The sequence below is a fragment of the Talpa occidentalis genome, unplaced genomic scaffold, assembly GCF_014898055.3.
Source record: "Talpa occidentalis isolate TD23 unplaced genomic scaffold, MPIMG_talOcc4v2.1 talOcc4.14, whole genome shotgun sequence".
NCBI classification, from domain to species: Eukaryota; Metazoa; Chordata; class Mammalia; order Eulipotyphla; family Talpidae; genus Talpa; species Talpa occidentalis.
The window spans coordinates 951,345-1,057,465 of NW_023601433.1; the positions used below are offsets into that span (position 1 = coordinate 951,345).

Sequence of the window (106,121 nt, forward strand, 5' to 3'; positions counted from 1 at the left end):
ATTTCACGTACCAACTTAAATATACAAAAAAATTAGATTTCAAGTTTACAAAGCAGGGAGGGTTGTAATTTTTCCAAATTCTGTCCAGGGCATGTGGGCAAGGCCGGTGAGCAGCCGGCTAGCTGCACTGGGCCTGCCCCGCTGTCCGGCTGTGCGTTGCCAGGGTTGCCAGGGTCCACCTCCCGCCTCACCCCGTGCTGCTTCACGAGCACCTCACTAAGTCCCTCCGCTTCCCTGGCGGACTCCGTGGGTCAGAGGTGAAAATGAACACCAGGGAGGGCTCAGGCACACGCCTCTGCGCGCTTTGTCCCCATCTCAGAGTGAGGATACGCCCCCCCCCCCCTCAGGGTCCACCGCCAGGAAGGCCGGGGTTCTAGCCGTCTCTGCTCCCCGGCAGGTTCGGGCGCCCTTCCACACAAACCATCACCTGAGCTGACTTTATGAGGACTCCGCTTCCCCTCCCTCCTACGGCCGCCAGTTTTCCCACAGAGAATGGCCAGTGGAGACAGACATGCTTTTCAAAGCGAGGCTGCCCCCGCACCCTTACTTACGAGCCCCCACTCCCTTTTTGCTGCGTACTAAATCCCCGTCTTTTTTGGGAACTCCCGTATAACAAAGGAGCCCCAGGGGCACCTGACGCCAGCCCGTGCTGTCAGCGCTCTGCCAACCTGAGTGAAGCGACTGTTCTCCTCACCCTCCTCCTGTCCTCTCCCTTGAAGCCCTGCGGGCTGATCGGCTGCTCCGCGGGGGTGAGCCGGGGTGTTTTCTGTTGTGGTTTTCAGTGACTGAATCGCACTCAAGTCAACGCTGTCCCGCAGGAACTACGAACAATGAAACTGAGAAAAATAAACACAAATATGAACAAACCACCTTTTATTTCACACAGAGATACAAAGGCCATTGTGTGCGGCGACACGACGGACGGGGAGTCCAGATCCCTGGGAGGAAGTAAAGTTATGACAAATGTCACGAGGCTGGTCAAGGAGAAGGTCAAAGGCAGTGAGAGGAGACGGAGAAGGCCGCAGCCAGCAAGGCCCTGCCGTTCCTAGCTCCCGGCACTCAGCACTGTTAAAGCCACATGCTACCGAGCCCTGGGCATTCCACACGGGCATTCGTGCCATCTGGCATGAGTTGTGTCAGGGAAACGAATATCCTCACGACTCCTGAGCCGTGATATTGCTTTTTTTTTAAGGATTTATTTATAAATAGAACTGGGGTGCAGGCCAGAGGTGTGGGCAATGAGAGGATTCCCCAGAGACAGAGCGGGGAACAGAACAGGCAGACTAACTGAAATCCACTGCTGAAGGGGGCAGCCATGTGGGCAGCTCCCTGGCCGGGGATCAAACTCGTGCTGCAGAGGCTGCGGACAGCTTCATAGGTTACGTCTCAACCCCTTGGCCACCAGGGAGGCCCTGAGCAGTGGTATTGTTAGAGGCCGCTGGCTGTTCACTGCCTGTCGCTGTGGAGCCCTCGGGCACCAGATGGGCATTTGTTCTGGGAAAGGCTGTCGCATGCCATTCCCAGCACATGAGGTGGCGCTGCCCGAGTGAACAGCATCTACTTTTAATCAGAGAAAAGGACTAAACAACTGTCTTCTAAACTGCAACCAAACCAAGGGCAGGTGGGGAGGCTCCTCTAGGGCGCCACCCCTCACACGCCACCTGCCCAGCGTGGACTCAGGCCACTCACCCACGCCCGGCCTGGGCAGGGAGCGTCCATCGCAAAGCGCTCGGCCCCGAGCCTGCGTGTGAACAGGGACACGTCACAGAGTTTACTAGTAAAACTGTTTATTGATTTTAAATAGCCATCAGAAAATTTTAAAAAGTTAAAATTTTACATTTTGTGACATAATAGCCAATAAAATGACAAAAATAGATTCAGTAGCAAGCATGATGGAATATATCTTCCTGTATAAACAAATTTTCTTAAAAATACTTCACTAAAGTCAACGTTTAGCACTGAATCCCTTCCCACTAAAGGCAGCTCCCAAGAGCTAAGGCACCGGGGGGACATCAGAGGGAGGAAGAAGAAAGCGGGGAAGAGACGCGAGACCGGGCGGCTGGAGTTCTGGTTTCGCGTCAGCCGTGCAAGACACGACGAGCGCGCCGCGGCCCGGCACGTGGCCCTGGCGTCTCAGCTCCGAGGAAGCGCGGAGGTCACGCTTACATGTGAGCCAGTTTCCAAGACCCTCTTCGTACAGTAGCCTAACGCCTCTGGAAGCATTATTACGTGCATCTTTAAGATTCCTATCATCTACACTCTAAGAAGGGAAATGAAACTTCAAGGGGTGCCTGGGACACCTCGGCCAGGACACAGGGCGTGGGGGCCACGCTCCAGGGCAGGGGCGGGCTGGTGGCGGCGTGTGCTCGAGTCTAGTCACCGGCCAGGATGGGGCTCGGACGGCTCCAAATTTACCCGAGCAGCTGGACGTTGCCAGTGGGACTCTGCCCTCCACGAATGAGCTACAGCAACAGAACTGTCCCTATTTGTTGATTTATTTTCAAAAGATTTATTTATTTATTTATACGAGAACCGGGGTGCAGGCCAGATGCCTGAGAGGGTGAGAGGATTCACCGGAGCCAGAGCAGGGAACAGAACAGGCAGACGGACCGAAATCCACTGTTCAGGGCAGCAGCGGGAGAGGGAGGAGAGGTCTGTGCGCCATGTGGGACCCTCACCGGCCGGCCGGGATCGAACCCGCGCTGCAGAGGCTCCAGGACAGCTTCACAGCGCGGCGCTCAACCACCTGCGCCACCAGGGGAGGCCCAGAATTGTCCCAATTTAATGGTGACATTTAAAATGTCACCACCCTGTAAAGGGAAGCAGAACGAGAGGAGCCGATGGGGCCCAAAGGCAGGCGTGTCGCTGCCGGGACAGGCCCGTGATGGCCGCCTCTGCACGGCGGAGGGGCCGCAGCGGCTGGCGCTTTGCTGATTGGTCCTTCTGTGTATGAAAGTTCTCGGTGCTAACAGCACCCACATCTAAGTAAGAATTCCTATTTCATTGTCTGTTTCTGAGGAAACAGTTCCCAAGCTAACAGTCTGGTAAAACAATGCTAAGATCCTACAAGAGTTTTAGTGGCGTTTCTACGCTCTCCAAAGTCACAAAACAAAAGAACAAGAAGGATCAGACCAGGCCTGAAATACGATGTTCACCGTGGACAAGGGCGGCAAGTGCCCTGCTGGGACGGGAGTTGGAATGGTGGCATCCGAGTGTATGGACGGAGGCTCCGCTGTGGGCTGGTCTTTGCTTCCACTGAGTGGAGAAGGACCCAGAAAGGCGGCCTCGAGGCGCGTCTTCCCTTGTCCTTCTGGCGCACAGCAGGTCACCAGTTACTTCCCATAGAACTTCTTGTTTAGAAGGAAGATGAGAAGGTTGACGTTGACTTTCGCCCTGTCAAACAACTTCATGACCGCGACGCCCTCATACTGCAGCTGCAGCAGGTCCTGTGCGAGGAAACGTGACCATTAACCAGGCCCGTGGAGCAGGGAGAGGGAGGTCAGGGCCCAGGCAGCCCCAGGGGGAGGCGTGGCCTGCGTGCCCCATGTGAAATGGGGTGAGAAAAGCTTCCCAGCCACCGAGCTGCCCACGGCCCAGTGGTCCTGAGAGCCTGCCGGGCAGACCAATGTTCGGCGTCACTCGGCATGAGGAAGGGCTGTGGCTCAGAGCCAGACACCGGGCGCACTGTCACCTCACAGCCTACGCGCCTCACACCCCTCGTCACAGTGCCACCCCCCACCCCCCAACCCCCCGGCTAGTGACGGGGAGGGTGAGGGCATCTCATTCCACGATGAAGTGCCCTCACCACCGAAAACAAGTCCAGGCAGCAAATCCACCCCACACCCCTGCTGTTCACTAGTTCTCACTCCTCCCCACGCGAGAAGGCGAGAGAGGGCCAGACGCCACCAGGTGCTGCTGAGGCACACGACACTGTACGCACATCTAAGTGGCTTCTGGGGTCCTGGCCAAAGTACCACGGGGAGGGAGTCTCAGGGACAGTCAGCGACCTGCCGCAGCCTGTGCGGGTCTGGGCCCAACCGTACGGTCCACCACCGTCCAGAGATATTCAGGAAGCTGAGGGGCCTCCCCCACCACCTCAGGAAGCAAGAGTGCAGGACTGGAGAGGACCCCGGGAGCTCGACCAATTCATCTTATGGAAAATTCCCAAAGTCCCATGAGGACAGTGGGGAACGACACATGTCTGACCAACACCCGCCCTGCCTGTCACTCTCATTGAGGGACTCAGGCAGCAGGAGGGCACTACCTGAGCCCCAGGAATGCAGGGACTGAGGGACGGCAGGGCCCCAAGGGCAGTGCGCAGGTGAGCCATGGGCGTCAGTCCCCTCGCCTCTGTCCAGCACCACGTCTCAAGGTCGACTTCTCATCGAGAAGGAAAACAAAGAAACCCCCCGCCGCCCCAAAAGAGCTGACAGTTTGGGGGAGAGGGAGACAAGGCCCACTCTACAGGTGAGGGAAGCCAGGGGAAGCCACCGGGGGAGGCTCAGGGGACAAACATGTGAGTCCTGGTTAAAGATGGAGGTGGGGAGGGTCCCCGACTACGGGGGCGCAGCACGTGCACAGGCCCAAGGGCAATTTCGGGGCAGTACGGGTCCAGGTGGCCAGGGGCGGTGCTGTGTGTGGGGCGGGTCAGGCAGCACTGACCATGGGGGCTGGACACAGAGCCACAGGCATCTGCAAGGCCCCTGGGAGCCTTCCCAATGCTGGCATGCTTCTTCAAAGAGAAAAGTAGGTATTTCAGAATAAAAATTAGGATCACAATGGCACAACCTGATTCAGAGCTTTTTGAGTTGAAACTGGGATTCTGTTTACAAAGATGCAATTTGCAATTCACATGCACGGGTCAGAAGTGCACCCACAAGCACCGGCGTCAAATCAAAGCAGGAGGCCCACAACTCGGAATCGTCAGGATGTATCAAGTATCTGTTCAAGTCCCGGCCTCAGCACAGCGCAGCGCAGCGGATCACTAAGGGCAGGCTGCGGACAGGGCTGTCCGAAGAGGCCCAGGCTGCACAGGCGCCAGCACACCCAGCCCAGGACCCACACAGACCCGCGGTCCCACGCCCGCTCCCGCCAGAGGGGGTTGCCCTTCCCCCACCCTCCCCACAGAGGCCGGGGCTTTCAGCGCGCGCCCACCTGATAATGCAACATGAAAGTCTCCATCTGAACTCCCATGAACTTGGCTTTCACTTCAAAGTCCCCAACTTCTTCTGTTGGATTGATCTCAAAGATAACATTTTTAAACCTGTTGAAACACAACATCATAAGGGTGAGACTTTCATGTTCTCATATGACAACACCCTCACGTGAAAACGTGGAAAGGAGATGAACAGCAGCTTCAAGCATGGAAACAAGGACGGAAGGAAGGGGGCTTCTGCAGGCGCCCCTGGGGGGCCACCCTGCACCACCACCTGGGCCGGGAGAGGGGCGCAGGCGCCAGCCATGGCTGCAGCAGGAGCTCACGCAAGGCACTTGCTGCTGGAGCAGCGGTGAAGGGAGACTGACAGGAAACTGGGCTGGAAGGAGAGAGGAAAAAGGGAGCCTGGGGGCATGTTGAAGGTTAGCAGAGAGCAGACAAGGGGGCCGGGAAGAGGGGAGAGAGGAGGTGTCTGGACGAGCAGGAGCCACACGGGCCAACGGCGAGCAGCAGTGAAGATCAACCGCCACTACTGGAGACACCGAATGCGCCAGCCGCTCTGGGTGCCGGAAATCTTCTGGCGCCAGGGCTGGTGGGAATGTGTCCCCAGGTGCCTGGGGAATAAATATCCCCCGGATTCCCAGAACTCGAGTTCCCGCAACCTCCTTTCTTGTGACCATAGCTGAGGACCGCGGAGGCCTGGAGGGGCCCACTGGGGAGCCCCAGGGAAGTCACAAGACCCCACCCCAAAACACACACGCTTGGCCCAAGAGGCCCTCCCAGCTATTCTTTAAAGATATCTTTGTGATGAATCATTTTATTTTCATAGGGCCCATAGTAGCAAATTAAAAAGACAAATAGAGGCAGGCTCTTACCGGCAGCGAGGAATAGCGACAAAAGGGAGAGAGAGAGAAATACTATGTGACAGATCTGGAAAATGCATAAAGTCCTCAACAAAAACACCAAGGTCCCCACCAAAAAAAGACAGTAAGGCCTCTAAAAAGGTAACTAGCTTTAAATACTGAACCTAAAACTATCAAAAATTATTTTATTATTCACGATGGCCAGGAAGTTGCCGCTGGAGAGCACTCTGGCCTGTGCATCAGCGAACAACCTTCTTAAAAATAAGTTTCATGATCCAACAATCCCACGCTGGGCATAGATATTCACAGAAGTCAAAACAGGACAATGAAGGAACATTACTCTTCCACGGTCCTTGTAGCACTCTTCCAAACAGCCGGGAGGCAGGGCGAGCCAGTGTCTGCTGGGCCGGGAAGGTGCGCGGGGGCAGCTCCAGGGCGACCAGCTGGGGCGGCCCGAGGACACCGCACTCAGCGATGCGAGCCCATCAGAGGGCAACCTCTGCGCCAGCCGCGGACTGCGAGGTGCCCAAAGTAATTACTTTCAAAGAAACAGGACCGAATGGAGGGGTGCACTGTGCCGGGGAAAGGGAAGTGAGGAGGTGTTTAATGGACAGGTTGAGTTTTGTAAGAGGAGAAGCTTCCGGAGACCTGGTGCACAACCCATACGAGTGTACTTAATACTACTACTTAATGACTGAAAATAGTTAAGATGGTAATTTGTGTTTTGCAATAAAACATCTTTTTTATTCTGACCAGAAATTCCATTTTTAGGCATCTAGCATAAAAAAGCAATCAGAGGTAGGGAGGACCAAAAATTTACACATAAAGGTGTCAGCACATGTCCAACAATGTAAACATCAAAATCAACTGAAATCAGGGACCTCCCTGGTGGCACAAGGGATTAAGCACCACACTGTGAAGCAATCCGCAGCCTCTGCAGCGCGAGTTTGATCCCCGGCCAGGGAGCGGCCCACGTGGTGCAGCAGACCTCTCCTGACTCGCCCGCTGCTCCCCTCAGCAGTGTATTTCAGTCCTTCTGACCTGTTCTGCTCCCCACTGTCTCTGGTGAATCCTCTCACCCCCCCGCATCTCATACCCCAGCTCTTGTATGCATAAATCAATCAATCTTAAAAAATAATCAATTGATATCGATGAAGTCAACCACCACAGGCGCTAGTGCGTGGACATTACAAAGGCGCATTCAAAGAATGGGCAAATGTTCACAATGTGAGAAGAGTCTGGGGCCGTGACTATGAATGGAACCGGCCCGCTTTCATGACAAAGGTGAGCAGACAGAGAAGTGGGCAGAGAGGAGAGCTTTGTGCGTGTGAGCAGAGGCAGAGAAATCCACTAGGATGATCTCAGTGGTTAGCTTTGGTTTGTGAGATTACAGGTCCTTTTTTCCTACATCTTGGTATTTTACATTTTCCAAGTTCAATAATGAATACATACCATTTACAGTCAGAATATAAAGGTTTCTTTTTAAACAAACACAAGAACAGGAAGCTCAGTCACCTCAGGCCACGGGCTGACTAAGAAGGTGCTGCCAATAGTGGCAGCGGGCCAGGCCCTAGCAGCACGTATGAAACACGCGTGAAACACCACAGGGCAAGCTGGCACTTCCAGAAAAGACAAGGAGGACGAGTCAATGGTTCCAATTGGAATAAAGAAGATCCCTCCCCTTGGCATACTTATGTATTCTTGGCTTAGACTCAGAAGAAACACCTTCTTGCTTTAAAGAAGAAAAAATTCAGAGGGGGCCATACAAATGGGATTGAACATGTTCTGAAACAAATGTGTCCCACATGGAAAAGAAACACTTTCCCTCCTACTGCAGACAGTGAGCTCTGAGTATCAGGCCCAATTCTGCATAGACAGAGAAACAGAAACCATAAAAATGACCAACCAGGGCCTTCCTGGTGGTGCAGGGATTAAAGTCTCAGCGCTATCAAGCTATCGCCAGCCACTGCAGCCTGAGTTCGATACCGGGCCAGGGAGGTGACCCACAGGGTGCGGCAGGCCTCTCCTGTCTCCCCGCTGCTCCCCTCAGCGGTATATTTCAGTAGATTCGCCCGTTCTGCTTCCCACTCTGTCTCTGGTGAGTCCTCCTACCAACTGCCGACCCCCCCGCCCCAGCATCTCTGGCCTACACCCCAGATCTTGTATGCAAAAATAAATAAATCTTTTTTAAAAAATGACCAACCAGGTTAAAAAACAAACAAACATAAAGGCAATAAGGTAAAGTGGTGACAAATGCAGAAATAAGAAAATCGATGTTTCAAAGTACCAAGGTAAATACTTACTGATTCACTTGCAGGTCCTCAATTTCCAGAAGAACTCCTTTCTCATGTAGTCTTGCTGCAGTATATTTGAGAGAAATCTTTTTGCTTTTCTTTCCTTTCATTTCCCGAGGCTTTTTGGAGACCCTGTAAAAATCACTGTGTCATGTGACAGAAGTAACTTTCTTTCTTTCTTTTTTTTTAAATATTTTTATTTATTTATTTATATAAGCACAGGGTACAGTCAGAAGCACGGGAGGGTGAGAGAATTCACCAGAATTCACCAGAGCCAGAGCAGGGAGCAGAACAGGCAGACTGATGAAGTACACTGCTGAGGGGAGCAGCGGGCGGCAGGAGAGGTCTGCACGCCTTGTGGGACCCTAGCCAGTGGCTGGGGATTGAACCGGCGCTGCAGAGGCTGCGGGCAGCTTCGCAGCACAGTGCTCAACCTCTGTGCCACTGCGGAGGCCCCAGAAGTAACTTTCTATTATGAGTCACTGTTGGTAATTCAAGGACATGAGGTCAGAAGACAAACTTCTTATACACAAGCATGAGTCTCACATGCCAGTTCTAAAATGGCAAATAAATGTTAGGGTCAGCCACAGCACTATCTTTGCAAAACAGGGGAAACATCACTAGGTTGCTTTTGTCTTTCTTTCAGACAATCTAGAACACACCAGGAATTCAAAGAGGCCGGCCGAGCCGACGCGGGAGCACATGGTGCTGGGGTCCCGGCCTCCAGACACGGTTCTTCAGTACCAAGAAGCAGGTGCTGGGAGAAGCAGCTGGTGCCCAGCCTGGAAGGGGTGAGCACAGGTTGAACCTCACAATCTTGTAGCAGAAAGTGAGGATGGGCTCAGAAAAAGGGGGGGGCTGTCTCCAATGGCCACACCTCCTCTGCTGGGCGAGAAGGACCCGGTATCTACCTGTCACAGCCACTCACTCCGGGGCGTCTGCTGAAGGAGAGGGACAGAGATGGGGTGCAGTGCAAGAGGGTACAGAGGAGGGAGGCTGAGGCAGCACGATTCCAAAAACCAGGCGAATCAGGGAAAGCGTTGCCGGGTGCTCAGAGGCTTGGACACACAAGAGACTGACGCTGGAAGCAGAAGCTGCGGGGCTCAGGGTCCGTCTCCCTGACACATGGGGCCGCTCCAAGGGGGCACGGGGCACTGGCATCCTGTCCCCGGAGGGAGCAGACATAGGCCAGGGGACTGAGGCGCTTATGAGCCTCCTGAAGGGACTTTGAGGCACATACAGGTTTTGAGACCAAAACCTTTTCACGTTTATTTAATTTCCAGGACCAAGAATATATTTTGGGACAAGAGATGTGTAGACAAAGCACCCCTAAAGTGCCCCCTCCCCATTATTTATACCACACAAATAACAAGGGCAACTAGGAAGCTGCACAAATGACTAGCGCAAGAGTGGGCGCGACCTCACGAACCAGTGTGCCTCAGGGGAAAGCCCCTCAGTCACCTCATTGCCCCCCTCATCAGACTCTTTCCAGCTGGAAAGGCCACTCACTTGCCCTTGCTGGCCAGGTTGTCCAGGCAGGTCTTGATGTAGCTCTTGTAGTAATCCACCTGCTCCCCATAGAAGACGGCCTTGGAGTTGAGGGCGGCGTAGGTCTGCTGCAGCTTCACCAGCTCGGCCTTCCTCCTCTGCCGGTACCGCCGCTGATTCCGAATGTCCTGAGATGGAATTATTGAAATAAAGAAAACTGAAGGCCAGCGCCCACGGCCTGGCCGCGCCTTGCATGACCACAGGTCCTGACAGGCGTAGCAGCAATTCACGTTCAAAGACTAACAAAGAAACTCAAATCTCATCCATTTTCCCGCACTGGTAGTTCTTAGGGGTCATCACGCTTACAGGCTTCCACATCCTCAGAATTACTTGCAAAGCTGGTTGGCGCCTCTAAAATACGTCGGCAGCTGAGCAGGCGCTTCCATCCGGCCACCGTCACGCTGCCCAGTGAGCAGGCGCCCGTGGCCTGACCCCCATCTCACTGAGGAGACTCACAAACCAAGGATCTGATGATCAGCCTGACTGAACTTGCATTTTAGAATAATCATGAAAAAAATCTAAAAGAACGCCTTCAGGCCAAAGGCAACCCGAGACACTGAGGCACAGGAGGCTCGAGTCAGGGCCCACGCCCTATGAACTGAGGCCAGGAAACAAGTCCTGGGGAGGGGCCAGGGGCCCGAGTTGGCAGAACCAGAGACGGTTCCCAGGGGTGAGGGCCCCACTGCCCGACAGAGCTGTGCCTGCTCATCCCACAGACGCGGCCCGCTGGGGCTGCCCAGCGCCCTACCCTGGCGATGTCGTTGATCAGCTCCTGGTATCTGTTCTTGGGGTCCACTGTCCCGAGCTCCGAGAGCTTCTTCAAGCCGGACTGAATCTTGTCCTTCTTCTCCTGCAGGCTGAGGTTACTGTCTTCCTTCACGGATTTCGACTTTTTCATCTTATCTGGCGTTTTGGCGTCACGGATGGCGCGTCTCTGCATGGCCCGCTGGTGCTCTGCTTCCTGGGGAGGACAGCAAAGGCCCTGGCGACTCCTCCACACTCCTCGAAACTGGAGTTGGAGCTGCACACCCGCACCCTGAGCCAGGCGCTTCCCAAACCCCACTCTGGAGGCAGAGGGGAACCACCCGGCCCTGACAACTGACAGAAACCTCAGGGAACTTTCCACCTAGATGAGACCCCTGCTATGAAATCACACGGCTTCTTGGGGCAGCTTTCCTGGCCCTTAGGGCACTGCCAGGAGACTAGACTTGGCTGGCTCTGGAGTCCCTTGCGTTTCCCTATCCCGTCTGGGGACACGAGGTGGTTCAACTCCATTGAGAGACCCCCATCTTCCAGAAAATCATCAAAATGACCACCACAAGGAAGGGGCAGCACTGCCCTTCATACCCCAGGCCTTCTAGAAAACACGGAGTGGCCCACTCGCCGCAGACACGGGGGTCTTAGAAAGGAGCTGCAGACAGCCAGGGGCGGGCTCGGAAGGGAGGCCCCACGAGAGCTCCCAGGCGACGTGGGCAGGCCCTGGGACGTCGCCCAGCACCGTCACGAGCAAATAAGTGAAGGACAAGCCTCCTGCCAAGTGAACCCACGTTCGCCCAGAGCGCGGGAAGCCTCTCCGAGCAGAGACGGCATCCTGAAACGTGGGGAAGGAAAAGGTCAGAAAACAAAGAAAGCTGAAGAGAAAGGCACTCAGGCCGCTGCGGGGCCAGCTGCCCCCCAGAGCAGCACACCGCGTGGGCACCAGGGCAAAGGCGCCAGAGCTGCGAAGTCCAGCCCCTACATCATGGCATGACAGGCATGGAAGAAAGAAAAGGCCCCTGGATTATTTAAAAACAAACAACCCCCCGCCGCAAAACCTGATTTCAAACACAGCCGGAAGAACAGGGTGGCCACCCCGACGCCGATTCGCCCAGGCTGACCGTGCTCAAGCCTCGCCTCTGCTTTCAAATGTGCTGGCGTCTTCCAAGGAAAGGGCCTCCCCTGACGCCAGCCCGGAGGCCTGCTGGGCTCGGCCCGCCAGCACCGTCCCGCCGCAGGGCTCCTGAGCTGCCGGGCCGCCCGGGTGGCATCTGTGTCTGCAGCAGCATCACTCGCTCCCCCACCCCTCAAGCCAGATGCCTCTTCTGACCACGCAGCAGCTCATCTTCTCTGCCCTTCTCTCTGCGCTAAGCATGGGTTGGCTCCTCTGAGTGACCCAGAGACACTTCTCAGTAACTGGTCGCCCCGACACTCAAGCGGTCACCTCCATGCTGAGACCCCAAACCTTTGCGGCCAAGGTGCCAGGGCCATTTTTTGACCTGTCGGGATGGGGACGTTTGCACCTGGACCTTGTGGGACTCAAACCGGAGGCTGCGCCCAGCACTCCCTTTCCACGTGCCCCCTTCCTCCCAGTGTCCACTCCTCTGAACACACATGCAAGTAAAGCGTGTCAGATGAGCCGCCTCCAGGTCAGGTTCCCCACACCACGTGCAGGCGGCCTCATCTCCACAGGCCTTGGCTCCCTCCCCTGTAAACGAGGATGCAGAGACTCACCCCCAGGCACAGTACAAGGAGCAAATGGAAGAACACAGGTCAAAGTCCCAGACCCCACGGGTTCTTAACAAGGACACTCTCCTCCTCTCCTGTTTCACACGTCCTTCTGGAACAAGCTGGAGCCGTGGCTACGCCTCTTTTCCCGCCCCCCCTGCACCTGCCCCCATCCAGTGTCCGTGATGCCCACAATCACAGCCTCTGAGCGCTAAGAATTCATGTGAAACAGTGGTTTGCCCGTAGCTCTGTGTGCGACCCGGAGGGTGTCCCCAGAGGCACCGCGAGTCCTACAGGCCGCCTCTGCCCCTGTGCTGGGCTCCTGTGAGAACTGCCACTTGCGGACAAGGGTGCCACGCTCACATTTTGCACGTGCGAAACAGGGTCTTGGACACGGAGCGGCGCACCCACCCCCTCCCTGCGCCGCGCCCCCCCACCGCGCCGCAACCCCTCCAGCTGAGCCTGGTCCTTGCCGTCACTCGGGCAGCACCGGCGCTGGGCCTGCGTCACTAGCGGCTCCCAGAGGCGCGGCATCCCTCCCTGAAGAAGGGCTTCGGGTTCGGGCTCTCAGCAGTTTGTTCTCCTGGTTCACTGCTCAGACTCGGCTTCGCCCACCCTGCTCTCGTGCCGTGTGGGTCGGCTCATAGCCTGCGCCATGTCCCGGGATGCCCTGCCCGGAGTGCCCATCTTACACGCACACCCACTCTGCCCATGCTGCCCAAGGGCTTCCGAGGCTCTGCTCTTCCCTAGCCTCCCTCCTGGGCCTGCACTGCCCAAACCACGGTGAGTTCTGAATGGCTCTCCGGCTGTCTCTGGCGGGGAGTCGCACTCCCCATCCGGATCCTGAGCCCGCCGAGTGCTTTCTTCTGCTACCAACACATCTGACAAATTCTGACCACAACAGCCAACAGATGTCCGGGCAGACTCACTGATTCTGAAAACGCACACACCTCATGCAGCTAAGGCTGGGAGCATCCCGCCCTAAAAACATCTAGACTTAGGACCCTAAAGCCGTGTCAGTAAGCCCCACCCACTGCCATTCTCCAATCCAGCCCCAGGGCCACCTCCAGCCATCTGTGCCCCTCCCAAGCCTGGCCTGGCCTGCACGCCCCCACCCCAGCACCTGCCCACGGGTGTGTGGCAAACCCGTTTTACCTGTTCACTGGTGGCTGGTGTTTCTAGGATTTCAGTCAAAGTCTCTCCTGGCTGGAACCGGATGACATCCACAATTAAACGTTTTGTGCTGAAAGGAGATGGGGGAGCGTCTAAATGTTATCGGGTGCTCCACTTTCCCTCAGTGGGCCTGAGCACCCACAGAACAAGCCCACCCCACCGAGAGCCCCCGGGCAGCTGCACACACGGCAGTCACAGTGCCGCCATATTCGCACCACTGTAACAGAGTGGACTCCAAGGTCGAGATTTCAAGATGGAAATTTCACTACAGTGTCTTATGAGAAAATGAAGGCTGGTAAATCTTGTGCCAAGTGTAACAAGCCAGGTACCCAGAATTAGAGCTGAAAAGGCCAAGATGGCCTTGTCCAGACTCTCCACCAAGGCCAACGGCTCTCTGGACCACGTGTCCTCCCGCAGCAGCACTCACTTCAGTAAGATGGTCCGAGCATCCATCTCTGCGTTCTCATCTCCCGGCACGTCGAACTTGTTGGTCAGAGTGAGAGAGACTTCTGTCTTAGCCAGCGCCTCCTTATTTGGGTCATTTAAATTGCCAGCGCTCTCGCCTACAGTTGGGGAGGGTGGAGTCAGTGTCAAAAGAGAGGAGCTGGTGGCGCAAGGGGTTAAGGCACAACCTATGAGGTGGTCCACAGCCACTGCAGCACGAGAGTTCAATCCCTGGCCAGGGAGCTACCCACAGGGTGCAGCAGACCTCTCCTGTCTCCCCGCTGCTCCCCTCAGCAGTGTATTTCGTCAGTCTGCCTGTTCTGCTCCCCACTCTGTCTCTGGTGAGTCCTCTCACCCTCCCGCTCATCTGGCCTGTACCCCAGCTCTTATATAAATAAATCAATAAATGTTAAAAAAAAAAAAAGAGAGGAGCTACTGACATAGCAAAAGCTCTCTCCATCTCAGGGGAGAAGCAGCCCACGTGCACACTGGCGGGGATGTGCACACACCAAATGCGGCATCGGGAAACCACCTCAGGCAGCGAAGGCAGTGGCCCCAGGTTAACCTCACTGGTGTTCATTTTGAAGCTATAACATTACAGCTCCCTCTCAGCTGCTCACGTTCAGAGTCCCCAGAGACTGGCGCCGCGCACACGTGCATCTAAAACAGCCGCAGCCCTGGACTCTGGCTCCTCATAGACCGGGGTCACATCCGTTCCCCCCACCGTACACCAAAGCTTGAATGGGCAGAGACGGAGGTGACAATGACAACACTCCTGTCGCCGCCCCCTCCCACCTTTGGGTCATCCTGCCCAGACATACCTATCAAGGACTCGATGGTGGGCACCTCTCCCAGGTCGTCCAAAAGCTCGTGGATTGGGTCATTGTGCTCTGGGGCGATGGCGTCCTGATGATCTAACAGCAGCTGCAGACAACACCCACGGTCGATTCCACCTGCACACCCAGCCTAACAGCCCCTGCCGGCCACAGGCTCCCCCAGCAATGCATGGGAGGTCAGAGGACAAGGCTCCTCCATTGAAGAACTGGCCAGCCAACGCCCAGCCAACTCGCCCACTGGGGTGGCAGGACACACAAGGCGCCCGCCCACTGAGTGGCACACGTGTGATGCGTGGAGCGGAAACACTCAGGTATAAGGACTCACCCCTAAGAGGCAACAAAACCGAGACTTCAAATGCAGTCATCGTCACGCCGTTATCAAGGCCCCTTCAAGAAACTCACATTCACACTTTGAGTGTTTTACTGGATAGTATCTCTTAATTCAGAGAAAAGTGCACCGGGTCACGCCGGCGTGATGTCAGGGGCACTGAGCAAAGCCTCTCATCTCCTATCTCCCCAGTGATGTCCTCGGAAGAGACGATGCCGGAAACAGCATTTACGTTTACCTGTTTCCTCATCCCTGGCTTGACATGCCCCCGAAGGGGAAAGAAGTGAATCATGCAAATGTGGGGGAAAGAAGAAGCGGACCCAAGGGAAAACTGAGGCTACGTGGAGGAAAAGCGCGTGTTCTAGATGAGGCGAGAAAAGTAACACGGAGGGCGAGGGGAGAATGAGGACCCACAGAGCCAAGTTTCGAGCCACCGGATTAGCGCTCACGGGGCTGCCGGCGCCCGCCCCAGGCATCCTGATTCAGAATCACAGTGGAAAACCTCATCGGTAATAATCTGCACAGGTCGCTGTGCAGGAAGGGGGCCCGGAGCTCACTGGAGAAACTCAGCGGTGGGTACTGTCAGGCACAATCCAAGGAAGCCGCGAGAAGGCGGCGGGGACGTGGCGCGAGGAGAGGAAGGGCCCGGAGGAAGGGACAGCGCGCGGCAGCCGGGCGGGCGGCGAGGACGGCGCGCGCGAGGGCGGACGCCCGGGCCACTTACCGTGTGGGTGTTGATGATTTCGCCGATGGAGATGTAGATGATTGGCTTGGTGAGCGTCACCAGGTCAGAGTACTCGTCCACATTGAACTTATCCTGAAGCTCAGGGACATCGCAGGCAGACTGGAAAAACCGTCTGAAAATAAGCACGAGGGCCAGACCCCAAGTGACACGTGTGAGAAGCCGGAGCAGCGTGTTCCAACAGTGGGCAGTCGAGATAGTTTAGTCACGAGAGAACCTGCTTGCCCACTCCTGGATGAGAGTCTGGCGACTTCTCTCATCACCTCTTACAGTTCTGCCACAAGAACTACTCGACCGTAATTGGAAACGGTCTGAACACCTGTGCTGTGGGGCGATTCAACTTCATGGCTAAGATGACGCCCTGAGCCCACACTGAATCTAATAAGCGAATATTAAAAGCCTCCTCTAGTCCTTTGATTCCACATAACGTGCCTAAGGCGTAACCATCACTTTTCCACTCACTTTGCCGACTCTATACGCAAAATACATTTTGCAGCTAAAAAATCCACTTTAGGACCTCCCTGGTGGCACACGGGGTGAAGCACAGCACTGTGAAGCTGTCCGTAGCCTCTGCAACATGAGTTCAATCCCCGGCCAGGGAGCTACCCACAGTGCGCAGCAGACCTCTCCTGTCTCCCTGCCGCTCCCCTCAGCAGTGGATTTCATCAGATCCACCTGTTCTGCTCCCCATCTGTCTCTGGTGGGTCCTCTCACTCCCCCGTACCTCTGGCCTGCACCCCAGTTCTTGTGCATAAATAAATTAATTAATTAATCTTTAAAAAAAAAGAAGCAGCCCCCGAAAGAAAATCCACTTTAGTACCCTGAGAGCTCAGAGCCTGTCAGCTGTGTAGCCGACGTGAGGGCCATGCAGGAAGATGGGGGTGTCGAGCCCGGTCTGCCCCCCAGACACAGAAACATGCCCACGGAATCCTCCAGGTGCTGTGGCCACTCTCCCCTCACCTGAATTTCTGGTAGGACTGGGAGAGATACTCGTTGATAATGCTGAGGTGGGCATTGTCCCCCAGGAACATCTTATTGGAAGCGGCGTGCTGGAGCATCTTGGCGATGGAGCCAAGGTTTCGGCGTTGGTCTGTGGTGAGCTGGCCTCCTGCCGACAGGTCGATGATGTCAAAGGCGTCGGGAGCAACGATGGCCGGGTTCATGTAGCGATAGTAAAGCAGGTTGCCGACAATCTGCGCAGACAGAGCAGAAAGGCGGCACTGGCACCACTCCCCGGGTCAGCCACAAGGCCTCTGCTGGCAGAGGAAACCAGACAGCACAGGCCTGTGGGGACAGCACAGCATCTCATGCATGCACACACCCACGCAGGCCCTCACTCAAGGCTGGAAACGCAAGAGGCCAAACAGCCTTTAGTTGGATGCAGAACAAAAGAAAACGAGGCCACAAGTGAAATTGAAAGAGCAGCTCCAAGGGTGAGGACGACACACCTGCCATCTGGTGCTGGGGTTTCAGGGCAGCGAATGGGCTGCTGTCCCCCGTGCACGCTCTGCTGTCACGTGGTGGGACCTTCTCCGAGGAGTCGGTCATCAGCGTGACTCACTGAGTACAGTGCCACCTGCCCACCCGCATCCTCACACCGCGGGGCCACGGCGGACCAGGCATGCCTCAGAAGGCAGCCACTCAGCACACTCAACACAGCGCTTCCACAGAAGACCCTGGCGCCTCATTCAGAAAAAAGGAAAATTAATTCACCTGAACAGAAAGTCTAGAATCGAGGCCTCACTGTAGGAAAGCACAGAACTAGGAGAGAGAAGAAACAAGCGTTCAGATTAAAAAAAGGAAGAGGAGGAGGCGGAGGAAGAGGAGCAGCAGCAGCAGCACAGGCAAGTCCAAGTTCCGCTGGAGCAGAGCCCCGGCTGCTGGCCACCCGGCCGCCGGCAGAGGGAGCAGCTCTCCAGCGAAAGACAGGCCAAAGACCTGCTCTGCCCGCCGACGTCCGCACAGCTGAAGTGGCGCAGGCGCGCATCGAGTGCTGTCATTCACGATTGACAGCCACCTGCAAAGGCTCAGGCAGTGGCCCGCTACGGCCAGGGTCAATGCTTGGGTGCTCCTGGCCTAAAATCGGGTCCATTTTCCAAGCCTGCTCCTCAGAGGGCCGCAGGAAGGGCCAGGACGTGCCTGCGTCGGGCACTCACCTTCAGCAGCTCATCCTCACCAGCGTCGGGGAACTTCTCGTGGAGCGAGTCCTTCAGCACTTTGGCAATGAAGCGCATCCCATAGCTGCAGGATGGAGGAGACATGGTGAGGAGGGCTGGGGAACACGGGCCCCAAGGGCAGACGAGTCTGGGGTCACAGGAGGGCACTCACGGGATTTTGTCCACAGAGCTGATGATGGCCAAGAGGAACTTGTCCGTCACACTCCTCATGTTCCTGATGGAGCTGTCCAGCCGTGTCCTGACTTCCTCGTGAGCCAGCGCCTGCTCAGGGGTCACATCGTAGGGCAGCTTGCTGGGAAAGCAGAATGCCCCCGACTATGTTAGCTCAGCAGCCGGGACAGGCCTGAGGCAGAGCCATGACAAACAAAAATACAAACAGAAACACCCAGAGGGAGCAGGGAGCCTGCTCTGCACCACAGTCAACAGCGGGACTGGGATGTGAGCTCGACCCTCAGTTGTGACTGGGCCTTCCCAGGGTGCCAGCGCTGGGCCAGGCGCTGGGGTCAAGGTGTGGGAGACCTGGCAGTCCGGTGGGAGCCACCACAGATATCTGGACACACACACACTTTGCTGTGACAGTGAGCAGAAGAGCTAGGGCCCCAGAGGAGAGGCCTCACTCGGGCTGGAGGACTCCAAGGAGACTTCCAGGAGGAAGGGGCAACTGAACACAGTAAGAAGGGAGAAGAAGGGCCTTCCAGGAAGGAAGACAACATTCAAAGGCAGGGGGGAGAGGGAAATGAGGGTGGGAGCGCAACGGGGGGCGGGGGGACAGGTGAGCATGAACACTCTGTAAGGCTCCCGTATGTGGTAAACAGAACGCTAAGCAGGCTGGCATTCCCAGAAGCCAGGCAGAGCATCTAAGGATAGGCGGTTGGGTTTCCAGAAGACAAGTCCCCCCAAGCGGGATGAGGTGGGGGGCAGCACTCATGAGATGGGGCTCTAGGCTTCATGTGGGCAGTGACAAGGGCGTGGCTGGAGCCCCACAGCAGGGGCCGAGGGCAGATCCCAGAGCTGTTAAGGAGACATGATGGCAGGGACTTGGTGACCCTGATGCTGTGAGGCGGGCGACAGTCACATACAGAAATTAGAGAGACCTGAGCCACTGGGGAGACAGCATGAGCCTGCATTTGGAGGGCCTCAGAAGCAGCCCACAAGGCCCTCTCAACAGCTCAGGAACCTTTGGAGGCTTTATGAAGGGGCTCCACTTTCGAAAGCTGGAGCTAATCTTGAGGCGGTTACAAACAAGGTCTTCAAGTACATGTCCAAATGGTGGCTTTGCAGAGAAGCCACTGCAGTCTGATGAACTCTGGGCTGCAACTCGCCGTGGAAGGGATGGGCCTGGGCACAGCAGGCCTGGAACGACCAGCACCGGTTACCCTCGCCCAACTGCCCAGAGTCAGAAACGGGGCACTGGCCCAAACAGTGCCCACCACTCCGGGCATGCTGAGCTGAGCAGTATGGAAGGCATGGCAGGGCGCGCACACTGGCGAGCGGGGATTCTGACGGCATGCAGGGCATGCTGGGACAGACTGGTGAAAGGCACCCAGTGCAAATTTTTAAAATAAAAATGCTTTAAAAAAAAAGAAATTAGGGCCTCCCCGGTGGCGCAGCGGTTGAGCGCTGGGTTGCGAAGCTGCCTGCAGCCTCTGCAGCGCCGGTTCGATCCCCAGATGCTCCCCGGCTACCGGAGGAGGGTCCCGCATGGTGCACAGCCCTCTCCTGCCGCCCGCTGCTCCCCTCAGCAGTGCACTTCGGTTCTTCTGCCTGCTCTGCTCCCCGCTCTGGCTCTGGTGAATTCTCTCACCCTCCCGCGCTTCTGACTCTACCCAGTGCTTGTATAAATAAATAAATCTTTTTTTTTTTTTTAAAGATTTATTTATTTATTTATACAAGCACTGGGGACAGTCAGAAGCGCGGGAGGGTGAGAAAATTCACCAGAGCCAGAGCGGGGAGCAGAGCAGGCAGAAGGACCGAAGGACACTGCTGAGGGGAGCAGCGGGCGGCAGGAGAGGGCTGCGCGCCATGTGGGACCCTCCTCCGGTGGCCGGGGAGCAGCCGGGGATCGAACCGGCACCGCCGAGGCTGCGGGCAGCTTCGCAACCCAGCGCTCAACCGCTGCGCCACCGGGGAGGCCCTAAATGAATAAATCTTTAAAAAAAAAAAAAGAAATTAAAACTGAGAGGATCACACCAGGAGACACTGGAGCCAGAAGACACTGACAGGGAAACAGCGGCTCTGCTAGGACGTGTCCACACTCCATCAGAGGAGTCAAGGCCAGGAGGGGCGGAGAGTCAGAAAGGAACTGCACGGGACTGGGCTCTGGTTCTTTCGGAAAGGCCCAGAAGTAGTGAGGGTTACTGTGGATTATCTGGGTGGCCTTAGTCCAGCCAGAGTCCTCAGAAGAGAGGGGCAGACAGTAAGGGGCCGCACAGGCAGGAGCACCTCCAGAGGTAGGCTTTCCCCTGCGCCTCCAGGGGGAGCAGGCCTGCCAACGCCTGGATTTCACCCACTGACGCCATCTTTGGATTTTCTGGCCTGCAGAACTGTGAGAGAATACAGCTTTCTGGCCTTAAGCAACCCAACTTGAGCTCCTCTGGCACAGGAGCAACAGGAAGCGGGAGGGGCAGGCAGGGAGTGGCTCCATCTACTGCGGCGGCTGACGCCCCTGGGCAGGTGGCCAGCGAACCCGGGAAACTGGCAAAAGCATCGTGTTGGGAGAAAACGGCCCGTGGAGCCGTGTTCAAGAGTGCGGCCCACTGCAGGGCTGGTGAGTTACAGGCTGGAGTCTTCTCCGGCACCACAGAAGCCAGGACCTCTAGGTTCGCATGCACACGCTGGGGCGGGAGTGCTAACACGTGGTGGTGGCCAGAGAACCGAAGACTAACTGTCTATGTTTCTTTTAATCTTTTCTTTTTTTTTTTAATTTCTAAGGCTTTTGAGGGAAATACTCCCCTGGGGTGTGGAGGCCCCAGGGTGCTGAGAGTTTGGCTGACACTCAAAGATCGTGCGCTCACAGCAGCCTGGGCACCGCCCCCTATCCCCACCTCCCAGCTCTCGGACTGGAAAAATGAGCTAACGTCAATTTCCATGTTATGATTAAAAGAACAAACACTGCTCTGAGAGCCAGCTCGGGAAACACTCCTGAGTTGCCGACAGGCGCGGTGGCCGAGGCTGACTGATGGGCAGCGGAGGGCACAGGCAGTGCCCGTGGTAGGGCCGCACACCTGGCAGCCAGCACCTGACCCGCCTGCTGTCACGTGCTGCTGCTGTTGGGCACTTCGGGGAGCAAGCCTTGAGGGTGCAGGTCAAAGCAAAGACAGACTTTTCCTCAGCCCAGCCATGAGTGACTCCTGGTCAGTGACTCCTGCCTCAACCTCACTGAGGCAGGCCAGCAGCCAAATGAGCCCAACAGGAACGAGCCTTCTCCAGGAGCCAGCAGAATGCTCTGCGCTCTGTGGAGGGCACTCCTGCCCTCGCCTGCCCAGCCAGGCGTCCAGGGACCTGGAAAGGCACCGCCAGAGCGCAGCAATTCAGCGTGGACTGGTGCCCACCTAGGAACCCAGCCAAGACAGGACAAGTCACCACGCGGCTTCCTGGGGGTACGGCGCCATGGCCCGCTGTGATAACGTGCACAGAAAGGCATGCTGGCCCACGCAGGTGAGGGGCAGGTGTCGGCGCCCACCAACTCTGAGCACGGGCAGGAGGTCTACTGTTCCTGAGACCCAGAGAACTCCCCGCACAGCCTGGCCTAGTGAGCAGGAAGGAAAAGCCACCACAGATGAGGCATCCACGTCCCACACCCACCCTCTCTGTCCTCACCCAAGCCAGACACAGCCAGACCCATCTGGCTCTCTGACCTGTATTTTTCCTGTGTTACTACCCGGCCACCCACGGTCCACTGACGCTTTTGCTTCAAAGTGTCCCTGTGGCTCAAGCATAGTCCTGGCACAGCAACCTCCCGACCAAGGTTCCTCTGGTTAGTCTGGCCCTCAGGACTCAAGAGACTCACTGTTCACCCCACCTCCCCTCCACTTCCCCCAACCAGACACAGTGACCCCACTCAGACCTCTACAAACCTTCGTCCCAGCCCAAGCAGTTCCTGGACCGTGTCCAGTTAGCACCTGGCTGCCCTACTCCGTCAGCACCACACAGGGACACCCTGCTGCACAAGCTGGTCCCTCCTCCTCCAGGAGAGGCCCCAACCCACTCACTGGCAGCTCGGGGCCCTCCATTCCAGCTCCCACGAAGCCCAGGGCTCCATGTGGGGGTCTTCACTTTCCTGGGCCCCTGCACTGAGCAGCGGACATGGCGCGGCCACCTCTCAATCCCTGTGTCATGGCGTATGTGTGACAGAGCCTTGCACACAGTAAGGACTGAATGCTCACTAAGTAAGTGACTGTACTTCCATGTTAACAAGTTAAAGAGAGTGCTAAGGAAAAACTATTAGAACAATTAGTTTGTAAATCAAAAGTTAACTTTAAAAAAAGGAGGTGGGCCTCCCCGGTGGCGCAGCGGTTGAGCGCTGGGTTGCGAAGCTGCCCGCAGCCTCTGCAGCGCCGGTTCGATCCCCGGCTGCTACCCGGCCACCGGAGGAGGGTCCCATATGGCCCGCGGACCTCTCCTGACGCCCGCTGCTCCCCTCAGCAGTGTACTTTGGTCCTTCTGCCTGCTCTGCTCCCCGCTCTGGCTCTCGTGGATTCTCTCACCCTCCCGCACTTCTGACTGTACCTAGTGCTTGTATAAATAAAAAAAATAAATAAATCTTTAAAAATAAATAAATAAATAAAATAAAAAAGGGAGGTTTTTTTTTTTGATTGCTGAGTAATATTCCATTGTGCATATGGACCACATCTTCTTGATCTAGGCATATGTTTTTGGGCATTAAACCAGAAACACACTACTGCGCGGGGTGGGGGTTAGGGGGGTGTTCGGAATAGGGTCAAAACAAGGAGTGTGGGAATTGTATGGGGAATATAACCAAGATGAAAATGCATGCATTGTGCAAAATTAAAAATGATGTAAAAAAAGAAAAAAGAAAAGGAGAAGGAAAATACTACACAGGACAGAAAATGGTGGCTTTACCTTGCCTCTCCTGTTTGAGATTCCATCTGATTAACCCAAGATTTGTAAATATCCACAGGGTCAGTTTTGATGTTGAGATATTTGTCATCCATAATCTCCTTGACAACCGGCGCTAAGATCTGTCTCAGGGCATTCTGGCCCCGGGCACCACGGTTGAAACTTACAACCATCTTTATAACTGTAGGATTTCCTGTCACAATCTCTTGAATCTGATCCACTTTCGACCTATAAAACATAGAAACAAATCCGATTAAATCAGGAACCTGTGGACTTAAAGAACCCACCCCCAGCAGGCAGAAGCTGGAAGGAGCAAGGGGCCTGCCCCTTCTGTTGCAGCGAACTCAATCTTGGGAGTGGGATTAGGTTCTTTTTTTAAAAAAAAAAAAGATTTATTTATTTATACGAGCATTGGGTAAATGGTCAGAAGCGCAGGAGGGTGAGAGAATTCACCAGAGCCAGAGTGGGGAGCAGAACAGGCAGACTGATGAAGTACACTGCTGAGGGGAGCAGCGGGTGCGGCAGGAGAGGTCTGCGCACCATGTGGGACCCTTGCCGGCGGCCAGGGATCAAACCGGCGCTGCAGAGGCTGCGGGCAGCTTCACAGCCCAGCGCTCAACCACTGCACCACCAAGGGAGGCCTGGGATTAGGTTCTTTATTAGATAAAAATGTAGCATCTTTATGACCAGGCCAGCTTTAAAAAATGTTCAGCGTTTGAGCACTGGGCTGCGAAGCTGCCCGCAGCCTCTGCAGCGCCGGTTCAATCACAGCCGCCTGCGAGGGTCCCACATGGCGCGCAGACCTCTCCTGCCGCCCGCTGCTCCCCTCAGCAGTGTCCTTCGTCAGTCTGCCTGCTCTGCTCCCCACTCTGGCGAATCCTCTCACCCTCCCATGCTTCTGACTGTACCCAGTGCTTGTATAAATAAATAAATGAATCTAAAAAAAAAAAAAGAATCATTCTAAAATTGCTTTAGCAGATCTCTTATTCTGTCACCTTCCAGAAACCATGACACTTTTGGCAGACACTAAAGAGCAGATGCTGTTTCACACAAGCCACAGTGCTCCCTGGAGTCAGGAAGGGCAGGCAGGCCTCTTTCAAAGCAGATGGCCCTACTTGATTTCCTCCTGGAGCGCCGTCTTGAAGAGCCGGAGCAGAAGGTACTCCTCCCGCTGGTTAGACGCGTAGTTGTAGAGCGTGAAGATCACGGAGTCCATGAACTTGGTGGACTTGTTTTGCGGCATCTGGAAAATCAGCTTGGCCAGATAGGTGGGATTGGTCTGAAATAAAACCAAGGGGTGAGAACCTTCTAGGTGACATGAAGGCTGGCAAAATTATTCAAATTTATTTCTACTTGAAGGATTAGCATGCACAAAACTAACAAGGAAAAATAACAGCCCTTTGTTCGTTCCGCAGAGGGTAAGGGAACCCTTCCCCAGAGATGCAGGCATTTTAATGGAAAAGGCACCAGCCCAGCTTTCCAGCCCCGCCCCGGAGCCGCCCACCTGCAGTAAGTAGAACAGGTGCTGGTAGGCCTCCAGCTTCTCCCGCTTCTCCTTGCTCAGTGCCTTGAGACCCCCCTTCTGCTTGTTGAGCATCATCATGTCAGATAGCTGCTCTTTGTTTTTTTTGGTGAGTTTTTTACTGTGGGAAACCACATCCTGTAAAAACAAAACAAAAAAACAAAACACCAATAAGTACAAACTGGGCATTGTGGAAAGGGGCGTTTTTAGCCCCCACAGACCTGCACAAAAGGCCGAGGCCCTGGCAGCTGTCACTCAGCGTTCCTTCGCCACACCCTGTCCCGGAGCAGAGTGAAGCCCAGCCCCACCTCCACCTTCCAAAAATCTCCTTGGATTTGAGAAACCAACTTCTAGGAATGGATCTTAAAAACAAAATCCTAAGTACAAGGAGCACTACGTGTATGTTGAGATGTGAATTGCACTGTTATTTGTAATAACAAAAACTTTGAAAGCAAGCTGAATGTCAAAAGTTGAGGGAAAGAGTGAATTGGTGGAGGAAACTCTATGGGGACTACACCTTGGGGTGGGGGAAGCAAACATTGTTTAAAAATGAACAATGGGGCCTCCTCCCTGGTGGCGCAGCGGGTTGAGCGCAGCGCTGTGAAGCTGTCTGCAGCCTCTGCAGTGCGGGTTCAATTCCCGGCCGGGCAGGGAGATTCCCACATGGTGCAGCAGACCTCTCCTGCCTTGCCTGTTGCTCCCCTCCCTCAGCAGTGCTTTCCGTCCGTCTGCCTGTTCTGTTTCCCGCTCTGTCTCTGGTGAATCCTCTCACCCTCCCGCGCATCTGGCCTGTACCCCGGTTCTTGTATAAATAAATAAATAAATATGAAAAAAAACAATGATATAAAATATATATAAATAATTTTTTAAAAAAGGAAATAAAACTAAAACAATCAAAAGAAAAAAAGAAGTTGAGGAGGAAAAAAGGAGAAAAAGGAGGTAAGTCACAGAATGAATTCTTATGCTATCATTAAAAATACCTGTAACAGCACCGCAAGGAAAGCCTTCACCTTCTAACATTAAAAAACGTAGAAAACACAATGACTGTGGTGACTGGAGCTAAGGGCTGGCTCCTCTATTCAAAATTCTGTCTACGAAGCTGTTCCATTTCTAAATAACTTCTTTACAAATATGGAGAGCAGCAGCTGAGAGGGAAACTGGCCTCCACCGGCCCGCCGGCCAGAGAGGGGAAGCAAAGCAGGAGAAAGCGCCCTGGGGTCCCGCCGGGCCCTGAGCCACACCTGCAGCGTGATTTTATTTTTCACGAGCAGACCAATCTTGATGTCCATGAGATTGAGGTCGTTCTCCTGCTGCTGGTTAGAGCGAATGAGGGTGATGACCTCCTCCCGCATCTTCATGAGATCAAGCTCCTCCTGAAAATCCTGGTCGCTCTGGTCAAGCAGGTGGACGAACTTCCGGACCACAATCATGGGGGGGTCCTCGGCGCTGACTGACAGAGAGAAAGGAAGCATCAGCCAAAGAACAAGCCACAGGGAACAGTTCTAGGTCCTGGGAAGAGCTGGCTTTGGCTTGTAAAAAGCAGCTCTAGTCACACGTGAGCTGTTCATTTCTGAGACGCGCAAACACCCGCTGAGCGCGGCTTCCCGGTCTCGCTCTCGCTGTGCCGACAAAGGTGAACAGGGCAGCGACGGGACATCCAGACAGGTTAGCAAGGGGCGACACCCCACTCAGCGCCTTGCCCCCCAAACACTGCCTTAGGGACAGAGAGAGATTCATGGCCTCCCCGCCGCGGTCTCGACTCTTCTCGGCGGGGCCACTCTACTCACTGAGGGTCTTGTAGTCGTCACGCGCCTTGTTTGCCCGAATAAAGGCCTGGATTTTGATAATGTCATTTATCTAAGGAACAACAGATGAAGAAATGCTTTTGTTTATCTGTCCACCAAGGAGAAGCACAACTGACCCCACTGGTCCCCAGGGCACCTACGTGGTCCCGGAAGTACTGCAGGCGGTCTCTGTAGCGCTTCCTCGCTTGATGCATCCTCGCCAGGGACTGGATCTGTGGAACGGGGGCCCGGGATGAGGCAACGCCCCTGCGCACTCGCGCGCCCACACCAAAAAGCCGCCCGCTACCTACCTTGACCACTTCGTCTTTATGCGCGCGCAGGTAAGCCAGGCGGTCCTGATAGGCCTTCTTCTGCTTGTAGCCTCTCCACTGCGACTGAAACCGCCAAACACGACAGTCGAAACATTACTCCCCGAGGGCTGGAGCAAGGTGGAAGTCTCATCGTGCCAGATTACCCAAGCGCCATCCACGATGAAGCCTCACGACAGCGGGACGGCCCGGCTGCGCCCCACCAGGCGCCCCAGCTAGCCCGCCCGACAGCAGCTCAGCCCTACACAGCTCCACACGCAGCCGCGAGGACGCTCACTGGCTCCTCAGCGCACATCAGGCATGAAGCGTCCAGCGCCCTCCAGTGACAGCGCTGCCCAACACATTCAGGGCACGGCCAACGAGAAGGGTGTTACTCGGGGCTGTACCGCAGTCTCGCCTGAACTTGGAGCCCCCCAGAACCTGCCTCCAACGTCCCGCGAGCTCTCTGTTGGCAGATGAGGAAGCAGGCTCCGCCAGCCGCAGTCCGGAACCCCAATCCGTAACCAGGAATCCTCCCTGCGGCAGCGGCTACGCTATCACTGAGCTACACTACTGCTGTTTCCTCAAGGTTCAGTTCTGACAAAGCGATAGCCACGGATGACAATGAGGTGCCCAGAGGTGCCCCAGCGTGGCCCACGCGCCACTTGACACCACCCAGCAGCGGTGACTGTACGGGGCCCAGAGCAGGACAGCGAGCAGATGGCAAAGAGCACACGGACACACGGTCATCCAAGCTGTTTATTGCCCTGCCTAGAAGCCCACGCGCTGCCTCTACAACAGGCTCTGAAATACCTGGATGCAGGTGATGGCTGGGATTTGCTTCTTCAGGAAATTCATCCGGGATCGGAATTCCTGGCGAACTAAGTAGCCACGGCAGCAGGCCTGCAGCTTGGTGATCAGGCCCTCATTGGCCAGCCAGAGCTGTTCCCGGTTGTATGCGGCCGTCACCCCTGAGATGGAGCTCTGGAAAGGCATCAGTCATGTCAGGCAACGCACACCGGGATGGACTCAAGGACACCCACCACCCGCGGCGCCAGACCAGCCCTCGCTCTGCTGCTTCCTGGGCCTGCACGCGGGCTGTAGCTGGCAAATGGGAATGAGACTGTAGCTCACTCTTTCAAGGCCAGGTTCTCACAACGGGGAAAGGTCACGAATTGGGCCTCCCTGGTGGCGCAGGGTTATGTCTCAGTGTTATCAAGCTATTGCCAGCCTCTGTGGCCTGCGTTCGATCCCTGCCCAGGGAGCTGACCCACAGGGCGCAGCAGACCTCTTCTGTCTCCCCGCTGTTCCCCTCAGCAGTGGATTTCCATGGATCCGCCTGTTCTACTCCCCACTCTGTCTGTGGGGAATCCTCTTACCTCCCCACAACACCTGTGGCCTGCATCCCAGCTCTTGTATATATAAATAAATAAAATAAATCTAAAAAAGCCCTCACAAACACAGACCTCCTCTCCTGTTATCCACCACATTGCCTCCTTTACCCACCCCCCCATGGAACCCCAGCTGTGCCAGGTAGCCTGGGGTCACCAGTGACCAGGGGCAGTGTCCCACAGTGGAAGGCACTGCAGCGGGCTGGCTGGGTGGCAGGTGGGCTTAGCATCAGGGCCACATGGAGACCCTGACATCCAGCAGATGCCCAAGAGGAAAGAAGCCTCGGCCTCCTTTCAGAAAAGCGGGAAGGTGAGCACCACAGCATGAGGAGGGACTGGCAGGTGACCTGCTGCTGCGGGTACTCAAGGACAGGCCTGGCCCGGCAGGACTGCGGGTCAATGGGGACAGTGTTGCCCGCTCCGTGGGGCTCGCGAGTTCAGTTTCAGGGCTGCCACGCTTGCAGCTGCCAGGCTGCGTGGGCTGAAAGCTGGTGTCCAGTCTGCAGGGAGAACTGCAGGAAAGCAATACCCCCGAGTCCAGGTGCAGAGCTAACTCTGGCTAACCGTCCCCTCCTGCTCTGGGGAGAACTGCAGGAAAGCCCCTCCTTCTACTTCCCGCCTGAACGGCTAACCTGATGGCTCGGGCGCCAAACCCTTGGCAACCTTGAGAACGGAAGCCGGAGCTGAGAATGGGGGGCAGAAGAGGAGGCCTGGGACCCGGCTAGCACCCCGCCCCAGGCTTGCCACCCAGAGCCGTGCTGCGAGAGCACAGAGCACTCCCTCACGCGATCTGCGCCGGCTCCCACCTGGCGGCAGGACCTGGCACAGAGAGCCTGGCGGTGAGGAGAGGGACCGAGGCCCGGAGAACACGAGTGGGGAATCACAGGCACAAAGCCTCAGGGGGACGCGATCACGCAGGAAGAACAGAGCGGAAGAGAAAGGGGCCCGGGAACCCCAGTGAAACACAACAGAGGGAGAAGGAAGGAGGGCGGCGAGGGCGAGGCATGCCCGGAAGCAGGAGACCCGCAGCGGAGGGCCAAGAGCGGAGGCGTAAGTAGGGAACAGAGGAGTCAAAAACGACACGTCTCCTCTCCGCGTGGCAATGAAGGCGGCTGGTAAAGTATAAAACAAGTAGCTCAGCAAGGCAGGCTGGGAAGCCGGGCTGCGGGAGCTGGCGGTGACCGGCCTGGAGACCATGGCCTGCAGACGGTGCTGCCACCGAGGTCTTCCCGACCCCTGGCGAACTTCACCAGGGGTCGACCGTTCAGTGCACGCAGCCCAGCACTGGGGCCCTTCCAGTGCTCGCGGCCCAGCCAGGCCTGAGCTGCAGAACCAGCAGGGCACGTACAGACAGCGCAGGTGAGACTGAAGTTCAAGTCCCAGTTGGTTCAATTTTAAATGAATAGAAAGTTCTTTGGGAGCTTCAAGGATGATGGGAGGGGAGAGAAAAGAGAACAGAAAGGACCCCCAGAGGAGGCGACACATGCCTGGGTGGGCCTGGGAAGAGAGAATTTTGAAAGAGGCAGACGGCAGGGCGGGGCATCTTGGGACAGCAGAGATGTCACCACTGCTTAGATGAGCGCCTGCCGTTGGGGCAGAGGAACAGCATCAGCAAATACACGGGGGCGAGGGAGCCCTTTAGCAGTGGCTCTAGAATACGCTGACCTCACCCAGAAGTGCCGGTCACGCACTGCCGAGACAGCGCAGTGTGGTGTTGGGGTGCAGTCAGGAGCGAGACCCAAGAGCGGTGACCGGGAGACTGACAGTGGCTGCAGCTGCATCTAGTGAGAGCTGGAGGAACTGTCCCCCTTGTCGTTCCTGGGTCATCCAAGTTCTCCTTAATCAGTGTGAGCTTCACCTGACTTGATGCCACAGTCCAGACTCTTACTGAGACTTAGGCCTTTAGCCACACCCCAACCACTGGGGGGACACGGCTGCCCTGTGGCTCAGCCCGCAGCCCTCCCTAGCGGAGGGGTCCCGACAGCACACCCGATTCTCCGAGCATCACGCTAGCACGCTCCTCTCAGCCGCACCTGGAGAACGGAGCCTACCTGGATCTCCTCCCGGGAAAGCTGCATGGAATTCTGCACGAAGTCTGGCGGTTCGTCCCATCCTCCTTCCTGGGTCTGCAGATTGTGGTAGTAATAATACCCACCTTTCACCCAGTGCTTCACCCACTTGCTGCTGTTATCTCCTGGCAGAAACAAGGGCAGATGAGAGAAGCCCAGAGCGCAGCGCCCACTCACACGCCTGGCACGCCAGCTCAGAATGAACACCCTAGGTGAGGGCCCCAAACACCTGCCCTTGGGTCGAGGACTCTAGAGTCACGGAGGCGTTGCAAGGGACAATACCCTGGAGTCCAGGTGCAGAGCTAACCCCGGCTAACCATCCCCTCCTAAGCCTACGCCCGAGTCCCTGCGTGTCAGCAACTTCCTGTGGAAGACATGTGCGCGCTCAGCATCTGCAGGGAAAACTCTCCCTGTAGAGAGCACCGAGCTCCAGACACCCTGGGACAAACAGGCAGATACGCCAATCCTTCCCACATTTTCAGAAAATTGACCTTTTTAACATACCTGCCCTCGAGGAGAAAAAATATTTTAAGAATACGGGCGCGATCCCCGTGGGGTCCTTAATGAGCCTCGGCGCTGTCCTACCCTGAGTCTCTCCCTGCAGCTTGGCCCTGCCCTCCGCTGCGCTCCTCATCGGTCACACGCGCACCCTCAGGGCTGCGCTGTTTCCCTGTAAGTCACCTGCCGCCAGTCTTTTCTTCTTGGCTTCTGCAAGGTCACTCTGGTAGGTCTCGCCACACTCGGGGATGACGCCGTACAGGCCCACATCAGGGGAGCGCAGGGCACTGAGGGTTCTGCCAACGTCCCCACTGTCCACCGCCTCGTTAATGGCGAAGATTCCTAAGGCGACTGTCCCAGAACAGATGGGGTCCTTTAGAAAGAGCCCACCTTCACCTGGACCCCCCGCACTCAGCCCCACCTCCTGGGAAACCGTGTGCCCCAGATCTCTCCACCTTGGGCAAGCAACAGGTACGTACACTTCTGTGCCTCCTGGGTGTCTTTGTTAGACTGCCAGACCCCGCCTTGGATTTCATCCAGCCACAGCACAGCCGACTCATCCTGGGTTTCCTGCACACCGTTCAAAGCAAACAACGTCAGGGTCCTGAAAGCAGGGCCCACGAGAGGAAGGCAGCGGGGACTCAATCGGACAGACATTAATGGTATGACCACGGTCACGTAAGGAGGTGACTACACAGTACTTTTTAGAGAGCCTCTTTTGCCAATGATATGCAGAGTAAACACTGTTTCAGCGCTTTCAAGACTGCGTTTAAAGCCAGCGATTTCTCTCGGAGGCAGAGATTTACAAATCTGTACAACACACCGGTGAAGGTAAGGCCCGCAGGTGAGCTTTCTGTTTGCCAGGGTATGTTTTATTAACTTCACCTCTATATCGGCTATAGATCCAGTCAGTGTTTCTGTTTCTTTTCCTTTCTCCATGCCTCTGGGACTCCTGTTGCACACATATTGGCCCCACACATGTTTAAAGAAAAACGCCAACCCTCTGCATGGCCTTCCAAAACGCAGACGAGAAAGGAACACTTCCAGGTTCATTTAAGGAGGCCTGGATGATCCTGACGCCAAAGCCAGATACAAAGTGAGCTGCACCGTACGAGAAAACCACAGGTCAAATTGATACTGAGGTTTGCTGGCTAAATTTGGAACACAGAGAGTTATTTTTAAAACCATTCCCAAGATGGCTCGGAGGAACTCAGAAGCTAAGGGGAGGCCTCGGAAGAGACACCCCCACCTAATGTGCAGCCATGAGGCTGGGCCTGGATGTGTCCAGCTGATCTTTCTCTAAACCTCCCACCCAGCCACCTTTCACGAAGGCTGGAAAGTTATCCCACAGCAAGAGGAAAAGCTCCCACCTCTCGTCACGTCCTCTAAGCCTGCCCTCTGCGCCTGACGCGGGCAGCAGGCTGGGAGCACTGGCAGGTCAGGTCCTCGGCCTGCCTCCTCTTTTAGACACGGCGCCACCCGGTCCCGCTCCCAGAGCCCGCTCTGCCACCAGTCAGATGCCAGACGCCTCTGGACTCATGTGGCAGCAAGAACAAAACACCGACCCACAGAGTCACCGCAACCCGGTCCCAGAATAGATTCTGAGCCAGCAGAAAAAGAGTTAACACTGTGTTCTCAAATGACTCTCAAGTGCTCTAATGATCAGCAAAAACTGGGGCGCTCAGGTCCAATAAGTTATCAAGAAGAGACTTCTATTTACAACTTCCTCCAGCCATCAGCGCCTCACTGATCTCGCTTTCCCAGCACAACACAGGCGCGGACTCAACCCTCACAAGCAAACATTCTGCATAACGTACCTCTTGAAGGAAACCGGGTACTCGCGGTATTGACGTGATTAGGACGCAGTCACGCCACCTCCTCACGGCAAGGCACTCCAAGGAGACCCGTGGCCCCTCCACCCTAAGCCAGACTCCCAGTGCCCGCGCGGCTCCTGCCCACCAAAGCTCAGCCACACGAAAGCCTGGTCTGTTTTCTACCTTTGGCTTCCCAGAAAGGATCCGACACCCCACACCCCCAAACTAAGAATTTCCTTGCGAGCACTTCTGCTTGCTGCAAGAATCTCATGCAGACATCTAAGTCATAAAAAAAGAAACAAAAAAGGCTGTGGCTCCCCCTTACCTAGCTGGCATTAGTTGAGAAGCCTTGAAAGGAGGTCAATGACAATCAGGAACAGAGTTATGCCCTCATCGTGAAACTACCAGACAAGGCAACTCCCCACACATCGCAACATGACAGCAAGAGGAAGGAATTTTGTCCATTTCTTAACAAACCAGCTGGGAGGCAAGGACAGGACCCCAAGACATGCCACTCTGGCCTTAGGATTTCAGCCACGCCCCACTTCCCGATGGGCTGCGTTCTGAGGAACGCACTGCCCGTTGGCTCCGTCACTACACAGACACTTACAGCATGACCTGCAGCGCACCTGGGTGCATGGGTGCCTTCTGGGGCCGCCCGGGGCCCGCGTCCCAGATGGCAGGGCAAACGTCTAGTTACAGGGCATCTGCTCACTGTCATGAGCCAGCCTCTCCCGTCCCATGAGTTCCTTCCTCTCCTTGAGGTCACAGGCCCGAACCCATTCTTCAGCTCGCAACACAGACCCCCATTTTGCCTCACCGTCCCCGGAATCCACAGACATGTAGAATTAAATTTGGAGTTTTTCTCCTATGAATCTGTATGATGTTGCTTATCTGACCATCCCCAGAAGAACCCAGGGGGGTAAGGGAAAAATCTCTCCTCTCTGACAGATGCAAAACAAACTTTTTAAAAGCAGTGTGATTGGTAGCCACAAGGTGGTGACAGCCCCCGCCCATCAGCTCACGAACGGCCACCCCACAAGGCACAGAGGGACGTGCCTTGGCGATAAAGAGAGGACGCGCTGGCACCCGACTTCCACACACCAGCTGAGTGGATGCAGCGGTCACAAAGGACACGTGCCGTATGACTGTCCTGCGTGAAGAGTCAGAATACGTAAAGCCACAGGCAGAAAGCAGAGTGACGGCTACAAGGGTGGGGAGGCTGAGGGAGCTGAAATCACTGCTAACAGGGACTGGCTCGCTGTTGGGGATGAGGAAAATGTTCTCAGGTTGACTGTGGTGATGCTCGCATAATTCTGTGAGGAAACTAAGATTCACTGAATTGGACACTTTAAAATGGTTCACTATGTGGCATGTGCCTTAGCAAAAAAAGTTATCACGTTATCAACTAAATTTTAACGCATGTATTTATTCCCTATGGCCCACAAATTCTGCTACTAGAGGTACATGAAATGCATTTACCGAAAGACAGGTATGAGGACATTCACAGACGCACTATTTGCAACAGTCAAAAGTGAGGACCTCCTTGATAGGCCAGGAGCTACCCACAGGGCCCAGCAGACCTCTCCTGCCTCACCCGCTGCTCCCCTCAGCAGTGGATTTCAGTCAGTCTGGCTGTTCTGTTCCCCACTCTGTCTCTGGTGGGTCCTCTCACCCCCTGCACCTCTGGCCTGCACCCCAGCTCTTGTATGCATCAAGAAACAAATCTTTAAAAAAAAAAGTGAGAAATGACCGAAAATTCCCTGACAATAGACTCTCTAAGCCACAGCGGAGGAGCACAGACGGCAAGAACGAGCGCGCCGTGGCCCCATGGAGTCGTGGACGGACTTCCCTGGCACCGGGCTGGGTGAAAGACGCCAAATGCAAAAGATATCACTTCAGGGCCTCCCCGGTGGCGCAGCGGTTGAGCGCTGGGTTGCGAGGCTGCCCACAGCCTCTGCGGCGCCGGTTTGATCCCCGGCTGCTCCCCGGCCACCAGAGGAGGGTCTCACATGGCGCGCAGACCTCTCCTGCTGCCCGCTGCTCCCCTCAGCAGTGTACTTCGGTCTTTCTGCCTGCTCTGCTCCCCGCTCTGGCTCTGGTGAATTCTCTCACCCTCCCGCGCTTCTGACTGTACCCAGTGCTTGTATAAATAAATAAAATAAATAAATAAAAAAAATAAATCTTTAAAAAAAAAAAAAAAAAGATATCACTTCAATACACTGCAAGAGCATGTGAGAACCAACGTGGTGTAGAAATCAGGACAGTGGTCACCATCAGGTGGGGGCGCTGGCGGGACCAGGCGGCTTGCTCGTGTTTCCCATGACCCGGGGCCGGTTGCGCAGCGTGCCTGTGCCTGCAACTCCACATGGCCACCTGCCTCGTAACTCGGGCTCTCAAAACTGGCCCTTCTATGTCAAAGCAGGCATTAAGAATGTTTCTACAATGATAATAACAAAGGACAAAAAAAGCCCAAATGTGTAAAATAGCAGAAGCTCCTGGAAGGCACAGTCTGACTCTCACATCTCGTTCCTTCCTGGACTCTGCACCTAAGGGTGAGCAGGAAGGAGCCATTGAAAAAAGTCAAGAGGCGCCTTTCTGGTGGCGCCGCTCCCCTCAGCAGTGTACTTCGGTCCATCCGCCTGTTCTGCTCCCCACTCTGTCTCTGGTGAATCCTCTCACCCCCCCACACCTCTGGCCTATATCCCAGCTCTTGTATGCATAAATAAATCATTCTTTAAAAAAAAAAGAAAGAAAGAAAAAAGTGACACTGCCACCTTGGGTCCTGGGAGGAGGAAACTGCATGGACAGAAGAATTTTGCTGCCACTCACCTGGGCCTTCTCCCTCTTTGCCCGGATCAGAGTGTCCTGGTAATGCTGGGCCACGGGTGCCAGGACACCCTCGAGCTTGGCTGCAGGGATCTGCAGGGCCTGCAGAGTTCTCTGGGCATCCCCTTCGTCCAGGGCCTCATTAATCAAGCCAATGGCCAGAATCCCTATAGTACGAGGGGACAAAGGAGGAATTTTTTTTAACTAAGAAATTACATAACCAGACATTAAACATGCTCAGTGACCACAAATTCCCCCACGAGTCAAACGTTAAATGATAATTAATGATAATTAAATGATAAGTTAAAAGTTAAATGGTAATTTGCCATCCATGATATTAAATTTTTTTTAATTTAGTGTATATTTCCTTTAAAGCAAACTTCGTTTATATCCACGGCCCTACTGAAACCACAGTCCTATTTTATTTTAAATTGTTCTAATATCCAACTGTAGCTTTTTGAGAGTCTGTGTGTGTGTGTGTGTGTGGAAATGTGTGTCCACGCATTTTTTTTTTCTCTATTTCTCACCCCCAAATGTCTGGGGTAGTATCTAGAACTAGCTCATGGGACCAGGCCACTTAATAGTGGCATATAACTTGAACATGATAAGGACTCTGATGAAACTGACTGGTATACTTACTTCATAGTATTCAGGTTCATTCCAATGTATAATCAAAATCACTCCTGGGGCCTCCCTGGTGGCGCAAGGGGTTAAGTCTCAGCACTATTAAGCTACTGACAGAGCCACTAAAGCACAAGTTTGATGTCCAGCCAGGGAGGTACCCACATGGTGCAGCAAACCTCTCCTATCCCCCCGCTGCTCCCCTCAGTAGTGTATTTCAGTAGATCCAACTATTCTGCTCCCCATTCTGTCTCTGTTGAATCCTCTCACTGCCCCCCCCCACACACACACCTCTGGCCTGCACCCCAGATCTTGTATGCATAAATAAATAAATCTTTAGGGCCTCCCCGGTGGCGCAGCGGTTGAGCGCTGGGTTGCGAAGCTGCCCGCAGCCTCTGCAGCAGTTCGATCCCCGGCTGCTCCCCGGCCACCGGAGGAGGGTCCCGCATGACGCGCAGACCTCTCCTGCTGCCCGCTGCTCCCCTCAGCAGTGTACTTCGGTCTTTCTGCCTGCTCTGCTCCCCGCTCTGGCTCTGGTGAATTCTCTCACCCTCCCACGCTTCTGACTGTACCCAGTGCTTATATAATTAATAAATAAAATAAATCTTTAAAAATAAATAAATAAATAAAAATAAATAAATAAATAAATCTTTAAAAAAAGAGAAAACACTCCTGATTTGAAAGGATTTTTTTTCCCAAAGATTCATTTATGCACACAAGAACAGGGGCACAGGCCCAGGGGCAGGGAGGTGAGAGGATTCACCAGAGACAAAGCGGGGAGCAGAACAGGCAGAAGTCCTGAAATCCACTGCTGAGGGGAGCAGCGGAGAGACAGGAGAGGTCTGCTGCGCCCTCTCGGTAGCTCCCTGGCTGGGTCTCGAACTTAGGCTGCAGTGGCTGCGGACAGCTTCACAGTGCTGTGACTTAACCCCTTGCACCACCAGGGAGGTCCCTGAAAGGATTTAAAGCCACCTAACTTAACACTTCACAGGAGAAAGCTGAGCATAGGGGTGGCTATTGCAGGGTCACAGCAAACAATGGTGAGTGCAGGATCTGCATCCAGGGCTCCCCACTCCAAGGCAAGGCTCTTCCCACTAAGCTGACTAACTACTTCTCACAGAAAATATAAAACTAATTCCCAGGCATGGTGACATGGGAACTCCAGGCTTGCGGCTGCTGGCTAAAAGGAGTCTGGTAGAGGATATGGCTCTCACCTGTGTGAGGCAACCTGACTCCTGGCAGCCAGTGCCAGGACCACTCGTTTCAGATCACGTTCCATTCACCTCCTGGAAAATGTCTTCTAAATACACCCCGACTATAGAAGGGGCCTGGTGTTTTAAAAACTCTTTGTGTGTGTGTGCACGCGCATATACACCTGAATTTTTTTTTTGATTTCTCACCCCAAAATCACCCTCAGGTAGTACCGAGAGCCAGCTCATGGGACTGCCCCTTGGTGGTGGAAAGTCGATTACTCACTCTCATGTTCCTCCTGCACCACCAGGTTCACATGGTCCACACAGGCTTGGATGTCATTCCATGTAATAAATTCATTGTTTTCTGCATGTGCCTGAGCTTTCAGTTTCATCAGCTCATCAATATACCTGCCCCCACCCCCAACAAAAGACAAGTGTTATTAAGGATCACAGGAATGAGAAGACATGGCAGCAAACTACCCAAAGAATCCAGACACCTAAGGGACTGCCTCTCGGTGTGCTCTGAAGCAGCCTTGGGGGCAAGGAATTACCACAAAGTGTGAAAATGCAAGGACACCACTATTCTCAACAGTCTGTCACATGGTCTAAACGCCAGGTAAACTCCACTCTGGGATCAGAGGCAGCAGCTTAGACAACTGCTCTAAAGACAGAAAGCAAGGCCAGACAGTAGCTAGCAAGCACAGAAAGAATGACCGGGCAACAAGGTGTCACTTGGCAACGGCTCCTGAAAGTGTCTACTTAATAAGGGTTATCAACAGGAAGAACGTATTATGTGAATAGTTAATCATCTTAGTGGTGCGAAAGGTGACTATATCAGATGTTAAGAGAAAAGCATATATATACAACGGAAGGGTAAATTGGTCTCCTAACCGACGGATCAATCTTGTTATCTCTAATAAGGCAAGCAAACTTTATATGCCTCTGGATATGAGAAAGCTGAACTGAATCTTGATGAGCCTGTAGAACTAACTGCCAATTTACAGGAAGCGACCAGAACCAGGAGGAGGAATCTCTACTAGGATAACTGGCCTCATGTCTACAGGGTCACGAAGAAAGGAGCAGCTCTGTATAGAAGGACACCTAAGGGACACAGCCGTCAGATGTGACACAGGACAGTCTGGAACGGTTGAGGAAGTATGAGAAAGACGAGATTCAGAGGCTATTCAAAAACAGTACTGATTTTGTCAGGGCAGAGAGTCGTTTTAGTTATGTAACAAACACCCCTGTTTCAGATAGCCACGCTGATACATTTAGGAGTGGAAGTCACCGAATCTATAATTTACTGTGAGACCCTCAGGTAATAAAGGAATAAATGAATGAAGACAGAAAAAGCAGCTCTGAGTTCCCGGTGCCGACAAAGAAAAGTGTCCAACACGCATGGGTCAGGCACCAGCTGTCCCTTGGTGGAACTGCCTCTGGGCACCCACCTCTGACAGTTTTCTTCCTCAATGCTGGTCAGACCTGTCACGGAATTGCTCAGCTGTTTCCACACCGTGCTCACGTCTCCAGACTCCAGTGCCCTGTTGATTAGGGCCACCGACGACAGCATCTCCACAGCAACAGAGAGCTCGGGGTGGGTGAGGCTGTGCTGTATGGGAGGGGACAGGAAAGGGTGAGGAAAGACTGCTCCAGTACCAAGGGGGGGTGGGGGGGGAGTGAGACGTTTCATTAAACCATACTTGATGTCCAAGTTTCTTGTAAAAAATACAAATTCTAGCGACGTGCACCTAGAAGTGGGTATAAATTAGTTCACAAGTGGGAGCGGTTCCTGAGCTCACCTCAGGGCTCTGGAGCTGCAGGGTGGCCAGCTCCTTCTGGTAAAGACCAGCAGCGAATGGGTACACCTGGGGCAGCTGGGCCTCGGGATTCATCAGCTCCATGACCGTCTTCTCAGCGATGCCCTCCTGGATCGCAGCGTTGATCGCGGCCACAGCAGCCAGCCCTGGGAAGGAACAGGCGGTCAGACAGAAGGCCCAGGAGCCTACCAGGAAGGAGGCAAATTTTCACAGAAGACAGCGGCCTTCTGTGGACTAACGGTGGGCTAGCCACAACGTTGGAGGCAGGACTCACGTCCTGACAAGGCAGCTGCCTTGGCACAACAGTGAATGGGATGGCATGTGAACTTGTCTCTACAAAGGGTGTTTTAAAAAAAAAAAAAACCTCCTGTTCTCATGCCTCCAATCCAGCCTGAGGCTACCACTGCTCTCGATCCAAACATCTCTTCCTTGCCTGCACCTGGCAAACAAAGCACCAGCTTCTTAAGTCGTTCTCCAAAGCTTTCCAAGCCTTTATCTCACACAACGCAGGCCAATGTGCTACAGAAATCGCTCCCTAACCAGTGTCCTTCAAAGACACCTTCACTTCAGCACACGCTCACTTCCCCTACGGTGCCCAGTGTTAGAAAGAAACTTCCTTCTCTCTGCTTTTTCACCATGTAGAGCTTGCCAACCAACGCCTGGCCTTCCCCGGGTGGTTCCCCAACCAAGCCCCCAGGACTCACTAGCCGGGTCCAGCCCATGCCGCGCGTCGCCACCTTGCTAAGTGAGGGAACTTTAGCCACCAGAGCACCTGCAGGTGATCATGGCCAGAGGCCCAGGTTGGGGCCAGTAGTGAAAGGTCCTGACCTCAGACCCCCAACGACACAAGGTCACCAAGCTCCAGTGAGATGCCACCCTGTTGAGGACCCTTACTTCTCTGATACTGCTGAGCAGCGCCATTGGCGGCCTCCACACCAGACTGCAGCTCCTCCTTCTGCAGGGGGTCTGTCTGGCCGCCCTGTGAAGACAAAGAATACCACATAGAGACGGCATGTGGCGCTGCCTCAGCCTGAGCGTTCCTGTCCCACAGCAGCCCCTGGGGAGAGCACGCGGGTACGGGGACAGGGTACGGGACAGCTCCGGGCTGCATGCAGACACAGGGCAGCCCACCCCATGGCCCTTGCTAAATCCAGGGCAGCATGACCTAGTTAAAAAATATTTAGTGAAAAGCATAAAAATATTTTGAGATAAGACATATTTATAGAACTAGCAGCATTCATGCTATTTAATCTGGCCAACATATGACAGGAATTTGCAAAATGTATATGCGCCCTTATTTAGACAAAAAAGCAAGCCCCTGTGTGTGCTGTAAAAAACAGCCCACAAAGCCTGAGCCGCATGGTGTACTCTCGTTCACATCAAGTCCTTTCCCAGGGTCGGCCAGGACCAGCGACTGAGTTGAAATTTCTGAAGCAAGAATATAAAATATCCAAGTTCTCCCCACTGGTTTACAGTCTGGGATGAAAAGGGGGTGCTGCAAGTGAAGGGGTGCATGGACGCTGTTTGTTTATTTTAAAAGAGGACTGATAACTCTAAAAGCAGAAGAGAGTTGGACACAATGTGTACTTGACCTGAACCTATTTTAAAAAAACAGTTAGCAGCACTCCCTCTGCCCACCAGTGACTATGCAGCTGCTGCTTCTCACCCACTCTCTCCCTCTGCAGGGCAGCAGCCTCCGGCCTGCCCATGACCTGTCAAGGCCATCCACCTGCAGCCATGCAGGCCTCTCGCAGCAAACCTGTCCCTTTGGGGCAGTTCTTCCTGCCCGTTTGTGTCTATGCAAGACACAACTGTTTAATCCCTTCCCTAATAAACCTGCCCTTTAAACATAAATTAATTAAAATAAAAAATTAATATGAAGGAGAAAAAGTTATACTAGGAAAAAAAAAGTTACACTTGAAATGAAGGCACAGGATTCAAACGGCTGCCAGAGGCCTGCGGGCCTCCCCTGCACCTCACCTGTCTCTTCTGCTGCCGGTCACTCAGGAGCTGCTTGAGGTACCAGTCCCCATTCTGCTGCTGCAGTCCCCGCAGGGCCAGCGCTGGCAACTGCAGGGCCTTGACGAGGGCCAGCACAGATCCTTGCTCCAGAGCCAGGTCCACGTTTGACAGTGCAGAAGAGGCTGGGGCGGGAGAAGGCAGAAGCGGAAGGAAGAACCATTAACATGCAGCCTAGACCCTGAGCCCTCCTCCACGCGGGCCCCCTTCCCAGTGGGAGGGGAAGACACACAAGCACCTTTCTCCCGGCGGGCACGGGAGCCTGAGACGCTGGCACTGCAAGAGCCAAGGTCCCCGAGGCCGGGGGACTGCCAGGCCGCTCACCAGATTTAGCTGACTCCCAGCCACACCAGGTCTATGTACAAGTTTCCAGACAGAAAGAGCCAGGCAGCTATCCAGGCAGCAATCCAGGCAGCCTCAGTCCAGACACAAATCCTAAGTGCCCACCGAGAGGCCCAGTGGTCCAGATGAAACTGCTAAGCGGAAGGCTCTCTTCCCCACAGCAGCTGACCGCATGCTCGGACTGTCTGTCTCCAAAACTGCGAGGCCGCTCTCGCCCAAGAGAGCGGCCGACACAGCCAGCCCCTCCTGCGACAGCCCTGCTGATGAGGGGGTCTGCACCCACATCCTACACAGGGTCACTCTGAGCCCCTCATCACCCTAGCATCTCCTGGCGTACCCCCCTTGGAGCAGTCAGGCCCCGAGCCCCAGGGGGCATCTGGCGGACAGGGAAGGGTGGTCTGAGGCCAGGCTCGCCTCCATTTCGGTCATGCTCATCTCCAAGGGCAGAGCGGGTGTTCTCTCTGAGACCGTGACAGAGCTGCCTTCCTCACGGGGCCGCCGCTAAAGTAAGATGCGACCACCCACATGACAGCTCTCAAGCCACACAGGCGCACGGTTCAAATGCAGAATAAGGTGTTTTCTGATTTCAGAAATAAGAGCCACTGGCAAACCATAATTACCACGTTACTTTCAGATGAAAACCAGAGCTCGCTGTCCCATGACCCAACCAGGAATGACCATCTCATTTTATCACCAAAGCAGCAAAACAAACCAATACTACCAAAGATGACAATATTTGGGGCATAGCAGTACCTGTCCATTTTACATGTTTTCATTAGTAAAATAACAAAAGAAAATAAAAGGTGTTGGAATGAAACAATCTAAGGAAAAATTAGTCTCAAATATACTAGACAATGGGGTGGAGCAGCGGGGAGGAGGAGCACTACTCAGTAAAAGCAGGAGGTGACAGGAGGGAGGCTCTGCGGCCTCACCAGGTGCCTGGGAGACCGTCACTTCTCCCCAGTGACTCGCCTGCAGTTCAGCCCAACAAGTCCCGAGACAGGGCCCCCCGGCCGCCCCGAGAGCTGCCACTCAGCCACGAGCCAGATGGACAAACAGCCGCGCAGTCACGGGCCGTCGCGGGGTGCGCCCATGGGAGAGGACCAGCACAGGTGCCACCAGCTCTCCTGGCGGCAACGCAGAATCTCAGACTACCTAGTAGTCAGCTATGCTTTCACCAGGAGCACACTCACTACTTAACAGACTTGTAAATATTTAAATGAACATTACTAATGTTTATACTATGAAGAAGACAAAGTTTAGAACATTACTTCAACTCTCTCTCCCACGAGGCTCCAACGAACTCGCTCTAATTTTCCTTATTCTACTTAACAAAAATGAATATTTTTCTCATGTTTCAACTACTCGGCCTGCACGTTTCCTCCAGAGCAATGCTAACGGCTTCGCTCACAGGGCTCAGCCCTGGGAGAAACTCCCGGCATCTAGAGTTCCCCCACTGCCCTTGCAGGCGACCTTCCTCACCTTCCCACCCAGCCTGAACCTCCCAGGGAGGCGCGCAGACATGGGAGCCTCCCCAGTGCCTCCAAGATGTCCCTGCTCCCTTCTCTACTCCGTGACGGCATCTCACACACCTTTGGTACCTGTTCTAGCCAAGCTGCCCTGAAATTATCCAGTTTCATGTTCAGCTTCCACTGTACTGAAAGCCGTGTGAGGCAATTCTTCCTGTTGTGCTCCTTGGCCACATGAGAACAACGGGAAGGGAGCACTTCAAAAGCATTTATAACTGACTTTCAAACACCTAGCCGAGTAAAGCTCTAACAGTTGTGAAGTCACAAACACCACAACAGGAAAACACCCCTCAGCAAACCCGTGAGGAATCACGAGTCATGAGTGCCGTGGAGACAGGCAGGCGGCCTGCGTGGCAGCGCCGCAGCTGGCTGTGTTCTGGCAGGTAAAGGAACCGACGCAGGATCTGCACCAGCAGACGAAACAGAAATGATACTTCAAAGAAATTTCTCAAGGGCCTCCCCTGGTGGCACAGTGGTTGAGCGCTGGGCTGCGAAGCTGCCCGCAGCCTCTGCAGGGCCGGTTCAATCCCCGGCTGCCGGCGAGGGTCCCACTTGGCGCGCAGACCTCTCCTGCCGCCCGCTGCTCCCCTCAGCAGTGTCCTTCGGTCCTTCTGCCTGCTCTGCTCCCCGCTCTGGCTCTGGTGAATTCTCTCACCCTCCCGTGCTTCTGACTGTACCCAGTGCTTGTATAGATAGATAGATAGATAGACAGATAGACAGATAGATAGAGAGATAGATAGATATCTCCTAAGCACGTGCCACAAGGTGAAAAGGGGGAGCTGCAGGAGGAGTGGTCTGGAAGCTAAAGCAGTGAGCAGAGGCCTGAGGGTCTGAGCCGTGACAGGGACTCAGGACACAACAGGCCGGGGCAAGCGACGGTGCCGAGCTGGACCCACAGTGCCTGACACGGACATGCTGGTGCCGCACGGGCCACTGGCACTCACGCCAGCCAGGCGTACTCACTGTTGACTTTGTTTACGTTGCCTTGGATCTCAGCCTGCGTGAGCAGCTCCTCGTAGACATCCCTCTCCCGCTCAGAGTTTTCTGTCTAATGGGAAAGGTGAGGAGATGTCAGCTTAGGTCTCTAACAAGATCACAGCAACACCGGGGTGCTTTCCCCACAACAGCAACAAGGGCAGGAAGCCCATACTCTGACTAATCATGAACAAAGCAGAGGCCACACAGCTATAACCAAAACCAGAAAAAGCAGGTTTGCTCGTTAATGTCGAGCTGAGGGATCCCTCAGCACTGGACGGGCAGGAGACCCTGTGGCAACAGGTGACTCCAAGCAGAACAGGCACCCCAGGGACTGTGCAGGCGGCATGGGTAAGGCAGGTGGCTGCTACCTGCTGACAGGCGCTGGGCACCTGTCTTGGGGGCAGGGCCCCGGCTCCGGGGTAAGCGATGTGAAGGTTGCTCTGAAGTAGGGTCGTTGGGTTTTGCCCTCTGGGCACACGCCCAAGGACTGAGACATTTCACCAAAAGGGGAATGAATTCACGCGAACTCTTCAAAGGAGAGCCGCAGGGTGGTCACTTCCAAGTCTACCTCACGCCGCTCCCGCGTGCCCACACAGCAGCGCCGACGCTGCACCCCAGAGGAGCTGGGAGAGGCGGAGGTGCGTTGATGACCCATCTTTCAAAATGGTCTTTTTTAATGATCACACTCCAATTTTATGTACAAATTTTATTTGTACAAAATCCAAGAAGAAAGTAGAAAATGGAATCTAACAGCAGCAGACAACCCACCGTGAGGCCCACCGCGCTGACGGGGAATGCCGGGCAAGGCAAGCGACGGTGACAGAAAACAGACTGGAGGTGCCTGCGGGCAGGGCAGGGGGTGGGGAGTGGGAGAGCCTGACTACACGGGGGAACCTGGGAATTTCTGGGGTGCTGTTTACATTATCAAAGTATGTACTTAAAATGTGTGGCTGTAAACTACACAGAAATAAAACTGATTTTACAGAGAGTCCTATCAAACTATGAAAGAATATTAACAAGAAAAAAGAGAACTTTCGCTTTTACCCTGTTCTTTGCGTTGGTCATCTTGTCCTGCTTGGCCTGGTACAGCACATCCTGGTAAGTGGACGCCAAGAGCTCCTCCAGGTTCACAAGCATGGCGTTGGGGTTTTTCAGAGCCGCAAATGTGTCGGCTGGGATTCTACGGTCCACAGCTTCATTGATGGCAATGACGGCAGCGTGCACTGCACACACCAGAATCAGAGCACAGAACACGGAGGTGAAGGACGCACACTGCCCTCGGGCAAGCTCACAACCCCCTCTGCAGGGAGGGGTTTCTTTTCACAGACAGAAAAATAATGCTGAGTGGGAGGAATGACCCCCAGGCCACGTCTCCGTCTCCCCCTCCTCCTCGGGCAGAAAACCACAGCTGTGCCGGGTTCCAGTTTGGGACGCTGGACTCGGCACCCCCAGGGAAACACACAGGAGCTTCCCAAGGAGCACCTGTTCAGCCATAATCTCTGTGTAATGCCACAAAGAAATAGGGAACTCAAAGAGGCAGTGACATGTAGGACTCACTTTCTAAGTGAAATAACCACTTATTTCAAATAACAATAGCATCGAAGACTATATAGCAATGTTTAAACCTGCATCTACTGACCTAAACTTGCTAGCAAAATTCTGAGTATCTAAGAGATGATCGTTATAGTATTAGTTAATGAAAATGGTAACAACGATCCCATTAGAACCCATAACATTTCCCTCTTCTTACACGCAGCTTCATCCACTGAGAGTTCATTGGCCAGGATGCCCCCAATCTTGCTGAAGGCAGGCATCTGGATCCCATACTTCTCCAGCTCGATCTTCATGTTGTTGATTTCTTCCTCTACAGGAAGGAATTAAGACACAGTCAAGCAACATAAGCTCAGGGAAGGAAACGGCTTCCTCGGTTGCAAAATGGGGTAAAATAGCACCTACCCCTTAGGACTGTGCTAAGGACTGAATGAAATAACATATGGAAATCCCTTACCCCAGTACCTGTGTCATAGTATTACTATCACTATTATCAGGAGCGTCAAAAATAACTAACACGAGAAAGCCCGACAGGAAGCAGTTTCCAGAACTGCTACGGCATTTCCTACACGAGCCCGAGGAGAGCAGCTCTACGGGGAGCTCGACGGGCCAGTCAGTCATCGCCGTCTTGCACTCCAAGTCACGGCTGCTATCAAAGAGTTCATTTCCAGGGCGGAAAGCCAAGTGGTAAGAAAACACATGTGCCTCTGGCCCTTGCCCCGAGTCTGGGGAGCAACTTCCGTGGAAGGAATAATCTCATAGATAAAAGTGCCATTAGCAATTTCTAAAACTCCCAAGCCTTTACAATCACCACCAGTTCCAAAGATGTGGCTCTGTCTTATCCCTACCCAACACTGCACTGGGCTTTCTCCCCAAGCCTCCACCTCCGCAAGCCCCTGGCACAAACACCCACACGAATGAGGAAAATTAGGAAGAACAGACTGTGATGGGGCAGCACCTCCCCCATCTTGCTTTACCACCACAACAGGCATGGGCTGGGCACTGCGGGCTTTCCCCGCACATGAGCATTTCAAAACAGATGAGGAAGTGATACATGTCAGGTTTTAAATAAAATGTCATAAATATTATACGTCAATATTACTCCCAACTGATGTCAGAAAGCAGGATCATTCAGCTCCTGGGTGGTCATACCTGTACAGTAGAGAGGCTGAAACTCCAAGTTCAGCGTTCTTGCTGCCACTCAGAAACAGGGTGCCCACTCCCTGCTCTGCTCCAGTGTCTCTGAAGCCCTGCGTCTTTAAGGTGGGCACTGCTGGCCCTCAGGCTATTTCCACATAAATCAAGCATCTGCTGCCACCTCTGTAACTTACCTGTGAAGTCAACCTTTCCATACAGGTCTTGAATCTGAGGCGCCAGGCCTAGTTTGAACAGGTACAAACTAGAAGACAAACACACAGAAGAGTCAGGTCTCCCGGGCTCCAAGCGTGGATGCAGAGGCTTAAAGTGGACCCAGCACCACTCAGAACAGGGTCCCACAGCCCTGGCCGGGGCCGTAGACACAAGCGCAAGCCCAGGCCCAGCACCAACACAGCGTGTTTAGAAATTAATGTAATTCCTAGAAATCTGTTTCCTTTCCCATGATCAGTAAGTTTTAAATAATAAGACATTTGAGAAAATGATTCAAATAGCAAAACCTAGGCGAATTTAGATTGCCAGTGGAAAAGTTTATTTCAGGTAATTTGAGTTTTAAATAAAGTAACTATTATAGGTCTTTACTTCTTTAATAAAAAAAGAAAACTCTAGACTGTAAGCTCCCTGAAGGCAGGGACAATAAGACGTTTGCTCACCAATGCCTGCCCACAGCCCAGCGTTATTAATAGGCATTAATCTCCACTTCACAAATGGGTGTATGGACACCTGTATGTATGCCTAACTGGGGCTAACTGAATTCTAAGGCCTGAGCAGGTCAGAATTCATAAACAAGAGAAACGAGGGGGGCCTCCCTGGTGGCACAAGGTGTTAAGTCACAGCACTGTGAAGCTGTGCACAGTCACTGCAGCACGAGTTCCATTCTCGGCCAGGAGGTGACCCACATGGTGCAGCAGACCTCTCCTGTCTCCCCGCTGCTTCCCTCAGCAGTGTATTTCAGTAGATCCACCTGTTCTGCTCCCCATTCTGTCTCTGGTGAATCCTCTCACCTGCCCCCCACACCTCTGGCCTACACCCCAGCTCTTGTACGCATAAATAAATAAACCTTTAAATAAAAAAAGAAAAAGAAATGAGGACACTTCACAGGAACACACATGAGCAAGACACTGACAGCCCAACTAAGAGAAGAAATTAAAAACATCTAAAAAAAAAAAAACATACAAACTCAACAGATTGGGCTATAGTTTTTACAAATAATCCATAAACCTAAACCTCAGTATTCTCTAAATACAAATGTTTCATGTATACTGCATTCACAGGAACTTAAAATGTACATAATAAGCCCAAATATATAACCCAAAATTATTAAGTATTATGAAAACACATTAGAATTTATACATCCCAGTAGCTAACTATTTTCTCAGTTAAGTGGAAGTATACACACACACACACACACACACACACACACGTATATATAATTATAAGCTTTACTTAGAGGAAAACACTCAGAATGGAACTATACAAAGCTCCTCTCTCAGAAGATTTTAAATCTATTTAGTGGTTCCCACAGCAAAACAGCGAAGAACTTTCTGTACATGTAACATGCTCCTTTATCTGTCCCCACATGATATGTTCCACCTGTACTCTGAATCAGTAACAACATTTTTCTCCAGGAACTTCTTCCTCTTTTATTCCTACTTTAATGTAGGAAAGTGGCTGCCATACTTGAAGAAAAGTTCAAGAGGGTTGCGCCAGAGCCCCAACCAATGCGAGCTGGCCTTTAGTGTCCTTCAGCAGGGGAGGGGAGGCATCCACCGATACCTCCACAAGGTAGAGAAGGTACAACGTGCGTTCTTTACCTCATGTCAGTCACCGGGAGTGGTTTAAAGAGATGCTGGAGCTATAAATGGAATCACAATGGCCACTTAGCTCCTCTTATCCAGAATCAAAAGTACTTAACCTCAGGGCTGAAACTTGAACACCTGCTGGGAAACAACACTTTCCCATCTTGATTCCTGCTCGCCCTGCCAACCTTCATGAACCTTCAGCTGCCCCTACAGTCAGCTGGTGACGGGGCTCGGGTTTCCTTCTCCCGATGTAAGCTGTACTTTACAGCAAGTCAGAGAAGGCAGTTGTGTCAGCCTATCTGGATTCCTATTATCTTTGCTTATTGTGGAATAACCTGGAAGAAATGACTAAGTGAACCTCAAAGATCACCAGCGAAGTCTCTTAAAGACGGCAACTATTAAGAAACAGAATCTGGTACAGGCCCATGGCCCCTTACCCAAGTTCTTTTGGTCAGATATGATTTAGGATTTCTCATTCTGGAACGGCCGTGCAATACAGACAGCACTATAAAACACTCCAGCAATACTTAGGGCAGTAGCCCTAATAAAATACATTGCTTTTCTGCAGAGAAACATACACATAATCGTATTAAGTAGATAAATATTCTAAATAAGTTCAATTAATTCTGAACAAAGTAAGTTTAAATTCAATTTTCAGGTTTGTTTTTGTTTCATTTTTAGGAGTTTTTTGAACCTAAGCTAAAGGACCGTGGGTTTGCTTAGTCTCAAAGGGAATCCTAAGAAACATAAGGTATCAGGAGAAGTGGGGGAGAGCTGGGGTCTCATCTGAGGGTGGAATATCACCGAGAGAGTATTTAGTAAGGCTAAAGTACAGTGAATATCTCTGGATTGGACAGTCGAGATGTTTAAAAAAACAAACAAACACAGGGAAGGAAAAACTGCAGTGACGCGCCTGATCCAAAGGGTAGCGGGCACCTCGCCCCAGGGCAGCAAGGAGCACTGACCACCACCGTGCTCTCTGCGAAGGGGCTCGCGCCATCGTAAACACTTCCTGTACACTGTCAAGTGTCGCCACCTCACCCTGCAGGAGAAACCCCTAAAGGGTGGAGAGAAGCCATGGCCACCAGCCGAACACGGCGCCATGTGCAGTCTGAGCACAGGCTGCAGACGGCCGGGCCGCGGAGCGCAGCAGCAACGTCCCCTCACGTGAGGACACACATTAGAAGGTGATGGCCACGAGTCCTCTGTCTCTACGTGGGAGAACTTGGGGGCCTGTGACCCAGGCCACACTGCGGAGTAAAGGCTACGGAACTCGCAGAGAAGAATTCTGCCAGCTCAGCCTCGGCGCCAGGCAAATTCAGAATCCTTCCACAGGAGCGGCCTTCCCGAGGCCATTACCACACAGACTCACCAAACACTTGGCCAACCACGATACTCAGAATTCATCTGGTTTTGACTCAGATCACACACATTTGAAATTGCCACATGTGGAAAATTCTCTGATAAACTCCCCATTCCTAATCATTTTTTCTTTTTGTAATTCTCGTGTTACTATCTGTGCAACATTACGCTCAGTACCTTCGAGGGGCAGAGAGAAACGTAAGGTATGACTGCCGTCCTGAGGTGCCTATCACGAGACAGCAGGTTAAGACTGAACAGATGAAAGAAACAATACATGACGGAAAAAGCAAAACCAAAACCCTCAGAAGTCTAAACAAAGGAATGAGCTGGAGTCCCTGGAGAAAATTCACCAAGAGGGAGGGAACTGAGCTAGAGCCTGGAGGGACAAGCAGAGCCAGACACTAGAGTCACCAGCGTCACCTTTCCCTCTCGAGGACAGAAAAAACACCCCTTAGGCCGGAAGGGGGAGACAGATTTGATGGGAGGTATGGTTTTCACATGAACGCTTGCTAGACACCGGCCACACAGCAGCAGGCGCCCAGATAAAGGAAGAGCAACCCGTGAGGAGGGCACAACAAGACCGCGGCCCCAGCGTGCGCTCCTTGGTTTTGACTGCTTTAAGAGATTTTAAAGTGAAAAGACAGGGCCTGTATCCCAAGCGAAATGCATCTCTGGCAGAAACACGGGCTGATCACGAAAGAGTATTCTGTGCTTTAGGACAAAACTGTCGGCTGTTATGGAAATAAATAAACCTCTTCTCCCTAGTCCCTAGGAAAAACACAGCTGTTTCTCACATTCTGTTAGCAGTATCCTGCTTGAGAACTCTGAAGAGAATGCAAAAACATTTTTTTCATGACCAAAAAACTACTCAATTCAGATGCTTCAAGCTTCTTGTTTACATGATACAACTGCCACATAATGAAATGAGTTCAGACGTACAACACAAGTCCACACACGACACACGACACAGACCACAATAAGCCTCGTCGGCCTCCATCACTGCATACAGTACACGCTTTTTTCTAGTGATGAAAACCTTTAAGGCCAACTCTCTCAGCAGCTTTCAAATATACACACAGCAGTGTCAAGTGCAGTCTCCACGCTGCACATGATACCCCCAGGACTTAGATGTATAGCTGGAAGTGTTTACCTTTTAACCACTTTCAACTAGCTGGCCCCTCCCCCATCCTGGCAGGCACTCATCTGTTCTCTGTATCTACATAACTGCTTATTTTACCAAGAACACAGGGTTACCTGAGCGCGTGGATACAGTAGATACATCTTGGCATGTTCTTTCTATCATAGATATCTGTAGTTTCTGGGTAAAAAATCTAAGGAGAAAGAAAAGAAGCAGAATAAGGCACCAACCCCTAGGGTCCAAACCATCAGTTCCCCATCATCAACACAGAGCCCTTGGCCCCCCAGAGACACTGCTGGCCGGGGAGCAGGGCAGCGCACACCCGCCCCACTCTGCAGCGTGAGCACGTGGGTAATCGCCTGTTCTTGTGCTTGTTTTCTGACACCTGTGGCTCACTATAAAGAACTGTGCTTGCTAAGCGATGGGATATGTCAGAATAATCGTTTTTTGATGATTTTCAAAGTCTGTCTGCTCCTTTCCCAAGACTCAGAGGGCTCCCCTCAAAGGTGAGCCTTTGAGGATAGTACAGAACACATTTTAGAAATAAAAATAAGCTTGGGTGGGCAGGATGGAATCAGATCATGGGGACCTTGAAATTCTGGACTTGGCATGCTGACCGCAGGGAAGTCCTTGCTTTGGCGTCAAGGATGAAAACGGAGCCTCTGGAAGGTTTGCGAGAAAACAGGATACAGGCTCTGCTGACTAGTGAGGGAATGGAAGCTGAGGGGGCCAGGTCAGAGAGACACCTCAAGAAAAGAGGCCACTCTGGGGAATGACCACACGTAGGAGCCCACGGTAACTCCAAGGTTTTGAGACTGGACGACGGGGAAGAGGAAGACGTGGCAGCACTTGCTACAGAGGAGGGGACGGTCACTGGGGGAAAGGCAGGCTTCTTCAGGTGTGGGAAACTTTGGGTGACAGAGAGCTACCCAAGGGAAAATGCAAACTGAAGACGCTGTGCTTATCTCACATCCAAGTCTTCCAAATAACTGAAACCCCGCGAAGGAGAATGTTGCTAAGATAAGGACTGCACCCCAAGGCGTGCCCACCAAGAGGCGATGGGAAGGAGAATAGTCGAAGAAATCAAGGGTGTAGTGGAGGCAGATTAAAAACAATTTTTAAAAAATCAAAGTAATAAGCTCTATCATGGAGGAGATGGCCCACTGAACCAATTGTAATAAAAAGTCAAAAAGAACCAAAAAATAGGGCCACCCCGGTGGCACAGCGGGTTGAAAGCAGTGCTGTGAAGCTGTCCGCGGCCTCTGCGGCGTGGGTTCGATTCCCAGACAGCGAGGGAGATCCCCACATGGCGCGGCAGACCTCTCCTGTCTCGCCCGCTGCTCCCCTCGGCAATACTTTCAGTCCGTCTACCTGTTCTGCTCCCGGCTCTGTCTCTGGTGAGTCCTCTCACCCTCCCACGCCTCTGGCCTGTACCCCAGCTATTGTATAAATAAAAAATAAATCTTTAAAAAAAAAGAAAAAAAAAAAAAGAACGAAAAAATAAGCAGTCACGTAGCCTGTATGAACCACAAAGAGAGATCAGGAAGACATCCCCAAAACACTGCCCGTGGGTCAGTCATCACACACCAGGGGCAACAATCTGCTGAAGTTGAAAACCCTGAGTCTATGTTACACAGCAGTCGCTGGACCTAAATCATGGCAGGGGGATATTTCAGGGCAATTGCCATGGTAACAACCCTGTTTGTCCCTGAAAGCCTTTGGGGAATTCTGTTTGTTGCAAGAGTGGTCCAGGACAATGCACTACTGTTAGTGAACAAAAGGGTAATGAAATTAAATGATTAAAAAAGCATTTTGTAGTAACACCACTACTGGCAGTAGCAATTATTCACAAAGCTTAGTATCACTCAAGAGAGGTTAAATTGTCATTGCCACTGGACAGAATACTGGACATACTGCAGCACAACAGCAACACGAAGTTACAGGTGCACAGTCAGGCCAAGTGGCTGTAAGCACTTGACATACTGCGTCTTTTGGCATTTGTGGGGCCTAATTCTTAAACATACCAGAACAAGGAAGAGAACGGCAGCACTCTGCTCTGAAAAAAAAAAACGGTAAGAGCTAGTCTTCTGCGGAGGACTGTGGCTTCAACTCAGCGCCCAGATCCCGCAGGGCTGGGAGCGCGGCACCACCCTAGGCCCCAGGCACCTCTCACCCTCGGTGCCGCTCCACATCCCATTTGAAAAGTCTTTGTCTGGTTACAAGGATGTAGACTCTACAGCAAAGTATAAAGAAAACAAAAACCACCCTTGATCCCGTGACACAGAAATGAGAACTGCGCATCTTTCCAGACGCTCCCTAAGAACCCTCACTTTATTTTCCACAAAAGTAGGGGTCTCATCTCAGCCACAACACCAGCTCTGAAATCCTAGGCCAGTTTGGTTTTGCTTTCGTTTTCTTGTCACTTAACACATCGGAGACAACTTCCTTTGTCAATACAGACGCTAGTGTATCCTTTTTAACGGGCAGGACTAGAGTTAGACGGGCTGGAACACAGCCGAGACCCCCATGGAGGAACGTGCGGCTTGCTATCACCTTCTACCACAACAAAGCTGAAAAATCTTTTTAGATACATCTTTTTATGCTTGTCTGATTTGGGGGGATGGGATAAATTCCCAGTCAAAAGCCACAGGATGGGGGCATGCCTCTAAGGAGAGGATCCAGGGTGGCTTCTAGGTTCAAGGAAGGACTGGGCAACCAGAGATGATGATTTCACTAAGAGCTGCACTAAATAACCCCCTGAGCAAAGCACTCAGGGATTTATAACGCCCACATCAAAACCTCAGCTGCATCAGACTGTACATAGTACAGATGGGTAGTCTGTGTATCAATTAAGCAGCAGTAAAGCTGATAACAAAACATACAGCCTCCCAAAACCAGACATAAGTAAAAGTGGGACCTCCCTGGTGGCGCAAGGGGTTAAGCACAGCACCATGAAGCAATCCGCAGCGTCTGCAGCACGAGTTCGATCCCCGGCTGACCAGGGAGCAACCCACATAGCACAGCAGACCTCTCCTGTCTCCCTGCTGCTCCCCTCAGCAGTGGATTTCAGTCAGTCTGCCTGTTCTGCTCCCCACTCTGTGTCTGGTGCATCTTCTCACCCCCTACACCTCTGGCCTGTACACCAGCTCTTGTATGCATAAATAAATCTTTAAGAAGTAAAAGTAACGATGTGTCTACAATTTGAAGTAAAAAATGACTCTCCATTCTGCCTATATATTTGATTATTTTGAACCTGGAAGGTGATATTTCTATGATATTTCCTAAAGTCAAATTTTAATATGACAAAATAAAGATCTTGGAACTGTACACATTAAAAACATGAATTTCATGGTACGTGAATTTTAATGTAAATCTACAATTTATAGAAAATGACATCATAGGGAATTTCTCTAAAGTGTGGTACAGCAGAAATGAAGAATAAGAAAGAAAAAGAACAAAACTATTTCCTAAAGCAAATAGAAGAGGTTCTTTGGTATTAAAAATATGATCTTTGGGGCCTCCCTGGTGGCGCAAGGGGTTAGGCACAGCGCTGTGAAGCTGTCCGCAGCCTCTGCAGCACGAGTTCCATTCCCGGCCAGGGAGCTACCCACATGGCGCAGCAGACCTCCCCTGTCTCTCGCTGCTCCCCTCAGCAGTGGATTTCAGGCAGTCTGCCTGTTCCGTTCCCCACTCTGTCTCTGGGGAATCAACTTACCACCACCACCACCCTCCCGCCGCCCCCTGCATCTCTGGCCTGTACCCCAGCTCTTGTATGCATAAATAAATAAATCTTAAAAAAATATATGATCTTTGTTTTTAATTCAGTTGAGGATAATTCTACAGGCAGAAGGAGAACTGCTGTCCCAGAAGCCCCAGAGCCACGCCGCGGCGACGCGGGTTACCTTGGGCAGTCCAATCTCGGCCATGGCATTCAGCCACTGGATCACGTTATCAGTGTGTCGGAAGTGAAGGCCGGTTGCCTAGGACAAATGAAAAAGACCCTGAGGTACTGCTGGCAAGACGGGGCAAATGCTCTGTAACCATCTTTGCAAAAGTTTGCTCTCAAGACTGTGCGAGGTCCCCTTAGACGTGAGGGCGCTCCACAGAGCTGTGCTCACATTCCGAGCTACGCTGGCGCCTCCCGCTTAGGAACCCTGGAGCCTTCCCAGGGCCACACCATAGACCGTGGTCTTTGGGATTCACTCGCTCTGCCTCAGCTCCTGCCTTGGCCATCCACTGGCCACACTCTCTTTGATATTCAATCTTTTAAAAATAGAGCTGACAGGAAAGGTCCCCCACAGAAGCTCTGTAGACAACAGGACTTGGTCCTTTTTAACAACGCAGTGTAATTAAGCAGTCTTCTTCCTCCTCCTCGGGCAACAAGACTCTAACCCTTTCATGTGTCTCAATTTTCTGAAATTGGATCACTTTCCTCATTTTACCTTGAACTCTAATATCACAGGGTGATCTTTTGTCTAAAGAAACTATTGTCTTGAATGTGCCAACAAATCTCAGTATTTGGTTAAAATTACATTTAAAGTAGTCACTTCCCTAGTTCCTTCCTCTAGCTTCTAAGAAATAAAAAAATCCTCAGGACAATGAAAACGTCTAGATACACAGCATCCTAAGGATTCTACCAGAAATACAGACAGCCAGAGTTCCTCTACTGCTATAAGCTGACTATTTTCTCCACTCGCCAGGTATTTTGTGAGACTAAGCACACGGACTTCTCAGTGACGCTCACGCGGGGCCGCCCACGTACGCCAACCTTCTCTCTCAGGCCCGTAAGAACGCGAGCGCCAAGCAGGGAAGGACTCACCTTGTATCTGGTCTGCTCCCGGTCATAGATCTTCTTCAGGGACACCACTTTGGGAGAGAAGAAGTTGCCCAGTTTGGCCAGGTAGACCCCATTCCTCAGCCCCTCCTCCAGCTCCGTGGTGGGGGGCAGGTCTTCCCCAAGGCACGCTTCCATCCACCTGCACCGAAGGAGACAGACGTGAGAAAGAGGGAAGAGCTGAACTCTCGGAGCATAAGCTCAACAGCCATCTTCCTCGGAGATGTTTAAGTTGACCATTAAAGTTGAACATGAACGATACCCAAAATGCTAAGATTCAGTCTCACGCGAGGCCTTGTCCAGCGCAGGGAGCCCTGAGGATTTCAGAGGCGGGGACGTGAGGAGCTCCTGGCATAGATGTCTCCACCTTCTGTACCCCGCCTCCCCTGTGGCGGAACAGAGCCCACTGGCCCCCAGGCCCCACTGGGTCCAGAAACCTCAGCACCTCTCCCTGCCCCTGAAGGCCCTCCTCACCACTCCTGAGGAGCCCCCGGCCTGCGCCCGCGCCCACGCCCCGCCAGAACGGCCGCCTGCTGCGGCTCTTTTCGTTCCCGAGCTCAGAAGCCACAGTGCGTTCCCGCGTTCAGCTTTCAAGGTTGTTTGGGGACTAGCAAAAAGTCAACTCTCTCACCGAAATACTGAAGAAAATGCCAGTGGCAGGTTATAAATTCCCGCGTAAGTGCTTCTCAGGAGGACGGAGGAGGCCGTGAAGGGGGAAAGGAAAAGAAAAGTGCGTTTCCCCCTCAGCCACCGCTCGCAGGGCTGCAGGGAGCCCCAGGGGCCGCAGAAGCGCGTTCCCTTCCTGCCGTCAGAGACCCGGGTGATCAAACATCACCTCGGACAACGACTTCAAAGAATGGTGTGCGTCGCTGACAATCCTCTGAACAGCTAAGGGAAGCTATCGCTCCTTCCCCGAAAAAATGTGCATACGCTTAAATTCAATATATAATTTCAGAGATTTCATCGACACCAGTTTAAAAAAGCCCTCATTTAAAGCTGTTCTTCTGGGCCTCCCCGGTGGCGCAGCGGTTGAGCGCTGGGTTGTGAAGCTGCCCGCAGCTTCGATCCCCGGCTGCTCCCCGGACACCGGAGGAGGGTCCCCCATGGCGCGCAGACCTCTCCTGCCGCCCGCTGCTCCCCTCAGCAGTGTGCTTTGGTCCTTCTGCCTGCTCTGCCCCCCCGCTCTGACTCTGGTGAATTCTCTCACCCTCCCATTCTTCTGACTGTACCCAGTGCTTGTATAAATAAATAAATAAATCTTTAAAAATAAAAAAAAAAAAAATAAAGCTGTTCTTCTAGCAGATGTGGGAAGGCTGATGTCATTCACATTCTTCAGATTTCAAGGCGTAGAACTCAAACGTCAGATGGGGGAAAAAACAAGTGAGTTTTCCAGAAGAGGTCCACAGTGACTAAGTCACCGCTGCACAGGCCTGAGTGCTCCCAAGCACGATGTGGGCTAACGCCACATGGACTCAGGTCACCGGCGAGAAAGCCCGTCTCATTTCAGGATTCTGTGACCAGAAAGCTCTTGTAAAGCGGCCCTAGTCCCCACTGGCGCCGAGGCTGCCTTCTGGGGCAAGAGGACACGAGGAATTAAAGATGTCAGGTGACCACTGCAGGCAGGGACCTGAAGAGACCTGGAGAGACAGCCTTTCTGTCATTCATCAAGACACTAGTCACCTAACCTGTTTCTGTGTTTGTGGAAGGGGAGTAACGATATTTTCCGCAATAGGCCCACTGCTGAGGAGCGAAGGAGATCGCCCGGGAAGTGCGAAGGTCACACAGTGCTTGACTGAGTATTAAAAAGTGGGTGCCCGGCCCTCCTGTCCGCTAACATGGTGAGGTCCACTGAGATGCCTGTGTAAGCAGAATGGCTCCGGTTCTTTTGGGTGCCTCCCAGGAGGACTGCAGGGGCCAGAGCGTCAAGGACGGGGCCTGGCATAGAGCGAGGGCTGCCACCAGAGTGGGACCAGCACCCCCTGCGCTCCATCCCCAGGCAGACTCCCTGGGAAACTGCGCGGCAGTCGGCCCGGTCCTGGGCTGTCCCTCCACAGCCGCGAGCCTCAGATTAAATCACTGTATTACACTTTTCCAATTAACAAAAACTTTGATTATTTTTTTTCTGTATTTGCAGCTGCTAAACCCTCCCTCTCCAATCCTGCCTTAGCGCCATTACTTGCGCTCTTCATGATGTGCCTGTGTCTGATTCTGTCCCTGTCCCCAACGCCAGCATCTCGGGGCTCCTAATCCTGCTACCCTAAATATTAACTTGTCTTCTAGTTTCACAGCATCCACCAATTTTAATAAATCTTAAAGGCTGAAAGGCGCTCCCCGAGGGCTGTGGCACGGGCACCTGCGGGCAGAGCAGGCAGGCGAGGGAGCAGTACCGCCTGTGCCAGGAGGCAGAGGACAGGCGGCAGCAGCAGGTGCCGCCGGTCACACCAGGAGACTGCCCCTCACCCTGGTCAGAGGGACGCAGGCGGGCCTTCAGAGAGGGAGGGCCTGATCGCGTGTTTCAGAACATCACTGTGGGGTTTTAAGGTCTTTCTTCATCAGCAAACAAGCACAGCAGCCCCTCTTTTCCTCAGCTGCACACTCCGAGTCTCGTTAGCGGCTGTCCACGGCGGTCCGAAGCACTGCACGCGTACCACGAGGCATCTTGACAGCGACCACAGTCACACAGCCTTCACTAGTGTATGTTGTATAATTACCCTGCTTTACTGTGAGTCACTGCTGGTAACTTCCTACTGGGCCTAACTTATAAATCTGACTTTATCACAGGTCTGCATGTAGAGGAGAAAGCACAGGACACAGTCGTGCGTCGCCTAATGACATCTTGGTCAGCGACACTCCGCCTTGGTGAAACCAGGCGTGTGTGGGAGGAGGGGGCAGTCAAGTCGGGACTACTCAGGGGGTTGACAATCGAGACATCTCCTGACAAGGCATGACAGCTCACAGGCCTCCATGGGGATCCCCTGATGTCCGGGGGACCCCTGCAAAAGGGTTTTAACGAGTAAGTCATTTAATATTTCTGCAGGTGTCGCAGCAGGTGGTGGCTTCAGGACCCCAGGGGCGGCCGGCACTCTGAGCACGGCCACAAGAGCTTCCCAGGAGTGCTGGCCACAGCTCAGTCCTTCTTCTCGCCTCAAGGGATGCACACTTTCTACATCTCCTCCTCAAGTTGGACCGTGGACCGACCTTAGCGAATCTAACCCAGAAGAAAGGCATCACGTGTGAGGACTGGCCACCAAGCAGGGGCGCCCGCCCCTCACTTTCACCCTAAAGCTGAGAGCGGGGTGCAGGCAGGTGGGCACGGGAGCGGTGCTGCACCCCTTCCTCGCAGACCCGGAGGCAGTGGCTCTGTTCTGACTCCAGACAGGGAAACCGAGGCTCCTGAAAAGGGCCTCCCCGCGATGACCCGCCAGCAGTGGGGAGTACACCCCTGAACGCCACGGGGAGATCCGACCCCACAGGCGCTGCCTCCCTCTCCGGGGGGCTGCCACCCCCAGGACACGCCAGAGAGGATTCCACAGCCCATGCAGCTGCCTGCCATGCAGCACCGCTGGGGAAGCCGACGCAATTAGCGCAAAAAAGGAATGCTTGTAAGGGTCTGTCTGCCTTTGCTATATGGCACCAAAACTCTTATTTTAAAAAGGAATTCTTTTTTTAAAAGATTTGTTTTAATTTACTTATATGCATACAAGAACTGGGGTGTGGGCCAGAGGGCACTCTTATATGCCTTTCACATTTAGCCTATTTTTTACAAGCCTGGCTTTAGACATATTTTAAATCAATTTCCCCCACGATTATCTACCCCAACAGCCGCGTTTTCACTCAGGAAATACCAGGAGCAGACTGCCAGCACCCGCCTGCCAGCCCCTGACGGCGCCCGCCCGCCCGCCCACCCCCTCGGGAAGGAGACTCGCAACTGCTGCTGCACAGGACCCGCGGCCGGGCTCCGCCTGTGGGATCACTTGCATTGCGAGAGGCGAGAGTGGGGAAAAGAGACAGTTAAGAGAAAGGAAAGAGCATAAACAGGGCAAAAAGGCATGACGGCAGTGACGCGCTTGGGAGACAGGTCACCGGGCAGAGAGGGGCCACGGGAAGGCCGGCACCTTGGCCTGCCGGGCAGAGGAGCGGCCTGGTCCATCTGAGCAGAGAACAGCCAGGGGGCTGCAGTGTGGCAGCTGATGAGGGAGCGACTGTTGGCGCCGCCTCTGGAATCCAGGTGCGAGATAACAAGCTCTGTAACTAAGACAATGGTAGAAAGAGAAAGAAAACTGCTGAGTAATTACGGAGGAAGAACTGATGCTGGCAGCAGTCTGCTGCTGGGCCTGGGGGAGAAGAGGCTCAGAAGGCACTGGGGGTGATGAGCTCTACAGAGCTGGAAGGGGGAAAGAGTCCACTCCTGGCCTCACATTTTGCTACTGACACTAAACACCAATGGATGAGTGATTTAAAAAACAAAAGAAATAGAAATGAATGGTCGTATGATATGATCATGGGAAAGGCCTTTTCAAAAAGACTAGAGGCAGAAATCATAAAAGAAGAGAAATAAAGGGCTACGTAAACAGCAGTGAAACTTCTACGAGGCAATTAAAATATAAAAATTTGAAAAGAAAGCTAAATGGGAGGGGCATAATTAAGAGCTAATAACCTATATCCTTTTTATGTGTATGTTTTTAAACACGTAATGACAAATATTCCCCTTCAAAATGGCTAGATGGGGCCTCACCAGTGGCGCAGCGGCTGAGCGCTGGGTTGCGAAGCTGCCCGCGGCCTCTGCAGCGCCGGTTCGATCCCAGGCTGCTCCCCGGCCACCGGAGGAGGGTCCCACATGGCGCGCAGACCTCTCCTGCCGCCCGCTGCTCCCCTCAGCAGTGTCCTTCGGTCCTTCTGCCTGTTCTGCTCCCAGCTCTGGCTCTGGTGAATTCTCTCACCCTCCCGCGCTTCTGACTGACCCAGTTCTTGTATAAACAAATAAATAAATCTTAAAAAAAAAAAATGGCTAGGGACACAAACAGGCATTTCATGAAACATAAATGGACAGTGGGTATAAGAAAAAAATTTTTTTAAAGATTTATTTATTTATTCACACAAGCACTGGGGACAGTCAGAAGCGCGGGAGGGTGAGAGGACTCACCAGGGCCAGAGCGGGGAGCAGAGCAGGCAGAAGGACCGAGGTGGGACCTTCCTCCGGTGGCCGGGGAGCAGCCGGGGATCGAACCGGCGCTGCAGAGGCCGCGGGCAGCTTCGCAGCCCAGCGCTCAGCCGCTGCGCCACCGGGGAGGCCGGATAAGAAAAACCTGTAACCTCGCTGCGAAGCAAAGAAATTAGAGCCGGCGGTGCGACCACGTCCACCCGGCGGACTCGCAGAGCTGTGAAGAGGACGGGCGTGTGGCCGGCGAGCCCCGCCTTCCCGCGGGCTCCGGAGCGGACCCGGCCGTCTCCGCCCCCGCAAGCTGCGGGCCCGCGTGAAAGAAAGAGGGTTTGCTTCACAGGGGGTGCGGCGGGTCGGCGCCGGGGGCTGCGGGAAGGGACGCAGGCGAACCGGGACACGCGGGCCCGAGACCCCCGGCGCGACGGCAGCGCACGCCCCGCGGCCGGGGACGCGGGTGCGGAATTCGGGGACAGGCTGCCGAGAGCAGTTCTGGGGGTCGGGCCTGGGCCCCGGCGCGGCCGGCCTTCGGAGGTTCGGAGGCGGGTCCGGAGGAAGGCGTGTCCCGGTCCAGGGTCGGGGAGCTGGGGGGCCGACCTCTGGCAGCGCCGCGGTGGCTGGGGGCGAGCGCGCGAGGCCGGCATCGGGCGGGGCATCCCGGCGGGGCCGCGGGAGGGAGGGGGGGGCTTGGGCGGGGGGGGGGGGGGCCTGGGCGGCGAGACGCGAACCCGCAGGCGCGGGGAGCCGGGGCGGCCTCCGGGCCACAGCCCGCGGGTCCTGACACCGCCCGCGCGCGAGAGCCCCGCAGGCCGGCCCGCAGGGGAGCCGCGAGCAGGGGAGCCCCGCAGGGGAGCCGCGAGCAGGGGAGCCCCGCAGGCCAGGCCGGCCGCAAGCAGGCGGGCGGGGCGGGGCGGGGCCGGGGGAACTGGCCTGGCGGGTTCCCCGCCCCGGCCCAGAGCGGAACCTCCGTGGCCGGAACTGGGCCGACCACAGCTTCGGTTCCGCCGGGAGAGCTCCCGGCCACGCCCCGCCGGGCAGCCCGCCCGCCCCGCCCCCCCCGCCCCCCCCAGACCCCGGCGCCCAGCGCCCCGCGAGAGGCCCCAGAGGCGCCCAGGGTCTGCTTCCCAGGGGGGCCGGCAGGTCCCGGGGTGCGGCGCAGGCCCGGAGGGCGGGGCCCGGCCGGCAAAGGGCTGTGCAGACCCCAAGGCCTGACCCAGGCGTGCAGCGGCGCGGGCTGCCCTGAGAGGCCCCGGGGAGCCAACCAGGCCCCAGGGTGGCGGGTGCTAGAGAGGCCGGCGGTGCCCAGTCAGGAGCGACCAAGGCCTGCGCTCCGGGTCAAGCAACAAGGACAACCTTGAGCCCATCTGAACTGCCGCAGCGAGAAACGGGGCCTTCCTTCCCCTTCTTGGGTGACTCATGTGACCTCTGGGTCTCTTGGCGCCCGGCGCAGGCCTCTCCCTGAGCACACGGCTCCTTCCTGCTGAACTGGACAAGGCAGGCCAATTCCACTTCCCCAAAATGAGCAGCTAAGAGTCACTGTGCTCCAAGAGCGCCCCTGGTCTGCTGAGGTGACAGACAGGAGACCACAGTGGCCGCCGCCCGGCGCGCTTGCGAGGAAATCACCAGGTTGCATGTTAAACATGGGACGGCCTCGCGGCAGGTAAGGTGCACTTCAACAGTTATTTCAACCAAACCCAACCCAACCCCCAGGACGACAGGGACCGAGTGCTCACTCCCTGACCAGGCGCTCAGCAGCAGGGCCCTGCGCACCCAGCGTGTCTCCCTCCACCGCCGCTACCCACCGAAGGCCGCTACCCCTAAATGTGAAGCACATCAGCAAGCAGCCAGCCTCGATGGAGACAGCTGAGCCTCAGCAGCTACAGCCGAGCCCCTGCCCTTTGGGAGCAGTTCTGGGGGGGACGAGTATGTGTCGAAAATCTCCTTTTTATTTTTTTTTTTTAAAGATTTATTTTCATACAAGAACTGGGGTACGGGCCAGATGTGCGCGAGGGTGAGAGGATCCACCAGAGACAGAGCGGGGAACAGAACAGGCAGACCTGACCGAAATAGACTCTGAGGGGAGCAGCGGGCGAGGCAGGAGGGGTCTGCCGCGCCATGTGGGGATCTCCCTGGCCGGCCGGGAATCGAGCCTGCGCTGCAGAGGCTGGGGACAGCTGCACAGCGCTGCGCTCAACCCGCTGCGCCACCGGGGAGGCCCACAAGTCTCCCCTTTAGAGCTAGTACTTAGCCCCAACACAGGAGGAGGAGCCAACTCCGATGCCCACCAAAGGCACAGTCCTTGCCTCGGAGACGCTGGTACCTACGGGGTCCCCTGCTTGTGAAAAGGTGCGCTCCAGAGACACAGGGCAGCTGCAGAAACAAGCAGGGCGCGTCTACCTCAGAGCTGGGGGGCAGGGGGATTCACAGGAGCGTCCCGGAGGAGGTGCTACCTGGATTTATTTTCTCAAATAGACAATACAGAAAACTATTACAAGAGACTGAGTTACAAGGAGGAACACGTCGTGGAGAGCGAAGGCTGTCCATGCTAGCGAGGCTAAGGATGATCAGGAGTGGAAACAGGTGACTTGAGCAAGGGGAATTTCAGTGGGGGGGCAAGTCACACCCAGCGTTGTGAACAGGCCTGGGCCTGAGGGGAGGAGGAGCAGTCCCCCGCGGGGAAGGACAGGCAGCCGTGGAGGCGCACATCTCGCACGGCGAGTTTCCCTTCTCCCCACGCAGAACCCTCCGCGGGACTACACGCGGCTCGCCGCGCCAGCGCGAGTGTCTCCCGGCTGCACGGCTCCTGGCACGCGCCCACTGGCTGTGCCGTCGCACTTTTCAGTCTCTGATGTCCACGGTGCGAGTGGCCGTGCGGGTCTGCCAGCTAACCCAGAGCCCCCCGGACAGCCGCCCTCGCGGTGCCGCGTCCGCCGGCCACACGTCCCGCCAGGGAGGCGCTCGAGCACGCGCTCCCCTTGCCTCGCTGGAGGCGTTTTTCCCGACTTTTTTTTCAGTTGTATCAGAAAAAAAACTGAACAATGAAAGTTTATCAAGTCATTCAAAATAGAAACACAGGAACTGTATTTCAAATAACACAGGAAATGAAAATAAAAACTGTTTTTAAGTAACTTGAGAATGCAGGTTCCTTAGATGAAAACATCAATCTTCGCTCGGCTGTTACTCACCGAACAGCATCTGCAGCTCGGGTTTTCCTAAAGCGGGTTTTGTGTTTTTTAAGTCTTTGGGAAATTTCTTGCTGATCTTTGTAACAGCAAGAACTTTTTAAGATTTATTTCATTTACACATACAAGGACTGCGCGCGAGCCAGAGGTGCGGGGTGACGGGACTCACCAGAGACAGAGCGGGGAGCAGAACAGGCGGATCTACTGAAAGGCGCTGCTGAGGGGAGCAGCGGGGAGACAGGTCTGCTGTCTCTGTGGGTCAGCAACCTGGTCGGGGATCGAACTCAGGCCGCAGCAGCTGGCGATAGCTTCATAGTGCTATGCTTGCGCCACCAGGGAGGCCCAGCAAGGACTTTTTTAATAATGTAGGTAAAACATTAACAGTTGGATGAATTCCTGTACTGGATGACAGGCCGAACTCCTGAGAGTCGAGGCTTCTAGAGGCTCACTAAATCTTGTTTCCACATTAATAACCTTGTGCTTTCAGTCAGTTACTCTTCCTACCTGACTCACAGGCCTTCTGTCGCCCTGGTCACGCTCATCTAAGTGAGTCTCAGCCTCCCACTGACTGGGGACTTCCTGTGGAGGACCGTCAGCTCCACGGGGAAACGGACTCTGCTCTGCCAGCAGTGCCCACAGTGGGCGTGACAAGAAGCCCACCACATTCCCGGCATCCCTCTCTAGACCCACAGGATCTCAAAGTGTGGCTCCCAGCACTGAAGACCAACTTCAGGCGGCCACCGGTCAGCACAGCCCCACGGCTGCCTTGCTGCATATGCCACATCTCTATGAATGACTAATCAGCATCTTGGGTTGTGTCACTTTGTTTTATTTTTCCACGAATTCTTGGTCCCCACAGAAGATGTCACACTGACCACTACTAAATTCATCAACAGACTAAAGATATTTGGAAAGCAGAACGCGACTATTAACTACCCCCCAAGCAACAAGTCAAAAGCAAGTTCGATCAGTCCATCACGGATCCATTCACATGGAGCATGCCCTAAAGAGCTTTCTGTGAATTAAAAGCCTACCGGCTCCTTTTTATATTGAGATAAAATTCACATAACATTAAGTTCGCCACTTTAAAATTAAAAGTGTGCTCTTCAGTGGTTTCTAGGGTATTCACAATATTGAGCAGCCAACTCTCTCCAGAAAATTTTCACCCCCCAGGAAGAAACTGCACACCCATCATGCGGTCATCCTCCACCTAGCAGCCCTTCTTTCAACTGGCTACAAATCTTAACTGCATCACCACCTCGTCCGCGCTCCCCCGCCTGCCTGCGACAGGACCACGGGGCGGGCTGTCAAATGCCTTGCTCAAACCTAGATGGCACCGAGTTTCTCTGGGTCACCATGCAGGTGGCCCCTTGCAAAAGGAAATGAGACCCACGGGACAGGCTCTTCTCCCGGAGTCCTAGGGACCTCTCAGCACCATTTCTTTTCTCACAGGGGTCAGAAGCCATCCATTTGAAAACAGGCTGTGGAATCTTGCTGGAGACTAGTTGACGAGACTAGAATTTGCAATCTTCTCTTGCTTTTTTTTTTTTTAAAGATTTATTTATGCATAAAAGAGCTGGGGTACAGGCCAGAGGTGCGGGGGGTGAGAGGACTCCCCAGAGACAGAGTGGGGAACAGAAAGGGCAGACTGACTGAAATACACTGCTGAGGGGAGCAGCAGGAGAGACAGGAGAGGTCTGCCTCACCATGTGGGTTGCTCCCTGGCCAGCCGGGGATCGAACTCGTGCTGCAGAGGCTGCGGATTGCTTCAAAGTGGGGTGCTTAACCCTTTGCGCCACCAGGGAGGCCCTGGACCTAGTATTTATAGGTGCAATTGTGTGTGTGTGTGCGCGCGCGCGCATGCTGGCGCCTCTGTACTGAATACCTTGCCAAAATCACCTATTCATTCTAATAGTTTATCTGAATTATTTTTGTGTTTTCTACATAGGCAAGCGTGTTGTTGCAAATGGTGACAATTTTATTCCCTCATTTCCATTATTCGTCCTTATCACACCTTCCTTTTCCTTGACTTCCTGCCATGACTAGTAACCTTGTTACAGGGCAGCCCCGATATTGAACGGGTTCCTGGCTGTGGGTCCTCACCCGCGCGCTTAAAAGGGACTTATGAATACTCCACTGCAGGCACACACAAAAGGGTTAATAAAAGGTTTATTGACAAGGGAAAAGGAAAGAAGGAAAATGGACAACTCAGGGAGAAAATAGGGAAATAAAATCTTAAATGCGTCCTACCCGATCCGCCGACCTGGAAACCCAAAGGCACTCTCCGAGCTGGCCGGATGCTGCGAGGTGGCGGAGAGCCAAAATGGGGGACCCCTCCAAAGTCCACGTGTCTGGCTTTATACCAACCTGGCTGCTGAACCCCACCCTCAGGTCCCAGCCACCTTCCCTTGGGTGATGATGGGATGTGGAGTTCCCAGTGTCTTTGGCTTTGGCCTGGGGTGGGGGTGGAGTCCACAAAGCCCTATGGGATCAGCTTCAGGACAGCCTTTTCCCCCTAACAACCTCAGTACAATGTTCAGAAGAAATAATTGTAGGAGACATCCTTGTCTCATTCCCAATTTTTTCTAGACAAAAGGCTTTCAATCATTTATGATCAAGTGTAAATTTTTTTGCTTTTCACACATACCCATTCTGAAAGCAAGGAAGTTCCCATTTATTCCTAGTTTGCTAAAAGACTTATTTATTTACATATTTATGTGTGTATATATTTTTGCTACCACCCTGAACATTTTTAGATTACTGACTACTTTCTGAACATTGACTGAAGTTCTGAAAGAAGCCTCTCTTCTTGCAAACTTTCTTATTCGTGACCTGCAGAGTTGCAGCAAGGGTCAGAGAGGATATATATTTTTTCTCCCTCTGTCGCTTCCCCCTCCCTCTTAACCTCAGAGCCCTCATAAAGAAAAAATTTAATAATAAAAAAAGACCAAATCTACCCAAAAATATTTCTGTAGAAATCCTCAAGTTTTCAAAGGAAAATCTCCAAAGTCAAGCCATTGTCAAGCACGACACCATTTCAAACTGTCAGTGATGAAGAAGCCAAGTCTAGACTAGAAACAGCAACAGGCCTTCTGGGCCAAAAAAAAAAAAAATTGTTGCAACAGTGAGCTAAGTCGTGCTAACTTGTTTCCTTTTAAGCCTTCTTAAAGGTGGGCTGAGGCGTGTATATTGTCTGTAATCTCTGTGGCTGGCGAGTGACAGAACCATGTCTAGTTCTAGTTGGCGTTTATGTCTGTACATTTCTCGATCTTTAATGATCATGGGATTTTTGCCTCGGCAACCCTGCCCTTTCTAATCTTGCCCCCGCCACTCTTTCAAAGCTTCGGGTTTTTGGGAGCATTCATTTATCAACACTGTTCAAGAAAAGATCTTCAGTTATTCTGTTACTGACGGATGACCTCTAGCAGCAGGCTGACACTTTTTACAGTACCTCAGTGCCAGCACCTCAGTGGTCTGCTGTGAAGTCTCCTCATTTTTCTAAAGCCCGTGTTCTCCAATCCCCAAATATCTGCCCCAAGAGAAAACAAGCCATGGCTGGCAGCTGCCTCTCCAGTGTTCCTTCTGCTTTTCGTTATGATTTCCAAATGAGTCAACAGGAAGGTATTCTGAGTAAAGAAGAAATAGAGGCCTTTAGACAGGCTTTCCTCCACCCACACCACCAAAACCACAGTTCCTGCCAAATGATCCAAGGCAATTTCCAATCCAAGCTGCCACTCCTGTCTGCATGAGGTCACTATCTTAACAAGGAGAACTGGGAAGACTGAACGCCTTTTTAGGCTGAATTAAAAGCAGACACTAAGTCACGAGGAAGAAAGCCCACCGGTAGCACCCTAGTCTCTCCAGAGTCACCTGATAAAACTCTCTGCATCCGCTCAGGGGAGACTGTCTTAGTGAGGGGATAGCAAAAAAAGAAGTTATGGGGCCTCCCTGGTAGCACAGGCCGTTGAGCGCAGCGCTGTGGAGCTATCGGCAGCGTCCACGGCATAAATTCAATCCCGGCCGGCCAGGGAGCAACCCACATGGCGCAGCAGACCTCTCCTGTCTCTCCCGCTGCTCCCCTCAGCAGTGGATTTCGTCAGTCTGCCTGTTCTGCTCCCCGCTCTGTCTCTGGTGAATCCTCTCACCCTCCCACACCTCTGGCCTGTGTCTTAGTTCTTGTATGCATGAATGAATAAATCTTAAAAAAAAAAAGTTACGTACACACACTATCACAGACCAGTCACCCTGTTTCTAGACACCTATAACAATCACCTCAGATGTTATGTTTGTCTTATTTCTTTCTTTTTTTTTTTTCTTTTAAGATTTTATTATTTATGGACGTCCCTGGTGGCACAGGTGGTTTAGCACCGCACTGTAAAGCTGTCCACAGCCTCTGCAGCGCGGGTTTAATCCCCGCCGGCTGGGGAGAGACCCACATGGCGCGGCAGACTTCTGTCTCTCCCGCTGCTCCCCTCAGCAGTGTATTTCGTCAGTCTACCTGTTCTGTTCCCAGCTCTGTCTCTGGTGAATCCTCTCACCCTCCCACACATGTGCCCTGTACCCCAGTTCTTGAATAAATAAATCTTAAAAAAAAAATTTTTATTATTTATTTATGCACACAAGAGCTGGGTTACAGGCCAGAGTCATGGGGTGGTGAGAGGACTCACCAGGGACAAAGTGGGAAGCAGAACAGGCGGATCCACTGAAATCCACTGCTGAGGGGAGCAGCGGGCGAGACAGGAGAGGTCTGCTGCACCATGTGGGTTGCTCCCTGGCCAGCCGGGGATCGAACTCGAGCTGCAGAGGCTGCAGACGGCTTCACTAGGTTGTGTCTTAACCCCTTGCGCCACCAGGGAGGCCCATTTTTGTCTTATTTCTTATAAGCAAGTATGCCCAGATCTTTTACCATCAACATTTAACACCTACTTATGTCTACTTATATCTACCAGGACATCATACAGCTCTGCAGTGAATTAAGTATAAACAGAGACCAACAACCTAGCAAGACAGAAACATCTGAGACTAGTCCGAGAATGGCCCCCGGAGTCAGAGCAGCAGGTGAGAGAGGCAGCAATGAGGCAGGCACACTCGAATCCTTCTTGCCCAGCAGACAGTGGGCATCACCAAGTTTCCGGGAACTAGCCGGTAATGCTGGACTAAAATGTTGCCCGTCTGGTGCCAGCAGAGGGTGATGGGGCCAGCGCTCAAGGCACAAAGGTCTGGAATCCCACAGTTACAAGACCTGAGACCAGCAATACTCGTTATCTCCCCTCCTTAAAACAACAGTGCCCGTCTCTGTGAGTACATGTCAGGCTGCTTAATGACTGGTAGTTGCTGCTGCTGTCATTATTATTTTTAGAAGCAGAAGTAGGACAACAGTTGCAGACCAGCCCGGTGGGTAAGAGCAGGGTTTGAGTCCTCGCCAAACCTGAAACCTAGATCTGCCACTTAGTCCACAGGCGGATCAGCCTAGGAGTTTTGCTTTCTTTTGTTAAATGTAGATAAGAACAAACACCTCACAGGACTTGAGAATCACGAATTAGAGGGTGCCCACTCGGTAAGTACTGGCACGTGGTGCTGAAGATGAGGGGCCAGGGAGGAGGGGACCTGACCTCGGGACACACAGGAAATATTTCATATTTGATGTCCTTGCAAATTGCTGGGTTGGTGTTTTGCTTTGTGTTTAACCCCTTTTAGCACGTAAAGGTATCTTAACGATTGAGGTTTCTATAAAAAGCCTTGCTAAAAAATAACAAATTATTCTAGCATACAATTATAAGGAAAATCTGTTTAAACAACATTTAAACATAACCAAGTAAGCATTTTCTTCAATATAAACCATTAACAGATTTATGTTTAAGAATCTTTGAAGCGCACACTATCAAAGCACAGGAGCCCTTCCAGGCATCGAGGCTCTGATCTGACCAGGCATCGAGGCGCTGATCTGACCAGGTTTGCATTCAAGTGTATTTTCCCTCAGCCTGCTCAAAGCCACCGTTTCTAGGCAACGAAATGCGGAATTAAACAAACAGCTCCTGTTCAGATGAATCACTTCCGGATGGTCTCACTTAGCCTAGCCGCACTTTCTTGCACAAATACTTCCTGTGAAGGGGTTTATTAAGCAGCTCCAGTTAGGAGAAACAAGAGTCCACCAAATAGCATAGGTCCTGCTACTAACAGGTATCCCCATATCTCTAACCTGTGAGGCAGAATTGTTAGGGGGAGAGGATGTCCTGAGCTAATTCCACATGGGCTTTGTGGACCCCACCCCCACCCCCACGCCAGACCAAAGTCATCAAGACACTGGGAAAGACAAATCCCGTCACCACCAAAGGGAAGGCTGCTGGGACCTGAGGGTGGAGTTAAGCAGCCAGGTTTGGTACAAAAAGCAGACACGTGGGCCTTGGGGGGGGCTCCTCGTGGCTCCACAGCTCTTGGCTCACCGCCAGCTCTCAGAGTGCCGTTGGGGATTCCAGGTCGGGGGAGAGGGGTAGGATGCATTTAAGACTTCATCTCCCTTTTTTCTCCCTGAGTTGTACATTTTCCTCTTTTCCCCTTCCCTGGTGAATAAACCTTTTATTAACCTTTTGTGTGTGCCCGCAGTGGAGTATTAAGTCCCTTTTAAGCGCGCGGGTGAGGACCCCCAGCCAGGCCACCTGTTTTATATCGGGGCTGCCCTGTCACAGTTTGGCACCCTGCCCTGTAACAGAAGGAGCTATGCAGAAATCAGAAGCAGGTCAGCTGCATGGCAAGAAAATTAAATTCCTAGAACAGGTGCACACAGGCCCTCAAATAATTTTTATTTCTTCATTGGGGGCATTAAAATATATAAACACAATTGTTGCTCTGACCTCCAAGACCAAAAGAAATATTGGCCAGGTTAGGTAAAACTAATGAGCAAAATAGTCCCAATCATTTGCCCAACATTGACTGGTGGGCAGTCAGCCAGCCAGTAACGCTGCTTTCCTGTGGTTATACTCACTCCAACACTTACGAAAATTAAGGCAATTTAAGTTTTTTAGCCCAATTCTTTAGGCTATTTGTCACACTATTCTTATGAACTCCGCAGAGACCATTTAATCTATTAACAAGGATTGAGAGGAAAAGAAGTTAATATTCTAAAATTAAAATTGCAATAGGAAAAAGCAACCATTAACAGAAGCAAAATCAAGGGCCTCCGTGGTGGCACAGGGGTTAGAGACGGCACTATCCAGCCACAGCCAGCCACCGCAGCACTAGTTTGTTTCCCCAGCCAGCCAGGGAGCTACCACACAGCACAGCAGACCTCTCCTAGCTCCCCGCTGCTCCCCTCAGCAGTGGATTTCAGTACATCCGCCTGCTGTGCTCCCCACTCTGTCTCTGCTGAGTCCTCTCACACCCCATCCCCCGCACCTCTGGCCTGTCCAGCTCTTGTAGGCATAAATAAATCTTTTTTTTTAAAAAAAGAGAAAAATCAAGATAGTAGAAAATCAAGTCAGTGGTACAGAAGATGCAGTAAGATGTGCAGTGTAAGGTAACCTAAACAAACAAAATGAAGAAAAACCATAAAGCACTGATGATCTCATCTGGCAATAGGCACCCTACACACACATACACAAGACAGAACTAATCATTAAAGGTATAACAGACAATTTTCTACAGATAAAATAAACTAACAGAAAAGGTATTATAAATTAAGAAGTGTCTCGCCATTACAGGTACAATCACTAAACCACCACCAACTCTAACCTGTAACTTGAGGAAATGTTTAAACATCAAGAAATAAGAATTCCACAATCTTCAAATCACGAAAAAGTGATTTTTCATGGACCTAAAATCAAGCTAACTTTAGATGCTATTTCTCAATAAAAAGTACAAGAAAATAGGGGCCTCCCTAGTGGCACAAGTGGTTAAGTCTCAGCTCTGTAAAGCCATCCACAGCCACAACAGCACGAGCTCCATCCCTGGCCAGGGAGCTGACCCACATGGGGCAGTAGACCTCTCCTGTCTCCCACTGCTCCCCTCAGCAGTGTTAGATGTGCATGTTCTGCTCCCCACTCTTTCTCTGGTGAATCCTATCAGCCCCACCTCCATACCTCTGGCCTATACCAGTTCTTGGATGCATACATAAATCTTAAAAAAAAAAAAAAAAAAAAAAAAAGGCCTCCCTGGTGGCTCAAGGGGTTAAGACACAACCTATGAAGCTACCTGCAGCCACTGCAGCATAAGCTACCCACCAGGGAGCTACCCTGCCAGGGAGCTACCCACATGGCGCAGCAGACCTCTCCTGACTCACCTGCTGCTCTGTTTCGGTCAATCTGCCTGTCCTGCTCCCCACTCTGTCTTTGGTGAATCCTCTCACCCCCACACACACACCTCTGGCCTGTACCCCAGTTCTTGTATGCATAAATAAATAAATCTTAAAAAAAAAAAAAACAATTTCTCAAGAAAAATGAAATCCAGTTCCCATGGCAGAATAGTCTAGAACTAGAACTGCAATTTAATATTTGACAAAGTAGACAGCAACTGCTAATGGTAGTAAAAAAAAAAAAAAAAGTTTTCTGAATACCAGACTTTAGAAACACCATGAGATTTAGATTCTTTTCAACAATGAAATCATAGAATATAAAACTTCAACTTTTAGCAAGTCTTTAGAAAAATTAAACTATCTAGACATTAAATTGATAAAAGAAATTACAAACAGATGAACACTTAGGCGCCATAAAATTTTAAACTTATGAACAGTGAAAATAAGAAATAAAAATGGAAAATCAAGGGAAAACATTTGTAGCAAGTAAGACAGAAGGCTGACGTCCATATTATGAAAACTAATGATCACTATCTAGAAGATAAACGAATGTCACCAGCCACTTTCATAATACAATAATACTGGTAAATGAGCAGATGGGAAACTTTAATATCTCCAGCAATCAAAGCAATATGACATTAAACTGGAATAAGCCTAAATAAATTATGGCCATGACGTACCACTGACAACATAGGACTAGAAGACAATACAATATAAAAACCTGAAGTTGTGGTCAAACTATCTAAAAAGTATGCAGTTTTTTCTTAACCTTTCCTTTTCGCTTTACTATAAAACTCAAGACCATTGTAAAAGGCAGGTTAAACAGACAGAGGCATTAAATAAAAAGGAAAGGTCTTCTCAGGCCTCCACCCTCTTACGCTCCCCAGGGGCATCCTGTTTCTGGTATTTCCTTCCAGACAAGAGCTTAAATCTGAAATGAAAAACTAACGCTACCAATTTTAGGACCCATAAAATTCCCCAGAAAGTTGGGTTCATACCTCAACATCTTCATGTGAGTCTGCTTTTCCCACAGCCCGGGACACAGAACACCCTGACGGAGCGCCATGTGTCGCAGGCCCTGTGCCAGGCCCCGAGTCCTCACAGCAGCCTGAGAAGATGCCCCGTATCACCGCTGAGCGCAGGACAAATTTAGGCTCACTCCCTGAGGCGAAGCAACTTGCGAAACCAGAATCAGTACCGACACCTGCCAAAACTGAAAGTTCTCATTCTTTTCACTTCACAGAGCTCAACAGTCAATATTTTTCTCAGACATTTTAAAGTTCTGGTCTCCTCAACTAGGAGTACTCTGCGACTCCAGTCATAACTTTTCATAGTAATAAGCACAGCGACTGGCCAGCTGACCGCCTACTATGACCAGGCCCACTCTCCACAGTTCTTTTTCTTTTTAAAGATTTATTTATTTATTCATACAAGAGCTGGGGTGTAGGCCAGAGGTGCAAGGGGTGAGAGGATTCACCAGAGAGAGTGGGGAACAGAACAGGCAGATGGACTGAAATCCACTGCTGAGGGGAGCCGCGGGGAGACAGGAGAGGTCTGCTGCGCCATGTGGGTAGCTCCCTGGCCAGGGATCAAACTCATGCTGCAGAGGCTATGGATAGTTCCACAGTGCTGTGCTTAACCCCTTGCACCATCAGGGAGGCCCCCTACTCTCCACATTTCTTAACAATAACTTCTGCTCAGTGTCTCAGCTACAGGGCCTATCACTGGGCTTTTGGTAGCCACACTGGGATGATCCTCCTTTGTCACACTGTTGCCATGTGAAAAAGCCTCTTTGACAGCTCTGAACCACTTGAACAAATTCACTTTTACACACAACCCACCTCTCACCATAAGTCTGTCCAAGGCAGGTGCACTAAGGTAAGTTTCAGGAGAGAGAGCGGAGGTTTCCACCTCTGCCACTATATCCCATTTTAAATTATGAGTAAATCCAGCCTGTCCTCCCCTTGACATGCGCACACATGGGTGTGTCCAGCTCATGTCCCAACACGCCACCTGGTAACTCTGTGTGGTCGCTCAATCACCCTGGGTTCCATGAAGTGATTTAACTAATTTTCTCATCTAAACGAAGAGCTCCAGGCCACCTCCTACAAAAGAAACCCTTAGGCCTCCCTGGTGGCGCAGCGGGTTGAGCGCAGCGCTCTGAAGCTGTCTGCAGCCTCTGCAGCGAAGGTTCAATTCCCAGCCGGCTGGGGAGATTCCCACATAGTGTGGCAGACCTCTCCTGTCTCGCCCACTGCTCCCCTCAGCAGTGTATTTCAGTAGATCTGCCTGTTCTGCTCCCCGCTCTGTCTCTGGTGAATCCTCTCACCCTCCCGCACATGTGGCCTGTACCCTGGTGCTTGTATGCATAAATAAATAAATCTTTTAAAAAATAAATAAATAGGGCCTCCACGGTGGCGCAGTGGTTGAGCGCTGGGTTGCGAAGCTGCCCGCGGCCTCTGCGGCGCCGGTTCATCCCCGGCTGCTCCCCGCCACCGGAGGAGGGTCCCACATGGCGCGCAGACCTCTCCTGCCACCCGCTGCTCCCCTCAGCAGTGTGTTTCCTTCTGCCTACTCTGCTCCCTGCTCTGGCTCTGGTGAATTCTCTCACCTCCCGCGCTTCTGACTGTACCCAGTGCTTGTATAAATAAATAAATCTTAAAAAATAAATAAATAAAAAGTAAAAAGTCCTTGATCTGTTCTGTTGCCCTCAGCAAAAAGACCTGAAAAAAAAAAAAAATCCTTAGATGTATTATTAGTAGCAATAATACCTAATTTCCTAGGTGAAGTTTTTCTCTAAAGACAAAGAAAAGCCGAATCTCTGTATTTTCTGCTTTCCAGCTACTCCCAGGGCACACGCTATGGAATCAGTCCTTACCCTCCTTGGAAACACACACCCACACCCTTTATGCAATGCTCATTTGTCTCCACACTCTCACACTCACACATTCAAATTCACCCTCCCTAGACACTCCTCTTTGCTGGGAAAACCCTACCACAGGCGCAGGAGCAAGTGGAGGCCCTGGGGAGCACAAAGGGGCCACTGTACTGTAGGTGGAGTTTTTGGGGCAGGAGCAGGATTATAAATAGAAGTAAAGAAGGGAACCTTTTCTCCCTTGGATCTCTGATCTTTCTTCCTAACCTTCAAGCTGGTGTAAATTCCAGACCGTGGGGCTCCTCGAGCTTGGAAGGGGTGGAGGCTACGAAGGAAACAGGATGGGCTCAATTCAAGAAGCCAAACTGGGTTTGTGCTACTGGGGGTGAGGGGCCCCAGCACACAGGTACAGCTCACCAGGGAAGGAGACACCAAGGAAGCCCCAGATAATGTGGTTTAATTCAACATTCTTTTGCTATGTATTGATGAGAACAAGGAATCCGAGGAGCTGGAGTCCTAGCTTATACAGGAGAACATGGACTTGTCTGCAGGACATGTGCAGTTTAGGGGTGGCAGCAGGCACAATAAGTGGCAGGTAGGGAACCCTGTCTTTTCTCAGTGACATTCCCAGGCTTCTCTTCCTCGCCTTGTCTAGCTGGGAAGTCTAAATAAGTGCTCCCAAAGTTGATTTTCTCATGTAAACTCTAAGAAAAAATTAATCACTGCATCCAGATTTTATATGACTGTCTCCATAAAACTAGGCACATTTCCATGTGGCCAGGCCAATGGACAGAGTGTACCAGGGAAATATGCCATGACTATGCCCTCCTTTGTAGAGCAACACGTAAAAATACTGTCACCTGGGCCTCCCTGGTGGCGCAAGGCGTTAAGTTTCAGCACTATGAAGCTTTTGGCAGCCACTGCAGCATGAGTTCCATCCCCAGCCAGGGAGCTGACCCATATGGCACAGTAGACCTCCCTGCTGCTCCTCTCAGCAGTGTATTTCAGTAGATCCGCCCATTCTGCTCCCCACTTTTGTCTCTGGTGATCTTCTCACACACACCCCACCCCGCACCTCTTGCCTGGACCCCAGTTCTGATATGCATAATTAAATATATCTTTAAAAAAAAAAAATACTGTCACCAATGTCTCACCACCTCAGTCACTTCCTAGTATGCAAAAGCACCCAACTAAAAATCTCAGGATCATGGCCCACTGGGTAGGTTTTAAAGGAAAAGAGTTACTTTTCTTAGCTGGAAAAAACACCTGACAGAAAAGAACATCTAGAGAATAAGGAAGTAAGTCCTCACTTAATGTCGATAGGTTCTTGGAAATGGAGACTTTAAACAGAATGATGTACAGTGAAGTCAGGTCTTCTGAAAATGTCATTTTGCTCGACACTGGCCAGGATTGCTTTTTCTCATCAATACTATAACAAAAGAATGTTGAATTAAACCACATTATCTGGGGCTTCCTTGGTGGCACAAGGGGTTAAGCACAACACTGTGAAGCTATCCGCAGCCTCTGCAGCAGGAGTTTGATCCCGGGACAGGCAGGGAGCTGCCCACATGATGCAGCAGACCTCTCCTGTCTTGCCCACTGCTCCCCTCAGCAGTGTATTTCATCAGTCTGCCTGTTCTGTTCCCCGCTCTGTCTCTGGTGAATCCTCTCACCCCTCGGCACCTCTAGCCTATACCCCAGTTCTTGTATGCATAAATAAATAAATCTTCAAAAATAAATAAAATAAAATACACAAGTGTCAGGACCTTCTGACCCAGAACTACTGAACCAGAATCTCTGGGGGAAGGCTCCCCAGGTGACTCTAGTGTACATGCCTGGCTAAGAACCTCTGTATAAAATGAAAACCAGTCTTTGATCAAGACAACTACCAGGAGATCATGAAAACTCGGTCCTCAGTTTTCTCACTAAAGTGAGATGGATGAACTAGATGGGGCGTGGCAAGAGCGTGTTAGCCCAGATACCTCTGTAAAGACAGGAATTTTTAAAAAAGAAGGGATTCTACAGGGGAAGCCCAGCAGTCAAACAAAAGCAGCAGTGCTTTGGTGGGGAAAGGAAGGCGCCTCTCAGCTCCAGGTCACCTCACAAAACACTCGCTGGCCTCTGGCGAGGCACAGCCTTCAATCTCTGACTTCCCACAGTTTAAATAGCAGTGGGCTTATTTTTGTTCACAGGCCCTTAGAAACTTTGTATGAGAAGCAACTCTTTTTAATAACAGATTCACCTCCTGCTGCCTAACCTTCTATTTAGAAAGATAAGTGCTATTATCATTCTCCCCACCTAAATCGCTGATAATCCCCCAAGCACCTCCCCAGTCTCCAGGAAAGACTTTAAAAGCAGACTGATTGAGGAAGAGACACCAAATGTTAATCAGTGGTAGCTGTGGGCAGGGAGAAGGCCAGGGCCAGAAAGGGACAGAGGGCACTCCAGCAGTGTGCCGTGAAGAGGAAAAGGGAGGCCGTGAGGGCCACCTTTGGTTAGTTCCAGAATGTGGGAATGTTTGTTGGGTCACACTCTCTCCTTTCCTGCAGCATTTTAAGATTTTCAAAATTACAAAACATTTGTTTTTTACTACTCTTTGAATCACCTTGTTCCCTGTAGACTTTGATGATCACCCCTTGGTGCTCTCTGCACCCGAGCTCACATACAGGATACGTGACCTGTAATAATACATCTAGCAGCCCTGGACCCAGCAAAGGACACAAGCACAGAACAAAAGAAAGGAACTGCATGCAGAAAATGGACACCCTGAGACCACAAGGTCTAGGAGCTTCTGAAAAAGATGACAGCAGTTGTACAACCATCCCACAAAGCATGCAGAGGCACTGCCTCTGGTGAACTGTCTGAATAATGCCAAGTGGAAGAAGGGACCCACTTCAAAACCACCAAAGAATCCGTGAAGTATTGAGGCCAAGGCCCAAAACCCTACACGACTATTTCTCCCCTACAACGGGTAGTCACCACGCCACGCACCGCTGGGCATGAAGCTGAACAACACAAACCTGGGCATCTTTCGATATACATAAATGCCCTTCAGACGTTTCACAGTAAACGGCCATCAAGGCAACTTGCTCCCTGAGGAGACACAGTCTCTGCACTTGCTCCTTCCAACGAGCCTCCCACAGTCACGCCCACAGCATGCTCAGAGAGCCTGTGTGGCTCAGCCCCGCGGCTCCTCTCCCCCAACCTGCTCTCCAGCCAGCCATTACCTCTTGGCTTCCTCCAAATGACAAAGGTACTCATAAGCCACGTTCTGCCGCCGCCTCTCATCCATCTCCTCCGCGGTGAGCCTCTCGTTATCCAGGACGGCTGAAACAGGCGAGAGAGAATGTATTGAACACCAGAATCTGCACCCTTCCTGAGGGCTGCAAGAATGCCACGGCAGTGCATTCCTACGGGTCAGCCGAGTGGGGGTGACCTGCAGGTGTGAGGAGGGCCAGGGTGCTCCAATGGCTTTCCGGGAAGAGTTATGGGCTTTCAACTGCATTCCTCTTAACTTTTTTTTTTTAAGTATTTTAACAGGGGGATCCCCAGGAAAGGGGAAGGTTCCAGGTTCCCTGCCCCACGCAAAAGGAGGGTGGAGCTGAGCAGAGAGAGAAGCTGCTGCAAAGGAGACTGAGGATGGAAGGAAGCAGGATGGAGCCAGAAGGAGACCTGGAGGAGGCACATGGAGCCGAGAGACATGGGGAGAGACATGTCTTTTGGTCGTGGATGGGGTGACACAGATTCAGGTGAGACCCATGGGGAGGGGACCATGGCAGCTTGTATCTTGATTTTGATTTTGTTCTTTTCCTTCCGGACCTGCCTGGTGGTTTCTGACCCTTTTCTGTGGGTCCCCGCTGGAAGATGCTTTAGGCTTGTGGCAGGCTTTGGGGCCTTGCTCTGGGCCGATCCCATATGGATGGAGTTTTACCCACGAGGGGACGGGTCACTCTGGGTGCTGGATTTAGAAACTAGATTCTCTGCCTTTCCTGTGTTGTTTCCTAATTGTATTAAAGTTCCTTTTCATTAAAGTCTCCTATGTTTTGTGTGGATGCGGCGGATGGCAGAACCCACTTAGAGTAGGCAGGTTTGCGGGGTTTGGGCTGCCCCTCTCCCTGCCCTCTAACAGTATGACATGAATAAGTACTACATTTTAGGGTGCCTTGAAAAATGCTGACTTGAGATTTTGGCCCAGATTTGCCCCATAAACCCCGATCTCATCAGGCTGTGGCCCTGTTATTGCTAACCCAGGCAAGCCGAGAACGAAGCGGGGGACAGCGCAGCACTGTACACGCACTTTCTCCCCGCAGCGCCTCGTCCATCCTGTGACTATCGCTGCCGGTTCTCGGATGGGGAAACTGAGGCTGGGGGAGCGTGAGCCCCAAGTCCACTGAGCGCTGGAGCCTGGATTCCGAACCGGGAAGTCTGGGTCTGCCCGGGCGGCCGCCGCGCTCGCCGGGGCAGTCGGCCTCCTCTCGCGGGCACCGGGCGGCGGAGGAATTCCAGACCCCTGGCGTCCACGGCCTGGACCAGCTGGGCCAGGCGGGGCGGCAACCCTGCTCCCTCTCCCTGCCCTTCCCCCACTCTCCATGCCACCCTGCCCCTGCCCGCCGCGCCCGCACCCCTCGAAACCTCCTCCTGCTCCTCCCCGCGCGGGCGGGCGCCCCGCCCCGCCCCGCCGGCCCGGGGAGCCCCGCCGCGGGCGCGCACCTGCCCCGGCCCCTGGGGAGCCCGAGCCCGCAGAGGCGGGCAGCGGCGGGAGCGGGCCCGAGCCCCGCTCCGGGGGCAGCGCAGGGCGGAGGCCGGGCCGGGCCGGGGCCGCGGCACCGAGGGGGCGCCCGGGACGCCTGGACGCGGCGGCGGGGGGAGGCGGCGGCGGCTCGGCGGGCGGGCGGGTCTGGACCGGGGCGCCGCGCCCGCCGCGCGCCGCCGCGCTGGCCACCTCAGCCCGGCCCTGCATGCCCGCCCGCCCGCCGGCGCCCCGCGCCCCCCGGCCCGAGCCCCTCAGCCTCCGCCCCCCGCCCCCGCCCCCCGCCGCCCCGCGCCCCTCAGCCCCGCCCCCGAGCCCCTCAGGCCCCGCCGAGGCCCTCAGCCCCCGCCCCCGAGCCCCGGCGCCCCGCCGCCCCGCGCCCCGCCCGCCCCCTCAGCCCCCGCCCCAGAGCCCTCAGGCCCCCGCCGCCCCGCACACCCTCAGCCCCCCGCCCCCGAGCCCCCGGCCCCCCGCCCCGCGGCCCGAGCCGCGCGGCCCGGCTCCGCCCGACGCCGCCCGCCGCGGCCCGCACTCACAGCCATAGTGTGCGGCCGGGCCACGCCCGGCCGCCCAGCCCGTCAACCTCGTCGCTGGCGGACATGGCGGCCGCGCCGGGCTCGGCTGAGGAACCAGGAGAAGAACCGGGTACGAGGCAGACGGCAGGAGGAAACGACAGGACGGACGCGGAGGCGCGCGCTGCCGGAGCGAGGCCCCCGCCAGCCGCGCCCAGGGCGCGGCTCGCCGGCAGGGGCGGGCCCGGCGCAGGCCCCGCACAGCCCGGCCCGCCCGCCGAGTGCCGGGAGTGGGCGGGGCCGCCGCTGCCCGCCCCGCCCGCCCCGCCCCGCGGCGTCCTCGAGGCCGGCGGGGGGCGGCGGGGGCCGGCAGCGGGGGCGCCGCCAGGGGCGCCGCCAGGGGGCGCCGCCCCGCCCTCCCCTCAGACGCTGGCCGGCGCGGCCGACGGGAAGCCGCGCCCTCCCGAAGCCGCCCGGGGCCTCCCCCCGCGCCCCTGGGCGCCCCGCGCCGCCGCGCGGTCGCCCGCAGGCCGCGGCGCGTCCCCCGCTCCGAGCCCCGGCGCCCGCGGGGTGGCCGCGCCTCGCCTCGTCCGGCGCCCCCCCCCGGCTGCGCGGTCGCCGCCGAGCGTAGCCGCGTGGGTCCCCGTTCGGGCGTCCCTTCCCGCCGCCCCGGGAGCGGGCCGCGCGCCCGGCCAGGCGCGCGTTCCTCCGCCGTTTGCGGCGTTCTCGCTCCCTGCAAAATGCTCCAGGGAACCCAGGAAACCCGCGGGGCCGAGCACCCTCACCGGGCCCGGCCGACGGAGCTGCAGGTGCCGAGCCTGGCAAATTTGACCAGCCCTTTTCAGAACCTGGTTTTTGGTCCCTTTCAAAACCTTCGTTAATTCGCCGTTTTCAGATATTTAAAGCTGTGTGTATGATCCTGACATACTAGGCTTTCCATTTAATTTTTTTCAGAGCAGTGGAGTGGGATGATGTATTCAAGAAAAGTCTGACTGATGTAACTTTTTAAAAACTTTTTTCTAAGATTCACTATTTATGCACACAAGAGCTGGGGTACAGGCCAGAGATGCAGGGGGTGAGAGGAGTCACCAGACACAGAGCGGGGAGCAGAACGGGCAGACTGACTGAAGTACACTGCTGAGGGGAGCAGCGGGCAAGGCAGGAGAGGTCTGCTGCGCCATGTGGGTAGCTCCTTGGCTGGCCGGGGACCGAACCTGTGCTGCGGAGGCTGCCAACAGCTTCACAGCGCTGTGCTCAACCCACTGCACCACCTGGGAGGCCCTAACTTTTCTTTTTTAAATTATTAATCATCTAACCAACAATCTTTTCAAGGCTTAGTAATCCTTATCAATCAAAATATTTACAAATATAAAGAATCTGAAGTTTCTTACAGTTCCACCTGTAAACAGTAAGATTTAAAGTCAAAATTTAAATTAAAACTCAACAATGGGCCTCCCTGGTGGCGCAAGGGAGCAATGTACTATGAAGCAATCCGCGGCCTCTGCAACATGAGTTCAATCCCCAGCCAGCCAGGGAGAAACTCACATGGCGCAGCAGACCTTTCCTGACTGGTCAGCTGCTCCCCTCAGCAGTGTATTTCAGTCAGTCTGCCTGTTCTGTTCCCACTCTGTCTCTGGTGAATCCTCTCACCCCCTGCATCTCTGCCTGTACCCAGCTCTTGTATGCATAAATAAATAAATCTTTAAAAATAAAAAAAAAATTAATTAATTAAAAAAACTACTCAACCATGGGCCTCCCCTGGTGGCGCAGCAGTTGAGCACTGGGCTGCGAGGCTGTCCGCAGCCTCTGCAGCGCCGGTTCATTCCCCAGCCACCGGTGAGGGTCCCATAAAAAAAAAAACAAAAAACAAAAAACTACTCAACAATACATTTAAAATAAGAGTTATAAGGCTGTCACTCTAATAAGCCAATTTTTCTGAAATATTGCAAGTGCACAAAATGTTAACAATGTACAAATTTTTTTAACCCACATAGTCTCCTATTAGTTTTACCTCATGGAGTCTTCCTATATATAATTGTAAAACTTCTCTGAGTTGGGGGCCTCCCTGGTGGCACAAAGGGTTAAGTCTCAGCACTATGAAGCTATCCACAGCCACTGCAGCACGAGTTAGATCCCCAGCCAGGGAGCTGACCTACATGGCGCAGCAGACCTCTCCTGTCTCCCGCTGCTCCCCTCAGCAGTGGATTTCAGTAGATCCACCTGTTCTGCTCCCCACTCTGTCTCTGGTGAGTCCTCTTAACTACCCCCCATCCCCCTGAACCTCTGGCCTACACCTCTGGCTTCAGTTCTTGTATGCATAAATAAATAAATCTTTAAAAAAAAAATCATGACCTTAGCCTCTGACTACTCTTAGATATCTAAGTTCTACCCAATTTACCTTTGATTTGATTTTATATTTCTTGACTTTTCAGATAGATACATGTTTTTAATTTTTTTAAAGATTTCTTTTCATTTATTCATGCATACAAGAACTGGGGTGTAGGCCAGAGGTGAAGGGGTGAGAAGATTCACCAGAGTGAGGAGCAGAATGGGCAGATTTACTGAAATCCACTGCTGAGGGGAGCAGCAGGGAGACAGGAGAGGACTGCTGTGCCATGTGGTCAGCTCCATGGCTGGCGATCAAATTCATGCCATAGTGGCTGGCAATGGCTTGATAGTGCTGAGACTTTAACTCCTGCACCATCAGAGGGGCCCACATGTTTTGTTTTGTTTTGTTTTGTTTTGTTTTGTTTTGTTTTGTTTTTAAGATTTATTTATCCATGCATACAAGAGCTGAGGCACAGGCCAGAGGTGGCAGAGGGTGAGAGGATTCACCAGAGACAGAGTGGGGAACAGAACAGGCAGACTGACTGAAATGCACTGCTGAGGGGAGCAGCGGGGAGACAGGAGAGGTCTGCTGCGCCATGTGCGTAGCTCCCTGGCCGGCCAGGGATTGAACTCGTGTTGCAGTGGCTGCGGATAGCCTCATAGGCTGCGTCCCAACTCCTTGGGCCACCAGGGAGGCCCCAGGCCCACATGTTTTTAATTTTAATTCTTTTTTTTTGGGGGGGGACCCTCTCCAGCAGCCGGGGAACGAACTGGCACTGCAGAGGCTGCAGGCAGCCTCGCAGCCCAGCGCTCAACTTCTGTGCCACCAGGGGAGGCACTAGTTTTAATTCTTAAGATTTTTTGTAATGGATAAAATCTAAATATGTAATGTATTCTCTGCATTGATAAAGGCTGTGAGCCTAATGGGCTCTTGCATGGTTTCTTATTCCCGTGACCACACAATTTTTTTTTTTTTAATACAAGAGCTGGGGTACAGGCCAGAGTCGCGGGAGGGTGAGAGGATTCACCAGAGACAGAGCAGGGAGCAGAACAGGCAGATGGACCGAAAGCACTGCTGAGGGGAGCAGCAGGCGAGACAGGAGAGGTCTGCTCGCCATGTGGGTTGCTCCCTGGCCGGCCAGGAATCGAACCGGCACTGTGGAGGCTGCAGACAGCTTCACAGCACTGGGTTCAACCTGCTGCACCACCGGGGAGGCCCGTGACCACACAATTCTAGCAGGTATTCCAGTCAATATCCCATTGGGTATCAAATGTCTCACACAGCTTTACCTGATGGACACAGATTGTCACCCTTCATAACTGTAATAACTGCAATGTATTGAGGCTGCATCAGAGTAAGTGTTTTATATTTATTTTCTCATCTGAGCATCATAAGACTTCTACAAAGTAAGAACTGTGACTATCTCCAATTTACAGAGGAGAAAATGGAGAACTAAGTACCTAATTCAACTGTAGCGGCATAGCAAGAGTCAGAGCTGGAAGTCGAATTCAGGTCTGGCTAATGACAAAGTCGACATGAACAATAAACACAAGCTTCAGAAAATGCATGTCCAGATCAAACTGACCACTTTCGCTTCTTGGCCATCTGATAGCAACATCTTATTTTGTTCCTCCATGCCATTTGTCACAGGGTGGAAACCAACCCCTCCTGCCCTGGGAGCTACGAAGTGATACAATCTTTCTGCAGTTCCTTCTGGCCCTACACTGAGATCCTTCAACCCAGGGATTCTATGTCTTGCAATGTCTCTAATGAAATTATTTCTAACCTGCAAAAATGCATGACGGAGGTGCTCCATGGCAATATGCAAATGTTTATCACCAGGCTTGCAGTCAGTGATGGTGGTCGATGGCCTTCACGGTGAGGGCTTACGGGCCTGCTCAGGCTTCGCTGGCTACCCAAACAGAGTTTTCTCTCTGCAGGAAAAAAGGCCAGAGGGAGGCATGTTCATGAAAGATATACATGGACCAGAACAGGAGCCAGATCATCCAGGACTGGAGGAAGCCTGAGGCAAGGCTCGACCCTCAGGCAACTACTCTGGAGTAGGTTGCTGTCCTCTGCCGCCCCTGACAACCAGCTTCCTCTGTTCTAATTTTTTCTGCTCCCTCACGGTTCTGGTTTCTATCTAGCTTGCCGTGGTCTGCCTTTAAGGCACCGTAGCACCATCAGCTCCATTGAGGATAATGTCAGTTGCTCGGTTCCATAATCCAGAGACCTATCATTAGCCCCCCTCACCTTTCCACCATGGGCATCCTCTGAGCCCCAAGGAGGGCTCCCTTCAATCAAACAGCAGCCCTTTACTTCAGTTAACTTCCGGCAGGACATATGGCCAGTGGGGGGGCGGAGGGGGGGAGGCGCGGGGAGGTGGGAACAGAGCCGCCGGTTATTTCCTTGATGGGAGTCTGGGTAGGGAAACAACAGTCAGTCCACTAAGTCCTCACTTAACATCATGGACAAGTTTTTTAAAACTGTGACTTTCAGAAAAACGACATAAAATGAAACCAACTGACAGCAGATCCATGAATATAAACGATGATGGCAGCAGACCTCTCCTGTCTCCCCGCTGCTCCCCTCAGCAGTGGGTTTCAGTCAAAATCCACCTGTTCTGCTCCCCACTCTTTCTTTGGTGAATCCGTTCATCCCCCACACCTCTGGCCTGTACCCCCATTCTTGTATGCACAAATAAACAAATATTTAAAAAAATGAAGCACCAATAGTTTAAAAAAAATTAAATGGCAAAATAAGCAGCTAAGTGGTCATTTAGAGAGGCAGAATTGCCTCAAGGAATTTATCGACTCCTGGAAGTGAAGCAATGTTAACAGGATTGCTTCAGATAAGCACCACCCTGGAGGGTTCTCTTGACCTTTCACACCTTTTAGCCCTTTATCTGCCTGGGAAACTCTTACTCAACTTTCCAGACTAGATTCAAATGTCACTTCCTCACCCAGCAAAATTCAATCACTTCTTCATTAATTCCCCAGTAGCATTTTTAAAGCTTGAATCCCAAGCTTTTTACAGTCTAATACTTCTAAAATCAGGATAGGATGCACCATCATTATTGAAAGACACTAGCCAACTACCATGTAGAGAAATAGATGAGAAATTAACCTAATTGCCATTGCGTCACGTGTGCCCATTTTACTAATTTCTCAGAAGAGGTCAGAGAACTCTCAGAGCTGGAGCTGACAGGCTCACACTGTCGTGACCAAGCGCATCCAAACAGAGTGGGACTCTTTACAAAAGGCCGCTCCACGTGTGATTCAGAGAAGAGGTGGTGACGGCAGCTGACCCTGCACAGCGCTGGGGAGCGGCGCACTGGCCACCCCCCAAGCAACCAAAACTCTGCTTATTACTCGACTCCTCTGAAACATAACCACAGTCTTCCTTGGGTATCTGCGGGGCATTGGCTTCATGAGCCCCCAAACCGGCTAGAGGTCGCTCCAGAAGTGGAGTGTGGACGAGCTCACTGGGCCTCTCGGGGGATTACAGGCAAACCAGGGACATTTTTTTTTTTTTTTTTTTTTTTTTTTTTTATAGAGGCATGCTTTATTTATTTGTTTGCTGGTTTGTTTGTTTGTTTTGTTTATACATGCACTGGGTACAGTCAGAAGCGCGGGAGGGTGAGAGAATTCACCAGAGCCAGAGCGGGGAGCAGAGCAGGCAGAAGGACCGAAGTACACTGCTGAGGGGAGCAGCGGGCGGCAGGAGAGGTCTGCGCGCCATGTGGGACCCTCCTCTGGTGGCCGGGGAGCAGCCGGGGATCGAACCGGCGCCGCCGAGGCCGCGGGCAGCTTCGCAACCCAGCGCTCAACCGCTGCGCCACCGGGGAGGCCCAAACCAGGGACATTTTATCCCCATTTGTTTTGCCAGCAAAAAGCCACGTAGGGCAGGAGACATCAAGGTTAAGAGGAGCCTAACACAGAACCAGAGAGCTTGCGCTCCTGTTCCCCCCAAGATTCCCAGCGGTTTACTGCCTGCGTGTCCAGTCTGGTGGGAAAGGGCCTGATCCTAACCCTCTCGCAGCCCAGAGCTGGCCTCTGCAAACCACAAGGGCCAGGCCCCCGTCCCACTCGGTGGCAGCCAGGGCACCGCCCTCGCTGATGGGTGACTCACGTCTTGTGTGGCCTATTCCCATGTGAAGCCTAAGCAAAGCTGATCTCATGCATCTACTCGTCTACTCATCCTTCTGCAGCGGCTGCCCTGAAGTGACACCTCCTCCAGGGAGCTTTCCTTGTGTTTCGAGATGCCCCTTTTCTGGATCCCAAATTCTCCTTTGTATTGAAACCGTGTCTGCCTACCTTCCCCAAATATCCTCTGTGCTCTGGATATTTATCCTGTATCCCAGCACCTTGGACTGAGCCTGGACATATCTGGTGCCTAATCACGTTAACTGAATTAAGTTGAAGAGGTGGGAGGGATTCCGTGTGTCAGGCCTCGGACTCTGAGGAGGTAGGCCCGGCTGTCAGGGCCCCGGCTCAAAGCTAAGGTGCTGAAGTCAGGACTGAGGATTCCTTCAGTGGCTCCGGACACCTGGGTAAAGAATGTGTGTATTATCCCAACACAAACAACAGAGTTAGGGCAAAGCCCTGCTGAGTAATAAAGCAAGCTGCTGGCTTCAGAATCCCTACATTTTCTCTAAAAAATTTGACAGGCAGCTAGCTTAGGTGGGGTCGGCCTGCAATCCAGACTGCAGGGAGGGAGGCCAGATATTTGTGAACTGGAACGTGGCTACGGACAGAGAGTCCAGTGTCTGGGGCAGAAGGCAGGGTCAGGCTGGGCGAAGAGGCAGGAAAGGAAGTAGGCTCCAGAGCCCATGTGAGATCCTAGGTTCTACATTAAAGGGGTTCAAGTCTCTGCTGTAGACAGTAGGAAACTCAAGATTTATAAGCGGGGAGGAGTATGATTCAGATCAACCAAGATTTATGAAATGTTTACTTTGCACTCACTACTAAGGGGGCATGAAGTTGGGCAGAACAGAGTCCCTGCCCTTTAGACCAGTACACAAATGACTGTGCAAGAGGAAATAAGGGCTAACGAAACCCAAGATGAAGAAAGGGTGATAAAGGCCCAAAGGTGCTCCACCGCCCTGAAAGAGTTCTGGGAACACTGTGAACAGGAAGGGCCTTAGAGGCCTGGGAGATGCGGCCTTTGGGGACCTAGAATGCCGGGGAGGAGACAGGGGCCACCACCCAGCCTGCGAGGTCGTGCAACTTGCTCCTCGGGGGGAGATGAGCATGAAAACCACTGCCAGGTGCCTCTTCACACCTCCCAGACTGGAAAATGCCACAGCACCACAAAGCTCAGGGGTGGTGAGGACCCACAGTCACAAGGCTAGGTGTATGCTGCGGGTGACAAGGGGCACGGCACAGTCGCGCAGAAGTATAATCTGGCCACACCTAGTTAAAGATGCAGTGACCCCTGAGCTCAGACTCCCCCTCCCGGGACACGGCCCCTAACACGAGCTCAAGGAGACGCGCCCAAATGGGCGCGCGTAAGTGCCCGCAGGTCAAGCCAGAAATGGCCCAGTGACCATTATTAGGAAAACAGCAACTGCAGCATGAAGACATGGGGACACGGTGATAACATGATAAAATGATTTTAATAAAATGGAGGTGAGAACCAAAAAAAAAAGAATTTTCACCCTAATGTTTCTTCAACTCGTGTAGGAAGTTTATGGAACAGAACAGGCATGCTTGTAGGCTAAATAAGCTAAAATAGTAAAAAAGAGTAAGGTACATCATTTTGAGTAACAGGATCCAGTTTTAGGTTCAGTTTCTCTATCCCATATTGCAGGAGTTTATTCTATTGCATTATAAAATTAACAAGAGTAAGTGTCAACTCAACTTCATAATCACCATCAAGGTCCATGATAATGTTCTTGGTTTCCCACAATGGTAGCCAGGATATAACATGTATCAGATGTGAAAGCTCCTTTCACAATAAATTAATTCCATAAGGAATGACAGCAAAAAAAAAAAAAAGACATGGGGACACGGAAGCCAGGAAGTGAATGCAGTATGACCCACGCACCCATGAGTGGGGACCCCACAGATGCAACCCCAAGTGGGAGCAGTGTGGAACTCACAACATACAGCCTACCCAGGTTTATTTATTTATTAAAGATTTATTTATTGTTGCATATAAGAACTGGGGTGTAGGCCAGAGGTGCAGGGGGTCAGAGGATTCACCAGAGAGAGCGGGGAGCAGAACAGGTGGATACACTGAAATCCACTGCTGGGGGGAGCAGCGGGGAGACAGGAGAGGTCTGCTGCGCCCTGTGGGTCAGCTCCCTGGCCGGGGACTGAACTAGTGCCACAGTGGCTGCAGACAGCTTCATAGTGCTGAGTCTTAACCCCTTGCACCACAAGGGAGGCCTTTACACAGGTTTATGCAGCCAACCCTGTGCACTGCCTCGGGGCCTATACCACATCTCCACAAGGGGGGCTAATAAAAGTGAGGACGTGGCTCCAGGGCAGTGGGAGAATTGCCCTGGAAGTCGTTCTGGAGAGAAGCAGCTCCAGGAGGCAGGTCGTGTCCGGGTACAAGGTGCCACCGTCCCCCTGGCCAAGTAAAGGGTCAAAACAGCAGCCACTTGCATTTCTATAACTTCCTACACTTTATAAATCACTGTCATGTACAACAGCCCTCCTGCACCTCAGAGACAGGAGCCGGTGGGGTCAACAGTTTTGTTTGGGAAAATGTGTAAAAAGACATGCCATGAGCGGTGTGGGCATTTCTAGAAGGGGGCCATAGGTGGTCTTTCCTGCCTTGTTTAGCTGTATTTTCTGATAGTTCTAAGATGGACGCGTATGACGTATGCGGTCAAACAATAGTGCAGAGAGGGGAGATGGGAGCGGGGAAAGATGCCTGCCCCAAACGCAGACCGCCACAGCCTCGCTGGTGGCACAAGGGGTTGAGTGAGCTCTCACCAGACACTGCAGCACGAGTTCCAGCCCCGGCCAGGGAGCTGACCCACATGGTGCGCCAGACCTCTCCTGTCCCCCCGCTGCTCCCCTCAGCAGTGGATTTCGTCAGTCTGCCTGTTCTGCTCCCCACTCTGTCTCTGGGGAATACACACACACACACACACACACACACACACACACACACACACCCCTGGCATCTCTGGCCTGACCCCAGTTCTTGTATGCATAAATAAATAAAATAATAAATCTTTAAAAATAAATAAATGCTTTAAAAAAAAGGTCATGTGGGCCTCCCTGGTGGCGCAAGGGGTTAAGACGCAACCTATGAAGCAATCCGCAGCCACTGCAGCACGAGTTCGATCCCCCGGCCAGGGAGATAGTCACATGATGCAGCAGACCCCTCCTGTCCCCCCGCTGCTCCCCTCAGCAGTGTATTTCAGTCAGTCGGCCTGTTCTGCTCCCCACTCTGTCTCTGGTGGGTCCTCTTACCCCCCACATCTCTGGCCTGTACCCCAGCTCTTGCATGAATAAATAAATCTTTTTTAAAAAAGTCATGTTTTAAATTCAGGCCCTGTTCTCTACGCAAAGGCAGATGAAGACACTAGTGTGACAGCCTCCTCCCTGTCTGTGGTAATCACAGAAATGCAAGCTGAAATGATCTGTGAGAATCGGGTCTAAATTACATCAAATTAGCCAAAAACAGGCAGCTGCTTCTCAAGGGTGAGGGTCAGGGAAAGGGGCGTCCCCGCAGCTGGGACTTGGGCACGACTGGGCGGCGGCCTGCTAGGAGAGCCGGAAACCGTCCCCCCGTGGAAACAGTGGAAAATGTGGAAACGGCTTCTTGCTGGAGACAAGTGTTCCCCAGGCGAGGATGGCTGCAGCCGCGCGTCCCGGGCAGGCGGGCCCAGCGGGGCTTGCCCAGAGGGCCTGGTGCCCGCGCGGACCGGGAGGGAGCGGCCGGGGCGGTGGGGGGCCTGTGGGGGGGGTGTCGGGGCGGCTTCACAGGATACAGCCAGGTCACCACCCGGAGCGCGGCGGGCGGGCGGCTGGCAGTGCTCTGCGCTGGCACCAGCCCGGAGCGGCTTCCCCCGACACGGCTCCCCGGGAGGGCGCGGCCCCGCCACGCAGTGACAGAGTCACCGGGAAAGCCGGGCCGGGCTTCCGCGGCGCCAGCACCCTCTCCCCGCGTGGGAGCTCCGAGCTGAGCCCGGCGGCCCCGGTGCCGGTTCGTCTTCACGGCCTCTGGGCCCGCGGGCGCCTGTCCCGGCCTGCGCCCCGGGGCAGCCCCCCGCAGGGTGGAAGTTGGGGGGAGCCTGGGGGGGGCCTCGGCCTGGGGTCCTCGGTTCACGCTTTGAGAAATATTCTTCTGTCCCGCCCCGTCCCCGTCCCCGAGCTGCTCTCAGCCAGGCTGCTCGTCTCCGCGCGCCTCCCCTCCCCAGAGGCTCCCCATCTTTCCTCCCACAACCTGCACTCCTCAAGGCCCTCCGAGGCGCGGTACCCCGAGGGAGAGCCGGTCGCTACCCCGAGGCAGCGGGGGCGCAGCAGGTGCCAGGCGGCCGCGGGCTCCCCGCCTCAAGTAGGCGCAGGAGCCCCCTTTGTCGTAGGGGGACACTGCAAGGCCCGGGGACGCCCCAGCCTGATCCCGGGCTTTCTCCTCCACGGGCACGCTAGGCCGAACGGGGTCCCGCCGGGCCTGGTGGGCACCTCGCAGGCCGCGTGCCCAGGAGGAAGCTGCACGTGGGGCGCGGGTGCACTGAGCACGGCTGCAGGGCAGGGGATGGGGCGCCCTCGGCGAGGCCCCCGCACAGCACCATCCGCTGGAGTCACCCCAGGCCCGGTGCGGGGGCGGCGGGAGCAGAAGAGAACAGCACAGGATGCACAAAAACCACGTGGGTGTGTCCCCCACCATGTCCCCCACCCCGCGTGTCCCCCACCCCACATGCCCCCATCCCCGCGCCCCCCACCCACGAGCCCCCACCCCCGCTCTCAAAAACTAGCTCCCTGCAGCTAGAGAGGCTGGCAGCGGCAGCTGAAGCTGCAGCAAGTGAAAACGTGGGAGGGGGCCCCCCTTTCACTGGGACTGTCTCCATTTCAGACAGTATGGCCAGGACAGCAGCCCCCCGTCACCGTCCACCTTGTCCTGCAGCCCCAGGGCCGCGTGTCCGCGCGGGTGTCCTGGGCACCCAGCCAACGCTGCGGAGCTGAAGTGAAAGGAAGGTGGGGGAGCCAGGCCAGGCCGCGGCGGGTGGGAGGCGGCGGCGAGACAGGAGTTTCCCGTGTGTCACTCTGGCACGTCTGTATTTTCTGGAAACTTCTGCCCAAAGCATGTGATCTTTCACAGTTAGGAAAGAGGCCGCGTGGAGGCCCCGGAAACGGGGAGCCACCCGCGCTGGCCAGGAGGCCCGGGGCAGGCGTGGGGGAGAACAGTCCCTGCGGGAGGAGAGTCGGGGGGCTCGGGAGACCCTGGGTTCCCAGAGGGGTCATCGGGGAGGGGCCCGAGCAGAATCGTGGCGGAGACATTCGGGGAGCCCGTGTTCTGGGGGCGGCTGAAGCCCTGGGCGAGCAGAAGAGGGAAGGAGGCTGGAGGGCCGGGCCAGGGGGAAGAGCAGGACGCAGGGGAGGCTCGGGCAGAAAGGAGGGAACCAGCTCTGCCCCGCTGAGGGGAGAGGGCACCTCGAGAAGCACTCGTCGGGGGAGCCGAGGGCACGACTCACGAGAGGCCGTGGTGAGGGAGGCCGCGGGCCTGGAGCCCACCGCCCCGAGAACAGCCACCCGTCGGCAGACATTGGACAAAAGGGGGGGTATGAAGGCCCAGGAGGCTTGGGGAGACTCATCCCGAGGCAGGCGTAGCCCTGGCCTTTCCACCCCATCCACCGGGGCGCAGGGCGACCAGTTCTCCAGGGCCCGCGGCCAGCCCGGCCTCTGCCGCCCTCCGCGGCTCCGCTCAGCAGGCGCCTGACCCAGCTTTGCCCTCCTGAGGGCAGAGGGCACCTGGAGAAGCACTCGTGGGGGGAGCCGAGGGCGCGGGGGCTGATCGCACGCGTCTCTGGGGAAACCGGAGGTGACTCCCCGTTTCCCAGACACTGTCCAAACTCTTCAGCTTGGCGATCGAGGGACTTCTCGGGGAGACCCTCAGCTTCCAGCGTCCCCTCGCCCCGGCGCCGGGCCAGCGAGCCGGGTTCGGGTTCCCGCCCGTGGGCACCACTCCCCACCCGGCGACCGGGGCACCTACCGAGCACCTGCCGGGGCGCAGGGAGAGAAACGGCCCCTCCTCTCACCCAAACCCAGGCGCGCCCGGAGGAGACGGGGGCGAGGGATGAGGGTGAAAGGGCGCGTGATGGGGTGACGGTGAGTTTAGGCTGGAGCCTGGCCGACAGGTGGGAGCAAAGCAAGGACGAGGTCCGTGACGTGGGAGCTGTCCCGAAAGCCATTCCCGCACCCAGGACACCCCAAGGGCCGCTCGCCCGTGTGGGTCCCCTGGTGCTTCAGCAGGTCCGAGCTCTGGCCAAAGTGCTCCCTGCAGTCTCGGCAGCTGTAGGGCCTCCTGCCGTGTGGGCCCGCGGGTGGGTGAGGAAACTGGAGCTCCGGCTGAAGCTTCTGTGGCACTCGAGGCATGAGTAGAGCTTCTTGCCCATGTGGGTCCTCTGGTGCACGACGAGGTGGGGCTTCCGCCCAAAGGCCTTGCCGCACCGCGGGCACCCAAAGGGCCGCTCCCCCGTGTGGGTCCGCTGGTGCTTGGTGAGCGTGGAGCTGCCGCTGAATCTCCTCTCGCGTGAGTGGCACTAGGTGGCTGGTGAGGTCTGAGCTCGGCTGGAAGCCTTTCCCACACTCCACACACGCATAGGGCCCCCCGCCAGTGTGGGTTCCTGGGTGTCTCACAAGTAGGGCCTCTGGTTAAAGCTCTTCCCGCGTTCTGCACGCACAGGCTTCTTCCTGGCACAGCCTCCCTGGAGCCTGCTGGAATCCATCTCCCGTGCAAAGCGGGGCGCCTGCCCCAGGCCTCGGGAAGGGCTGCATGTGGCTGTCCCAGCCCCAGGCCTCTCTGCGGGCCCCGGCTCCGGCTCCGAGCAGGACTAGAGGGCTCTGTTTCCGCCCCTTCCGCGGATGGTCCGCGCCGCCCTGCCGGCTCGGAGGTGTTCTGGCCGAGTCTCGCCGCCTGATCCTAAAGTCTGGAAACTAGCAGAAGACACAGGGAACGCGGCGATCAGGGGCCGGGAGAGCAGGTCAGGAGCGGAGAGGGAAGGTAAAACGCGTGTTTTTACTACACTTGACTATTTTGGTTTTCACTTTGGGAAGTTTTTCGAAGTTCACTGAGCCTCAGAGAACATGAGCCCTAGACCCTTTCTGAGAAGGTCAGGTGACCTCGAGGTGACCTCGACGCCCTTCAAGAGCAGCCATGCGTTGTCAGAATCGGGTTGCCGCTCTTGACGTGGCCATGCGGCAAAGTGAAACGCGTATTTAAATGAAGACTTCGCGGACGGCCCAAGAAGTCAAGTTTAAGCTTCTGACAGAACGTTATAGGACAGGGAGAGGGGCAGCCCAAACCCCGCAAACCTGCCTATTCTACATGGGTTCTGCCATCCGCCGCATCCACACAAAACATAGGAGACTTTAACGGGAAGGAACTTTAATAAAACTAGGAAACAACACAGGAAAGGCAGAGAATCTAGTTTCTAAGTCAAGCACCCAAAGTGACCCGTCCCCTCGTGGGTAAAAGTCCATCCAAATGGGATTGGCCCAGAGCAAGGCCCCAAGGCCTGCCCAAGTCTAAAGCACTTCCAGTGGGGACCCACAGAAAAGGGTCAGAAACAACCGGACAAGCCCGGAAGGAAAAGAGCAAAATCAACATCAAGATAAAAGCTGCCATGGTCGCCTCCCCATGGGTCTCCCCCACATCTGTGTCACCCAGTCCACGACCAAAAGACAAGCGCAGTTTCTTCACGTGTCTCTAGGCTCCATGCGCCTCCTCCAGGTCTCCTGGCTCCATCCTGCTTCCTACCTCAGTCTCTTCTTCAGCTTCTCCTCTTCCTGCTCAGCTCCACCCTCCCTTTCCTGAGGACCACCCTGTTACAAGAACAGGACAGGGAGCTCCCCGTTCCTCCTGACACAGGGGCCACGCTGCTCACCTGTGTGACCTTCCCTCAGGCGCTTTCTCAGCTCCGAGGCTTGCAGTGGCAGGCCCCGGGGTGCTTCCTTCTGCTCCAGCTGAGAAATCACACTGGATCTAGAAATCCCACCCAGAAAAAAGCGAAGCTGGATGTTAGTCTGGTAACTTACACAGGCCTGGCCGAAACCTGTGGTGGGAGGGGACACCGGGAAAGCCATTGTGCTTGGTCTCCCTGAAGGGCAGCCATGATGAGTCATAAAACAGGGCGATCTCTCCAAAGGCTCCTGCCATAAAAGAGTGAGCACCTTCCTTAAAAAGAAATCAGACTTGGGTGACAGAAACTTGAGAGGAAGCCCAGCAACTCATCTCTGACGCGGCGAGGCTGAGTCCGACTACAGATCATTTTATCAGAAATCCAGCTACTATGACCTCACCCTTAGGAAGAATCAAGGAAGTGAACGCTAATGCAGGCCTTCAAAATTTCCCAGAAGGGAAGTAGCCACTAAAGGCACAAGAAAAAAACACACACTTGTTAGGGAAAAAAAATTAAAAAGGGATAATTATATTTGAGTCATGTGAAACGACTGCTTTGTAGTAAATAATGATCAAAAGTGGTCAAATGTATGGTTCAATATAATATAAATTATTGTACTTCATACAACAAAATACCAACTGGTTTATTTTTTTTAAAGATTTATTTATTTCTGCATACAAGAGCTGGGGTACAGGCCAGAAGTGTGGGGAGGGTGTGAGAGGATTCACCAGAGACAGTGGGGAGCAGAACATGCAGATCCATTGCTGAGGGGAGCAGCGGGGAGTCAGGAGAGGTCTGCTGTGCCATGGGGGTACCTCCCTGGCTGGGGATTGAACTCCTGCTGTAGTGGCTGGAGATAACTTCATAGTGTTGAGACCTAAACCTGCACCACCAGGGAGGCCCAAATTACATATTCTTTTTTTTTTTTTTAAGATTTATTTATTTATTTATTTATACAAGCACTGGGTACAGTCAGAAGCGCGGGAGGGTGAGAGAATTCACCAGAGCCAGAGCGGGGAGCAGAGCAGGCAGAAGGACCGAAGGACACTGCTGGGGGGAGCAGCGGGCGGCATGCCATGGGGGACCCTCCTCCGGTGGCCGGGGAGCAGCTGGGGATCGAACCGGCGCCGCAGAGGCTGCGGGCAGCTTCGCAGCCCAGCGCTCAACTGCTGCGCCACCAGGGGAGGCCCCCAAAGTACATATTCTTAAAGAACTATACATGCATGTTTCTATATTACGCCTTTCGCTACATATGGGGAAGCACAGCGGCTTGTCACTAGTGGAGGGGTGACCTGGTCCACTTTGTCTTTGAGGAGACAACTCTTTGTAATCGATGTGAGGAAAGCAGGGAGAGGGCATGGCCGCGCTAGCATAAAAAGAGCTCTGGAGCATTTTCCTTTTCCAAGGGACGGGGGAGAACACCATCGTCCCACAGAGACCCGAGCTGGGCTCACCTCGGCAACCAGCTGTGGCTCCCACGTCCTGAGCTGGCAAGGGGGTAGATACTACCCCTCAACTCGGCAAGACACTAATACGGCAGAGGCGCCCAGGACATCTGCAAGCCGGACGTGCCAGAAAGCAGGTCATTCCTTTCCTGCCAGTGACCGGTGGAGAGCTGGAGCCCCGCAGCGCAGCCCCCATCCGGGGCCTCTCCCAACGTTCAGTCTTAAATCCAAAGGAGAGGGGCAGGCTTACCCTTGGAGAGCCCACGCTGGCGGCTGCGCGGGCTGGCGTCCCTGAAGAGGGGTCTCTGAACAGGGTCCAGGTAACCGGCTCTCCCCAGAAGTCTCCAGCCACATCCTCCAGGGTCCCCTAGGGCGAGAGGGCTGGTGTGCATCACTAGTTTCTGCCCTTCCCCACCCAGGACAGAGCCCACCGCCGCCCAGCGGAGCCCAGCGCCCCCTCCTCGGTGGGGCTCTGAGCCCAAGCTGGCCAGCAGGAGGATCGTTTTCTCCTGTTACCGCGTGACCTTCCCCTCAGCCCCTGTCCTGTCACCAAGCCCTGCGCCTCCCGAACACACCTGCAGAAGCCTCAGGCCTGGACGCCTGACTGAGGAGCAAACCGCCCGCCGCGGACAGGATGAGCAGAGCGTGCGGGGTGACTTGCCTGCCAGAAAGCTCTGGCTCTGCACCCGCCTCCGCCTCGGCGGCCACGCGGTGACCTTCGTTGTGGTCACACTGGTGGGGGCACCAGCTGCTCCTCCTGGCTTACAGATTTGGGGTGAGCCTTCCGGGGCTGCACAGCGCAGAGCCCCGGGGGGCAGGCCCGGTGCCGTCCGCCTCGGGTTTCACGGCGTCGGAAACGCGCTGGCGGAGACGCGGACTGAGAACCGCGGCCGCCCCCCGCCCCCCGCCCCCGCCACGGCCGCGGCGGGGGGACCCGCATGTCACTCAGCCGCCGCGGGCTGCGGCGTTCGGGCACCGGGCCTGGGGACCCGCCTCTCCGCGCAGCGCTCCCCGGGGCGCACCCGCAGGGTCCGGCTGAGGCGCCACCCGCGGCCGGGGAGCAGCGGCGCCTCACGCCCTCCGTCCCGCCGGCCCAGCCCGCGCCCAGGGACAGCGGCCGCCGGCAGCTCCTCCGCGGCACCCGCCGCCCGGGGCCGGCCGGGAAGGCGCCGAGCGCGGCCGCCCCGCAGCCCAGCCGCCCGCGCGCCGCGCCCCTCACCTGACGGCCCGGCCCGGCCCGCCCGCCGGAAGCCCCGCCCCGGCCTCGCGCCATTGGCTCCCGCGTGCCCGGCCGCGGCGCCTCCCCCGCTCATTGGCCGCGCGGGACGCCGGTCAGCGCGCGGCCTTCTGGGGCGTGTAGTCCCGGGCGGCGCCTCGGCCGCCGGCGCCGAGGGGTGACGCGCGCCTCCCCCCGCGGCCCCCCCCCCCCGAGCCGCCTCTCGGGCCCACGCGGGCGTCGCGGGCTGCCGGGCGGGGGTCCCGACGCGGACTCCCGGCCTCCCCGGCCGCCGCGGGGCCGCCCGGGGTCACCGGCTCCCACGGCCGCGACCCGCGGCGGGGGGGGGGGGGACCGGCCTCCGCCCCGCGCGGGCCCAGACGGCGCCCGGTGCCGGCGAGCCCGGCCGGGTCTGGGCGCCGCGCCTGAGCGGGGCTTCGCCCCCGGCCCGCGGGGGCGGCGGGCGCGCGGCGAGAAGGGGCGTTCGCCGGGGCCGAAACGCTCAGTCACCGGCCAGCCCGGCCTGGCCCGCCCCGGACGCCTGAGAGGCCGCCCGGGCGCTGGGGCCTCCCCGGGTCACGGCCCGAGCCCGCAGCCCGACGGGGCGGCCGCCCTGGGGAGGTTAAAGCCCCGAGGAGCGTTTGCCTTTTCTCTTTGCCGCACAACCCGGGCACTTCAGTGTTTCTCACTCACCCCGCAGGCCCCCGGGGCACGGTGGGGGTCTGTCCACCGGTCTGTCCACCGCAAACAGAACAGCCCGGCTCTGCTCAGCAGAAAGGCTGCAGTCGGGGCCTCCCTGGTGGCGCAAGGGGCTAAGCGCCGCTCTGCGAAGCCACCACAGCCTCGACAGCAGAGGCTGAACGCGAGTTCGAGCCCCGGCCCGGGAGCTACCCACAGGGCGCGGCAGACCTCTCCGGTCTCCCCGCTGCTCCCCTCAGCAGTGGATTTTGGTCCGTCTGCCTGTTCTGCTCCCCGCTCTGTCTCTGGGGAGTCCTCTCACCCCCCCCCACCTCTGGCCTGCACCCCAGATCTTGTGTGCATAAATAAATAAAGCTTTAAAAAAAAAGGAAAAAGAAAAAAGAAATGTTTTAGTCAGGTGGCGGTAGGGTCGCTGGCACTCTCATGGGACCCTAGAAACCGGGAGGCGCACCTGGGGCGCCCCGGACGGAGCGCACTTCAGGAGACAGGACCCCTGCACCCCTCGGAGGAGCCGCTCCTGGCCCTCTCAGAGGGGGTGGGAGGGCGGGGACAGGACAGGCACCTAGTCCCAGAGGCCCACGTGGCGCGGAAGCCTGGTCTCCAAGGACAGCGGTCGAAGAGGGGCCCGCCTGGACCGCCGGGGCTGCCAGCGCCCAGGTTCCGCCTGCGTTTCTGCCGCCAGGAGCCTGCCCCCCGCGGTGCTCCTCCGAGGTCTGGGTGTGGCTGGGCCTGGGCTGGGCCGCTCATCCGGAGTCTGGAGGGGCGGACACCCTGCTTCCAGCTCATGCCGGGCTGTCTCCTAGCCAGAGGCCTCTCCTCACCGAGAGGGAGCTCATCCCCCAGGAAGAGAGAAGCAGAAACTCCCCTAATCTGATAAAAATACCCAGAAGGAATGCATGTCAGCATAACAAAGGCTTCTCATAAAGGCCACAGCCACCTTCATGCTCCCTAGTGAAAGGCGGAGGGTTTTCCTCTATCATCTCCTCCCTCCTATTCAACACAGCACTGGAAGTCTGGCTAGAGCAATCAGAGGAGAAGAAGAAATAAGGTGTATCCAGATTGGGAAGGAAGTAAATTTATCTCTATTTGCAGATGACATTGTATATACAGAAAACCCTAAAGACCCAAAAATCATTAGATCTGATCAACATATTTATTAAAGACGCACACTGGAAAATGAACATGCAAAAATCAGTATCATTTTTATACACCAACAATTTTCTGGAAAAGAAAGAAATCAATCCCTGGGATGGTATCACCCAAAGCAATAAAATACTTAGGAATAAATTTATTTTTTTTAAAGATTTATTTATTTATGCCTACAAGAACTGGGGTATAGACCAGAGGTGTGTGGGGGGTGGTGGTGGTGAGAGGATTCACCAGAGACAGAGTGGGCAACAGAACAGGCAGATTGAAATACACTGCTGAGGGGAGCAGTGGGCGAGTCAGGAGAGGTCTGCTACGCCATGTGGGTAGCTCCCTGGCTGGTGTGGGGATTGAACTCATGCTGCAGAGGCTGCAGAGAGCTTCATAGGTTGCATCTTAACCCCTTGTGTCCCCAGGGAGGCCCATTTAGGAACAAATTTAAATAGGGAGTTCGCTCCTCTGAAAATTACCAGACTTTGATGAGGAAAGAAATTAAATAAGACACAAATAAATGTTTCCATTTAAGTTTACACGGCTGTAAAAGGTTCAGATAATTTCCAAAGGAGTAAAATTAGAAACAAAATGAGCATCCTTGCTAATAATAAAAAGTAGAAAAATTATTTTGAACACTTTGAATCTGAACCACTTCCAGGATAAATGACCAAGTCAACTCCTTTTTGGCACAGATTCAAAATGCAGCATCTTGGGCCTCCCTGATGGCACAGGGGGTTGAGCACAGCACTATGAAGCTATCAGCAGCCTCTGCAGCACGAGTTCAAGCCCCAGCCGGCCAGGGAGCAACTAACATGGCCCAGCAGACCTCTCCTCTCTTGCCCACTGACCCCCTCAGCAGTGTTAGATCTGCCTGTTCCGCTCCCCACTCTGTCTCTGGTGAATCCTCTCACACATAGCCCCCCTCCACCTCTGGCCTGTACCCCAGTTCTTGTATGAATAGATAAATAAATCTTTTCAAAATGCAGCATCTCACACTCAGTTTAAGTGAGAAAAAGGGCCCAGCAGGGATCTCGTAATGGGGCAGCTCTGCCCCATGTCCTCATTTGAAGGGGGGCCTGTGATATGCAGGGACCTGCCCACCACCCCCTGCTGAGATCGGGAACAGCTTGTTTCCCCACCCCTTGTGCCCCTCTTCCCTTATAAAGGACTTTTCTGTGTCCTGTGAGCCCATGAGGAAGTCTTTGTGACTCTCATTGGCTAATTTTTGCAAAACAGAAACTCTCTTGACAAATGCATGTTGAAACGACATATTTCCTCACTGTGGGGAGTTTCTTATTTCCTCTAAAAACACATTTATTTTTATAATTATAAAAATCATATATAGGCCCCCTGGTGGTGCAGGCGGTTGAGCGCCGCGCTGTGAGCACCGCGCTGTGAAGCTGTCCTCAGCCTCTGCAGTGCTGGTTTGTTCCTGGCTGGCCGGCAACAATCTCACATCGTGTGGCAGACCTCTCCTGTCTCGCCCGCTGCTCCCCTCAGCAGTGTGTTTCATCAGTCTGCCTGTTCTGCTCCCCACTCTGTCTCTGGTGAATCCTCTCACCCTCCCGCGCATCTGGCCTGTACCCCAGTTCTTGCATGAATAAATAAATCTTTTTAAAAAATCATATATACTCATTTTGAAAACATCAATATAGAGGAATAGACAGAGAAAAAGCCATTGACTTTTTTGCTACATCTGTCACATGTGTGAGTGTGTATTGCGAGTGTGTGCATGACAGAAAATTCGGGCTGTGCTCAGCCGTCTCTAGCGCGGGGAAGCAACTTGCCCTCGCCCCTGTTTGGTGTGATTCTCCTGTGCGTTGGCACCTGAGCTCTTTTCTACTTTTTTTGAAAGGAGGAGGGAGGGGGTCTTGGGGAGCAGAGGAAAAAGGGGAAGAGGTTTGGGGGAACTGCCAGCGTCTGGTTTGTTTCTACTGCTACCGCGTGACCCCTTATTGAGAAACAGGGAGACCAGCTCAGTGGACCTGGACAGAACCCCAGCGCGCCTGGTGGGGAGGGCAGCGCCCCGAGACCCAGAAGGAGGCTCTCAGGTGAGGCCTGGATATCTCTCCTGGGAAGGCGGCCTGGCAGGCCCAACACTGACCGGTGCCCACAAACACCTCCAGTGCTTCCCAGGCCACACGCTCCACCTCCAAGAAGCAACCCCCCAGGAGGGCTGGGATGTGACCATGAGGTCCCCGCTTTCCCTTGATAGGTGGTTTAACAGGGAGAGGACTTTCGGTCAAGGTCACCAGCTCAGGGGCCCCGGGCGGGCGTAGTCAAGTTCTTTCACCCAGGAATGTGGTGGACCCGGCTGGACAGGCCCTGTAGGGCAGGGACAGGCCAGGATGGGGAGCTGAGAGAGCCGGCCCAAGACAAAGGGCCGCCAGGACTGGACAGCAGTCAATCGGGAGGCCGTGAGCAAATGCCTGAGGGTTGGACAAGCCAGGCCGAGAGCCCCACCCAGTTGCAGGGCTGTCCTCCCCTGCCAGGAGACGCAGAACCGTGTCCTTGTGATCAAGGCCTCAGACAATAACGGCCAGATAAAGACCTTCCGCCTGCCTCCCACCATGCACCCCAGGGAAGGCTGTGGATAGCCTGTTCTGCTCCCCACTCTGTCTCTGGTGAATCCTCTCACCCCGGCACCTCTGGCCTGTACCCCAGTTCTTCTATGCATAAATAAATCTTAAAAAAAAAAAGACTTATTTTGTTTATTTATGCATACAAGACAAGGGGATGCAGGCTGGGGTCTGCCCAGAGTCTCTTTGTTGCTACAGGTTTTGTGTTTTGGGGCTTTGGGTTGTTTCTAAATGGCCCCACACTTGGGGCTGAAGGACCGTCTGGTGGTCCAGGACCAAGAAGGCTGCGATGTGGGGGGAGCGTGTTACATGAGCTCGGGGCCCCGAGTCTTCGCGTCCCTGGCCGTGAGTTGTGGGAGCGAATCAATGGGGCACATCCGGGAAGAGGACTTCCCCAGTCTGTACCTGAGGCTGCTCCAGAAAGGGCCCCCGGTCGTTCAGCTGTGGGATGAGACCAGCAGCAGCAAGAGGGAGGCTACATCTGCGCAGCCCGGAGGCGACAGGCAGCGAAGGAGCGAACGCAGGGCACGGCTGTGAATCCTGAAAAAGAAGTTGTAGTCACGCTGGGTCAGGAGAGGGTTCATCCTTTCAGCTGGTGTGGCTGGCGCGAGACCATGGGGACGATGCAGCCAAAAATGTAGAACACTTAAAAATGCTGCCGTGCAGATCAGGAGGCTGCGGGAGAATTTTTAAAATACCTGCGAAGAGTTAGAAGAAAAGGATCGCAGGGAAGGGCAGGCTGACAGCACCGGGGGGCTGGTTTGCTTTACAAGGACACAAGCACCCGCAGCTGAGCCTGCGTGACGCTGCCCCTCACAGTGTGTTTCAGTCAATCCGCCTGTTCTGTTCCCCGCTCCGTCTCTGGTGAGTCCTCTCACCCCCCACGCCTCTGGCCTGTACCCCAGCTCTTGTGTGCATGAATAAATAAATCTCTTTTAAAAAGCAGCTGAGATGGCGTCTTCCCGCCTCTGAGGGCCCGGAGCACGTGGGCCAGACGGGAGGCCAGGACCCAACTCGCGAGCACGGCGGAGACACGGCAGGAGATGCTCCCCACGCGGCCCCGACAGGCGCCCTGGGAACGGCAAACATACTTCTTTTCATTTTCCAAGCGTAAGAAGTAATCCCATCTCTGCTTGGTCATTCACAGGGAGGAACATCAGTCTTAGCTCTTTCAAATAAAATTTGTTTGACCTTGAAAATCAGCTGCTGGGCCTCCCTGGTGGCGCAAGGGGTTAAGAGGCAGCCTATGAAGCTGCTCACAGACACTGCAGCCCAAGGGCGAGTGCGATCCCCAGCCAGGGACCTAACCCACAGGGCGCGGCAGACCTCTCCTGCCTCCCCGCGGCTCCCCTCAGCAGTGTGTCTCAGTGGATCCACCTGCTCTGCTCCCCACTCTCTCTGGTGAGCCCTTTCACCCCCCCCACACCTCTGGCCTGCACCCCAGCTCTTGCGAGCACAAATTAATCTTTAAGAACAGCAACAAAACGAAAGCAGGCAGCTGAACATGGAAATAATGACCCCCTAGTCACAGGTGAATCAAGACGCACGTTGTCTTCACCCTCCACTAAGGGACCTGCCAGTCTTGTCCCGGGGCCTTGACACATTTGGGGGAGAGGGGCAGAGGGAGCTGCTTGAAGGCCTGGCCCCCCAGGAGGCAATCTGGCTCTCCCGTGGGAAGGTCAGGGCCCGGCTCCTCTTCTGCGAGGGGCGCTGGGTGGGGGAGGTTTGGGCTCCCCGGGACCCACTGGAGGCCCCCCAGGGGTGGGGTGGCACGTGCAGCTCTGGGCTCCGGGAAGGAGGTTGAGCAACTGGGGGCAGGAAGGAGGGGGGCCTTGCCTGCAGGGCGTCCCTCAGAGCTGATCCCTGCCTGCTGCAGGGGCAGCGGGCGCCACCGTGTGGTGCCCAGGGGCCGCTGCAGCGCTGCTAGGCCCGCGCCAGGAGGTGGCCTGGTGGACAGGTGCGCGCCAGGGGCAGCTTTTGGCCCGGTGTGAACCAGGTGTCTGGCCTCTGGTGCCTCCTTTCCAAATTTTCTTCTCTTAATCCCCACCACTAGCACACACATTAAATGTTTCTTTCGTTTACAGTTTTCACAAAGCGCATATGCCACAGACACACCTTTCTGTGCTTGGCTCGTCCACCCACCTGACCAGCTTTCTACATTAGTATTTAAAGATGCTTTTTAAAAAAAAGATTTATTTATTCATGCACACAAGAGCTGGGGTGCAGCCAGAGGTGCGGGGGTGGGAGGACTCTCCAGAGACAGAGCGGGGAGCAGAACAGGCGGGTCTACTGAAATCCACTGCTGAGGGGAGCGGTGGGGAGACAGGAGAGGTCTGCTGTGCCCTGTGATACTGTAATGTCAGGTTTTCAGGCCTAGTCTCCCAGCCAGGAACGGATCCCAGGCTGCAGGGGCAGCGCTGAGTCCCAGCCACTAGACCCCCACGGGTTGGTGTCTCAGGAGCCGCAGCAGGAACCTCCCAGACACTCAGGCAAGCAAGCGAGAAGAGGCAGATTTGTTTAGAGAAAGAAAAAGTTTATTGAGGGCCTCCCTGGTGGCGCAAGGGGTTAAGACCCAACCTATGAAGCTTCCGCAGCCTCTGCAGCACGAGTTTGATCTCCGGCCAGGGAGCTACCTGCATGGCGCAGCAGACCTCTCCTGACTTGCCCGCTGTGGATTTCAGCAGTGGATTTCAGTCAGTCCTCCTGTTCTGCTCCCCACTCTGTCTCTGGTGAATCCTCTCACCCCCACACCTCTGGCCTGTACCCCAGTTCTTGTAAACGTAAATAAATAAATAAATCTTAAAAAAAAAAAAAAGAGTAGAGAAGCTGGAAAGGAGGTGCCACACGACCAGAAACCTGCTCTCACACTGTGGGGCTGCAGGCGGGGGAGGAAGTAATTATGGCCGTCCTTACCCCAGCTGCAGAAATGAAAAACCCTCAGGCGCCAGCTTCTAGATCCAGCAGCTGACGCAGACCAGAGGTGGCGAAAGGGAGACAGAGGCCATTGTGGAGAATCATGGTCCTTGGAAATGCAGAAAGTCACACCCTGGAAGGATTAGCGCAGCCACTGGCCAGCTAGGGAGAGGACAATCCTTCGCCTTGCGAGGAGAGCAGGAGGTGCAGGCCCCAGCAGGTGTCAGACGCGGTAGCATGTCAGGGGTGCAGGCCAGGGGGCACGTGGAGACGGAGGCCATGCAGAATCTCTGGTCCTTTTCAAATTCTAGTTATTCCAAATCCACAGAGACCACTCCACAGAGGAGTGAGCCCCCCCAGAGAGAAGACCGTCTCAGGGCAATGTCTGCCCCGGCACGGGCAGCAGCCTCCTGCCCACCGACACTGGGGCGTCCCTTCACCAACCCCCCTTTGCAGGGCAGCGGGAAGCAGCTGCCCACCCTCCCCCTGCCCGGCCCGGCCACCTGGGACCAAGCAGGCCTCTCCTAGCAAACCCGTCCCTTTCGGGGCAGCCCTTTCTGCCCACGGGGGTCACGCGGGCGGCCTTCTCCCTCCTCTCCTTTCAGAATAAACCTGCCCTTTCCATACAGCTGACCGTGCGTGGGGCAACTCGCTGGAGACCAGCTCCAGCCAGAAGTCGTGCCAGGGGTCTCAGGGAGCAGAGGACGGCGTCGGCTGAGTTTTCCCTCAGAGGGCTGAGGGGAAGTGGAGCGCGGTAGGAGTGAGGAAGACACAGACGCCTTATTTCGTGCAAGTGTCTCCTGCTGAGGGCCTCAGCGGGTCTTTGTCTATACCTTAAGGCGAGCGGTGGGACGACATCAGCGTAAGCACTGAGGCAAAGACAACCAGTACATATTTCCTCGTGATCATGTAAAGACTCCCTTGGCCTCACACCTGTAGGCCGTTTCTTTGGTAACCTAAGAAGAGTTCGTTTCCTAGGTGCAGCTCACTGACTAGCAGGATCACTCGTACAAGACAGCACAACGTTTGGCAACAATTAAACTTTCCCAATTACGAAAGTGGGTGTAAAATTCCTATTCTACATTCAATTACTAAAATCAGTCTATCTCCTAGCACTAATTAACTTGGCTAATATATTGATTACTTCAAAGTGGTGTAAAACAACTCATCAAGGGCCTCCCCGGTGGTGCAGCGGTTAAGCACTGGGTTGCGAAGCTGCCCGCAGCCTCTGCAGCACCAGTTCAATCCCTGGTACCCAGGTGAGGGTCCCAC

The 106,121-nt window shown here is 54.0% G+C and overlaps 2 protein-coding genes across 3 annotated transcripts; both read right to left on the reverse strand.

The window, feature by feature from the left end:
- Positions 1-1,694: 1,694 nt before the first annotated feature.
- Positions 1,695-84,596, reverse strand: IQGAP1 (IQ motif containing GTPase activating protein 1). 2 transcript variants are annotated; one of them, XM_037509925.2, is made up of 38 exons: positions 84,559-84,596; positions 78,409-78,508; positions 55,665-55,821; positions 54,748-54,825; positions 50,962-51,038; positions 46,720-46,787; positions 45,588-45,701; positions 44,882-45,060; positions 43,823-43,907; positions 40,950-41,113; positions 39,864-39,948; positions 38,952-39,115; positions 38,601-38,761; positions 37,436-37,560; positions 35,342-35,505; positions 31,175-31,265; positions 30,879-31,046; positions 30,180-30,322; positions 27,551-27,721; positions 26,741-26,824; positions 26,591-26,662; positions 26,433-26,502; positions 25,887-26,095; positions 24,628-24,783; positions 24,239-24,402; positions 23,127-23,351; positions 18,196-18,336; positions 18,024-18,108; positions 16,828-17,060; positions 15,850-15,982; positions 14,783-14,885; positions 13,945-14,080; positions 13,500-13,587; positions 10,609-10,821; positions 9,822-9,988; positions 8,322-8,444; positions 5,155-5,263; positions 1,695-3,446 (listed from the first exon to the last, which is right to left on the reverse strand). In XM_037509925.2, exons 2-38 carry the CDS (start codon positions 78,471-78,473, stop codon positions 3,333-3,335), a joined length of 4,884 nt encoding a protein of 1,627 aa, XP_037365822.1. In that variant the 5' UTR covers positions 78,474-78,508; positions 84,559-84,596; the 3' UTR covers positions 1,695-3,332. The 2 variants fall into 2 exon arrangements, with proteins under 2 accessions (XP_037365822.1, XP_037365821.1); XM_037509924.2 differs by lacking the exon at positions 84,559-84,596 and adding an exon at positions 80,468-80,593.
- A 10,350-nt stretch (positions 84,597-94,946) lies between these two features.
- On the reverse strand, positions 94,947-97,575 carry LOC119245122 (uncharacterized). Its single transcript, XM_037511385.1, has 4 exons — positions 97,325-97,575; positions 96,878-97,059; positions 96,553-96,669; positions 94,947-95,107 (listed from the first exon to the last, which is right to left on the reverse strand). Exons 1-4 carry the CDS (start codon positions 97,573-97,575, stop codon positions 94,977-94,979), a joined length of 681 nt encoding a protein of 226 aa, XP_037367282.1. The 3' UTR covers positions 94,947-94,976.
- Positions 97,576-106,121: the final 8,546 nt, after the last annotated feature.

Excerpts from the sequence above, each read along its gene's own strand:
- LOC119245122 (XM_037511385.1), bottom strand. The coding sequence starts at position 97,575 with ATGGCGCGAGGCCGGGGCGGGGCTTCCGGCGGGCGGGCCGGGCCGGGC. Across the intron at positions 96,670-96,877 it reads CAGGCCTGAGGCTTCTGCAG|GGGACCCTGGAGGATGTGGC; the intron begins GTGTGTTCGGGA and ends CTCTCGCCCTAG. Across the intron at positions 95,108-96,552 it reads CCAGCGTGGGCTCTCCAAGG|GAGCCTTTGGAGAGATCGCC; the intron begins GTAAGCCTGCCC and ends CTTTTATGGCAG.
- IQGAP1 (XM_037509925.2), bottom strand. The coding sequence starts at position 78,473 with ATGGATGAGAGGCGGCGGCAGAACGTGGCTTATGAGTACCTTTGTCAT. Across the intron at positions 27,722-30,179 it reads TTTCCCGGGAGGAGATCCAG|AGCTCCATCTCAGGGGTGAC; the intron begins GTAGGCTCCGTT and ends ATGCCTTTCCAG. Across the intron at positions 26,096-26,432 it reads TGACGACTACAAGACCCTCA|TCAGCGCCGAGGACCCCCCC; the intron begins GTGAGTAGAGTG and ends TCTCTCTGTCAG.